The sequence below is a fragment of the Nelumbo nucifera genome, chromosome 1 (genome assembly GCF_055504915.1).
Source record: "Nelumbo nucifera cultivar China Antique chromosome 1, China Antique-T2T, whole genome shotgun sequence".
NCBI classification, from domain to species: domain Eukaryota; kingdom Viridiplantae; phylum Streptophyta; class Magnoliopsida; order Proteales; family Nelumbonaceae; genus Nelumbo; species Nelumbo nucifera.
In genome coordinates, this window is record NC_142649.1 from 101895902 (window position 1) to 102040080 (window position 144179).

A 144179-nucleotide genomic window follows, 5' to 3' on the forward strand; every position below is an offset into this window, starting at 1 on the left:
AGCATTGTTTCTTATTATGTGCTTATTTGGGAGGATTGAAGTGGAGTGGTTTCTAGCATTTTAAGGTGGGTCCCACACAAACAACCTTTAAGTAGATTGATTTATTTGAACACAATAGTTGTTCATAGAGGTGTAAATCGGGTTGTGTTGCGTCGCGGCTCGGCATGACCTGACATGACGGAGCATGGGTTCTGCTACGCCGGGGGTTTTAGGTCCATGGACTGGCATAGCATGACCACCCGCGGCCCGTGGTAATTTCAGCCTTTCAGGGATGTTTTACAGAAATACCCCTTTAACCAATAGCTATAAGCCTATAGACAGCTATATAAAGGGGGTATTTATGTATTTTGGCTTTAGAGAATAAAAAGACAATAATACCCCTTTAACAACTATATCCTATATAACAACTAGATTGAGACTTTAGAGGCATTTGGGTAAAGTGATAAATGACTTTATAATGACCAAAATACCCTTTTAACAACTAAAAAATGACTAGTTTTTAAGGTATTTTGGGCAATTGAATTATTTTCAATTCATATAAATAGCCCTATCCTCCACCATTATCATCACGTCAATTCAACCATTCTCATACTCTCCCAATCTTTCATATAGTCTCATACTGTCATACACTTGCAATTTAGGAAGAGGCTTTGAGGCTTCAACCGTTGAAATCAATTGAGATTCCGAACCGATAATCCAAGTGCAATTAAATCAATTTTTAATTTTTAGAATAAAAAAAGGCATGCTCCTCCTCCCAAAACCAATTCCCCAACATTAAGTTCACTAACTTTAGCTCTAGTAGCAAGAGTGGTACTGGCCACTTGGGTAGACATTTGGTCTCCCATAGCTTGTAGATGAAAAAAACTTTACAGTGGCAAAGTTGAGCCCCCTTTCAAAAGAAAAAAAATTTTGCCATAGAAGATGGTGTGGTGTCATTGTTCGTATCCTTGGCCTCCCATTCCATCTTTGGAAGGAAGAAATATTTAAGTCCATTGTTTCTTTATGTGGAGCTAAATTGGATGCTATTTTTGCAGTGGATCTCCATTCGACGGCCATTTCCTTAAGTGGGGTTAGACCTGAGGAGATTCCAAGAAGAATTCTATTAGCAGATGAGCAACTCGTTTTACTGAGTTTGGTTGACAACGACCATTGAAGTTGCATTATGGGGAGCTGCAATAAAGAAGGAAGATGAACAGTCGGAAGAAGATTTCTTACGTGGGAGAAGTCAACTGGCTAAAGTGAAAAGGGATGGAGATTACATTAAAATGGTAAAACATGACCTTGGAAGAGGAAAAGGCATGTGTTCAATGGAAATGTTTCTTAAGCCAATTACTAGAAAGGACCTTACGCATGGATGCTCCTATGCTGAGGCTCTAACAGTAGGGTCTCGACATGTGCAACAAGCTCAAATTGAACATTCTAAGCAAGGGGTGGGTCGGCCAAATGAAAGATCAGATTTGAATCGAGCTGAGAATGTGGGTTCAAGTAATTATAAACCATCACGTGGCACTTTTAATGGCCATGTGAGACCTATTAATGGGCTTGATTCCATCACTCAATCGAGCATTGATTTGGGCCTAAAGGAGCCTCAACATTTGACCTTTTAAAACAGGCACGTGAGCCCTGATTTGGGCCCAACTATTGGGCCTAAGGGAGTCTCAGCACATGACATCTTAAATAGGCATGTGATCCTGTTGAAGGATGATAAATCTTGTCCATCATCTTCTTCCTCTCACAAAACAAAGGTCGAAGAAACTTGGACTAAGTTACAAGTGTAGCAGCCAACGATGGTATGGGTATAGAGCAAGGGGAAAGCCACGACTTCTCTTGAAAAGCGCAATCCGAAGTTTAATCGGTGCATTAGTAAAGAAAAAGGAGAAAATACAAGACCTAGCTTTAGACTCACATGGCAGTTCCAATTACAGTGACTTGGATCCTTTGAAACCTCAGGTATGGGCAGCTTTGATCAAACATTGAGGATTGATATGAACGAAGAGGATACATTCAACACAGAAGTACTCTTCTTAGAAGATCATAAGAAGTTTACGCCTTTGAAGTCTAGAACAACGGTAGATAGGTAGGTAGCATCAACAGTCGAAGTTTTGTAGATTTTCACCCTGCTAGATTTTGTGAATCCCCCCTCCAAAATAAAAAATAAAAAATAACAGGGAATATAGAAAGTAAGAGAAGAAGATACCATGAAGGTACACACAAAGGCAATAGAGAAGGGTATATTGGAAAAGGACAATGATGCAACTAGAGATTTGAGTTTTTCCTAATCCCACTTTATAGAGGCATGGTTCAAGAAACAAACCTACTGGCTTGATCTATGAATTGGATTACCCTACTTTTTTAGTTCCTGCCCCATCCTCCTTAGTTCCAAGTATGTGTATGTCCATTCAATTTTGGTTATTGATGTGTTTTTTATCTGAAACAGATGCACCAGCTACCAAGCCCGAGGGATTGGGAAAGGAAGATGAAGGTGGGACAAAAATGATAGAAGGGAGGGATATTGAGGAAAGGAAAATTGTGGAAGAGGAAGTAAAGAGGATATGGGGTTTAATAAGTGAATGTTTTGAGGATCTCAAACTAAATGAAAAAAATAACTGAAACGGGAACTCAAGAACCATGTATGGAAGGAGTTGTGGAAGAGGAGATGACAAAGATAGAAGTAGAAAGGTTAATTTTTGATGTAGAGGGTAATTTTGAGTTCAGTGGGAGGGGAGGTCGAAAGAGACTATCTAAGTAGGGAAGGGAGAAAAAGGAGGGGTTAAGATAAAGGTTAAAGAATGAAAGTTATTAGTTGGAATGTGAGAGGGTTGGGGAGTGCAAGAAAAATGAGGGTAATAGAAGATCTAATAAAAAGAGAGAACCCTGAAGTTGTGATGTTGCAAGAGACTAAACTAGTATAACTGGATAGGAAGCTGATCAGAAGCTTGTGGGGATCAAGAGGCATAAGATGGATTGAGGACCCTTCCTAGGGGGCTTTAGGGGGTGTGGTGATTCTATGGAAAGAAGAGGTATTGGAATCAATGGAGGAGTTGATTGGCAAATACACCGTATCAGTGAAGTTTAAGAATGTGGATGACGGGTTTCCTTGGGTATTAACTAATGTTTACGGACCAAATAGATACAAGGAAAGAAATGAGCTTTGGAATGAATTGTATGTAATGTGGGGTTTTTGGGAAGGTGCCCAGTGTCTTGAAGGGGATTTCAATGTTATAAGGTTATCTAATAAAACTTCTAACCCTAATCAGTCAATAACCACTATTACAAGGAGATTTAATGAGTTTATAGACAGGTGTTAGCTGAAGGAGATCCCTCTTATGCATACTAGCTTTATTTGCTCTAACTTTCAAGAAAATCCACTATGTTCAAAATTGGACAGATTTTTGTTTAATGTGGGTTGGGAGAACCATTGGGAAGATTTAATGTCTAGAGCTTTACCCAGAGTCACTTCGGATCATCACCCCATTAGAATAGGATTATAAATTCTTCTAAATGGTTTCACTCCTTTCAGATTTGAAAGTATGTGGTTGACACATCTAGATTTTGTCCGCATAACTGAAGATTGATGGAAGGAGGACCTAAGGGGGTTAAGGTGGGAGAGAATCAAATTCCATAAGGAGCTACAAAGGTTGGGGGCAAAGATAAAGGAGTGGAATAGGGACCATTTTGGAAGATTGGAAGAAAGGAAGCTTACTCTCACATCTCATATTGAGGAATTAGATAAGTTGGAGAATGAGAGAGTTCTTAATGAGGATCAAAGGGAAACAAGGTGGAAATTGAAGAAAGATTTAGAGGAAATTCTATTGAGATATGAAATTTGTTGGAGACAAAAGTCAATACATAAATGGATAAGAGGGGGATGGAAATACAATTTTTTTCCATGCAATGGCCAATGGTAGAAGGTGTAAGAACTTTGTGGCTAGACTGTAAATTAATGGGGAAGTGATATCTAATCAGGATGAAATAGTCAGAACATTTGTGGACCATTTTAAATCTATTTATAGAAGACCTTTGGATGAGAGATTGATCTTAGAAGGACTATAGTGACCCTTACTGGAAGAGGAGGCAACAAGATGGCCGGAAAGGGATTTTGAGGAGGAGGAAATAAAAAAGACAATGTTTTCCATGAATAGAGCCAAAGCATCTGGTCCAGACGGATTCACAATGGCTTTCTATAGATTTTTGGGAACTTTTGAAAGATAATTTGTTTGAATTTTTTATTGAATTCTCAAATACACATATTATTTGTTGTGGAGTTCATGCAACCTTCTTGGCTCTGATTCCCAAAAAACCTGAGGCCAGTCAACCTAAGGATTTTTGACTCATTAGCTTGGTGACCAATACCTATAAAATTTTAGCCAAAGTCATGTCTTTGAGGCTTAAAGAAATCCTCCCCTCTCTCATAAGCTAGTTCCAAGGAGCATTCGTCCATGGAGACAAATTATGGATAAAATCCTAATAGGTAATGAATGTGTAGAAGAAATGACGAGATTTAGGAAGGAAGGATTCATATGCAAGTTGGGTTTAAAAAATGCTTATGACTTGATGGATTGGAACTCCCTACTACACATAATGCAACAAAGGGGATTTGGGGAGAGGTGGTGTAATGGGCTATTTGATTGTGTTTGGTCTTGTCATTTTTCCATCATTCTTAATGGAAATGATGAAAGATTTCTTTACGGCCTGTAGAGGTTTAAGGTAAAGAGATTCCCTCTCTCATTTTCTGTTTACCCTAGTGGTGGATGTTTTTAGTAGGCCACTCTTGAAAGCAGATGGGGAAGATGAAGTTAAGGGTTGGAGAGTTGGCAAAAATAGGGTCCTGGTGTCTCATCTCCAATTTTTAAACGACATCATAATTTTTGTGAATAGGGTAACCCTAGGAGCGTGAGGAAGTTAAAGAATTGGTTCAAAGGTTCAAAAAGGTGTCAAATTTGAAAATCAACTTGGACAAAAACTTTGTAGCAGGGATTAATATGGAAGAGAGTGTCCTAAGTTTGGTTGCGGAGTGCTTATGGTGTAAAATTACCCCATGGCCTTTAACATATTTAGGACTTACCCTAGGAGCTAACCCTAAGGATAGTAGATTATGGATCTTAGTTATAAAAAGATGTGGTAAGAAATTGGCCACCCGGAAAAAGAGTTACATCTCTTTGGGAGTGAGGATTGCCTTGATAAGATCTACTTTGGTTAACTTACTTGTCTACTCTTCTCCGTTTTTAGGATCCATTCAAGGGAATAAAAGAAGTTAGAAAAGATTTTTTGGGATTTCCTCTGATAACCAAGAGAGACAAGAAAGACCACTTAATCAATTGGAGTGTTGTGTGTAAAAGTAAGGAAGAGGGTGAACCAGGTCTTAGGAATTTGAGAAAGAGAAATCTAACTCTTATAGGAAAATGGTCATTTGAGTAGGAAAATTTGTGGGTTGAAGTAGTGAATAGTGTTCATGGGAGACTGGAGAGCGGCTGATATGCTAGTGTATCACATCGGGTTACTTTGACAACACTCTTGAAAGCAATCCACAACGTGCTTCCTTAGTTCCTCAATTTTATCAAGTATGGTGTTTGTTCAGGAAACCTAATTCATTTTTTGGGAAGATGTTTGACTTGATGACTGCTCCTTAAAGGATCTTTTTCATTTTTTGTACTCCATTTCTTTATACAAAAATAAGGTGATTTCGAGCTTTGTAGTCCTTTCTACTTCACCTTTGAATTTTAACTGTGATTTTGGGTTTTGAAGGGGGCTGAGGGATGAAGAGCCTCTTGTTTGACAAAACTTCTCTCACGTTTTGATATTGTTTGCCTTGAACCCTCTAAACTAGACAAGAGAGTTTGGTCACCAAATGGTGGATATGTTTAAAATGTTCTCCTTTCATGACATGTGGAGGAATTTGTCTACAGTAGCTTCTAGTTCATTCCGAAAGACTAAGATACGATTGACTTGGACACCACCCATTGAAAGATTTATGAAGCTAAATTTTGATGAGAGTAGTTGAAGCAATCCAGGACTTTTTAGAATTGAAGGAACTATTAGAGACAAGGATGGGAATTTGAGAGCACTCTATTTAGGATCAATGGGGATTGGGGACTCTATAAGGGCAGAACTGTATGCAATCCTACAAGGTATACAAATTACAAGGGAAATAAGGGTGGAGTGCTTGGTGATAAAGGGGGACTCTAAGGTGGTGGTGGGTTGACTTAATGATTTATATTCAATGATATGGTGCTGCAGGAATGAATTGAAGAAATTCAAATGGGAGACACAACATATGAATTTGATGATACAATGGGTGGGAAGGGAGGCTAACTCATTTGCTGATTGCTTACCCAACAAGGAGCAACTAGGGATCAATTTTTAAGGGCCAGGCTGTACCTTGCGCCTCCCATTGTGATGCTTGTAACAGTTTTTATTATACCGATAATTAAATTTTGTTTATGAAAAAAAAAAAAATCGAGAGCCCAATCAGCCCAAGGCAGGCTCTCCCTGCGTTACACAACACGTCAGCCAAAATTTTTCCCTAAATTTCCGGTCCGGACTCCGGAGTGGTACAACGGTGACTAACTGAATACATTGTCCAGGGGACAATGCCTACTGGTAAGTGGCCTGGAAAGGCATCTCGGGATATACCCGTCCCGTCCGTCTTACACTAATGGGACCCACCTTTAAATGGCCCCGCCACGAAAGTAAATTCGTAAACTTCTTACTTGGGAGTTGGTCGAATGGTCGGTACACCAATCAGATGGGTTGAGGTCATCAGATTCCGATCGTTCAGCTTCGCGGATAATTCCCCTCTTATGGTGGGTCCGCATTCCTTTTGGCAAGGTTGGTCTTACTGTTGACTGTGGATACCAATAGTCGAACCCGGGTCTTTGTGGAACATCCCAACATTTGCCGCCAGGCCAATGGAACGAGAATGGTGAAGGGTTAATTTGGTCATTTCACCATGAACAGGGACATATCGTGCGCGATCTCGTAAAACGAAACACGGATACGTATACGTTCTTTAATGGTACAGCGTATGTTTTCTTTATTTTTTTGGGTGTAAGCGAATAACACTGGATCCAGAGAGACACTACTGAACAGTTCCTCCTCCTCTCATGATCTCTCTTATAATATCGCTGATCGGAACTCAGTAGCTTATAAATGAATACTTTGGATCTCTGCGTCTGGAGGACAGGTTCGTCTGCAATTCATTGTCAAGGCTCTGATTTGGCAGACCAGACAAGGAAAGCTAGGGTTTTTGACATGAAGGAATGTGGGGGAATCGTACTTCATTTGATCATTATTTGAACTCGGGTGCATCAATTATAGAAGACAGATTATACGGAGTCGGGAAATTCTCAAGCGGAAATGGCGTTGTCGCCTGTCACGTTCCTTTTCGGGTTCCTGCTCATTTCAGTTATCGCATGGGTCATCTTCATGTAAAGCCCTGAATTCTAACATCTTCTGGATTTTAGCTTTTTTTTTTTTTTTGTCATCATAAATTACAGTTGGTGCTTCTAATCTGGAAAGTAAGTTCTGTGGAACTGTTTCATCTTTGAAAAGCGGACATTTTTAGAAACAAAGGCCTCTTCACTGGAATTTGTTCCAAGGAAGGTCATTGGCATGATGCTTTCTTGTATTTTTTTTTTTAATTTTGTTTTTTTATATGCAACACAAGTGGCGTCTAACTTCCATTTGAATTGCGGAAGTTTTCTTGTTTCTCAATGTATAGCATCTGACTACATGGGCTCATGGGCTGTACTTGTGTGTGGTTTTTTCTTTTTGACCACAACAATTGCTCTTTTCTTTTTGATCGATATCAAGATCAGCAAGAACTTTATTGATGTAAATCAGAAAAAAATTAGCAAGGTACATAATAAAAATAATCTACTTTAAGGATCCTTTTCTTGAAGAAATTTGCATCAATACTTATCATCTTTGGGTTATATGAATTTATCTCTTATCAAGCTTACGGCACCGGTTTAAGGATCCATTTTGCTCAAATCAGGGGGATAATTTGGAGATAGTCATACTCAGATCCTCAAAAAGAAACTCCGTGTTCTTCTACTACTTTACCTTCATAACAGTGATCTTCACCATTACTTTTTGGTCCCTTCATTGAGAACCTCCTGTCTTCCAAATAAAGAGGAAAGCAATTCCCTCTTATATAAGTATGTAACAATGGGATATCCAAGCAAATCTCTACCAGGTAGATTTTATACAACAGAACACTACTCCATTCACTTTTTATCATCATCATTGCCACAGATTTTTTTGTTTGCACTCTTCACATTAGACCTTAGCTAAAGAAAATGTTAGCATATATTTTGGTTAGTCATAAATCCTTTCCTTTCCTCTACTCCATATCTTATGTTAAAGAAAGTGTTAGCATATTCTTTCCCATTCCTTCAATCTTGATTCTTTTTGGCTTTCCTTTTGTGAGAAGAACCATTACCTTGCATGCTTGCATCACTATTCCTTCTAGAGCAGTCAACGGAGCCCAAAAGTCCAACACCTGCTCTGATTATTTCAGGTTTGGATGATCAATTTACATAATTGGGTTGGATTTGGATTTTGGAGTTTGCATCCATTTAATAATCAGATTGTGTGCATCTAATCTGATTAAACTATACAACATACCTATCATATAAGTATATGCATAAACATATACATGGATAAAATAAAATTGGTATTTCATATGTATATAAATTTATTTATATGTAAATGTTAAAAGTGAATAATTTTTATAAGTCTTCTTAATCATTTCTTTATTTTCCTTTTAAAATTATAAACAGACCTGAATTAAATCTGTATCTGATCCAAAATCTGATAGTATCCAAATCCAACCCGAGACCCCTAGATCTGATTAGATTCAGATGTAAGACTAACTAGATAATGACCACTCCATCACAAGTACTGAGCCACTATTTTGATCTACTTTGTTTGACATCCATTATCGATTTATATTAGGTTTTTTATTTGATTTTTTTGACATATAGGTTTTTTATTCGACTAGTAAGCATGCACGTGCTGCACATGGCAATTTTTTATGATGATGATAGTGAATGGGGAGAGATGTAATAGTTCAAATTACATTTTGTGCCCCTTAGGAGGGGTTATAAGGAATGAAAGAGGAAATGTGGTTGGTCTAGCAACCACAGGTAAGGGGGAGGGGGATTCAAAATTAGTAGTAGGTTGGCTGCAATCAAATAGTTTGGGAACATGGTCCCTTAGACAACTGGTAAGGGAATTATCGAGCCTCACAAGGGAGCTGGATGCAAAAGTGTATTGGTCTAGGAGGTCAGCAAATGCTTTAGTTGACAACCTAGCAAAACAAGGGGTGAATCGGGAGTTTTTATTTTGTGCAGTGTCGTAAGATTTTTGTTATTCAGGGGTCACCTTTTACTTTGGAAGGTGACAGTTGTTTCTTATGGTTTTATCTAATGAAAGTTACCATTTCCTATCAATAAAAAAAAAGAGGAAATGTGGTTATATTATACTTGGTTCCCTTAGGCGTGGGGGACTCCACTAGGGCAGAATTATTAGCTGCCCTTCAAGGGGTGCAGTTTGTAGTACAGCTAGGAGTGGAGCATCTAATAATAGATGGAGATTCCAAGGTGGTCGTGAGGTGGTTACAGAAACCAGAGTCGGTGGTGTTGTGTTTTAGGAATAAAATCAAGAAGTCTGTGTATTAGAATATGTTGGGTGGGGAGACCAGCAAATGCTATGATACCTTAGCCAAGCAAGGGGCAAACAAGGAACAATTGTATTGGGCATCTCTGTAGTAAGCTTTTGTTTTTTATGTCTTGGAGAGGTCGCAGCTCGTGCCTCTTCACGGGACACTTGTACCTGTTCTATACACTTTCTAATAAAATCTTTTTTCATTTATAAAAAATTATATTTTGTGCGGAGGGACCAAATTATAAAAAATAGGGGTTTTCTAGTCAAAAACATGATTTAATGAATGTTAATGGGACTTATTGCCTTACATATAAGACTTGATGAGAGGGATTTGAATAAGGATACAAGTGGTTGCTCAAATTACATGTCTATCCTTATAAATAGAGAAAGAGTAAATTAAAAAATTGGTGTATTTTAGTAAAAAAAAGTTCCACACTCTCACTTGCACTTTTAATAGTAGTATAAATTTAAAATATTAAATCAAGTTTTATTTGTAAATTATAACCCACTTTATTTAGATTCACTATTTATCTTGTATATCTAATTTGAGTTCCTTATTTAATTTTAAAAATTAAATCAAGTTTGTAATTGATAATCTATTTCATAAAAAAGAATGAGACCCATACCATTCTTTTATTTGAATTAGGAAATTAATTTGAAAGATTAATATAGGTCCTACATCTTTTGAAGTGAGTATTTTTTTTGATAAGTAGCTACATGTTTGCAGTTAGCATTTTTTCAGAGAGTGGAGTTAACCACTGACTTTTTTTAGAGTGGGTAGACGTGTGTTTGAGGAAGAAGACTTTTATTTGAGAGTGGAAAGAACCCCTCTCTGGATAGGATGCCACATATCTAAAGTAAAGCATTCTAGTCAAATGAAAGTAAAGAAAGACCAGGCCTCCTTTTTTATCAAGTCAAACTTTTTTTTTATTAGATGGTTTGAGGTTTGACTATATTGTTCTGAGCTGTGTTTGCCTGGTTTGAGCTTATGCTGGGTTTCAAAACATTAATGATTATATGAGTTTTGGAACTTTGTTGTTTTATAATATAACTTACTCATTTTATAATATATCTCCCTTGTGTATACTCCTATCTCTGTTGAAAGTCATATACAAGTAAGTAAAAAAATTAACCACTATGTTAAGTTGATTTGTTATGATTTCCTGAGATAATTTGGTTTGAAGAACATGCACATTTTCTTTTGAGGTTCTAAACCATCCTTAGTTATGCTTAAAGTCATTTTGATTGTATCATGGTAAAATACTTTAATATTCTTTTAATTTCTTATCTAAGAAAAATGCATCATGATTAATGTACATAACTACAGTTTATGCTTGTTTCTTAAAGATGCTAGTTCTATTTGAACTCATTTCTTGTTATCCATCTTATTTCAGGTTTGCCGCAAGGTTATTGACCTGGTTTTTGAGCCGGATAATGGGAGCATCTGTTGGATTTCGGATTGCTGGATGGAACTGCTTGAGGGATGTGATTGTGAAATTCAAGAAGGTTTCTTCTTCAATCATTGTTATTTTGTGTGCTTTGGCTAAGACATATTTGTTTTTATCTTTATTGAACAAATTGTTGCTGGATGGAATTGCTTGAGGGATGTGATTGTGAAATTGTTGTTTGACAAGTTATGTGGTTAAACAAACAATTATGCTACTAGTAATTTTTGTTTTTGTCATTCCATTTGAATCATTTTTTTCCAGATGGTAATTCATTAATGAACTTGATTTTTTCTTTTTCATTTTTTTAATAAGGTGAGTTTGTTTGTAGTTATAAATGGATAGGTGGTGGGTGTTGGTTGTTGTTGGTGATGATTGTGTTGAGAAGAAATCTTAGAGAGTCTTGAAATTTCATTAATCTCTAATTTGTTGGGTTTCTTGGATGGGGTTTACCTTGATCCTGGGAAAGAAGATAGCTGGATTTGGGCCCTTCATGCTTCTGGTCTGTTCTTGTGTGCCTCTTTTCTTGATGAGAATTTACATATATTAATAATGGTCAAGAGGAAAACCCAAGTTGCTCAAATAGGCATCAGGAACAGTACAAAGAAAACACCAATTTGTTGACCATACCAAAACAGTAATGAAATAATCTATCCTGTTACATTAAGCCCCTGGTTGTGTGCCTCTTTTTTTAAAACCTCAGTTCCCACTCTCCAGTGTCTGCACCCCTTTCCTGTAAAAGAGGTTTGGTTTAAGTCTATTCCATTTAAGTGGGAACTCTTTGTTTGAGAAGTTTTTTTTTTTTTTTTTTTTTTTTTTTCTTTTTCTTCATGAAAGCATCAAGACATGTTGCTTAATGCAAAAAAAGGAGGCCTTACTGGTATATCTCACTGCATTAGTGTACACTTCGTAAATCTAATGGTGAGTCTTGTTTACATAATTACATTTACTAATCTCTTGTCCATTTGCTCTTAGTACTTGGGGAGGGCTCTTTCCTTTTTTTTTAGGTACTAGAGGAATCTTCTCCTACTTGTGTGGCTAACTTGTTCTCACCAACAACCTTGAGAATGCCAAAAGGAAGAGGAAGAATTATGTGGAGATGTGCAGGGGCAGCAATGGTATGGACTTCATGGCAGGAGCGAAATGTTAGATTTTTCAAAGACAATGAAAGAAGCGAGGAGGAAATTTTTTAATGTGTCATCCATAGGGCAGTTTCATGGATAAAAATGATGGAGTTAGTCTTACCTTTTTCCATGGATGACACTTCAAGGAATTGGGTTGTGATAGTGGGCTCATCTTCAACAAAGAGGAGGGAGGCTTGTGCATGGATGAAACCGAGTAAAGGATTTTTATAATTGAATTTTGATGGTAGTAGTTTTGGAAATCTGGGGCCTTCTGGTATGGGGTCTGTTTAGAAATCAAGAGGGTAATGTAGTTGTGAACTAGCGATGTATTCAGGTCCAATTGGTATTGTGATGCAGTATCTTTGTGGTTTAGCACTATTTTGCAACTAAACTTAGGTCTAGATGTGTAGCACAGAACTAAAGGGCTAACAAAAGAAAGAAGAGAAGAGAAGAGAAGAGATGGGAAGAAGATGAAAAGTTGAAAACGTTAGGCAATCACACCTGTGGGTGAGTGCAATCACACCAAAATTTGTAGAGAAACTTTGCTTATTCATTAGTCAAAACTGTTCTTCAAATGAGTCTTGCAAGCTTAATAAGAAAGAAGCTTCCAAAGGAAGAAACTTGTCCCCCTAAGTTAGCTTGCCCAACAAGCTACTTATGAAAAGAAGCTAGATTAGACTAAACCTGTCCCAAACAATTACAAACATAAAACTAAACAAACGGAAATTACTAGACTAAGATCTGTCCCCAAACATAATACCTAAAAATGCAAAATTATAAAAATACCCTTGCTGTCCAAAAATGTAAGACAGTCAAATAAGTCCTGTCCAGCAGCAAACTCAACCACACAAAGGACATCTTAAGGTGGATTGAAGACTCTATGATCTTGCCAAGTTGATTCGCTGCTAACCCAGCTCCCATGTGAGCCCCACGTCATCGTATTGATGCCAAATAAACATAGGAGCAGCTTTTTTTTGGATTGTTACATAGGAGCAGCTTTGGTTCTCTTTTGATACGCCTTAAGTTGATTTCCATCATCTTGGGGATTTGATCAGAGATGAAATTATGGTGGTTGTGTTTGGAGTGCAGAAAGCTGTGGGAATGTTTCTTTCATACATAATTATAGAGGGTGACTCAAGTGATAATAAGCTGGTTGATGAATGAGGAAAAGCTATTTAGATTTATAGAAATCTGATGAGTGTTTGAGTAGGAACATGGAAACTAAGGTCCAATTATTTAGTAGGGTGGCAAATGGCATGGCTGATACGTTAGCCAAGGAAGGGGTAAATAGAAACCAGGTTTTCTGGGCTGAATTGTAATACATGTTTTGGGGGGAGATAACTGGCGTGATGCTCCATTGGGTTATCTCTTTAGTTGGGTTTTCTTCAAATTTGTATAGTCTTGTAAATTTTAATCAATGAAACACTTTTGATATTGATAAATTGTGGCGATTTTGGTTGTCTATGCTGAAGGCATAGTTGTCATTGGGAGCAACATATCCAAAATCTCAAAACTGAAGTGGTATTTGGCTATAGGTTTTGAAATTAAGGATCTAGATCATCATCTATGCCTTGTCTATGCTGAACTATATAGGGTTGACGATAATCCTGTTTCACCATTCCGTTTTGTTTAGTGCCATATAAATCAAGGATTTGGATTAACTCGGGAATTTCTCGGGGATATATAGCACGTCTGATGCGCCTCGCCCAGGTCCTAGGCGCACCCCTTTCAAAAGGCGATGCGTCTTGTGCCTCAGCCCAGGCGTGTGCTCACTGAAGCTCCGAGAACCCCCTATTTACTAATGTTGTTCATTCATTAATTCCAATAAAATATCTTCTTAAAAGACAATTAAAGTTATAAAATCATTATTTTTCATTTGAGAAATAAGAATTTCAAACCCTAACATAGACTTGTTTGGGCTTGCCTCGAGGGGCATAGTACAAAGGCAACTCATAGAATCATGAATGCAGTATGTTTTACATCACCTTAGCTACTTAAAGCAATGCAATTAAGGAAAAAAAGAGATTGTGGGTTTTACATGCTTGAAAATGCTTTATATGTTTGCTTTTTTTTTTTTTAAATTTTCATTTGAATACACTTTACATGTTATGTTTATGTATTTTAATTTTAGATAATTGGTTTTTTTAAAACATTTATTTTAAAATTTATGTTTATATTTTTTTTATTAACATTATGTTTAATATTTTTTGCATTTTTTAAAATTTTTGGGATTTTTTTTGAATTTTCTGACTTTTTTTTTTGATTTTTTAGTTTTTTTTGTAGTTTTGCGCCTTTCTTAAAAGTCGCGTGCCTCACCTTGCGCCTCAGGCGCAAATTGGCCCTTGTGCCTTGCGCTTTTAAAACACTGTATTCATTTCATAGAGGAAGTATATCTTGGATTTGTTGAAGGAGATGGGTAAACTTAGAGCTAAGCCCGCTGATACTCCTACAAATCCTAATCATAAGATTTATGGGAGTAAGGGTGATTTCATTGTGGATGAAGGGATGTATCGGTGTTAGTGTTTTGTTGACAAACTTCTATATGTGCATTTTTTAAGGTAAATAAAATATAAACTTCATTAAATGATGATCATGGAGAGCAATATTCAAGCACTGTGGTAATGAGAAATCACCCAACAAAGGAAAAACTAAAGAGAAAAGGTACAATGCATCAATCCCCCATTCCATCTCTAAAGATGACCAAAGACCATGACATCTTCTTTAGGGTGTTCAATCACCTTGTAGCCCATGAGTTGCTTAAGTTTCCCACTCTCCCTCTTGGAGCAAACCTCAAGGATAGTAGATTCTAGAATCTAATTTTAGAAAGGTTTGCAAAAAGATTGGCAGTTTGGAAGAGGAATTACATTTCCTTGGGAGGTAAGATAACTTTGATAAACTCCGTGCTTGCTACTTTAGAAAGGTTTGCAAAAAGATTGGGACTTCTGGAAGATAGGATAATTTTCGAAAAAATTATATGGGATATTCTGTGGGAGTTGGGGGAGGGGAGGGAAAGAAGGATCACCTGGTTAAGTGGGAGATATAGTATGTACGAGCAAGAGGTTTGGGAATAAGTAATGTAGGAAAAAACAATACGACCTTGATGGGGAAATGACTTTCGAGATGGGCTATTAAGAAAGGTTGTGACACAAAGTGGTGGGAGGGAGGGTGGGAGGGAGCCCGCGGGTGGGCTCATTTGCGTGTTCAAGCCCGTTCGGGGGCCGGGTAATAGGTCTAGGCATCACTATGGAAAGCTATTCATGGTCTAGCACACATCATTTATCATACCTAACAAAACTTGTACCCTTTCTCTGTTTTAAAAGGAGTCCATCTCAAGTTTTCTTACACCTCCCTTGCTTCTTGTGGTATAAATTGGGATTTTGGATTCAGAAGAGGTTTAAAAGAGGGTGAATTTGCTAAGGTTGCAGATTTTTTGCTCATCCTGGAAAAGTTTGTCTTGACTTATCCAAGCCCAATAGGCATGTTTGGACTTCCCATCCTAAAGGTCTCTTCACGTGTGCCTCTTTCTTTAATTCTCTTTACTTTTCTCCTCAAGGTCAACCTTTTCCTTCCAAAGGAGTTGGGTGTAGGTTTGTCCCCCCCTAAAATACGTGCCTTTTGTTGGGAAGTTTATTATAGGAAGATTAAGACTTTGGACAATCTACAAAAAAGAAGACTTTCTCTGCTCCCCTAATTGGTGTATTCTATGCAAGTCCAATGGTGAGAATTGTTACCACCTACTAATCTCTTGTCCAATTGTTGCAGGTAATTGGTATTGTTTTGGGTGTAGGTCAGTAGGTGAAACTTGCTGTTGGTGGTGGTGAGATTGTTTGATCCGACTGGTACATTTTCTTGGCCCAGCAGAAGGGAAAGAGTCTTGTGGAGATGTACAAGGGCAGCAGTGCTCTGGACTATTTGAGAAGAAAAGAATGCAAGAATTTTTCTCAAGGAAAGGAGTGAAGGGTGATGCATCGGGTCAGAACTTGGATATCTTTTCACATCTTTCTTTTGATAATGTTTGGAGAAACTGGGGTGAGGTGGCGAATAGTTCTTCAAAATAGAAGCCGACAGTTTGTCTTTGGTCACCTCCTACTGAACAATTTATTTACCAAACTAAATTTTGATGGAAGCAGGGGGTGTTTTTAGAGATAATGAATGCGTTCTTCTCAAGACTAGTGGGAGTGGGGGACTCAATCAGGGTTGAATTCCCTGCAGTGATTCAAGGGGTGTAGATAGCTAAAGACTTGACTTTGGACAAGTTGATTGTTGAGGGAGACTCCAAGTTAGTGGTGGGATGCCTAAAGAAGCTGGTGACCGTCATTTGGGCATTTAGGGATGAGATTAAGAAGTTTAAATGGTTAACTAGCAATATGACCTTGAAATTCAATGGGTGAGAATATCATTTAAAGCTGTCTACGGGCATTGATTCAAAGCTGGTAGATTGGGCCTTGTGTTTACCAGATTTTGAGGGGGTCAAAAAAAAAGGATTTGTACTTCAGAGTTGTAATTGGAAGTCTTTTGTTGTTTGTGTTTTTGGTTAGTGGTTTGCTTGTTGTTTCTTGTTTTTTCTGGTTGTATTGGGTGATGCCTCATCACCAGCTTCTCTTGTGAGATCTTTTTTAATAAAATTTTCCTTCTTATTTATATCTTCAAAAAAAAAAAAGGAAAGAAAGAGTGGCTAATGGGATGGCTGATACCTTACCTAAGCTAGGGCTTAATAGGGATCATTTATATTGGGCTCAATTGTGATCTGTTTTCTTATGATTTTATTGATGTTAGAGGTGCATCTCACACCTCTTCTTGGGATGCTTGTACTGCTTTATATATCTATTTTTCCTTATAAAGTTGATTTTTTATTTCCTCTCTTTTCTCAGCTCTTGGATGTCAACAGTTGATGAATTTGGAGGATTATCCTTTTATGGCATGTGGAGGAATTTGCTCAAAATCCTTAAATCTACCTAAAGAGCTCTCCCATTTTCATTATCTAATTTTGAATTTAGGTTTCAATTTGATTGCAGTGCCAAATACAATTCAAGTCTAGCTGGTAGGGGGGGGGGTCTTCTCCAAATTGGATTGGAGCATCTTTTGAGCCTATAGTGGTCCCATTGACGATGTATAGAGTGCCTGAGATACATATGGGGTGGATCAGTACTGCCTTAGGTTAGGGCTTTTTGTGGGGAGGTAGTCTCATTAGAGATCAACACTTTTAGTAACCTTCAAAATGCAAGGCCCTGTTGGTGTTTCCTCGTCTCAACTCTCACGCGTTTTCTTTGTAGAGTAAGTTGTGAAAATATATATCTAAAATTGGGGAAATCTTCTCTATTTGGATGCAGGTGGACTCTTCTGTTGGACATGGAATGCTTATTTAGGTCATCTTTTTTTGATTCACCTAAGAAGAGAGGAAATATCTTTTGGGAATGTACCATAGCTGCAATTATTTTCGGGCTCCAATACACTCCTGTTGTTTGCTGATGACATTGTATTAATTGATGAAACTAATAATAGATTTCACTTAGGGTTGGAAACAAAGAAATAAGTTGATGTAACCTTTTTTTTTGATCAACAACACAGAAATGATTCATTAAATTAAAAAGGGTGTGTACAACAAGAAGTTGTGGGTAGACGAAAAGTCCGCAGAAAATCCATTAATTACAATACAGTCCCAAGCTTAACCCAACAAAGAAATTCATTAATTACAACAAGTCCCAAAGGACCCAAAGGAAATCCCACTAACTATAACATAGCCCAGAACATAGATTGTCTTTGAACGCCTTGCTTAGCTAGACCATCAGTCATGCTATTAGCTGACCTCCTAATCCATCTTATTTGAATTTCCGTGTCTTTAGAAGCCTGCTTAAAGCGCATGAGCTCATTTCTTAGCCTCTAGATTGCTCCTTCCCCTTTTTTTCAGCCAATTTACAACTACTTTTGAGTCCCCTTCAATAATCAACCTGTTAATCCCCAACTCTTTAACTTTCTCAACACCAAATACTGCTGCTTTCGGTTCTGAGTTCACCACATCACCATGCTGAATAGGGCCTAAGAACATGGCAATGATATTTCCATTCTCTTCCCTTATTACCCCGTCAATACCCGATGGGCCAGGGTTTCCCAAACAGTTACCATCAAAGTTTAGTTTCTTCCACCCAGCATCTGGAGGGGACCAGAATTTAGTTACAATAGGTCTTGTAGAAGCAATGTTTGCAATTATTCCCCATGATCTGAAGAATTCTTTTGTCTTAAAAGAAGTGTAATTAGGGAAGTCCTTAGGAAAGAGAAACCGACTATTTTCTTAATTCAAGAGTCAAAGCTGACAGAGGTGGATAGAAGATGGGTGAGGAGTGTTTGGTCAGCTAGAGGGTTAAGTTGGGCGTTTACACAATCATGGGGAGAATCAGGAGTCATCATTACAATATGGAAGAATGAAGAGATGGATTGTATTGAAGAACTTATTGGCAATTTTACAGTAACAATCAAATTGAGAAGGAAAGAGGATGGTTTTGAGTGGGCCTTAACCAATGTCTATGGACCTAACTCGTATAGGGAGAGGGATGATTTTTGGGATGAACTTGCAGCCATTAGGGGTCTTGGAATGGACTGTGGTGTTTGGGGGGTGATTTCAATGTCATAAGATTCCTAAATGAGACTACCAATCCAAATCGTTGGGTCACCTCTAGCATGAGAAAGTTCAACCTTTTTGTGGACTCATATAAATTGAGAGAGCTTCCTATGTTGCAAGCAAACTTCACTTGGTCCAATTTCCAAGAAGAACCCCTATGTTGTAAATTAGATAGATTCTTATTCTCTTCAGATTTCGAATCTGTGTGGAGGGGACTAGCAGTAAGGGCTCTCCCTAGACCTACCTCAGACCATTGTCCAGTTAGGTTATCCCAAGAAAACTTAGGAGGGGGGCCATGTCCTTTCTGGTTTGAGAACATGTGGCTGCTCCATCCTGATTTTATAAAAAAGGTTCAACTGTGGTGGGAAGAAGACCAAGTGGAATTCAGGTGGAAAGGGTACAAGTTTTATAAGAAGCTGCATGCCCTGAAAGCTAGAATGAAAGCTTGGAATAAGGAGGAATTTGGAAGAGTGGAAGAAAGAAAAGAGTGGATTGCCAATAGGATTCAAGAAATTGATGGAGGTGAGGCAGAGAGGAGATTGATAGTAGGAGTGAGGGAAGAGCGTTGGAAGCTGAAACAGGAGTTGCAGGAAATCATAAGGAAAGAGGAGATAAGTTGGAGGCAAAAATCTAGGTGTAAGTGGCTGAAGGAGGGAGATGGGAATGCCAAATTTTTTCATACCTTAGCAAACAGAAGGAAGAGGAAGAATTTTGTGGGGAGGCTGGAATGGAATGGGGAAGTTATTACAAGTGAGGAGGAGATAACAAGAGCCGTTGTGGAGCATTTCAAATCCATTTATGATAGCCCAAGGAGAGAGAGAGAAGAAATTCCTGACCTTGATTGGCTCCCAGTGAATAGGTTTTTGATGGATCAGCTAGAAAAGAATTTTGAAGTCCAAGAAGTAAAAGATGCTGTTTTTTCAATGGAACTATCTAAAGCCCCAGGCCCAGATGGTTTCACGATGGCCTTTTACCAAGATTGCTGGAACATTATAGGTGGTGATTTAATGGAGGTCTTCTTGGAATTCTTTGAGAGAGGCAAGATAAATTTGGGTGCCAATGCTACTTTCATAGCTCTGATTCCTAAAAAGGTAAATTCAAACCACCCAAAGGATTTTAGGCCCATAAGCCTAATTGGTAGTATGTATAAGGTAATCTCAAAGGTCTTGGCAGAAAGAATAAAAAAGGTATCACCATCCTTGATTTCTTTGGACCAAGGGGCATTTGTGTCAGGAAGACAAATTATTGTTCAGATCCTTATTGCCAATGAATGTGTGGATTACAGAAAAAGAGGAGAAAAGGGCTTGATTTGCAAATTGGACTTGGAGAAGGCCTATGATTTGGTGGACTGGGGTTTTTTACTGGAAGTATTGAGAATCAGAGGATTTTGAGAAAGGTGGTGCATGTAGGTTAAAGGTTGTATCTCTTCATGCCACTACTCCATTCTAGTGAATGGCGTAGCCAAGGATTTCTTCCCAGCAAAGAGAGGTTTAAGACAAGGGGACCCTCTTTCTCCTTTTCTTTTCACCCTGATAATTGATGTGTTGAGTGTCCAGATCACTAGAGCCGATGCTAGAAATTTGCTTATAGGGTGGAGAGTAGGGAGGGAGGAAATAGTTGTAACCCACCTTTAATTTGCTGATGACTTGATTCTTTTTTGTGAAGGAGATCTGGAGGAGTTGGAAAATTTAAAGATCTTGGTAGAGAATTTTGAAAAGGTCTCCAACTTGAGAGTAAATTGAATTAAAAGTTGTGTAGCTGGAGTTAATAGGCAAAAGTAGAGGTGGCATCTTTGGCTAGATCTCTAGGTTGTGAGGTAAGTGATTGGCCTCTCAAGTATTTAGGCTTACCTTTGGGAGGAAACTCGAGGTCAATTAGCTTTTGGTACCCAGTTTTGGAAAGATTCTCAAAAAGGCTAGTGGGTTGGAAGAGGAACTACATCTCTTTAGGGTGTAGAATCACTCTAATTAAGTCAACATTAGCAAATTTGCTAGTGTATTTTTTGTTTACCTTCAAATTGCCTATTAAGATTGCAAACCAGGTTGAAAAAATAATGAGAGATTTTCTGTGGGAACCTGGAGATACTAAAAAGGATCATAGGGTAAAATGGGAAGTGGTGTCTAGAAAGAAAGACAAAGGGGGCTTAAGGATTGGAAATATTAGAATAAGAAACACAACTTTGTTAGGTAAGTGGCTATGGAGGTTTCCTAAGGAGCAAGAGAGTCTATGGCACAAGGTGATAAGAAGTATTCATGGAATGGCAGCAAATGGTTAGGACGCTGGACTCGACCCAAGGGCTTCATGCTTTTCCCTGTGGAATGATATTGTTGGTATCTTGCCTATCTTTTCTCCTTTCATCAAGTATGATGCTTGTGTGGGTAATATGATTCTTTTTTGGGAGGACTTGTGGATTGGAGAATTTCCTCTTAAGGATAGATTCCTGAACCTATATTCCTAATCTCCCTTAAGGAGAGGTTTGAGGGATTCAGAAGTGGACTCGGCAATTGATATTTTTTCTCTTCTAAGTTCAGTTTTTCTAGATCACTCTTCTCCTGACAATAGAATTTGGACTGAAACTTCTACAAGTAGTTTTTCTTGTTCTTCGTTTTTCAATGCTTTGGTCCTTCCTTCTAACCCGGTATCCTCGTTTCCTGTTAAAGAAGTATGGAGCTCCGGTCCCCCCAAAAGTAAGGGCTTTTTGTTGGGAAGTGGTTCTCCAAAAAATCAATACCTTGGAAGTGCTTCAAAGAAAGAGACCAAATTGGTGCTTGTCACCTCATATTTGTAGCCTTTGCTTGAGGAATGGTGAGACGGTGAATCATCTATTAATTTCTTGTCCTTTTAGTGCTCTAATTTGGGATTGGTTCTCCTCTCTCTTTTTTTGTAGGTGGACTCCTCCCACAAGCATAGCGGATTTATTTGACCCTAGCTTTTTCCGACAACCAAAGAAGAAAGGAAGGGTGATGTGGAGAACAACGAGGGCAGCTATCTTGTGGGCAGTATGGGAAGAGAGAAATAATAGGATTTTCCAAGGGAAAGAAAAATCAGCTCTTGAAGTTATTGAAAGGATCACCATCAAGGCAATACATCAGCTGAAAACTCTTGAACTGTTCAAGGATGTCTCTATAGATGATATTTTTAGAGGCTGGAGTATTTTAGCAAGGTCTTCTACTTCATCAGCTACCATACAAGCAGTTTGGTCCCCTCCTATGCAGTGTAATGTCAAACTGAACTTTGATGGCAGCTCTATTGGGAACCCCAAACCTTCTGGAATAGGGGGTGTGTTTAGAGATGCGGAAGGAAAAATCCTACCTCTGTATTCTGGTTCAATAGGTTTGGGGGACTCGCTTAGAGCTGAAGTATTGGCTCTCCTCCAGGGGCTCAGATGGGCCAAGCAATTGGGTTTTCAACAGTTAGAAGTGGAGGGGGATTCCAAATTAGTAGTAGGTTGGCTGCAATCAAATAGTTTGGGAACGTGGTCCCTTAGACAACATGTAAGGGAATTATTGAGCCTCACAAGGGAACTGGGTCCCCAAGTGTATTGGTCTAGGAGGTCAGCAAATGCTTTAGTTGACAACCTAGAAAAACAAGGGGTGAATCAGGAGGTTTTGTTTTGTGCAGTGTTGTAAGTTATTTGTTATACAGGGGTCACCTTTTACTTTAGAAGGTGACAGTTGTTCCTCTGGTTTTATCTAATGAAAGTTACCGTTTCCTATCAAAAAAAAAAAAAACAATTTCAAAGTTTTCACCCAATGTGCCGACCTTATAGTTATCACTTCAATCATAACATCTCTACTTCTTTTCTTATCATCAAATATCCTCAGATTTCTTTCCTCCCAAATTGTCCAAGCCACTGCTGCTCTAGTGTATCTTCCCATCACTTTACCTCTCCTTTACCAAGTTTTACTGCTATGCAAGAAATCAAGGAGGAGTTAGCTCACGTTAACCCAGAACTGAACAGGGATACATCATAGAGAGGTAAACATTCGGGTAAGAGAAGCGGTCTTTGTATGAACCAAATGGCGGGGAATATTTCCTTCCAAAATGAGGAGACAAAAAACTCCAAATATTCCTTATAGGGTTTGACAACCAACTGTCCTCCTTTGCCCCTTGCCCTAAATTCTCAATCGAGCTTAGGTAACTCCGACAACTCTATACATTCAGTTTTTGCTACTGATGTGGTTTCTGTGTCCTTTGTTCTAGATTCCCTTCCCAGTTCAGAGTCAGAAGCCCATGTCAGAAGGCCACAAGGAGACATCAGGGGGAGATGGAAGGGAAGGAGAGGGTGGAGGAAACATGCAGGGATAAAAGAATTTGGGGAATCATTTAGAGTATAATTGGTGAAGTTGAAATAAATGAACTAAAGAGGAAGGTTACAAATGGGATAGAAATGGTATGCAGTGGGGAGTATGAGGGCAGAGTTGAGGAGATGGCTACGAGTGGAGAGCACAAAAATACTAAAAGAGGGGAGACTAGTAAGGAGGATTCAGTAGCAGAATTTGTGGGAAAGCTACGGTGTAAACTGAAGAATCCAAATGATCTAAAAGCTTTTCTACAAAAAAGGAGGAGAGTAAGATTAGAAAAGAAAATTGAGTGAAGTTGAGAGGTTAAAAAGAGATATTGAGGGGGATAAGAAGTTTGGGGTGAGAGGGGATAGAAGGAAAGGGACTAAATCAATCTTTGGTGGTATTAGGGTTGAGTCTTAAAGTTGAAATGAGAATCCTAAGCTGGAATGTGAGGGGGTTGGGTAGTGCGAGGAAGAGAGCAACTATCAAAGAGGTGATTAAGAAGTTCGACCCGGATGTGGTGTTAATTCAGGAATCCAAGAGATCTGATTTTGATAGCAAATGGGCAAGAGGTGCCTGGAGGTCTAGGGGATAAAATGGGCAGCTGCTCCATCATGGGGAGCCTTAGGTGGAAGTTGTAACATTGTGGAAAGAAGATGTGATGATAGGATTGGAGGAATTAAGTGGAGATCATTCAGTCTCTTTGAAGTTCAGGCAGATGGAAGATGGTTTTGAATGGGTTTTAACAAATGTATATGGCCCCAATGACTATAGGCAGAGGAAGAAATTGTGGGAAGAGTTGAGTGATATTAGGGGCCTCTGGGAAGGACCTTGCTGTGCGGGAGGTAGGGGTGTAAATAGATCGAATTCGAATCGGATCAAGCAATATCCGAATCCGAATAGAAAACCCGATATCCGAATTCGATACGATATCCGACGGATATTGAAAATTAATATCCGAATTCGAATCCGATTAAATATTCAAATATTCGAGTATTTGATTCGAATACGATTAATTAATTATTTTAGATAATTAATAAATATAAAAGTAAATATTTTATTGATATAAAGTATATAAATATATAGATTATATAAAATATCTTATATATTATATATAAGAATTAAATAACCGGTCGAATTCGGATATTTATCGAATCGAATCAAGTGGTATCTGAATTCGAGTCCGATTAACTATTCTGTAAGAATAGGATATCCGAATTCGATTGATTATATATTCGAATTATCCGAATTCGTTTCGATTATGTCGAATATCGAATTCGAAATCGGATTTTCAAATACCGTTGACACCCCTAGTGGGAGGGGACTTTAATGTAGTGAGGTTCAAAGAGGAAACCAACAATCCGAGACAGAGAGTGACAACTAGAATGAGAAATTTCAACCAGTTTGTGGACACTTTTGAGCTTAAAGAAATTCCACTCCGAAGTAATAATTTCACATGGTCCAACCTACGATCAAGCCCGATATGCTCTAAGCTAGATAGGTTTTTGTTCTCAACAGATTGGGAAGAGCATTGGGGGAATTTGACTTCTAGGGCACTCCCCAGACTCACTTCAGACCACTAGACCATAATGATGTGTAAGGAGGAAATGAGAGGATATGGACCTACCCCATTTAGGTTTGAGAATATGTGGCTGGTCCATTTGGGCTTCATTGAGAAAATCAGAGAATGGTGGGAGCAATGTAATCCATTAGTAAAATGGGAGGGTATGAAATTCCACAAAGAAGCTTCAATTCCTAAAATCCCAAATAAAGGAGTGGAACCGTCTAGAGTTTGGAAGATTGGAGGAGAGAAAGTAGATTTTGATGGAGCAGATAGAGGAATTGGATTTGAAGGAAGAAAGGGGATCTTTTGGAGAGGAAGACAGGAAGCTGAGATGGAGTGTGAGGAGGCAGATGGAAGATCTCTTGTTTCAGGAGGAAATAAGCTGGAGACAAAAATCCAGATGTAAATGGTTAAAGGAGGGAAATAGAAACATGAGGTTGTTCCATTATGTGGCAAATGGTAGGAGAAGGAAGAATTTCATTTCAAAATTTGAAGTTGAAGGTGTAGCAGAGGCTTTTGTAAATCATTTTAAAGTTATTTTTAGAAGGCCTGTAAATGCGAGGGTTTGGCAGGAGGGGCTGGATTGGCCAACTCTAAGTGTAGTGGATAAGGAGGGGTTAGAAAAGAATTTTGATCTAGAGTAGATAAAGGAAGCAGTGTTCTCGATGGATAGGACAAAAGCTTTAGGCCCAGATAGATTCACAATGGCATTTTATCAGGATTGTTGGGGTATTGTGAAGTAGGATATAGTGCTGGTTTTTGAGGAGTTTCACACAAGGGGAATATTTAATCGGGGCCTAAACTCCACTTTCATTGCTTTGGTCCCAAAGAAGAAAGAGGCTTTACAACCAAGGGATTTTAGACTTATCAGCTTGGTGAATAGTCTGTACAAGATAATTGCAAAGTGTTGTTTCTAAGGATAAATAAAGTTCTTCCAACCATTATTGCACCCAACCAAGGAGCTTTTGTGAAGGGAAGGCAGATCACTAATCAAATTTTGATTGCAAATGATAGTTTGGAAAGTTTTAGGAAATCCAAGAAGAAGGGTTTGGTATGCAAATTAGACTTAGAGAAGGCTTATGACCTAGTTGATTGGTCCTTCTTGGTGGAGGTGATGACAAGTTTCGGCTTTGGAGACAAATGGTGTAAATGGATTTGGAGTTGTGTTAGGAGCTGTCACTATTCTATCTTGGTGAACGTGACTGTGAGGGATTTCTTTCCTGCCTTGAGAGGAATAAGACAAGGAGATCCACTTTCCCCCTTCCCATTCACTTTGATTGCAAATGTTCTAGGGAGACTGATTCATAGAGCTGATTTGAGGAACTTAATAAAATGATGGAGTGTAGGAAGGGAGCAAGTGCCACTTAACACACTTACAATTTGCAGATGACACAATACTGTTCTGTGAAGGTGGGGACATAAATTGGATAGGGAACTTAAAATCGGTAATACAACTATTTGAGCAGATGCCTAACCTCAAAGTGAGATTTGATAAGAGTTGCTTGGTGGGAGTGAATTTGGAAGAGAGGGAAGTAAGTGAATATGCAGGTTTGTTAGGGTGTGTTACTTTGGATTGGTCTTTGATTTACTTGGGCCTCCCCTTAGGAGATAATCCCATGAAGGACAACTTTTGGAACCTGGTATTGGAAAGATTTGAGAAAAGGCTTGTTTCTTGGAGGAAAAGTTATCTCTCTCTACGGGGGAGAATCACTTTGATTAGGTCTACCCTAGCTAACCTTCCTGTTTACTTTCTGTCAGTGTTTAAGATTCCCACAAAGGTCTCTAATAGGGTGGAAAAGTTAATGAGGGATTTTTTGTGGGAGTCAGGAGAGGAGAAGAAAGATCACAGGGTGAGTTGGGAGGTGGTAACTAGAAGTAAGAAGCTAGGAGGGCTTGGGATTGGGAATATTAGGAAAAAAATATGGCATTGTTGGGGAAATGGTTGTGGAGGTTTCCAATGGAAAGGGACAAATTATGGACGAAGATAGTGGCTAGCATACATGGGCTGGAAGACAATGACTGGGATCCAGGAATTATGGCAAAGACTACAGCTGCTTCCCCTTGGAAAGCCATTCATGATTTGCTTTTGATTTTCTCCCCTTGGATTAGGTATGATTTGAACTCTGGTAATCGAATTAAATTTTGGGAGCAACATTGGGTTGGGGATTCATCCCTGATGGATCAATTCCCCTCTTTGTATTCTCTGTCAGATTTGAAAAATGAACCCACTTCTTCTTTCTTAGTTCCTTCAAAATCTACTTCTGGTTTTGGGTGGAATCTAGGGTTGAGAAGGACAATCTGGGGTACAGACTTGGGCTGTATTTCGTCTTTGCTAGCCATCCTTGAAAATGTTTTCCTGGACCCGAGTAAGGATGGCTCTAGATTTTGGACCCCTCCCCCTTTGGCTCCTTTTCTTGTGCGTTGTTTTTTGAGACTTTGATCCTTTTGGATTGTCCTTCCTTGTTAAAGAGATTTGGAGCAAACCCATTCCTCCTTGGGTTGGTAGTTTTTGTTGGGAAATTTTCTTGGAAAGAATAAACACAAATGACTTGCTTCAAAGAAAGAGACCCAATTTCTGTTTACTTCCCAAGCGGTGTTATCTCTACAAAGCTGATGGGGAAATGGGTTACTACCTTATGGTTACTTGTCTGGTTACTAAAACTGTTTGTGAGTGGGTTTTTTCCCTTGTTGGATGTACTTGGAATCCCCCTGTGAGTGTGCAAAGCTTGTTCTCTCCATCGTTCTCAAGATGGCCTAAGAAAAGAGGGAAGGTTATGTGGAGAAATATTAGGGAGCTGTGTGCTGGTCCATATGGGAAGAGAGAAACTCACGTATTTTTTCAGACAAGGAAAGATCCATAGAAAACTTAACTGAACTGATACACTTAAGGGTAGCTCACTAGCTGAAACCTATGGAGCTATTCTCAGAATTTTCCATGGCTGACATATTGAGGAAGTGGAAAGAAATAGCTACCTCTGCCCAATGTAAGAGAACCTCTAGACCATCTTGGTCCCCCCCTCCTTCTGGATTCGTAAAACTGAACTTTGATGGTAGTAGTTTGAGGAATCCTGGGCCTTCCAGGATTGGGGGAGTGTTCAGGAATGAGGCTGGGATTATTACTGCTATCTTCTCAGGCCTGATTGGAGGGGGTGACTCTCTTATGGCTGAGATTCTAGTAGTTCTGGAAGGAATCCAAAGAGCAAGAGTATTAAAAATCCGATGCTTGGTCATTGAAAGGGACTCGGAGGTGGTGATTGGGTGGCTGAAGGAAGACAACAATGGTTTGTGGAGCTACAGCCTTGAAAAGAAGAAATTTAAATGGCTAAGTAGGGACATTGAGGTGAAGTACAGTTGGGTGAAGAGAAGCGCTAACTCAATGGCTGACGGGTTAGCCAATCAAGGGGTGCTTAAGGAATCTATATTTTGGGCTAATTTTTAGCTTTCTTCTTTGTTCCTTTGTTGTGGGGGAGTTAAGATAGTTTACCTCCCCTCTCTTATACTTAAAGTTTCACAATTCTTATTATTTAATAAAGCATTTTGTTACTGATAAAAAAAAGACTAGAAGATTCGCCAAGGTGGATTTGATCAATGTGATTCTCCCTCCTAAAGAAATATAATTCCTCTTCCAACTTGCCAATCTTTTTTCAATCCTTTCTACTACTGGGTTCCAAAAATTGACCGATATGGGGTTTCCACCCAAGGGAAATCCCAAATAACACAAAGGCCAATCTCCAATCTCACAACAATGCAGCCAAATCTCTCTAAATCACTCTCTTCCAAATTGATGCCATTCACTAGGCTCTTAGACCAGTTGATTGTCAAGTTGGAGGTCCTTTCAAACAAGTTCACAACTAATTTAAGGTTTTTCACATCTTCTCTACTCTCCCCATCACAGAAAATCAGGGTATCATTTGCAAACTGCAAGTGTGAGACCAAAACTCTATCTCTCCCTATTGACCAGCCTTTGATCAATTGCATAGAGTTAGCCTTTGAAATCAGTTTACTCAAGACCTCAACTACCAAAGTAAATGGAAAGGGAGAGAGTGGATCTCCTTGTCTAAGGCCTCTAGTCCCTTCAATGAAATCAATTGCAGTGCCATTCACTAGAACAGAATAGTGACTTGTTTGCAGACAACCTTTGATCCATTTACACCATAAGTCCCCAAAACCACACCTTCTCATTATAATAATAAATAAGTCCTAGTCCACAAGATTATAGGCTTTCCGCAGGTCCAATTTAATTGACACTCCCTTCCTCTTCAGCCTTTTTTGAGCCTCCACACACTAACTTGCAATTAGAATATGATCAATGATTTGTCTATCTTGGACGAATGCCCCTTGGTATTGGGAGATGAGAGAGGGGAGCACCTTTTTAAGCTTTAGAGAGAGAACCTTGGCAATTACCTTATAAATACTGGTCACTAAGCTTATAGGTCTGAAGTCTCCTGGCTGGTTGGCACCTTGCTTATTTGGGATCACAGCTAAGAAAGTTGAGTTAATCCTTGGACTGATTTCTCCCCTTCTTTGGAGTTCTCTGAACACTTTAATCAAATTATTCTTAATTATCTCACAGCAATCTTGATAAAAGGCCACAGTGAAACCATCAGGCCTAGGAGCCTTAGATCTATCCATAGAGAAGATGGCTTCGTTAACTTCATTTTCCTCAAAACTCTTCCTCAAGGCTTCCAGCCTTCCACTTGAATCTCTTCCAAGTTCCCCCATTCCAGTCCTCCCAAATCCCATCTCTCAGTAATTGGCCTACCAAATATTGATCTGAAGTGATCAATAAAGGTTTTAGCAATTTCTTTTTGATCTGTAATTTCAATCCCCCCCACTACTAGAGAAGAAATTGAAATCTTCCTTTTCCTACCTTGGTTTCGTAACAATGGATAGATTGAGTAGGATGTTGCCCATAAAATTAGAGCAGGTAGGCAATATGGAGGGGGGGTGCATTCAGAGTTATGTGCTAGGCAAATACCACTTAGGTTAAAAGGAAAATCAATAGGGGTCATGCAACACGCTTCAAAATTTGATGTTTCAGATTCTATCTGGGAGCTAGGATAAATTCTGGATATTTTTGAGTTTGTTTAAGTATAAGAAATAGGAGTTCATTGGTAAGGAGTGTTTTGCAGCAAAGTTATTTTGGTTATAGTTATTAGAAGTCATTGTCTCAAGTTTAAATTAGTACTCCTAAACAAAGTAGGAGTACAGCAATTTTATTTTGGTTATATATCTATTTTTTCAGCATAGATTGAAAATAATCCAGTAATTTTGTTTCTTTATGTGGATATGTGATGCTCCCATGGTATGGGTGTGAGGCTTAAACTACCTAGGAGTGATTCCTAGTTTTATTTTCTCCTTCAAAGTGCTTGCTGTCCTTCAAAGTGTAAGGCTAGCAATGCTTTATGGAGCAGAGTGTTGGGCAGTCAAGAAACAATGTCCAAAAAAATGAGTGTGGCAGAAATGTGTATGCTGAGATGGATGTGGAAAAACTAGAGAGGATAGGGTTAAAATGAAGTCATGAATGAACCTAGGAGTTGCTCCACTAGGTGATTAAATGAGAGAAAGTGGGCTAAGATGGCTTAGTTGTCACATGCATAGAAGACCATCTGCAGCACCCATAGGAAGAAGTGATCTGTTGCAAGTTGAAGTGGCTATAAGGGCTAGGGGTAGACCAAAGACCAAAAAGGAGATGGATTGAAGTAGTAACAAATGATTTAAGTGCTCATGATTAACAATGGATATGGCTAAACAGGATTCATGTAGCTGAACCAACATAGTTGGGACAAAGCTTAGATGGTGTTCAATAGTCCATGACTCCAATAGAGGTTTTGATAGTTACTAATAGTCTAAATATAAAACCAGTCGCATGTGCTTGTTTGTTATGGAAGAGTGTTCAGTAATGCCATATCATATGATGGGTTGGGGTCAAATGGTTGTTATTGGCTTTTGGTGGTTGGTTTATTATCTAAATGAAATCAGAGGGATGGTAGCCAATCTAAATGGCACATTATATATTTCCCAAGAACATGACTATAATAGCAGATGATCTGGCTTGATCAGGAGAGGGCTTTTCTATATGGTGACTGGTCTCTGCCACATTAATTTTTGTAAGGAGAGGGAGAGGACTATCTTTCTTTTTGTAAGGAGAGGGCTTTTCTATTACTACTGCAGTTATCTTTTCCTAAAAAAGAAGAAAAAAATTGCTAACCTTCATAAGATGTGTTTGCAAACCCTTGCCTTTTAGGTTGAAACATGAGTTTTCTTGAGCTATTTTACTAAATCTTTTTTTTTGATAAGTCTATTTTACTAAATTCTGAATAATATGAAAATAAATGCTTAGCAGCGTGATGTTTTTGGTCAAGGCCTTATGACTTCACAGTAGTAACCAATCATATATTTGGGTTGCTTCTGATATTGTTTCAGGGTTCTGTTGAATATATATCTGTTGGTGAAATCAAACTCAGCTTACGCCAGTCCCTTGTAAAGCTCGGGGTTGGTTTTATTTCAAGGGACCCAAAGCTGCAATTGTTAATATGTGACTTGGAAGTTGTAATAAGTCCCTCAAGAAAAGGTGCAAAGAAGGCTAGGTCTGGAAGATCACGTTCTGCTGGTAGAGGAAAGTGGGTGATTGTGGCTAACATGGCAAGATTCTTGTCAGTTTCTGTTACAGAATTAATTGTGAAAGTAAGCAGTCTCTTGTCAAGCAATATCAATGTTAATTACTCCTTGTTTTTTGATCTGTTCATTTGTACATAAATGTTGATACTACGATTGACTTCTTTTCCTTTGTTTTGATTTGATCTTACCTTTTTTTTTGTCAATAACTTGAATTTTTTAAGCAAAAGGAAAGGGGAATATAAGCCAAAGATCTTAGGAAAATAGGTGCACACAAAGACAGGGATGACTATTGTTTTTGTTTTTATTATTTTCCTATAGACTCAGTCTGGGAAGAGTGCAAATACAAATAAGTTCAGTGCAAAACCTTGTATGTGGTATTTCACAAACCTTTGATGACATTATTATTATTGTTGTTGTTATTATTATTATTATTATTATTATAACACTTTGTTCTGGGTTGCGGGTTGCACATTGGGTAAAAACCTTGGATCTGTTCAAGGATTATTCCATTGATGATATCATTAGAAACTGGAATGCAGTAGTGACTTCTTTAAGCTCAAGGGCTGTTATTCAGGGCCATTAGGAGAGGGAGACTCCCTAAGAGCAGAAGTTATAGCTCTCCTCCAATGGCTGAGATTGGGGAAACGGTTGGGCTATTAACAAATTGAAGTGGAGGGGGATTCAAAACTGGTGATAGAGTGGTTGCAATCAGGCAGCTTTGGAATTGGGATCCATAGGCAAGCTTTGAGGGAGATTAGAAGTTTATTAAGGGAGTTGGATGCATCTGTTAAGGGTCCGTTTGGTTTGCAGACAGGACAGGTATCAGAATCAGAACCAGAATTGGAATCACCTATTCCTGATGCTTGTTAATCCGGTTCCGATTGCCGCTGTTTGGTTCATTGGGAGTTGGAATTGGAATCAACTGAAAATTTTCAATTTTGCATTAGTCTATTTATTATTTTCTTATTACTTTATTAATATTTATAAATATATAATCATTATTTTGTTAGTATTTAACAATTAATATCTTGGTATTTGTAGTTTATGAATATTTTATTAATTTATTATTATTTTAGGATTACATTAATAATATTTTTATTACTATATTTTATTAATATTTTTTTATTAAATAATTAATATGTTAGTGTTTTATTATTATTTTAATTATATTATATTAACATTTTATTTGTACTCAATTATTTTTATTTAAATAATATTTTGGATTTTTATTATTACTTTGTTATTATTATTTTATTAGTATTTATCAAAATATCATTATATTTTATTAACAATTTTTTATTTTATTATTATTTTCTTATCAGTTTATTAATATTCTATTGTTGTTTTTTATTATTTAATAAGTAATATATTTTCTTTTGATTATTAATTCATTAAAATTTTATTATAGTATGGCTATTTTATAAATGTTTTACTAGTATTTTATTATTAGTTTAATTATGAATGTACTCTTATTTTATTATTGCTTTCATAATATTTTATTATTGAATTATTAATGTTTTATAATAATATTATTTTGTTATTACTTTAATTGTATTATATTAATATTTTATTATAGTACTATTATTTTATTACTATTTTACTAATATTCTGTTAATATTTTATTATTTTATTATTAATATATTATTATTTTTTATTACTATTAACTTATTATTAATTTAATAATATTTTATATTTTTATTTGGGGGACTTTTTGTCATGAGTTCTGTACTTCTTGACAAACTCTGGAATGGGAATCCCTTTCGGGGGGGTGGGGGCTGTAATGGCCATTCCCCCAAGAATGGAGCCATTCCGATTCCAGGCACCTATTCCTGGAAACCAAACGGACCCTTAGATGGGTCAGAAGATCAGCAAATGGTTTGGCTGATACACTAGCTAAACAAGGGACAAATAGGGGAGAATTGTTTTGGGCTGAATTTTAAATTGGATTTATGGGCGGCTAGTCTCCATTTTTTGGGGACTGGACCTGTGTTTTCTTTTAGTCTTTATTAATGAAAGTTACCATTTCCTATCAAAAAGAAAAACTATTTCTATTCATTGCAATGAAAAGGGGTTCCAAACCACCCAGAATTTTTGATAGCAATATATAGAGAGACACAGTATTATACCGAGGACATCTCGTTCAAAATGATTGTACTTATTTACAATTCAAACCCCAGAACATATATTCCTGATAGATTCTCCCCAGTATCTCCTGTTCTGGCTAGCTAATCTGTTAGATTATTAGTGGATGTGGGTTTCCATCTGATTGAGGCATTCAAACATTCAATCAAGTCTCTTGCTTCTCTAATCATTAACCTGAAATATCCAGGGCTCCTCTTTCCCTGATCTTTACCAGTTCAAGACCACTTGATAACCCTGTTCAACAAATCAATTTGTCAAGCCAACTTTAAGGCAAGTTTTAAGCCTTGAATTTGAGCTAAAAATTCTGCTTTCAAAGAATTTCCAAAACCAATTGAGGTGAAGGGGGACCCTAAGCTCTTAATAGGATGGTTGTAAGCAAATAGTCTGGGGATTTGGACCCATAGACAGCTTGTGAGGGAAATCAAATGCATAGGAAGGGAGATTGGGGTGTTCTTTAGGTGGGCTAGAAGGTCAGCAAATGGACTAGCTGACACTCTAGCAAAACAAGGGCTTCTAGAGAGGATTTGTTCTCTGTCATTTTACAATATTGAAATAATTTGTGGGCTCAGCATCCTCCTTTTGGGTGGTTGACAGTTGTACTTTGATTATTTTCTTGTTTAATGAAACTCACCATTTCCAATAAAAAAATTTCAACCACCAATTGAAACTCACCTTTTGGGTTTTCTTTAGGTGGACTAGAAGGTCAGCAAATGGACTAGCTGACACTTTAGCAAAACAAGGGGCTTCTAGAGAGGATTTGTTCTCTGCCATTTTGCAGTATTCAAATAATTTGTGGGCTCAGCATCCTTGTTTTGGGTGGCTGATAGTCGTACTTTGATTATTTTCTTGTTTAACAACTCATCATTTCCAATAAAAAAATCCTACACCAATTGAACCCAATAATTTTAGAAGAATATTTCCCCTTTTATCTACAGCTGTTCCAATGACAGTCATACTCTATTTTCTTCAAGTCTAACCATCCAGGACTGAACATGGTATGCTACTCTGTTGTTTTGAAGCTTCTTTTTTTGATTATTAATGCATTTTTTCTCACTAACGATAAAAAATGAGGTTCACGAAGAATGGGGGCAAGAATTATAGAAAAACAAAGAAAAAACTCTGCAATTTTTTTTTTGTTGAAAAAGCAAGGTATTGTATTTCATTTCTGTATGAAAAGCATGAAGCCCATTTACAAGGCAATGTGCAAGGTTATGTCAGATTTGTGCTCCTGTTTACAAAGAGAGATTCATCATAAAAAAATGAAGAATATGGGATCCCTTGGAATGGTTTGAGAACTACTAGCCAAGAGCACAAAGTGTCTTTCAACCTATTTAACATCTCCTTTTCCGAGCTTTGCTTGTTGTCGAAAAATGCGGCTGTTCCTTTCACACCATATTCCTCATATTATATCAGCAAGACACATGTTCCATAGAAGCTTTCCTATTCTGCTGAGGCCTCCAATATACCGGCAGCTGAGGAGAGTTACTCTCTAGGGCAAGCATCCTGGGACTCTGAAACATTGTATACCAGTTGCAAACTCCTTTACAACTTGTCTCTCCAATGCAAACACACCAATGCTAACAACCTAAACATAAAGCTGCTATACGCCATTCATTTGGTCCCACAGATCTCCTAACAGTTTGGTGGATACATTGGCCAAACAAGGGGCAAAAAGAAATCAGTTTTATTTGGGGGGGGCGGTCATTTCCAGTAAACCTGAATCCTCATTGTAAACAATGATAAAAGATATAAAAAGTTGATGGGCTAGTTAGCAAGGGCTAGCCTGGTGCACTAGGGGTTCTTGGCACAATTACTGTATTTCTTCCATTCTGTATTACTAATTAATTAAATGCGACTAACTAATGATAAAAAGCATAAAGCCGATTCATAGAAAATCCTAATAAATTAATAACAAAAGTTCCCAGGGCAAAACACCTAAAGAATTGTGAACTATGCCAAGAGCATAAAAAACAGCCATCTGCACCTCTTCAACAATTCCACAAATGTGTCACACATCACTGCCTAAACTCCCTGTTACCGAGAACAAGATCTCAATTGGATGAGGAATCAATCCCCATCTTCGTCCATCTCTTCCTATTCATATACTTGTCTTACATTCAACTTTCATGGTTTTTGAGCCTCTGCAGTATTACCAATTTACTCCATTCATCCACTCCACCATCCTGCCTATCCTGATCCCTTTTCCCTGCTCTTTCCATCCTTAATTCCAGATAATCCTTCTGGCCTTCTTCTTCTGCCATCACAAATTGTTCAGCTTCATCTTTGGTATTTTCTTATTTATTTGTTCTATTGTTTGAGCTTCTTTAGGACATCATTTTTTTGGTAGCTGGCTGGGTTTACTTGTTATTGGTATAGATAATCTATAGAGGGTGCTTTTTCGTTTGTGCATAGTTGAGGTTGGTTTCCTTTCTTTGGGTTATTAAAAACACCTAATCAAAATAAGATAAAAAGTGACAAACATATATTTAGGAAAAGCAAAGACAAATACCAACAATAAGGTCAAGTAATATAAGAATACCCAAAATATCAGCATCCAATACAAAGCAACCATCATCACCCCTTTCCTGGCTAGCGCATCTGCTGATCTACCTAGATGTGCTGTTCACTTTGAAAGCTGACATCCTTGCCTTCTTGATCAGATGTCTTATGTACTTAACATGGTTAGTAGAACTTGAGAATGAACACAATGTAGCCATAGTTGTCAAGGCGACTAAACGGTTTCCCATAGTCGCCTTGCCTAAACGCCATTGGTTTTATATACTAGGCGCTAGCCCAGAAACTTAGTTGGGCGCCTTATACATAAAAGAAACTGCTTTTTATATTTATTGTTTTGATATTTTTATTGGTTGTTTTATTCTTTTAAGATAGGATTATGTAACTTTAACAATCAACCTATGTAATCATTGCATAGAGGGGGAGGGGGACATAACATGGTTCCTCATATTTTGACTTTCTGAGTATTTTGCTGTAGTCTCTGCTTATTGCTCAGTTTTTTTTGAAAAAAAGGTAAGGTAGATTTATTAATTGAAATAGAACCATACAAATAAGCCCCAAAAAAGGAGCAAAAACTGAGAACAAACTCCCAACTTGCAGTACAATTCAAATACACTTCTGGACCTCAACTGAGTTCCAAATACCCTAGGCTAGAAGTCTTTCACACCTGCATTCCATGGCACTACTTTTCCCATGGCACAGGAGATAAGACAGTCTACATCCTTAGCTTATTGCTCAATATTCTATTGCTTAGTATTCTATTGGGATGATGAACAAATATGAAATCTATTTTTCTGTAGAGGTTAAGATTTTGATTAACTAGGTTTATGCCTTTGGGGGGTTACCCAAGAATAGGGAGTTTTTGGAAACCTGTTTGTCAGCACCCAATTTTTGCTTGGTCCCTTCAACCTACCTCTTCGTACCCTCCTTTTAGACTCCAAAACTTGGAATCACAACTAGATCAAATTGAGAATTTACAAAGCCAAAACTTCCTCTTTTGACACAATCCATAGGACAAATGAAAACCTCGAGATCAACATTGACGTCCAATCAAATATGGTCTACAGACTTAGGAAACTATAAATTAGTCACACTTCCACAGTTCATCACGCCAATTTTCTTTCTAATGGCCCTGATCCAACACATCCATTGCCTCAAGATCACTAGAATACAATCCCATTGAAAGTCTATAACGACCAACCTCAAAAGTGCCAATATTTTGTTCTAACGGCCCTACACAACTAGAATTAGAAAACCTAGATCAGAACCATACACTTGACTCCTCACCTTAATCTGCGCCTACCCACCAATTTTCATTACCAAATTCTTCCGTTTGACCCGCCATTAAGCCGATATCCTATTTAAGCAAATCTCATTGATTAGAGATTATCATCCACCACCCCAACTTCATTTGACCGATTATACCTCAACACTATGTCCAAAAACTCAAAAAACCCTAGTACGTCAACTTTCACTACCAAACTCCTCCATTCGACCATTAAAAAAAGTGAGGTTCCATTCTGGGCCGTCTCGTTAACTGATAAACCATTGACCCAAACTAAATATGTCAATCTACACCTTTGATCAAAGATCCATCACTTCCATTAGACTCAAGACGTTCAAAAGTGCCTACCCATCAAATTTCATCCCAAACTTCCCCCTTTTGACCCTTCATCAAACAAAGATTCTATTTCAGCAAATTTCGTTGATCTGGACTTGCCTGCCATAGATCGTTGTCATCTTGACCCTACTAGACCAATGAAACCTCACCACTATGTTTAGAGACCCAAAAAACCCCATCACGTCAAATTTCATGACTTGATTCGCTCGTTTGGCTGTTAAACTAGGAAGATGCCATTTTGATGCACTAACTGCCAGATTGAATCACCACCTCATCTGTCCTAACCTGAAACCTCAAAGGGGTGATGGCTGATGTTAGACCCATTCTTGACCTGTTCAAACACCTGGACCAATGAAATTAATTCTAATAGACTCAAAAGCCCCAAAACCCAAAGATACTCCCACTTAAAACTGAGAAAAGACAAAACCACATTTAGAAGTTCATCAAATTTACATTTTCTACCACTGATAGCCCCAAATACGAGACTGCCATGACAGACCCACCCTAAGCTCCCATTGGATGCACAAAACCCGTGAAAACTACCCCCAAATCGTAGCAAATCTTTCACCAAAGAGGAAAGTTTCACTCAACACTGTTTTCTTTGAAAAATCCGTGCCTATTCTCTTGTAAAAGCTTTCTTGAAGCCCAAGTCCTCTAGCTGGACGAATTTCAGAACTGTCCCCCTTTTCTTTCTCTATAAATAATGATCCAACTTGAGATTGAAAGGGGGGAGAAATCTAGGGAGAGGAGGGGAGAAATCTAGAAAGGGAGGAGAAAAAGAGCATTTCCCAAAGTCCTTGAAGATCAAGCCTCAAATCTGCTTTGTTTTTGAGATTGAAGATTTAAAACTTGAATCAGTCACCCCCAACTCAACAGCTCGTCCAAGTTTCATTTGAACCTTTTCTAGCTGTTGGAAAACTCTTCTCAAGGTTGCACACGAGAGGTAAGCCTCTCATTCCACCGTTTTTCTAAGTTTGATTTTGTAATCTCTGTTTTTAGTTTAGTTATGGGTTGCCTGAAGTCCCAAACCCAAGGGAAACCTTCATTCCTAGTTTCCTCCAGATTGAGAAAAAGAGGTAGAGAGGTGAGGGTCTTAGGGAAATCAATACCTAAGACCCGATAACATAGTCTCAAATCAATTCTCGGTGAAATTGGGAGCGTTTTTTCTTGGTTTTGGGAGCTCTAAGCAATCATTTTCATTTATGTTTTGTAAGAAGTTGAGATTGAACAATTCCCGTATTGGGCTGCTATAGTAGCTTGGAGAGAGGGGTGCCTAACACCTTCCTCTCCCAATCCTTGGGATCCAAAATCTCTTGATTAGGTGCTTTTCTTGGCGAAGAACGAAGTCACTATCAATGCAAGTGAATCGATTTTCGAATATGAAAACGAGGGCCCATTTCCTTTGAAAAATGGGTGGTGACTCCATTTCTTTGAGCCGGCCCATGAGCTTCCCGGAGTTCACACCGTTGTAGAAAGATTTGCTGAAAAGATAGCAATGTGGAAAAGGAGCAACATTTTATGGGAGGAGGAATCAGTTTGGTCAAATGCTCCCTGGCCAATCTGCCTACTTATTTCTTGTCTACCTTTAGAATTCTGGTTAAAATAGCAAGGCAGTTAGAAATAATAACGAGAGATTTCTTGTGGGGACCAGTAGATGAAAAGAAAGATCACTTGGTATTGTGCTAGTCTAAGGAACAAGATGGACCAGACATTGGGATTTTTATTAAGGGCAATGCAACTCTTCTATGAAAATGGCTTCAGGGGTTTCCTCTAGAAGGAGAAAGGATGTGGCACAGGGTCATTGGAAGCATTCATGGTATGGCGAAAAATGGCTAGGATGCAAAATTGGTGCTTCATGCTTCATAAAGCTCTGCTTGGATAGCAATAATTGAGGTAATACCAACTTTTCAATTTCGTTTGTTTTGATGTGGGGTGTGGGAATAGAGTCTTATTTTGGGAATATCTTTGGATTGGGGACGTGCCCCTTAAATTGGAATTTCTGGTACTCTACTCATTGTCAAACTACAAGGCTGAACCTGTTTCTAGGTTTGGTATGCCCTTAGAACATGGTTTGAACTGGGGTCTTGGATTCAAAAGGGGTCTGAGGGATAATGAGTGTGATTCCCTTATCCTACTGTCTAAATTGGAAAAGGTATTTTTGGATCAAAACTCTTAGAATTTGGTCTCCCTCCCTTGACGGCTTTTCTCTTGTGCTTCCTTTTTCAACCTTTTGTTCTTTCAAAAACTTTGGGGGTGAATTTCCTGGTGAAAGAAATTTGATGCATACCTATTCCTCCTAGAGGACAAGATTTGTGTTGTGAAGTATTTCTTGGTCCCATCTGTCATGTTCAGCACTACCAATCTTTGGTTGCTTGATTTTACCATTAATATACCCAATTTTTCCTCTAGCAGTAATATAAAGTTTAATTCCCCTAGACCACTCAAGATAGTTCAGTCCATCAAAGGGGATTACAGCCATGGGGAAACTCATATCCATCCCCCCACTCATTCCATTTTGACCTCCTTAAATTCCTGAAGTTGCAGAATTCTCAGAGGACATGATTTAAACACCCTTCAGACCTTACACACACTTTATGATCCCTCATATCACGAAACAAACAGTCCTAGAAACACCAAGGATGAAGCCCACATGCACACACTGCAATCTGGACACAATCTGACCACAAACCAGCCTAGATTGTCCAAAAAAGGCAAGATTTTATGGTGATCTCAGAGCTGATCTGACCTAGCAGTCACACTCCACGAACTTCCAGACACCCCAAACACATCGACTGCTTGGAGGGGTCATAAACCAGTATGGTTACGCCACAAGGGTTAAAAGATCAGGTCATCCACGACCTACAGATCTGAATTCTCAGACATGGGATCACACGATCCATAAAAAAAAGATTTTTGAACCTCACAGCTTCTCAGAAAACATTCAGCAGTCTGGAGTCATATAGTTTCTTCTTGGTACACGACCAAGGAAAAGGAAAAAAACACACACAAAAAAATCTGTACCAGTCGTAGGTCTGCACTTTTTTGATATCAGTTGAAGAAGACAGCAGGTTGAAGCTTGTTCGATCTGCTCACAGGCCTAGCAGAACCGCTCTGATACCATATTAACAGCCGAACAGAGGAGAAGAGAGGTAGGAGAAAAGAGGAAGAGAGGAGAGAAGAGAGAAGAGAGAGATTTGGAGTCTGCTACAGTGTTGGCGGCGCCAGCTTATATTAATATATATATAGGGCAACCATAATTAGAAGGGAAAGGACCCTTGTGCCCTTACTTAAGTTATTGCATAAAAAACAAAAGAAAAAACTGCTTTAATTTGTCCAAACGGACCCTAACTCAGTAGAATACAAACATAATAAATAAAGTTAATATTCCAACAGTCATTTCATGGACCAAGCAAAGAGGTTTAATTCTAAATTCAGTTGGGTAAGAAGATCTGCAAATGGGATGGTGGGTGTTTTAGCAAAACAAGGAGCTGATAGACCTCTTTTATTTTTGGGCAAAACCTGATGTATTATGGGCTGGTGAATTGCTATAACAATTGTACTAAGCTTCTGATTTAATAAGGAATGAAATTCTTTTGCTGATACAAAAAAGATTTTGATTAACTATATGAAACTTGAGTTTTTGTTGTCACTTTCTTACAAATACTTACTAAGTTTAGTTTAGTTTAGTTGCATGCCTATATCTCATTTGTATCATTTACCCACTCTAAGAGACTTGTAATAGCCATTTTTTTTTATAATAATGTATTTGAATATTACAGACACCAAAAACTGCTATTGAAGTTAAAGATCTGAGAGTGGACATATCTAAAGATGGTGGATCCAAGCCAACTCTGTTTGTCAAGCTGCACTTTCTACCGGTTCTTGTGCACATTGGAGAACCACGGCTTAGCTATGATCAATCATTTGTTTTTAACCAAGGGGGATGTTTTTCTGCTGGTCAAATATCCCTTACTACTACAGAAAGGGCCTCTGTACCTTTTATCTGCGAGGAATTATCACTTTCTTGTGAATTTGGTCATTATAGGTGAGTTTAGTTTAAAGAAAACTTGGTTATTCTTTGTATCATTTTCAGTTGTGATTTGAATATAACCTTAGCTGTTTTACTGAGTAGGACTGGGGATGTATCTCATCCTTGGATGTTGTTGAGCAGTAACTCTCTGGAGTTCCAATTTACCAAACAAAAAAATATATATCTTTTTATTCATAAAAAAAAACTCTCTGGAGTTCCAACATTTTCATGTAGTAATGGATAATTTCAATAAAATGAAAAAGAAATTACAATAGTCTGGTTATAAGATATCACCAAAGACAGAAAAAATACACACCACTTCGTACCCCGACATAAGCAAAGTCCTACACAATCATCTCCAATAATCCTGAAAGTACATGGAAAGAAGACTATGACCAGGAGTTGACACCACAAAGAAAGGAACACACACATACCCATTTCAGCCACTAATAAATCTTCCACCCCATTCTCAACAACAATTCACTTCTATCTCTGAGAGTGCCTATAACTACTTGAACCAACTTTTCTTTCAGAATCTTGTCCTCTCTCCATTTAATAATCTCCTACGTCTCTAACAAGTAATAACCAACCAAATCTTAGTATCTTACTGAACCTCCAAATTCCCTATGCCCCATAGTAAAACTTCATTCGTACTGTTTCCAGCATTTTATATTGATTCAGCTCTACCTGTTTCTTTTTCTATCCATAAATGCTTTTCTTGTATATTCTTCTCCTGCTAGAAAAAAGTAAGCCCAAATTTTTATCATTTTGAACCTCTTTTTCTATGACTACATTTATGTCTGTCCTTTTGTTTCATGCATGGTTGTGCCACATTCAGGATCTTCTTGAGTCGATGTTGACTCCTCTCAAATCCATTGCATACCTTTCTACTTTTGTCACCCCCAAATTGACACCTACTATGTAATTCCTATAGACTTGGCAATTTCTCAAAGCATTTTACTAAAAGTTGCATGTTCTTCACCCTCTCTTCCCTTTATCTTCTCAAAACACATTTTTGTCATTTGCGAATCACAGACAAGAAGTATCTAAGGGGTGAGTGACTAGGGATCATTTGTAAATCACCTTTTCTTTTTATGAAGAGAGGTCGCATCTCACACCTAGGTGTGACAATTGGACAGGTTTGGTTGGGTTGAGCTTCAACCTAACCTGTCGGACCCGCTAATCCATTAATGACCCATTTAGGAAAATTTAAATGGGTTGGGTTCAACCCAAAACTGCCTTAACCAAATCCAACCTGCCCAAACTATTAATCCTACATGCATAAATTACATAAAAATATAACATGAATTACATAAAATTATACATAAATTACAGAAAACTATAAAAAGCATAGAAAACAAAAAAAAAAACAAAAATTACAAGAAAATATGACAAAAGTTATAAATAAACATAGAAAATAAAAACAAAAATTATAGGAAACAAGGAAATATTACAAAAAGTACAAATAAACATACAAAATGAAAAAAAATCGTAAAATGACGAAGTTGAAGAAGAGCACGAGCAAGAAATGAATCTATCATTCATGAGTGGCAATGATATCCTCAATCCATTCCCATGAGAATCCTTGGACGCCCCCTCATTTTCTGGTAAGATTAAAATCCATTCCATAATTCTTTTCCCATTGGATAATATAAGTTGATCCCTGCACTTTGACTGGTCTCAAAAAAATTCTTCTCTCTTCCAGATTTCGCAACAAATAGCAAAGGGAACACAGCTCCATGCAATTTTTGCCTTCCTATTCCCTTAAGTTTTAACCAACTGAAAACATCCATAGCAAGGGAAAAGAGGAAGGGGGGATAGTAGACTCTGTGCCTCAACCCCCTTGTTGGGAAAAAATCTTATACTACCCCATTAACTAAAACTGAATAGTGAACAGTTTGAAGACATCATCTAATCCAAAGCCTCCATCTAGCCCAAAACCTGCACCTTTCTAAAACTTTCCACACAAAAGGACTAGCCCATATGATTGTAAGCCTTTTCCAAGTATAACTTACACAGCCAACATTTGTGACAAGACTTTGTCAGTTCTTCAAGATATTAATTTGCAATTAGTCTTTTGGTGTATAATCTGCCTATCTTGGACAAATACCCCTTGATTTTGCATGATTGAAGAAGGGAAAGCCTCTTTCTACATCAATAATAAAACTTTTGCAATGGTTCGGTGTCGATGGCTATGGCGAGGGGGAAGTAGAATGATAGGAACCTTTTCCCGTTGCCAAGAGGTTGGTTGTATCATTCCTTGAGCTATAGGGTCAGAGCACCACTCATAGAGGGATTTTAGCAATCACAAGGATGCCAAAGAAGAGAAGATGGTTTTATCATCGATGATCTTTATTGATATATCATATGTATTTATAGGCTCATGGCCATCACAACTAATCATGAAGGATGATCGGCAATGATTACATAGGTGATCAAAATGGCATGATTTCTAATGATTGCCCTGTCAACGGACTGTTAGCAGCTCTTGTCCGAGAAATGACTCAGGTTGTTGATGTGAGGGTAGCCATGTCATTGGCTGGAGTGGATGCTGCATCTCTGTGCTGGCTTCAGGAAATTTAGCATGTAACATCCCTTCTCCCTTTGAAGCAGCCTTGTTCTCATGGCTAGCATTTGTGATCTGCTTGCAGAGCTTGCAGGTCAACTCATTCCACCTTTTATGAATAGCATTGGTTGTTGAGGTGTCCAAACACATTATGTAGAGGGATATGGTAGCATTTTGGAATTTTGTTGACACCCTTAGTTACTGGCTTTCTTGCTGGATAGCATTGTCCAGAAGCATATATGGCAACTAGCTTAACAACAAGCTTGGTGGAATCCACAGCATGAGATGCACCCTCATCCCTGGTCATATTATTATAAAATAAGTGACCCTAAGCTTCTCTGTGGAGGAAACCGATTCACTTACTAGTGTTTTAAAAGTGCAAGGTGCAAGGCGAGGTGCACACCTTTTTGAAGCAAGGAACAAAAATGCAAAAAAATGCCAAAACATTCAAAAAAATAAATTTTAAAAATTTTAAATATTAAACTTAATATTAATTAAAGATATAAACTTAAAATTTAAAATAAATGTTTTAAAAATGTATTATCTCAAATTAAAATACATAAATATAACATGTAAAACATATTCAAAATGAAAATTTAAAAATTGTAGAGAAGATGGGCCGAGTGGCTCATAACCCACAGCTTATGTTTATGTTTTCTGTTATGTTTAATTTTATGTTTATGTCTTATTCTGTTAACAGGCCCATGTAGAGAAGATGGGCCGAATGGTCCATAACCCACAGCTTATGTTTATGTTTTCTGTTATGTTTAATTTTATGTTTATGTCTTATTCTGTCAATGGGCCTGTTAACATTAGTTTATGTTTATGTAATTAGCTGCCGCCCAACTAAGGGCTAACTTGTAAATTACTTAAAGTTAGTGATTAAGTTAATGAAATAGATTAGGGAAAGGAGAGAGCTGTATGAACAACTCATCTCTCTAAACCCTTCTCACATCCAACTTCTTCTTTTTCTTCTTCTACTTCTTGCTGTTTTCTCTCTCTCTCTCTCTCTCTCTCTCTCTCTCTCTCTCTTTTTCGAATTTCACAATTCTTTAATCAGTCCTCTCATTCTTTTAGGACTGTTTTTCTTCTCGGTATCAGAGCAGGTTCCTTTTTCTTCCTTTCTCCTTTTTTCCTTTTTTTTCCCATACAGTGTGTATGGAGAGCTGAATCGAATGAGTGATTGAAGAAATTATTCGGCCCAGTTGGTGGTGGTTTTTTGGAGAAAAGGAAGATGTCTAGTTCATTATTCTGACAGTCTTTGGAGTTTTTTGCCCAAAACTTTAATCAACTGGAGAGTTCTGATTGCGGGCCCCACAGGGAGCTTCACCTTGGCACCCAGTGACTGAAGGGGGCCCCTTTCATTTTCTTGAAGGTCGATCCATACCTAGTACAGTTCAGTGAATCCTACAGGGAGCGGCTGCAGTTTTCCTATTTCTCCTGGGTTTCGGATGAGACGTAGCTGGCGGCTAGGGTTTCGTAAAGGTTGGTACTTGGTGTCTATTTTTTTTCTGTCTTCATTATTTGCCATTTGAAGTTGTTTTTGATGAAAATGGATGTCTTTCGAATGGAGAACAAGTTGGGCTAAGAGTCCAGATTCCAGACATGTTCTGGGAGCACCTGGCGATTCTTTATTGGCTATGACCACAGTCAAGCTTGATGGGACTAACTATCTAGCATGGTCACAATCAGTAAAGATACATGTTTATAGTAGAGGCATCTGGGGATACATTTCCAGGAGTAAGAAAGCACCTTAGGAAGATGAGCTATCGTATGAGAAATGGTTGCAAGAGAATTACACTGTTATTGGGTGGTTAGTGAATTCGATGCAACCACAAATTAGTCAGCACTTTTTGTGGATGAATTCAGCTAAGGAAATTTGGGATAGTGTTGCTGAACCCTATTCACAAAAACTTAATGTGGCTAGGGCATATAAGCTAAGAAGTGATGTGAATAATCTAAGGCAGGGGGAGAGACCTTTTGCAGTATACTTCTCAATGCTGAAATCCTTGTGGCAAGAGATTGATCTCATGGAAACAATTGTCTGGGAAAGTACAGATGATGCTGAGACATACAGGAAATTAGTTGAGAGGAATAGGGTTTTTGAATTCCTGATGGGGTTGACTCCAAAGTTCGATATTACTAGACAGAATATCCTAGCTAAGGATAATGTATCCTTGTCTTAGGCTTATGCCATGCTGAGCAGTAAAGAGAAGGCCCATTAACAGAACAAGACATAAACATAAAATTAAACATAACAGAAAACATAAACATAAGCTGTGGGTTATGGGCCATTCGACCCATCTTCTCTACAAAAATAAAATAAAATGTAACATATAATACATATTCAAGCACACAGAACTCTCAATCTCTTTATTTATTTATTTTCCAATTGCATTACTTCAAATAATTAATGTGATGTTAAATATTTTGCTTTCCTGATTCTACGAGCTGCCTTTGTACCAAGTCCATATTAGGGTCTTAACTTCTTACCCTAAAAAATAATTTTATAATTTTAATTGTCTTTTAAAAATGTCTTTTATTAGGATGAATGAATGAACAACATTAGCAAATAGGGGTGCAAGTTGAGTACCTGTTGAAGAATTTACACAACATTGGTTTTGGCCGCTCAGGCATATTTTAACAGCTGCTCAGCCCTAGCCTGCCCACGTTGCAGCCGTATTATATGTATACTGTTTCTTTACATACTTCAATAAAAGTTTTTAATCATTACCGATAAAAATGGTATGTTAAATAAATGGTTCTTTTGTGGTGAACGTTTTATATTTTGTATTCTACAAAAATGGTAAACATAACAGAATGGTGAAACAGGATTCATGTAGCTGATCCCATATAGTTGGGATAAGGCTTGATGATGATGGTGAAGATATTTTTTTGATACTAATAATTAACAAACAACATTTTATTAAAAATTGGATATTGGTGTGGACTAACAGTACTCTATTTACTTTTTGACCACAGGGATGTTGGTGTCATTGTAAAAAATGTGGATATCATTAGTGGAGAAGTCCTTGTGAACCTAAATGAGGAGTTGCTTTTTAAAAACAAGACTCCGCCAGAAACCTTTCTTCAGGAAGACATGGCTGGAGAATCCACTTTGGACTCTGTGCCAGCTAAGAATTCACAGAAAAAACAAAATGCTCTTCTATCACTTAAAAAGTACACTCCTGTGTTTCCTGAAAAGGTTAGTAGGCTTTAATGTTGAACTTTGGAGGCATGGTACGGACTTCTTGTCTTTCCTGTCATGTTTTTCTTATGTCTCAGATCTTTGAATCTTGCTTTTTGGTTAGTTTTATAATTATTATTTTGATTTAGTTGTTTATAGCATTTATATACACCCTTAAGCTTTCTTAAATAATAATCCTTTCTGTTTAGTTTTTCTAAATTGATCAGAAGTTCCATCCTTGCAGTTTTGAGAGCATGTGGCTGAGGAACTCTGACCTGAATTGTTCAACAGATAATTGGTAGAAGTGTTCTCTTTTTTATAATAAATACAAAAATTATTGTTATGTGGAAATCAGCAAAGGCAGCGCGATGGTGTGGACAATATGGGAGGAAAGGAATGCAAGAATCTTCAATGAGAAGCATAGGCCAGAAGAGGCTATTGTGGAGGCCATAAAGATAAAAGTTGCTCATTGGGTAAAATCACTCCAGCTCTTTCAAAATATCTCAATTACTGATATTGTAAGAGCCTAGAATGAAGTGGCACACATTGCTGAGAAGAAGGAAAGAAAAGTGATGGAATGGAAGCCCCCGGGCCCCAACAAGTTAAAGCTGAACTTTGATGGGAGCTCTATAGGAAACCTGGCTATGGGAGGAAAGGAATGCAAGAATCTTCAATGAGAAGCATAGGCCAAAAGAGGCTTTTGTGGAGGCCATAAAGATAAAAGTTGCTCATTGGGTAAAATCACTCCAGCTCTTTCAAAATATCTCAATTACTGATATTGTAAGAGCCTAGAATGAAGTGGCACACATTGCTGAGAAGAAGGAAAGAAAAGTGATGGAATGGAAGCCCCCGGGACCCCACAAGTTAAAGCTGAACTTTGATGGGAGCTCTATAGGAAACCTGGCTATGGCAGGCATTGGTGGTGTAATCAGAGATTCCTCAAGCAAAGTGTTGGCTTTGTACTCAGGACCTTTAGGGGAAGAGACTCCTTAAAAGCTGAATTGTTAGCCCTGCTGCAAGGGCTAATGATTGCCAAGCAAGCTGATCTTAAGAACTTGGAGATGGAAGGGGACTCAAAACAGTGATATCTTGGACCAATTCAAGCAGTAATGTTCCTTGAAACTAAAGACATCCATTAAGGGAGATAGTAAGCATAGCAAGGGAATTTAGTGCTTCATTCACATGGGTGAGGAGACCTGCAAATGGAATGGCTGACTCTCTAGCTAAACAGGGAGTTCAAAGGCAACAGCTTTTTTGGGCTTTATTGTAACATTTTCTGTTGAATTGTCTGCACTCTTTTTGATGTAACTCTATTGAAAATAAACTATAAAAAATTATTAAAAGAATAAAATTGCAAATAAACTATCCAAACGAAAAAGGAAATTGCAAATACAACATTAGGTAACCAAATATCGCTAAAGCAGTGAGATCCAAGAGCACCTAACAGAACTCCCCTCCACGAACACTTCACTCCTATTAAATCAACTATGATTCCATTTATCTAAAAAACAACTAAAATACCAAAATCACCACCCCAACGAAATCCTTTTCCTCACCCAGTTAACATGCCAAGAATTTACTACTTGTTTTCTATACACCTTGCAATTTTATAAAGCAAAAGACTCCATCTTTAATGCATAATTCAGAATAAAAACTTATACAGCCTTGGATGCACACATCCTTCAACATCAACGACCACCCTTATATATCATTCTGATCTCTACACCACTTCTTATGAATCCACAACCTCCTCAATCTCATTAAAATCTGAACTTGTAAATTTATGATTTCCCCTTCTTTTCTAACTTGAAGAAAGCTTTCCTTGCAAACTCTCCACCACCTAAAAAGAAAAGCCCCAATCTCCTATTTAGCTTTAGTTGTTTTTCACTTACCCTATTGAGATCTGATTTCATATCAATCTTGATTGTCCATAATTGATGACATGATCAGAAAATGAAAGGAAGTGGTTGGGACTTCCTACTCAAAAAAGACTTTGATGTGCCAAAGTTGGACTCCCCTAGAAAAAGGGGTTCATAGAACTTAATTTTGATGGAAGTAGCATGGGAAATCTAGTGCCATCAGGAATGGGAGGTACTTTCAGGAACGAAGATGATTATATAGCAGCTTTATTTTCAGGACTGATTGGTTTAAAGACTCTCTAAGGGATTTGCACTTCTTTTGACCCAATTCACAAAGGAATTTGCTTAGCTAACCCATCCACGAAGGAATTTGCACTTCTTTTGACCCAATTCAGCTTGACTTCAATATCCCTAGTTAACCATTTAAATTTCATCTTTTCATTGCTGTAATGCCAAACACGAGATTTCCCTTCCTTCAACCAGCCCACCACTAACTCAGAGTCTCCCTCTATGACAAGTTTCTTAATGCTCAAATCCTTGGCCTTTTGTACACCTTCCACAACTGCCATAATCTCAGCTTGAATAGTCACCCTGATCTATCGGACTAGAGAAATGAGCGATCACATTCCCATCTCCATTCCTTAAGACTCCCCCAATACCCAAGGGCGCTGGGTTCCCCACACTACTCCCATCAAAGTTCAATTTAATAAACCCACTAGGAGGGACCCAAACATGTATAGAAGAAACAATAGGTGGAGTAGACTTTGCAACTTCCTTCCATTTCCTTAGCAAATCATCAATTGAGAAGTCATTAAACAACTCAAAAGACTTAAGCCAATTCTCTACTCTGATGTGAATCACCTCCAAGGTGGACTGTACCCTTCTTTCCTTACCAGCAAAAATTCTCAAATTTCTTTCTTCCTAGATCGTCCAACATGCTGCAGCCCTTATACTTCTCCACATAATTCTCCCCATTTTCACTGGCTACCTGAAAAAAGAAGAAGTAAACAGACTTTGCACATTCGACGGGGGAATCCAACTACAACCAAAAAAAGGAATCGATCCAATCCCAAATACATTTACCAAAATGACAAGAAATTAATAAGTGATAGCCATTCTCACCATTAGCTTTGCACATAACACGCCAATGAGGAGACATGAAACTTTTAGGTCTTCTTTTTAAGCAAGTCACAAGTATTGATTCATTCCAGAAAAGCTTACCAACAAAAACACCCAACGCTAGGAGGAATAGGATTACACCATACTTCCTTAACAATGAAAGACAACCCAAGGGGAGAGTTTTGTTGAGTTAAGGCTTTAAAAAAGGAAGCATAAGAAAACTACCCAGAGGGTGAAAGAGACCAAATCCTGCAATCAGGATTTGTAGGATCCAAGTAAACCCCTTCATGGATACCCAAAAGTGACAAACTGCTATTTAAATCTGAATCCCTTAAATTAGAGGCGTTTAGATGAGAAAGAAGCCTAGGTGACTCTAATTGCGGAGGAAAGAATGTTAAGATGTAGGGTTAAGAAAGAGTTGGAAGAAGTTCTTTTAAGGGAAGAGATTTATTGGAGACAAAAGTCCAGATACAAGTGAACAAAAGAAGGCTATGGTAATAAAAAATGCTTTCATGCCTTGGCAAATGGGAGGAGAAAAAATTGTGTCTAGCTTGGAGATAGAAGGCAGGAGATAACCAATTAGGATGAAACTGCTAAGTTTTTTGTGGACCATTTCTAATCAATTTGTAGGTGGTCCTTGAATGAGAGAATGAGTGTGGAGGGATTTGAGTGGCCTTGTGTGGAGAATGAGTTAGCAAATTGGTTGGCAAGGGATTTTGATGAAGAGGAAATTCGGAAGGCAGTATTTTTAGTGGTTAGATCCAAAGCCCCTGGACCAGGCGGTTTTACAATGTTTCTTTTACCAGGATTGTTGGGAAATTGTGAAAGATGAATTGTTTGAGGTCTTCATTGAATTTGCAGAGAAGCATAGAGTTAGCCCAGGGGTGAATGCAACCTTTCTAGCTCTTATTCCGAAGAAGAATGATGCTAGTCATCGAAAGGACTTTAGACCAATCAATTTTGTAACTAGCATTTACAAGATCTTAACCAAGGTTCTCTCGTTGAGATTAAAATTAGTTCTCCCATCTTTAATCAGTCAAAATCATGGGGCTTTCATTTAGGGGAGGCAGATAGCTGATCAAATTCTAGTTGCTAATGAATTTGTGGAGGATTTGAAAAGATTGAGGAGGAAAGGCTTTGTGTGTAAGTTGGACATGGAGGAAGTTTATGATCTAGTGGACTGGACCTTCCTTATTGGGGTGATAAAAAATCATGGGTTTGGGGAGAGATGGTGCAAAACTTAGGTGGAACCCTCCATCAGACCTGCAGAGCCTTTTTTCCCTTTCCTTCTTTAGGTGGCACATGAAAAGGGGAAGGACTATGTGGAGAGGTCTGAGGGCTGCAGTATGCTGGACATTATGAGAAGAAAGAAATACTAGGATCTTCTCAGAAAATGGGAGAGGAGCTGAAGATGTGAAGGCTGTGATCCACATAAGGGCAGTACAGTGGCTGAAATCACTAGAGCTATTTACAGACTACACAGTAGAAGACATGCTGAGAAAGTGGGGTGAGATTGCAAATTGCACTCAGATCAAATCAGTAATAAGGGTGTCTTGGACTCCCCCACCTGCTGGCTTCTTAAAGTTAAATTTTGATGGGAGTTGTAGGGGGAACCCAGGACAATCAGGGATTGGAGGTGTTTTTAGGGATGAGAATGTGGTCATTTCTGCCCTGTTCTCAGGCCCAATTGGTGAGGGGGATTCCCTTAGAGCTGAGATCTTGGCAGTTATGGAAGGAGTTCAGAAAGCCAAGGAGTTGAATGTCAGGAAACTCAAAAGTGAAGGGGACTCAGAGGTGGTGATAGGGTGGCTGATTAAAGACAACTGCGGTTTATGGAATTACAGAAATGAAAAGAGGAAATTCAGGTGGCTGGTGTGGGAGATGGAAATCAGGATGTGTTGGGTTAAGAGGTCAGCTAACTCTTTGGCGGATGGATTAGCTAAACAAGGGATAGAAAGGGAAGCAATGTTTTGGGCTAAGCTGTAACTTAATTGTTTCTTTTGTTTCCTTGTTTCTCTCTTTGGAGGGTTTAAGTTGTACTCAAAAGATATGAGTTTTTGTCTTCCTTGCTGTAAATAGTTTGATACTTCAATGAATTGAATGAATCTGTTATTGATCAAAATAAAAAAAAAGAGATGGTGCAAAACCGCAAATGGATCTTTGGTTGTATTAAGTCTTGCCACTATTCTATTTTAGTCAACGGGATTGTTAGAGACTTCTTTCAAACTTGTCGGGGATTAAGGGCTTAAGGCAAGGTGATTCTCTCTCACCCTTTCTCTTCACCCTAGTAGCGGATATGTTTAGTAGATGATCTTAAAGGCTGATAGGGAGAATGTAATAAAAGGATGGAAGATCGGAAGGAATAGGGTCCCAATTACTCATCTACAATTTGCTGATTATATATATATATATATATATATATATATAATTTTTTGTGAGGGTGGAGAGCAAAAATTGGTAAGGAATTTGAAGGAGTTTGGTGAAGAAGTTTGAGCTTATCTCTAATCTAAAAATCAATCTTGATAAGAGCTATATAGTAGGAATCAACTTGGAGAAAGAGGAATTGAACTGTGCTGCAAATATTTTAGAGTGTCCTATTGGTAAAGAGAGCGGATTCTGGAACCCAATAGTGGAGAGATGTGCAAGGAAATTGGCAGCTTGGAAGAGAAATTATGTATCTTTGGTAGGAAGGATTATCCTGATTAAATCAACACTTGCTAATTTGCCAATTTATTTCCTGTCAGTTTTTAGAATCCCTCAAAAGGTAGCCAAGAAAACTAAGAAGGTTTTGAGGGATTTTTTGTGGGTTATTGGAAATTTGGAATTTCCAAGAGGGAGGTTTGGGTATTGGAAATTTGGAAGTGTGGATTGAAAGGACAAGGCTTTGCTAGGGAAATGGCTTTGGAGGTGGCTGATGGAAAGGGATAGATTGTGGCATGAAGCAATAGCCAACAAACATGGAAGGTTGGGAAATGGTTGGTATATAGGTGTATCTACCAGAGCTACTCCGGCCTCGCCGTGGAAAGCTATTCATTGTGTTCTGCCTCACTTTCTTCATTTCATTAGCTATTTGGCTTTGGTTTTTTTCTTTGTTTGGGTGCAAGTGGACTCTACCAACGGAGGTTAATATGCTATTTGATCCTTCTTTGTTTACTTGGCCAAAGAAGAGGAGAAGGATAATATGGAGAGGTGTCAGAGCAGCTTTGATTTGGACCATTTGGGAAGCAATTGCTAAAAGTTCTAATAGAGAGGACAGAGTGGAGGTTGTTTGGGTACCACCAATTGAAGGTTTTGTTAAACTGAACTTTGGTGGAAGTAGCTGAGGTAATCCAGGCCCTTCTGGAATCGAAGGAGTTTTGAGAGATGGAGAAGGTAAACTTATAGCACTCTTTTCTGCCGTTGCGGGTACGGGTGACTCCTTAAAAGCGGAACTGCTTGCTGCGATACAAGGGGTGCAGATCGCCAGTGAGCTAAACTTGGCAATGTGGTGATTGAAGGGGATTCAAAAGTGGTGGTGGAGTGGTTAAAGACCAGAATCCATAATTTGGTGCTACAGGAGTGAAATGGAAAAATTTAAATGTTTTACTAGGAATATGAATTTGAGGATACAATGGGTGAGGAGAGCAAATGGGGTGGGTTGTTTTATTCTGGGCAATTGTAATTTGTTTTATTGTTTGAGAGGTAGCATCTTGTGCCTCTCTAAGGGGTGCTTATAAAGATGTTACATTAAGTTTGTTAATAAAATTTAAGTTATTTATCAAAAAAAAAAATCTTGTAGACTGTTGTGGATTCAATGACGGAGAAATATTTTTTAGATCAATAACTGGTAAATTCATTAAGATTATAAAACAGATACAATAAGGTACATAGGGTGAGGTAAACACTCTTAACTCACCCTTAGACAGAAATCAGTTACAACAAAGGCCAATATAAATTTCCCCTTCCCACCCCTTGTTTTGCAAGTGTATCTGCAAAGGAATTAGCAGTCCTCTTTACCCATCGGAGCCTTACTTCCATGTCCCTGGTCAGCCATCTGTACACCATTTTTTCATTAGCAAATTTCCATATCTCATTTTCCTCCTTTAGTAGCCAGCCTATAAGAAGTTTAGAATCTCCCTCAACAATTAGCTTTTTAATATTCAACTCCTTTGATCTTTTAATGCCTTCCATTTATTTTCAGAGGATTCATCATAGGAAGATAGGGGAAGGTAGTCTCTCATTCATAATTTATTGATGATACAGTTATTTTGGGAGAGTATCATAGAGAAGACATATGGTCAGCAATGTTGTATGAAGCAGAGTGTTGGCCAGTCAAGAAAGATGTCCAAAAAATGAGTATGTTTATGGTCAAGAAGCATGGAGTATGGTAGTGTATTACAGGAACATGGTAAATTGGTGCTTCACATTTATTTTATAAAAAAAATGTTGGGCATCAAATGAGATGCATGCACCCTGTATAATGTGTATAAAAATTAAAAAGTGTATGCATCATCATGCAAAGCGTACACTTTTGGCTGTCAATATGCCTTAGGGCATTTTGTTAAGGCCTTGGGTGGAGATGTACGTCCCTTACTTCTAAAAACTCTGTTTGGAAACGAGGAATAAAAGAGTGTAGAAAGGCACCTTGAGGCCACTTTTTTTTAACTATTTAGAGATACTTGTTCATAGATCATGAATTTGGTATTGGTGTTAAAAGAATTTAAGGGCACAAGGCAGTAGATTCGACAGAGACTTTGTCAAGATGTGAAGCATTGATATTTTATATTTTGCACCTATTGTCTCGCTCTTACTTTGGTTTTGTATGTACATGAAATTTAATCCTCTTTACTTGTAAATATTTTTTTTCATATATTAATAAATTTATTTCTTCCTGATAAAAAAGGTAGTTGCAGTGGTATTTCTCTGTTTTAATTATTTTACTTCCAAATGTGCAAAGGACAAAGGTAGATCTGGATGGAGGTGACAGTAATTTTCATATATTGTCAGCAATTTACATTCTTTTCCTTGTTTTACCTGGTTTGGTCCGTCATTGAAGTTGTTATTGATTGTGAAGTTAAACATTATACAAGTATGAGAAGTTTTTTCACCTTTTTTAAGCAATTAATTGACAAAAAATATTTTTCTCTGGAAGGTTAGCTTCAACTTGCCAAAACTGGATATGAGATTTGTGCACCGTGGGCATGATCTTGTTATAGAGAATAACATCATGGGCATTCACCTTAGAAGCAGCAAGTCACAGTCCAATGAAGACATGGGGGAGAGCACACACTTCGATGTTCAAATGGATTTCAGTGAAATTCATGTACCTAATTTTTTGTTATTATAGTTTCTCTGGCTACTAGTTATGTATCATTTCAATAAATCTTGTTTATTTGTTGATTTTAGTTATCTATCTATTGGATTTTCAGCTTCTCAGGGAAGGTGGCACTTCTGTTTTGGAGATACTGAAAGTTGCCGTTTTTTCTTCTGTTTATGTTCCTGTACAGGTAATCATTTGATCTTGCAAAGGTTGTTCACTTTTTAAATGGATTCACTTGTGTATACGTATATCTTTGGCAAAGATCTTTGATAGAATTTGACAGATCCATGCTGACAATGACAAACATATATACACTAGAGATACCAGAATACCAGCCCAAGAATGACTCTACATGTTCTTTTCTGAACCTGCTAAATTTGGGTCAAGTTCCAATTAGATAGCCCCTGTCAATGCTCAAACTAAGTAACTGTTCTGAGATTATTTTTAATTTAAAAAATTTGAAGCATCCAATATCCAAAATATCTTTGAAAAGCTGTAAATGGTGGCTAAAGAGGTGATGTGTCCTGGGGAACATAGTTGTCTAGGCGTCACCTAGGTGACTAGGCACCCTTGGCTGTGTGCCTTGCCCAAACGCCTTGACTTTTAGCAACTAGGCACCCGCCTAGGCGACAAAAATGACAAGGCGGCCGCCTTTTATAATATCATTTATATTGCTGTGTCTTATTAATGTATGTGTTAATACATTTTATTATATGCTATATATATCAATTATTCTTTGTTTTAATGTTTTACTATTGAAATTTAAAAGATCAAAGGATTTTGAGAAGAGAAAAAGAAAGAAACAAAGAAAGAAAGAAAGAAAAGAAAGAGGAAAGAAAGAATAGAATAATAAAGTGCATTTTTTCTATTCTCTCTCTCTAATTAAATAAAAAGAAACTCCATCCTTGTTTTTTTTTTTCTATTTTACTTTCCATCTTGAATATTTATCATATAAAGTTCATAACCTTCTTTAGCTGCTAATTAATATGAATTTGCTCTCTTAAATACTTATTATAGTATTATTTTTGAAAATAATGAAATTAATATATGTAAGATTTTTATTTTTTTGATGTGATGATTTGCCACATTCTTAGAGGAAATTTTAATGTTATTAATAAGGAGAATTGCTATTTTTTTCAATTAACATACAACATAGCTGGCCTTATAAGTATTTTATAGAATTTTCCTTTTAACTTAGGTGGCATTCACCTCTCACATGGTAAATTGAGAGAAAAATTATTAGAGCGGGAAAAATATTGTAAAGTGTAACACTCGTACAAAAAATTAAAAGCGTCTCCCAAAGCAAAGCAAAGATACAATAAAGAGATTACAAATCACCCTAAATAATATCCAGGGCATTGCAAAGCCCGCTACCAAAAGATGTTCTAACAACATCTTCAGCATCAGGTAGAACCAATACCCTGTTTAAAATGAGAGATCCAATGTCTGCACAAAATCTCCTGGAAGGTAAATCTTTCCCATGAAAAATTCTTCAACTCCTTTCCCTCCAAAACCCTAAACAAACATCAAAAGGAGTTGCACTTAAAAAGACTTAGGATTCCCATCAAAGGACAACCATTGTATGGAAAAAAACATCTCATGAAGAAAAGTGGGTCTGAACACTTAGCAGCTCAAATGTAAAAAAGGTGGGTGGGTGGGGTGAGATTGTAGTGTCTATGCTCTTTATTTTGTTATCGTAATTTCTTGTTGTAACTCTTTTAATTTTTTAATGAATGAATTCCTTTCTTTGTTGCTGATAAAAAAATAACAATGAATATGGCATTAAACAGAATGGACTGGTGAAACAGGATTCATGCAACTGACCCCATATAGTTGGGAACTTGGGATAAGGCTTGGATGATGATGAATAATTTGTCTTTCATTTTTTTTACAAGAAAAAGTCTTAACAACCAGGTTCTTTTACTCTCCTTCGTCCACCTCTTGTGGTCTAGGTCCTTCCCCCTCCCTATCAAATCCAAGAGTGTTCATCTTTGCATATTTTAAAGTTTGCTAATCATATGATGATAATATGCCTCTTCAACTGCTTTAACCAATGCTTGTCCCATCTATCTGTGTCTTGGGAGGGGTGGATTGTATGGACCTCACTTTGGCATTTTAGCATGAAGTGGCTGTTTCCAGTCTCAAAACCTGGCTTCTCATGTTTGTTAGACTGAGATTTTACCATAGCACCAAGCATTGTTCCTAAATATGTAAGGTTCTACCAACTGTGGACATTTTAACACAGTTCTTGACTACTTTAAATGTGTAAATAGTTATCTCTGTTGCTTGTTTTGTAGTCTATGTTAATTATACAATCATCTCTTGGTATACATGCCTATTTATTGATTTTATTTTCTATCCCCACCCATGCCAAACAAGAAAAAAAATGCTTTTGGAGTTTGTTAAAGATTGATTTTTCCACTATTGTGAATTGATGGTGCATTTTTTTTTTCAGTCGACAGCATCTATTAGAGCTGAAATTGATATCAAGCTTGGCGGTACCCAGTGCAGTATCATCATGAGCAGATTAAAGCCATGGATGCAGATTCACTTGTCAAAAAAGAAAAAGTTGGTACTTCATGATGAAAGCTCTAACCTTGAGAAGCCACAGTCAACCGAAACCAAGGCTATCTTGTGGACTTGTACCATTTCAGCCCCAGAAATGACTGTTGTGCTTCATAGTGTCAGTGGTTCACCACTGTACCATGTAAGTTCTGTACTTGAGTGTGTTTGTATGTAATTATGTATGTGTGTGTGCGCATGTGTATTGTAGGAAATACAGTTGTTCATGCTTTTACTTCCTGTAGGCATTATTGCAACTTATGATGTGTACAGAGAAGAGGTTTTTGATTTTCTGCCTGTTCATTTGGTTCCTTTATATCCTTTTCTCATGTGTGTTCCTCTTGGTTTCTTATTCAGGCATGCATTAATGATGTGTAATGTTTTCCTAATCCTTCTGTAGCTATGAATCAACTAATCATTAATACAACAGAACTCATTTTGTTGCTAAAAGTTTTTAATCATCAACCTAAAAGATGTAGGGGACAATCAATGTAATGGTTTGCCTTCTAGGTGTCTGCAGTTTGGTATGTACTGTATTCCATTGCTAGATTTTGTTCTCAAGTTCATTTTAGTATGGAGCAATTAATGATTGGAAAATAGTAATATTTTAGTTTTTCCTTTGTAGGTTCTTACATTTTTGAATTACTCTTATAGAGAAATGAAATTGCACATATGGGTCTTTTTAAGGAAATTATAATTATATTACTGGTGGTCCTCCAGATGCCTCGTGCCAAAAAAAAGATCCTCTATGGTAAGTTACTGTGCAAAATCATATTAACTTTTGAATTTCTAATGCAGGGATGTTCACAATCTTCACATCTGTTTGCAAATAATATAGCAACAACAGGTGTTGCATTACATATGGAATTTGGTGAACTGCATTTGCACTTGGCAGATGAATATCAAGAATGCTTGAAGGAAAGCCTCTTTGGTATGGAAACAAATTCAGGTTCCTTGGTGCACATAGCAAAGGTGAGCCTGGATTGGGGAAAAAAGGACACAGAATCACCTGAAGAACATGGTTCCACTAAATCTAAATTGGTTCTTTCTGTTGATGTGACTGGAATGGGTGTATACTTTAGTTTCCAACGTGTTGAATCACTTATATCAACAGTCATGTCCTTTCAAGCACTATTTAGAAGTTTGTCAGCTTCAGGGAAAAGATTGACACAGAACAGGACTGGGCGTTCTGCCAAACCATCAGGGAGAGGGACCCGACTTGTGAAACTAAATCTTGAACGATGTTCTGTAAATTTCTGTGGTGATGTGGGTGTTGAAAATATGGTTGTTTCAGATCCCAAGCGTGTAAATTATGGATCACAGGGTGGCCAAGTTTTAATCAGTGTCTCAGCTGATGGTACACCACGAATAGCAAATATAACATCCACGATACCTGATGAACGCAAGTACCTGAACTATTCAATATCTCTTGACATCTTCCATTTCCGTTTGTGTGTGAACAAGGAGAAACAGTCAACACAGATGGAACTTGAAAGAGCCAGATCTATTTACCACGAATATTTGGAAGAACATAAATGCAGTACAAATGTGACCCTGTTTGATATGCAGAATGCAAAGTTTGTACGCCGTTCTGGTGGACTAAGTGAGATTGCTGTTTGCTCTCTTTTCAGTGCAACTGATATTTCTGCCAGGTGGGAGCCTGATGTTCATTTGTCACTATTTGAGCTTATGCTGCGATTAAAGCTATTGGTTCATAATCAGAAGCTTGGGGGGTTTAATAGTAGTGATATAAAGGAAGAGATATCAAGTAGGAAAACCTTGGAATTGGAGAAAGAAACTTTTGTAGATCCTAGACTATCCAATAGAGAACATAAAAGAAGAGAATCTGTTGTTGCTATTGATGTAGAAATGTTGAATATATCTGCTGCTATTGGAGATGGTGTAGAGGCAATAGTTCAGGTGCAGTCAATTTTTTCTGAGAATGCCCAAATAGGTGTACTACTGGAAGGACTTACACTTAGTTTTAATGAAGCCAGAATATTCAAAAGCAGCCGAATGCAAATCTCCCGTATTCCTAATGCATCTAATTGCTCATCTGATTCAAATGATCAAGTGAGCACGACATTGGATTGGGTTATTCAAGGTCTTGATGTTCATATTTGCATGCCTTATCGATTACAGTTACGTGCTATTGATGATGCAGTTGAGGATATGTTGCGAGGTTTGAAGCTTATTAGCACTGCTAAAGTTAATCGTATATTTCCCAAGAAGAAAGAAGATTCGAAATCAAAAAGGCCTAATTCAGCAAAATTTGGATGTATGAAGTTCTACATACGTAAGCTGAAGGCAGACATTGAAGAAGAGCCAATTCAGGGTTGGCTTGATGAACATTATCAGCTAATGAAGAATGATACCTGTGAATTAGCTGTTAGACTGAAGTTTCTTGATGACCTAATTTCTGAAAGTAGTCAGTCTTCAGGTATTTCTGAATCAAATGAATCTTGTCCTGAGAGAACGGTCTACCATAATGGAATTGAGATTGATGTGCAGGATGCTTTAGCTATAGAGAGATTGCGGGAAGAAATTCAGAAACAGGCGTTCCGGTCTTATTTCAATGCATGCCAGAATCTAGTGTTATCTGAAGGATCAGGTGCCTGTAGGAAGGGCTTCCAGGCTGGTTTTAAGCCCAGTACTTCTAGAACTTCTCTTCTTTCCATCTGCGCTACAGAATTGGATGTAACCTTGACAAAAATTGAAGGCGGTGATGCTGGGATGATAGAGATTATAAAGAAGCTTGACTCTATTTGTCTAGAAAATGATATACCATTTTCCCGATTGTATGGGAGAAATATTGCTTTGCAAACAGGATCTCTTGTTATTCAGTTGAGAAATTACACATTTCCACTTTTTTGTGCTTCTTCTGGTAAATGTGATGGTCGTGTTGTGCTTGCACAGCAGGTCAGTTTGAAAGCTTGATTTTCTTTTCTTTTAATTTTCCCTTCCTGTTTAGTATCTTATTTAAGTATTCGTATTTTCCCTGTTAACTACCTCCTTTTCTAGTTTTTGGATGATGCCTTTTGTTTTGATATGTAGCTTATGTTTTCAGAACTCTTGTGCTCATTATACAATCCATGATCCTGTTCTGATCTGAGTGACTTCTCTAAAGATGCCATTATTTGTTTCCTTTTGCCTTTTTTTTTTCCTTGGTTCTGAATTTAGTAAATGAGAATGCACATGCAACTATAAGTGCTAGCACTTATAACTTGGTGCAGATACCTGTACCCAAATGCACTCAATGAAGAAAAATTCTTATTTGTAATTTTCCAACACCGGATCATGTCAAGGGCACTTTGGAGCTCAGAAAAGTAAAGTATCTTTGCATATGAAACTTTATAGCATCATCATTGTCATCCAAGCATAGACTAATGTTTGTTATTGTGTCTGACTTTGTTTGTTCATGATAAGTGGAGGTTTTGAGCATAAACTGTTAAATTTACCAATGATTTTTGAAAAATTCTTGCTATATCAGCAATTTATTTCCAGTGGTTGGAAAAAGGATTCTAGGACTCTGTATTCTCTTTTTGTTAAAAGGGCTAGATTACTGAAAAATTTCATTAAAATAGCTAGCTATGCTGATGGTCTTGTGGAGGGCGACCACTATTGATGTAATAAAGTTCCTTATTGATGAAGATGAAACATGGTACTGATTTCTCACTATATCATTGGTGCTGAAATCTCTGAACTGCTCTTTGGTATGAAGCTACTTTGCTAATTAGATTGTTGCATGATCAATCAAAGCACCTAAGTACTACTTTTTTCTTGGGCAATAATCTAGAATTTCTACCGTCTCATATGGGCCATAGGCCCAATTCTCTTGGACACCTCTTTATCATTAATGTCTGTAGCCAAATGAAGAGAAGTACTCCAAATAGGGATGGCGATTTTCCCCATTTCCTTGATCCCTGTGGGGATCCATCCCGAATGGGGGATGATTTTTTCCTTGTGGGGACAAGGATGGGAATGTTTCATCCTTGTTGGTGGGGATGGGGTGGGGGCAGGGAGAGCACTCCCCACTCCACGGGGTCCCCGATCCCCGCACCGTGGGGATCCCTGCTATATATATAATTTCAAACCATAGATATTTAAGTTTTTAATAAATTGGTTTAAGGCCTTGAGGTCCAAATACTGGGATTTATGTTGAGTATTTGTGTTTTTCTTATGAATCAGTTTATGAATTTGTGTTAGTATTTTTAAAATATGGTTGGATATGTCTTTTTTTTTTTCTTTGATAAATGAGAGTAGTTTTATTAATTCAAATAATGAAAATACAATCAGCTTAGGAGGAGGCACGAGATGTTACCCCCCCTAGGACTGAACCAGATACACTAAACATGCCCAAGCCTGAGACACAATTACAAGGTAGCCCAAAACAGATCTCTCCTTGACACCCCTTGCTTGGCCAGAGAATCAGCCATTGCATTTTCTGATCTTCTAACCCACTGAAAGCTGACAATCATGTTCCTTGTCATCCATTTAACTTTCTTTAACAGATCTCTGTAGCCCCAACAAGCTGCTTCTGGGCTAATCAGCCAGCCTACTACTACCTTGGAATTCCCTTCTACTAACAAATTGTTCACTCCAATTTGACTAGCCATCTGTATACCTTTTACTGCTGCTAGTAGCTCTGCCCTTACTGAATCACCTTCACCCACTGGTCCTGAAAATAGAGACAACATATTGCTGTCTTTGTCTCTCAGAACCCCACCAATTCCGGATGGCCCTGGGTTACCTTGGCAGCTCCCATCAAAACTCAATTTTACCACACCATCCGGTGGGGGATTCCATTCAACATGTGAATTGATCTTGGTGGAGACTGTAGCAGCCACTGCAGCCCATTTTCTCCTTAAGACATCAAAGGAGTAATTTGCCAACAAGTGTGAAGATTTTAACCATGAGATAGTCCTTGTCAATATGCATTCCTTGATTTCAGCAAAACTTCTTTCTTATTCTTGAAATATTCTAGCATTTCTCTCCTCCCATATAGTCCACAACGTAGCAGCTCTGATACATTTCCACATTAGCTTCCCTCTTTTTGTCAATCTCCCAAAAGCGGTCGGAGTGAACAGCAGCTTTACTTCAGAGGGCAAATTCCACATGCACCCAAATAATGAAACAACCCAGTTCCAAATATTGGTAGCAAAGGAGCATGATATCAACAAATGGTTACAGTCCTCACCCTTCACTTTACATAGAAAGCACCAATTAGTGGACATACACATAAAAGGTTTCTTCTTTTGCAAGTTTTCCACAATATTGATCTTACCATAATAGGCTTCCCAACAGAACACTGCTATTTTGGGGGAATTGGTCTTGACCAAACCTCTTTAACAGGGAAGACCTGAGAGGAGGGGTTGGAGCAAAGGGCTTTAAAGAAAGAAGCACAAGTGAATGAGCCAACCAGGGTTAGGGAGCAAACTCTTTTATCCGGGTTAGGGGGGTCCAAACACACCGAATCTAGAAGCAACAACAGCTTTGAAACGCAAAGAAATTCTTCATCCCTTAACCCTCTTCGAAACCCAAAATCCCAATTTAAAGCCAAAGGGCGAACCGGGGGGGGGGGAAGGAACCATGAAATGGGTTTCTTTTTAAAGAGGGAAATGGAATAGAGAGAAGGGAAACAGTCTTTTAGGGGTTGAGTGCTCATGTATCTTCCCAAAAAAGAATGGAGTTTCCAGAGCAAGCATCGTACCTTACAAAGTTGAGGAATTTAGGGAGAATGCCAGAGATAGCCTTCTAAGGTGTTGAGCAAAGCCCTTCGGGATATGTTTGAATGCATTTGAATATACTTGGATTCATTTTGATAGGATTGTAAATTGTAACTATTTTATGGAAATAAAAATAAAGTGAATATGACATCATATAAAATGGTGGGGAGTGGGGATTCTCATGGAGATGGGGATGGGGGAATCCTTGTCCTTGTTGGAGAAAGGTGGTGTAAGTGGATTCGTGGCATTGTTAACTCTAGTCACTTCTCTATTTTGGTTAATGGTGTGGTAAGGGATTTCTTCCCAGCTTGTAGGGGTATAAGGCAAGGGGATCCTTTATCGCCCTTCCTCTTCACATTATTGAATGATTTCAAAGGCTGATAGGGAGAATATAGTAAATGGGTGGAAAATAGGCAGGGTTGAGTTTCAGTTACCCATCTTCAATTTGTAGTCATAGATGACCAACTAATTTTCTATGAAGGGGGAGACCTTGAGAAGGCGAGAAATCTAAAGACTTTGGTTGAAAGGTTTGAAAGAATTTCCAATCAGAGAGTCAACCTTGAAGAGTAGTGTGGCAGGGATAAATTTGGATACTAGAGTGGTGGAGGCGATTGCAGGGTGTTTAGGAGATCCTCTATGGAAGCCAAGAAACTGGAGAAGTTGATGAGGGACTTCTTGTGGGAACCAGGGGAAAGTTGGATCATATGGTGAAGTGGAGGTGGTGTGTAGGAGGGAGGTTTGGGGATAGGGAACTTTCTGCAAAAGAATACGACATTGTTGGGGAAATGTTGTGGAGATAACCAATAGAGAGAGATCATGGCATGAGGTGATAGGAAGTATTCATGGTCACTTAGTGAATAGATGGGATGTTGGGGTTTCTCGGCGGCAGGAAACTTTGGCAACACCTTGGAAGGCAATTCATAATGTTCTCCCTCAACTTTACATATTTCTAAGGTATGCCGTGTGTAATGGTAATTTGGTCCTCTTTTGGGAGGATATTTGGGTTGGAGAGGCTCCCTTGTAGAATTATATTGCATCCGACATTTGAAGTGAAAAATTATATTGCATCTAGCATCTTTGTTTTTCTTTCACCTGTGTTATGTCAGATTCTGTGCATATCATTGATTTCTTTCACTTGATTCATGTGAAGAGGGGTTTCTAATGTGGCAATGGATCTGGTTGCCCCGTATTCCGACCAAAACGTTTGTCTTTCATGTTATTTTTAAAATCAATCAATTCATATCAGGGGACAGAATTTAAGGAATGAATGTACTCTTTGCAGTGGGTTACTAAAATTAGTCTAAAATCTTTTGATACATGTAGCTTCTCCGTAAAAGTACAGTCCTACTTCATTAATCATATGGAAGGCAATGTGCATACTAAGGAACTTAATTTTCTTGATTGATTTTGGGCCAATTAGAGGCTTTAGTAATCAAGGTAACATTGTATGGAGTTTGTCACCATTTATATATGTTAGTGTATATGGAGGGAGAGGAAAAACAGAAACTCTGAACGAATGACAGCTTTTCTCTCTCACATACATGGAAAAAAAGAAGAAGAAGAAGAAAAGAGATATGGGATGTTGTCACTTATTGGAACAACCTTCTTTTGGGTATCAGTTCTAGCAGACTCTTAAAGATAGGACTTTTCTCATTTTGTGTAGCAATTTTGAGAGTATTATTTTTTGATTATAGTTGTGAATCCCACCTGTATAATCTAAAAATAAGTAGAAAAAGAAAGAAGAAGATGGAAGAGAAAGGGAAGAAGGAAGAGAGTCAATTGAACATCTCTCTCCAGTTCCCCAAATCATCTTTTATTCTTTGATTGTAATGTGAAATACAATTATAGGAATACCCTTAGTAGGGCAGCCAACACTAAAAGCAATTAGAAAAGAAAGGAAACATGCCCATAACTAAGGTCCACTAATCACAAACATAAATCATATACAAAACTAAATAAAAAGAAAGAAACTATGCGCATTCAGCCCATCATCTCTACACTCTCCTCAAGTTGAGCATAGATTTCAATCATGCCCAACTTACTTACATAGTGCTGCAACTTTGCCTTAGGGACACCCTTGGCCAAAACCCGTGCTAACTGTTGTTGAGGCAATAAAAGGAAGACAAACTTTTCTTGATGCCACTCTTTGTCTTCTGAAATGTTTGTCTACTTCAATGTGTTTTGTTCTATCATGCTGAACTGGGTTGTGAGTTCTGTTAATTGCAGCTTGGTTATCACAATACAACATCAAGGGCTTATCATATGCAAGGTCTATCTCCTCTAGAAGTGACCTAAGCCATAACAACTTTGAAATTCCATGGGCCATGGCCCTATGTTCTGCCTTAGCTGAAGATCTTAGCTATACCATAGACTGCTTCTTGCTTCTTCAAGAGACAATATTCCCTGCTACTAGAGCATAGTAGCTAGATGTAGATCTTCTATTATCTATACTACTGGCCCAATTGACATCTGTATAAGCCTCTAGCTTCATGTGTCCATGCCTAGAGAAGAGAATACCCTTTCTTGGAGAGTTGGGGTTTCCTTTGAGTAACATAAAATCCGTTCTACAACAACCACATGTGTCTCTAGGGGCATGCTTAAACTGACTAATCACACACACAACATATGAAATGTGGGCGTGTCCTACAAAGATATAGTAACTTCCCCAAAGGTCTTTGGAACACTCCCTTGTCTACCAAGAGCTCACCATCACTGGCTGAAAGCTTATGGTTGGCTTTAATAGGTGAAGAGGTAGGTTTGGCACCATGTTTCCTAGTCTTAGTAAGAAGATCTAACACATACTTCCACTGGGAGATGAAGACACCATCCTTAGACCTGGCAACTTCAATTCCCAAGAAATATCTCAACACCCCTAAATCCTTAATTTCAAATTCTGAATTAAGGAAGTTCTTGAGTGCCTAAACTTCCTTTGTATCATTGTTTGTAACCATAATATCATCAATATAAACAATAAGGAAGGTAACGTGTGTACCTCTCCTCTTAACAAATAGGGTATGGTTAGATTGTGTCTGAGTGTAGCCAAACTCAACAAGAACAGCATGAAATCTGTCAAACCAAGCTTGAGGGGGTTTCTTGCGGCCATAAGGGTATTTCTTCAATTTGCACACCTTGCCCTGCATTTCCTTACCATACATGCCTAGGGGAGGGGCATATAAACCTCTTTAGTTAAGTCCCCATTTAAGAAGGCACTTTTAACATCAAACTGATTCTCATATTCTGCTCTGGTGGCTGCAAGCTGTTCCCCCACTAATTTTTCGTCACTGGGACTCTTTCTCAACCTTAGAAAAGGTTGCTACATTGGTGTTACCACCTCTCCCACTCCCATTCTTCTTACCATTATTGTTCGTGAATTTAGGAGGTATGATCTCTAGATGTAGCTTCCAATAGGTATCCTTTGTGTGGTTAGGTTTCTTGCAATACTCATACTACATCTTTCTTCTTAGTGGTAGTCCTTGGCTTCATACTAGCATTTGGCAAAGTGATCAATTGGGACTTTTGCAACCTGCACTTGTCTCCTACTCTCCTCACTACTAACCATAGCATAAGCTTGAGATAAGGTCACTTCATCCTTTGCTAGAATGTTTTGTTTGACAATATCATATTCGAGGTTGAATCTAGTAAGAAACTCAAAGACCTAATTCCTCTCCACTAACATTCTATGAGTCTCAACATCCTTAGTACACCCCTACTTAATAGTCTCCATCAGGTCAATCTCCTGCCAAAGAGATTTTAGCATAGAAAAGTAAATAGCTAAAGGCTTCTCCCCTTGTCTTAGATTATTCACATCATTCTTCAGTTTGTAAGCCGTAGCAACACTCATCTTTTGGAAATAAGTCTTTGTGACACTATCCCACCCCTCTTTTGCAGTATCAATCCACAAGTAATGCTGGCTGATATGAGGTTGCATGGAATTTACTAACCAATCTACAATTGTATAGTTTTCCTGCATCTACCTTTCATAGGTAGGGTCATCCTCCTTAGGTTGCTTCTTACTCCCAATGGTATGCCTCCATTTCTCTCTATTGCAAACATGGATCTTAATTGATTGAGATCATGTTAGATAATTAGTCCATTCTAACTTTTGTTGGGGTTTTTGCCCCAATAGAGTCTCCATAGACTCTCTTGGGCCAAACCCAAAATTTGTAGGTTTTTTCATCTCACCTCTAGTTTGCTCCATTGGCCAAATGGAAACAAATGAAAATAAAATTAGGGTGTTACTAGTCAAGACTCACAACCCGGGAGAAAAAGAGAAAGTCTAGTCGCTCCTAATAGAGGCTTTAGAAACCTCTCCAACTAGGATTGATCTTAAAGGTAATAAAAAACCTTCTATTATGGACTCAGGTACCGGTTCCTTATGCTAAAACTCTCTAGTTAGCTAGGGTTTTGGGAAACTTTCCAAGAACCTGCCTTGGGCCTCAAATGAACACTGCAATCTTCTCTAAAAACCTCCTCTAATTTGGCTGAATAATTGTTAATCAATCAACCAATCAACTCTCCATACGACCTATGTATGGGACTAAAAGAGAGAAAAAGGAATAAGGGTAGGAACCTTGCTTTAATACCAAGTTGTGAATCTCCCGTGTAAATCTAAAATTAAGCAGAAAAAGAAAGAGGAAGATGGAAGAGGGAAAGTATAGAAGAAAAAAACGGAAGAAAAGGAAGAAAGGGAAGAAGGATGGAAGTCAATCGAACATCTCTCTTTGGTCCCCTCGAATCATCTTTTGTACTTTGATTATAATGTGAATACAATTACATGAATACCCTTAGTAGGGTGGCCAACATTAAAAGCAATAAGAAAAGAAAGAATACAGGCCCATAACTAAGGTCCACTAATCAAAACATAAATCATATACAGAACTAAATAAAAAGAAAATAACTATGGCCCATTCGGCCCATCATCTGTACAATTATTGGTTTGGGGGTTAGATGTATATGATGTAAAGTTGCATCTTAATTGTATTGGGGGATTGTCTCTTTGCATTTTTGGTCATTGATACTATATGAATATACTGCTTGTATAGGGGGCTGCTGTCTTTATACAAATGCAATTACTTGAGGGCCTTCTCCTATGAAAAGCCTTAGAAGTGTTTATTTTCAGAGCAGAAGTCTGATCTTTGGGGGTGTGGGGCCAACCTAAATAGTCTTTGTTAGAAACACTGCTCAGTATTAATTAACTATTAAGGTGTCAGCAGCATTTTGGAAAAAAGAAACAGAGCAGCCTTGTAATTCAAGTGACCACCCCTACCGTGGAATTGGGCCTATAAACACCCCTTGTAGAAAAATAATTCAGGATATAGCAATTGTATTTTCATGAACCTTGGAACGTCCCTTAAAACGAAAATTCCAAGAGTGTCCAACAGAGGACCAGGATATGGATTGAATAGTGGGAATTATATTAAAACTGAAATTAGAGTGGAGGATATTTCAACATTGGCACAGAGTCCTCGCACCAGTGATCTTTGCAGAACTTTGCTCTATCTCTAAGTAGGTCATACCTGATTTTTAGCAGTCAATAGAATTCGCAAATTATTCACTATTTTGATTCATGGATATTTTTCTAGTTTGACAAATAAAGAATATAAGAGCCTTCTTTAGTTATTGTTTTTGAGATCTGAGATAAATAATTCTTCTCTGAAGATGAGTCTGCATTTGAAGTTTTGAACTTAATAAAGCTTAGTGAAAGTTGAAAGGATAGAAGATCCTACCCTACAGTGATTTAAAAGGCGTGCCTCAGGCGCGTCTAGGTGCATAGGCAAGGTGCATTTCAGGGTAAGTGCCTCGCCCAGGTCCTAGGCGCAGCTCTTTCAAAAGCCGCACGCCTGGTGTGCCTCAGCCTAGGTGTGCGCCTTTTGAAACTTTGACGCTTAAAAGGTGCGCCTCAAGCGTGTCTAGGTGCATAGGCAAGGCACATTTCAGGGTAAGTGCCTCGCCCAGGTCCTAGGCGCAGCCCTTTCAAAAGGCGAACACCTGGTGTGCCTCATCCCATGTGTGCGCCTTTTGAAACTTTGACACTCTTTTGTTTTTTTTTTTTTGTCTAGCGGCTGGGCCAGGGTCTCTGCCCCTGGACCCCCATGCCAAACCCCCCGAGACAAGCCCAAACAAGTCCACGTTCGAGAACCCCCCTATAGGTAATGTTGTTCATTCATTCATCCTAATAAAATGTCTTCTTAAAAAGCAATAAAAACTATAAAGTCATTGTTTTTTTGTGTTAGAACTAAGAATTTGAGACCTAACATGGACTTGTTTGGGCTTTCCTCGAGGGGTGTGGTACAAAGGCGGCTCGTAGAATCAAGAATGTAATATGTTTTACATCACATTAGCTACTTAAAGTAATGCAATTTAGAAAAAAAGAGATTGTGGGTTTTATATGCTTTAAAATGTTTTATATATTTGATTTTATTTTTAAATTCTCATTTGAATATGCTTTACATGTTATATTTATGTATTTTAGTATTAGATAATAGGTTTATTTAAAACATTTATTTTAAAATTAATGTTTATATTTTTATTAATATTATGTTTAATAATTTTTTGATTTTTTGCATTTTTTTTAGCCTTTCTTTTTATTTATTTATTTTTATTTTTGCACCTTGCTTAAAAAGGCACACGCCTCGCCTTGCGCCTTGCGCCCTAGGTGCAAATTGACCCCTGTGCTGTTTTTGCACCTTGCGCTTTTAAAATGCTGCTACCCTACCCAGAACAGTTTTTTACGTTACAACTTTGCCCGGTATAATTGGCCCCTATTTACCCCTTGCTTTGCTAGTGCATCTGCCATTCCATTAGCTGATCTTTGTACCCATTGAATACCCCTAGCCAGCCACCTAAGCTTCTTAAGTTCATTTCTATAGACCTACACTGCTTTTTTCACCATTCAACCACACAACTACAACCTGTGAGTCCCTTCAATAATTATCTTGTTCAGGTTTAAGTCCCTTTCCAACTGCGTTCGTTGACAAACAGCCAATAGTTCTGCCATTGTAGAGTCCCTCCACTTCCACAGGACCTGAGAACATTGCCTTTATTCTACCATCTTTATCTTTAAAGAGTCTTCCCACAGCAGAAGGTCCCGGGATTCCAAAACTGCACTCATCAAAATTAAACTTGATGTAGTCTTTATCTGGTGGTATCCATAAACTTTGAGTCACCTTTGGATGAAGATGCGGCCACTTGTCCCCACTTTCTCATTACATTATCAACTTCTCTAGAGACAAGCCGCGTGAATATTGTTTTTTGTTAGTATGTGGAGTGACTTTACATTATGTTCTCTGACTTTTATAACTAATGTTGGTTTAGGTTAATCGTTTGGGTTCATTTGTTGTTCTCTTCTATTCTTACAATCCCACTTTGTTGCAGGCAACATGTTTTCAACCACAAATTCAACAAGATGTGTTCATTGGTAGATGGAGGAAGGTGTGCATGCTGCGATCAGCAAGTGGGACAACACCACCTTTAAAAACATATTCAGATCTGCCAATATATTTTCAGAAAGGAGAACTTTCATTCGGTGTGGGTTTTGAACCTGCTTTTGCTGATGTAAGCTATGCTTTTACGGTGGCTCTCCGCAGGGCTAATCTAAGTGTTAGGAGTGTTGATTCTGATTTTAAGAATGCTAATGCTTCAGATACTTCACAAACTGCTACCACCAATCTTTCTGAAAGTCAGCCACATAAAAAGGAGCGTAGCTTACCATGGTGGGACGATGTAAGATACTATATGCATGGAAAAATCAGCTTATGCTTTTCTGAGACTAGATGGAATATTCTTGGGACAACAGACCCTTATGAAAAGCTTGACCGACTGCAAATTGTTTCCAATTATATGGAAATTCAACAGACAGATGGTCGTGTTAATGTTTCTGCTAAGGAGTTCAAAATTTTCTTGAGCAGTTTGGAGAGTTTAGTAAAGAATTGCAGTTTGAAACTTCCTACTGGTATATCTGGTGCTTTCCTTGAAGCCCCTTCTTTTAGTCTTGAAGTTACCATGGATTGGGAATGTGAGTCTGGCACACCACTTAATCATTATTTACATGCACTTCCTAATGAAGGGGAACCTCGTAAGAAAGTTTATGACCCATTTAGATCGACTTCTCTCTCTCTCCGGTGGAACTTCTCTCTTAGACCCTCTATTCCATCATATCAGAAGCAACCTTCATCCATTGCTAGAGCAGTTGGTTTGGTCCTAGACGGTGCTGTTTATGATTCTCTGTGCAAACCTGATGATGTCTCAATTGATGCACCAACTCTGAACATTGGTCCTCATGATCTATCCTGGGTTCTCAGATTCTGGAACATGAACTATATTCCTCCTCACAAGTTGCGTTCTTTTTCAAGATGGCCACGTTTTGGGATCCCAAGAGCTGCTAGATCAGGCAACTTGTCTCTAGACAAAGTGATGACAGAATTTATGCTCCGCGTAGATGCAATGCCAGCATGCATAAAACATGTTGCTTTAGAAGATGATGATCCTGCCAGTGGATTGACATTTAGAATGACAAAACTAAAATATGAACTTTGTTACAGTCGTGGTAGGCAAAAGTATACTTTTTATTGCAAAAGAGATCCTCTTGATCTTGTTTACCAGGGTCTTGACCTTCACATGCCCAAGGCATGCTTAAATAAAGAAGGTAGCATGTGTGCTGCAAAGGAAGTTCAAATGGCAAGGAGAAGTTCACAACCTGCACCAACTGATAGAGTTAGCAATGAAAAATGTAACTATTTGGGTGGTTGTACAGAGAAGCATCGTGATGATGGATTTCTATTATCTTCTGATTATTTTACAATCAGAAGGCAAGCGCCAAAAGCTGACCCTGCAAGGTTATTAGCGTGGCAGGAAGCTGGAAGGAAAAATCTTGAGATGACATATGTCAGGTCAGAGTTTGAAAATGGAAGTGACAGTGATGACCATACACGATCTGATCCTAGTGATGATGATGGATTTAATGTCGTAATAGCAGACAATTGTCAACGTGTGTTTGTTTATGGCCTTAAGCTTTTGTGGACTATTGAGAATAGAAATGCCGTTTGGTCATGGGTTGGTGGAATATCAAAGGCATTTGAGCCTCCAAAACCTTCTCCTTCTCGGCAGTATACACAAAGGAAATTGCTTGAGAAGCAGGTACCTGATGGAACTCAGATGCATCAAGATGATATCTCTAAGCCTTCAACGTCTATCAGCCAAACTGCAAATTCTCCTGCTCGACAGCATCTTGAGACTTTAGGGTCAGTCTCATCACCATCACATTCAATTAAAGTGGAAAGTTCAGTCTCTGTCCCAGTTGGTAAGTTGTATTCATAATTGGAATTTGGTTTTAGTTAGTTTAGGAATATGTTGATTTCTGCTACTTGTCATGTTCTACAGTTTTTTCATTTAATGATATCTTTACAATTACCATATAGTTTAACAGCACATTTAATAGCAGTGTCTCTAGTTGCTTTATGTCATGGTAGAATTTTTATTCAAAATAAAAGGGCAGATCTCTAGAAAACTTTTGTCATGGGCTATCTTTGTGACTTTTCAGCAGCCAAGAATGGAAACATTGATGACTCAGAGGAAGAGGGGACACGACATTTCATGGTGAATGTTATTCAACCTCAATTCAATCTTCACTCAGAAGAAGCTAATGTAAGTGCATTTATTTCCTGGAACATTGTGTTTTGAGACATTTTACAAACTATTTGTTTTCATTTAGTGAATAGGTGGGTATTAAGATTGGCTCTTTGGTGTGAATGCATTTATGACTCATGACTCTATAACATTTTGTTTTGCATCTTTTTATTTTTTTTAGCTGCATTTCCAAAACTGTTTCTGGTAAGTGAACTTTTCAGTACTTATGGTTTGTCTTCCATTAAAATTGGAAGTTGGCTTTCTTCTTTGATGAATGAAAGTAATGCTGCATTAATTAACAAAGGAAAAAAAACTGATACAAAGGAAGAAAAGAAACAGAAAAAGACGAAGGTGTTGAGGAAACATCTTATATGTGAAAAGGAAGCCACTAGGATCGAAAGACAAGTCTCTGTATTGCATCATCCAGAAGAACTAAAGCAATCCACATACCGCTCTAAAATGAAATTCTGTCCACATCTTAGAGGTACTGAAACACCAAACTAGGATAACAAATCCCATTTCAGCCTTAGTGTTTTAGAAGGTATGTGAGGCTTCCCTCAAGGTGAGGCCTTAGGAAAATACCGAGTCTCAACCTTGAGGCCCATACCCCAAAGTGAAAGGGATATGCTAAAATAAGGAGATCTCTTATGTTAAGAAAAAAAATATTTTATATATTAACTTTCGCATTAACTGTTTAAAGTATTTTGTATTTTTGTTTATATGTAAATAATCTGTTTAAGTATTTAGCATTTGTAACACTCTTTCATTTTCTTTAAAGATTTTAAACAGTCTTGAAGGATTTGTTAAATGCAATTAATTTTTCTTAAGATCTTAATATTTTATAGTTCTTACTATGATGATTAATTCAATTTTTTTTTTCAAAAGGAATAGCTTATAAAGTTGGTGATAGGCAGAGCTTGTCCTTTTGGAAGGACTCTTGGTGTGTGGACAGATGAGCTCTTCCCACATTTTTATTTACTGAGAACAGGAAGGCAACTGTTATTGATTATTGCTTTACTCGTTGGAGCCATACTGGAAAGTGTGATGGAGCTGCTGCAGATGTCGAAGTTGAGTCCATAAGGCCAAAGTGATGAGTGGTGCTGGAGAGGGAGTAGCAATGGGGATTTCACAGTTAAATTGTTGGCTGAAAATTTGAGACAAGCTGGTTAGACTTCCCCTACAAGTTGATTTGGAAATCCAATGCACCTTCAAAGGTGGGGTTCCTTCTTTGGGATACTGTGTTAGGGAAATGTCTCACTAAGGAAGCTTTGCCAAGGAGGGGGCTGCAGAGTCAATTGATCACCTTTGTATTCATTGCCCAGTGGCTGCTGAAATTTGGCCCCACTTCATTGGGGCTGCAGGTCTGACTTCTGAGTTGGGTGATGCCTGGTCTGTTGTATGCTTGGGTTCTCCCTGGGCTGAGCAGAATAGGGAAATATATATGAAAATCCATTTCAGCAGCTATTATGGAGAATTTGGGCAGAAAGAATAGAAGGCTGTTTAATGGCAAGTACAGAGACACAGATGATCTAATCAGAATACCTGTGGGAAAAATTGGTTCCTCAATTTCAGTTGTAAGGAGTTCAGCAATTGGAGCCTGTCCTGTTGATGATGAATTCAAGGAATTTGTGGGGTATCTGAATTGTATTTTTTTTTTTTTTGGGGGGGGGGAGGGATCTGTTATACTATATAGTTCATTTACATTCTTCTCACATAAAAGTATTTTTGTTCTCTGCATACTTAACTTTTTTTATGAGTATCCTTCTCTGCATGTTTCTACAAATAATCTCATTTTAGATATTTTTTTTTTCCTTTATAAGAGAGATCTCTTGAGGCATAGGCCTCACACATCTGAAGATCCTAGTTTTCCTTTCACCTCCGTCTTTTTAAAATGTTGGTTGGCATATATCTGTATGAGAGCCTTCCCTTGTCATCAAAGATTTCCTCATTCCTTTTCTCTCTAAATTTCCTGATACCAGGCAAGATGGATGCTATTTATTTTGCATGATGATGTATCCTACTATACTGCAGTGAGTGACTTTGTTCCTTAATCTTATCTACTGCAGTTTTTAATTCTCTGTTATGTGTCCATTAAATTAAATGGTTTCTTTGTCACTCCAAGTTTTCCTGTGAAATTTCACAAAAATTTCTCATTTCTAAGGATGAAAATTTTCTTGAATTGAAATCGCAAACCTTGATGCATTGTGGAGGCCTGGAGGGGAATCCCCTATTATGCCACCGAGCCTCTCTCTTTCTCTCTCTCTCTCTCTCAATCCATTACCATGCCTCATCTCTTGGTAGTTATCCTATTTCTTCATAATGTTCTTGTAGCCTTTCTTGGAATATTGGGTTTTGGAGAAGTTATCATGAGTTTGAAAGTGAGAAGGCCATAAAACTCCTATATTGCTTTTAGGTGGCTGTTGCCTGTAATAAATTGTTAATGTCCTATATTGCTTTTAGTTAGCATCATTCCTGCTATAAGGTGTTGTGGATGGTTCCTTTTCCACACTATTCATCATCATCATCGTCATCTAAGCCTTGTCCCAACCATATGGGGTTGGCTACATGAATTCTGTTCCATTCTTCCATTCTATTCGGTGCCACATCCATTGTTAAGCTACAGTCCCTTAAATCATTTCTCACTGCTTCAACCCATGTCTTTTTTGATCTGCCCCTAGCTCTTCTAGTCTGTTGTATAGATCACTTCTTACTGGTGCTGTAGATGGTCTTTTCTGCATGTGTCCAATAAATCTTAGTCTGCTTTTCATCATTGTAGGACCTATTGCAGCATTTCACGGTTCAAATAAGTTCATTTTTGATCCTGTCCTTTGTAGTTTTCTCACTCATCTGTCTCAACATCTGCATTTCTTTCACACTCATTTCTGGACATGTTTTTGACTGCCCAACACTCTGCTCCATACAACATTCCTGCTCCACACAGTAAAATCTGGCCCAGATGCTGAACTATGTTTTTTCCTTGATAAGTAGGCTGAACTGCTTTTTGCTCTGGGTCAATGGGTGAGCTGACTCCTTAACTAGAGGAGGTATTATAACTTGGGAGTTGTTTTATGGCTTGATCTTTCTGGAGTGGCTTTTTGAGTGTATGGGGAAAAGAGGGGGGGGGGGGGGTTGAGTTTTCAGCCCATGAAATTCAGTTTTTTTTTTTTTTTTTTGATCAATAACACTTTCATTAATTCATCAGTAGAAAATTTACAAGTGGAAGACAAACACACTTATCTTCCAAGAGTCACAAAGAACTTCAAGAAAGGAAAGAAGAAAATACAAAGATACAAGGACACTAACATTACAACTTAGCCCAAAACAAGGAATCCCTTTCTGCCCCTTGTTTTGCTAAACCGTCAGCTAGGGAATTAGCTGATCTCTTAATCCAACATGTCTTAACTTCCATCTCCCGCACCAGCCATTTGAATTTCCTCTTCTCATTGTTATACTTCCAAAGATCATTTTGTTCTTTGGTCAGCCATCCTATCACCACCTCTGAATCCCCTTCAATTATAAGTTTCTTGATGTTCAATTCCTTAGCTTTCCGGGCTCCTTCCATAACTGCACATATCTCAGCTCTAAGGGAGTCACCCACTCCAATTGGGCCTGAGAACAAAGCAGAGATGACCCCATTTTCATCTCTAAAAACACCCCCGATCCTTGATTGTCCCGGGTTACCCCTACTGCATCCATCAAAGTTTAATTTCAAGAATCCACTAGGTGGGGGGGTCCAAGCCACACTCATTACTGACTTGGTCTGCGTGCAACTTGCAATTTCACCCCACTTCTTCAACATGTCATCCACAGTGTAATCTGTGAATATTTCCGGAGATTTCAGCCACTGTACCGCCCTAAACTGTATGATAGTCCTCAAATCTGCTGTCCCTCTTTGAGTTTCTGAGAATATCCTGGAGTTCCTTTCTTCCCACAGTGTCCAACATACTGCAGCCCTTAGTCCTCTCCACATTGTCCTTCCCCTTTTTAACCGCCACCTGAAGAAGGAGGGGGCAAAAAGGCCCTGCATGTCTGATGGGGGATTCCAGCTGCATCCAAACAAGGAGAAAGCCCAAACTCACAACGACCTCGCGTAGTGGCACAACACCATTAGGTGAAAACCGGTCTCCCCGTCTGCTTTGCACAGAACACACCACTGAGGTGACAAGCAAGTATTGGGTCTCTTCTTTTGGAGTAGATCACCAGTGTTGATTCTTTCTAGATAGGCTTCCCAACAAAAACTACCAACCCTAGGAGGTATAGCTCTGCACCAAACCTCACCAACAAGAAAAGGGGACAGGGTAGGACTGGTGGACTGACTTAAGACTTTGAAGAAAGAAGCACAAGAGAAAATGCCATTGGGGTTAGGTGTCCAAATTCTAGAATCCGCCCTAGTGGGGTCTAAGACAATGTTATCAAGAATTGCAAGAAGGCTCAAAATATAGTCGAAGTCTGAATCCCTCAAATCCCTTCTTAGACCCAAGTTCCACCCAATCCCAGAAGTGGAAGAGGATGGGGTGGTGAAAGACGAGATCGGCTCATTTTTCAAATTTGAAAGAGCGTACAAAGACGGAAACTGATCCTTTAGAGGGCCGCTCCCCACCCAGGTTTGTTCCCAAAATTTTATGGAATTACTGGAATTCAATTCATACCTGATATTAGGAATGAAAAAAGGTAGCAGGTCATGAATGGCTTTCCAAGGAGAATTGCTTATCTGATATGGAATTACCGGAATTCAGTTTTTGATGCTTCCTTATTTGCATAAGTCTTTGTGCCATAATAATGGAGCAGATAATAGTGTGCCCTGGGTTTGAAGATCTGAAGAGAGTGGCACTTGGATTAGATTTTTGGTCTACTTTGGATATTGTTACTAATGATGTACAAGTGTTTGTCTTCTCATTTTTCTCTTGATATAGGTTTTTTATTGGTTGATTTAGTTGTTTCTCATATTTGTTGGTCAAACCTCTTTGTTGTTTCTAGTAATCCTTTTTTCTCTTTAAAAATCTTTAAATGAAGGTTCTCCTTATCTGTTTCAGTTAAGAATGTCCAACAATATCACGGTTATGCTTCAAATTTTATGATTGACAACAGATTGCTATTAAATTGAGCTTATTTTCTAGTTTCACTTTTCTGTCTACCAGGGAAGATTTCTGCTTGCTGCGGCTAGTGGTCGAGTTTTGGCCCGTTCATTTCATTCAGTTGTTCATGTTGGTTATGAGATGATTAAACAAGCACTTGGTACTGGAAGCATGCGGATTCCTGAGTCTGAGCCTGAGATGACATGGAAACGTGCAGAGTTCTCAGTGATGTTGGAGCAAGTGCAAGCTCATGTAGCACCAACTGATGTTGATCCAGGGGCAGGGCTTCAATGGCTACCAAAAATCCTTAGGAGCTCTCCAAAAGTAAAGCGTACTGGTGCTTTACTTGAAAGAGTGTTTATGCCTTGCACGATGTACTTCAGGTACACAAGGCACAAAGGTGGAACTGCAGATTTGAAGGTTCTGTACAGCTTTCTTTCATTTATCTTTTCAAGTTTTATTGGGACCTTTTTTTTTTCAAAAACTAGTGGTCATTATGTACCATATGCTATATATTACATTCATAATGCTCATATGATTCACCGACTTACTTTTCCTGCACTTGCACTTATCTACTGCAGATGAAACCATTAAAAGAGCTCACCTTCAATTCTCCTAATATAACAGCCACAATGACATCTCGTCAGTTTCAGGTTATGTTGGATGTACTGAGCAATCTTCTCTTTGCACGTCTTCCCAAGTGAGTATATGCTTTTATTTCCCATACCATTTTGCTTGTATGATTTGTAGTCTTTTTGACAAGATTTTTCTTAAAACTTAAAATTAATGAACAAAATAGTCCAAAATTCCAAATTGGAATATATAAATAGTCATTGTAATTGAAATTGGAAGCAAGGTTCAAAGTATTGAGACACCCGATATGCACAAACTTGCATATCTGGTGTTTCAAAGGTACACTTTTTTTTAGTTTTTATTTTCAAAATATTACAGGGGGTTGGGTCTTAGGCCTGGATACCCCCTGAAAGTGGGTTTAACCCAAAGTACCTGTTATTTAACATATCGGGGTGCTACCAGAATGATATGATACGCCCTGATATTTGTGATATTTTGAACCTTGATTGGAAGAGTTTATTTTATGACTAAAAGTTTGGTTAGAATTCTGGTTACAGCTATGTCTCCCCACTCTCACTTATTTCCTTTTCTAAATAACCTATCACCAATCTCTTTCTTGTATACTCTAAAACACATGAGCTTTGTGTTTTTTATCAGCAAAGTAACTTTATTTATTAAACAGAAGAGCTCTTTAGTGGATAGCAGCTGTATACTCTTCTCCATCCCTGTTCTATGTCATTAATCACCCAAATGCAATGTTTTAAAAGGCAGAGGCGTGACGCGAGGCATTCCACTACCTAGAGACGTGAGGCGTAGTTCAGAACGTAAGAGGCGTAAGCCTCCTTAAGAGGGGGGGGGGGAGAAGGAGGAATAAGGAGGAGGAAGAAGATGAAGGGGGGATCTTATTTTTTCTTTATTTTTAATAAAAATCTTTTATATTAAGAAGAATAAAGGTGCATAGCCTCGGAGCGGAGCAAGACCCCCCCAACACATACAAAAAAAAAGGGCTGCATTGAAAAGGCGGGTGGGGGCAGATCACTTTCTTTCCCCTTATCCTTTCTTCCCTTTCCTTTTCTTTTCTTTCCTTCTCTCTTTTTTTTCTTCTCTTTCTTTCTTTTTCTTTCCCTTCCCTTTCTTTTCTTTTCCTTTCCTTTCTTTTCTTTTTTTTTTTCTGTCTTTTTATATGAGGTGTGCATGAGGCATACGCCTCTAGCACGCCTCATGAAAAAAGTGTATGAGGCGTATGCCTCAGAGGTGTCAGCGCCTCTGACATACACCTCAGGGCATTTTGGGAGTGCTTCGCCTGGAGGCACGTTTCCAGGCGCACGCTTCCCACGCCTTTTAAAACACTGCCCAAATGGTCTTCCTTCACCCATCATGGCCCACCACCAGATATATTCTGGACAAGTGAGTTGGGGTGATTACATTGGAGCAAAGTTGGTCACTTCTGATGGGATTACAGCTTATGTATCCTCTAAGTTATTCTAGAGTGGAGGTAGGTAGCATATGTAGTGGTCTAGAATTGGGAGGTAAGATCCATGATGTTATTGTTGATATAGGTAGCTAGATGATTTGCATAAGGAACATCTTATTACAGTTCATTGAACATCTACAATTGGGGAGGCAATGAGCTAGCTGAGCTTTTATCCACAAGTGGAGAGGGGGATAGGAAGAAGTCAATTGTCTTGGATCTCAGAACTGCCTGAGTACAGTGTGTTTTGTCTATTTGATGCATGGAGAGCTGTCTTGGGTCAACCTGGTGAGCTTCCATTCATGTTTTTCATGTTTCTTAGTGTAGTGTGTTTGTTGCCTTTTTTTTTTGAAAGCTGAGATTTTATTAAGCAGACAAGAGGAGTACAGCAGGGGGGGAGGGGGGAGAAGTTCCACCCCAAACAAGATCCTAGTTGACAGCTTACAAAATTACTGCTAAATCAGCTGGGAATGAAGTTTTCATTCCAAACAATGCCCCCCCTACAGGGATTTAACAACATTAGACCCCGTAAAGGCATTGATGACTAGTGGCCAATTATCATCCTTTTAATTTTGCCACAATCCTCACAACTGGAACTGATGAGTCTTCAAAAGTCCTTTCATTTCTCTCCCTCCAAATGGACCAACACACTGCCAGAGAATTTTGCCTCATTTTCTAAGTGCAGGAGACATCCAAGATTCAACCAGAGAACAGATGTTTGCAGGCTCAGCCCACTGGAATCTGAACAGCTGCAGCATATATCTCCAAACGGTATGGGAGAAATTACACTGAGTTAACAGGTGTGAATATTCTCCTCCACTTTACATATGCAACAAGGGTTTATGGTCACCATACCTGTGGATGTTAAGACATCCACTGTTGGAATCTTTCTGCCCCCAAATCCAGCTCGAAGAGACTTCTTCACTTCTGTCATTGCTCATTGGACAAGCTTCCAAAGATTGAGCTCACTGAAAACTTGCCTGATAAATCAGCTGTTCACCAGGGCTGATCCTGCTCCAGAGGCTGAGGTTTTACTCTCTCTAAGATCTGCATCAGGTCAGCAAGAGACCCCAGCAGGGTTCAAAAAATCGTTGCGTATCGACCCGTATTGTCCAATATGTATCGTATCGGGTGCACCCTGATACGCCCCTACAGAGGGTGTATCAGGGTTTTCACTGGTTCAGGGGGTGGAGGAACCTTAAACCAGCCCCCTCTACCGGATTTGAAAAAAAAGTAAAAAAAAAAAAAACAGTACCGATACTGTTTTTCTTGGGCGTATCGGGCGTAACGATATGTAGAACCATGGGCCCCAGGTCCCAACCATTGACTGGCCTTCTCAGTCGCAAATTCATGCAAGTTTGTCTTGGGCAATGGCAAAAATACTTGGGTAAGCTTGACTTAGTGAGATATCTCCACACCATATGTCCTTCCAGAAGTAGATGTATTCTCAATTTCCAAGCTTAAAAGAGATGGATTTGAAGCAGTCCCTGTTCAGCATGATACCCTTCCAAAGACTTGGTGCTTTAAGAGTTAAGAGTCAGTTACCAGGTTTGTTTCCCAGACAGGGTCAGCTTTTCCCATGCTTACAGCTTATCATTCTCTTCCACAATTCATTTTTCTCTATACTGAACCACAATAGTCATTTTGACAGAAGGGCCTTATTCATTTGTTTTAGTGGCTGAATACCCACTTCACCTTGTTGCTTTTGTTTGCAAACTTCCAAGCAACTAGGTGAAGATTTTTCTCATTCTCCTTGCCATCCCAAAGGAAATCATATTTCAAAGCTTCCAGACTTCTAATGACCAAAGCAGGGGCTTTGAACAGAGACATGCAGTAGGTTGGGAGGTTTGACAAAGCAATTTGAATCAGATTGACGTGGACAGAAAAACAAATTACATGCAGCCCTTCAAGTGTACAGCAATAAGCACTAGAAATACCAAGCTGAAAACAACAAAACAAGTTGGATTTTTAGGGATTTTAGACTTGAACCTGAAGTAGAACACCTCCTGGAACAGTTCTGCTACAGTAGCAATGATATCAAGTTGGCCTCCTGCGTGGATACACAGTGATAGAGGGATTGGAAGGTGCCAAAATGGGTTGACTCCTCAGAACCCAAGCTCCCAATACTTGAAAATCCTAGATGAGGCTGAGCTACAGCTCAAACAAGAGAGAAAGAACCAAAAATACCTCTACAGAAACAACCCCCTTCTCTTTTGTAAGACTCAATGGCTTGCTGGTGAAGCCAATTAAAATATTTACAAATGAACCCCTAGAATGTTTCTCTCTAACAAAGAACTCCTTAAGAACAAAACCAACTTCAAACAAACCCCAAAAGATGTGCAACCAACTGCCCCTGACCAGAATCTGAACTAAAATGACAAAAATACCCCTGGACCCAAACTGTCAACAAAGCTACCCAAAAACAACAATTTGGGATCCTACTACAAAAACATGCAAAACAGAATACATTCACATTTTTTTGGCCTCATCACAGAGTGATCTTCCTGCCTTGGGAGGCTTAGACAGATATCATCCTTTCCATCCTGCCAGCTTTAACCTCACTCTTTCAATGCCTGGGTCCCTTATCTCCTTAGCCCTATATTTTTTGTGCCGCAAATACTTGGTTGGAAGAGCAATTCTTCAACCCAACACTGCGGCTAGTTCTTCAATATCCGGCACCTCCCCCCACTGAAATTAATTCACTTTCTGCAGATTTATTTTTAATCCCAAAGTAGCTTGAAAACAGATCAGTAGGAATCTCAAAATCCTCAAGTCTTGAGAAAACGAGAGAGTCGTCAATGAATTGAACTAGAGTGACCTGCCGGCTACCTGGGGCCACTTTAAAACCCTCCAGCAGGCTTCCTTCAGTTTGATTAATCTGCTGAGAACTTCACTAACTATGCTAAACAAGAAATTCTTGTTATTGATAAACAAGAATTTCTGAGAGCTTCACCAACATGCTTCCTTTTCAAGTAATGGAGTTCTTTTTGATCTTGTTATTGACAAGCATCAGTTGGCAAATCTATTTATGTTATGAAGTAATGCAGATGGTTTTCATCAATATTTGACTAAAACTCAAATGAAGGCAGCTAAGTGAAAGATGGAGAAAGTCACTCCAATGGATTAACTTGAAATTTGGATATGTTGAAGCTTAGGAATTATATAAGACACTCCAAATCTCAAGCTAATCAGACTATATGAAGGCTTCCATCAATGGTTAAAATAATTTAGTTGTTGATGTTAGGGTCTGTTTGGCTAGTCAAAGTGTTTCTTTTATTTCGTTTTTTTCTTTCTGTTATGTCTGTTATTGTACTCAGGGGCACAAGGGTCTTTTCCCTTGTTATTTCTGCCACCCTATATATATTAAAATAAAGGCTGGTGCCGCCAGCACTGTTACATTGCAAAACCCTTCTCTCTTCTCTCTTCTCTTCTTCTCCTCTTCTCTTCTCTTCTCTTCTCTTCTCTTCCTCTTATTTCTGGCCGGCCATACTGTCAAGATGGTATCAGAGCGGGAATACTGATTAAAGAGAGCAGATCGAACAACCTTTACTGAGAGAACAGATCGAACAGACTTGCTGAGCCTGGGCGGAACAGAAATCTGAATCTGGACTGAAAAAACAGCTCTACAACTGGTACAATTCTCCCATTTTCTCTTCTTTACCCTCCTTGGTCATGTACCGAGTGAAAACCATATGAATCTGGGTGGCTGAATGCTGTCGAATCTGTATACACCTGTTTTTCTTGGATCGTGTGATCCTGTTCATATGCTAAGACAACTGTAGGTCAAGGATGACCTGTCATCTCAATGATTCGATTTGATTATAAGTGATAAGGATCTCTCCTGCCGATTAATGGCTGTTAGACATTCTGGAATTCTGGTAGGTTGGGACTGTTAAAACTGTACAGGTCTGAAATCTGCCGAATACTACCTCTGTTTTGTCCTGGATTTAGTACTGTTTGTGCTCAACCTGGTTTTTAAACCCAAGTGTGTGGGTGTGGACCGAGTGGAGCATTGTTGTGTGGAGTAAGGAGGGGTCCTAAGTCCGGTGTTTGGGACTGATTATCTGTTTGACCATGTCGTCTGAGAATTCTGCTACTTCACAGATTTCAGGGAGCCACAATGGAGTGAGTGGGGGAATGGATATGAGCTTTCCCATGGCTGTTATTCCCTTTGATGGTCTGAACTACCTTGAGTGGTCTAGGGGAATAAAACTCTACATCACTGCTAGGGGGAAAACAGGATACATCAATGGGAGAGTGAAGGAACCGAAGTATGGAAGTGCTGAGTATGATAGGTGGAACCAAGAGAATAGTATGGTGATGTCTTAGCTCTTGGTTTCATTGCTGCCACAAGTAAGGAAGACTTTTATGTGGGCTGAAACTTCTTGTGAGATATGGGAACAAGCGAAGTCCACCTATTCAGAGCAGAGACACTATGCCAAGATATATCAACTGCAAGCTGAATCCTCTACTTGCAAGCAGGGGGAGAGGAGTTTCTCGATGTACTATTCTGATTTGACATCAATATGGAAAGAACTTGATCACTATCAAAATGTGAATTGGAAGTGTGATGAAGATACCAAGGCCTATAAGTCACTTGTATCTCAGCAACGAGTTTTTGCTTTCCTTGTAGGGATGAATCCTTCGTATGAGTCCATCAGGGTGCAAATTTTGGGTAGTAAAGACTTGCCATCAGTTCAAGAGGTGTATGCCTTGGTGCAGTAAGAAGAAAGCAGAAGAAGTGTGATGAATGGTGTAGAAGGGGAGTCAGTTGCCCTAGCTGTCCGGGGAAATTCAGATACAAATGTCGGAGGTGGTTTTAAAAAAGGTGACACTCAGAAAAAAATAGATGATAAGAGCAAACTTTGGTGCACTCACTGCCAGAAGACACAACACATGAAAGGTACATGTTGGGATCTCCATGGAAAACCTAAATGGCCACAGGATTTGGGTAAGAAGTCAACACCTGATCAGGGCAAGAAACCAGGCCAGCAGAATAAAAAAAGGTATAACTCAGCTAATATGGCATCGACAGAGACTAGTCCTTTGGTAACTCAGGAGAGGCGTCCCAGTTCTGACCCTAAGGAAGATATTATCAACTCCTTTCGTGAACATTTGGAATTGTATGGTAGGACTCTCCGCCAGATGGATTATGGTCCTGCTCCCTCTACCTCGTTTGCATCTACATCAGGTAATGCCACAACCTTCCATGTGCCATCTCATACTACTGATTCTCCTTGGATTATTGACTCCGAAGCTTCAAACCACATGTCCGGTAAGTCAAATTTGTTTCAGACATATAACCTTCTCTCTGGGAGAGATAAAGTAAGACTGGCTGATGGTTCTTTTTCTACCATAGCTGGCCGAGGTACCATACCTCTCTCACTTGGCCTTATCCTTCCTAATGTACTGCATGTTCCGAAATTACCTATTAATTTGCTATCCATTAGTAGTCTAACTCACTCCTTGAACTGCTCAGTCACTTTTTTTCCGTCTTCATGTGTGTTTCAGGATTTGGCCTCGGGGAAGACGATTGGTAGAGGAAGCATGGTGGATGGTCTCTACGTGTTGGAGAATAATGCTGGTCTTGTGGCGACAGGGTCCATGAGTTCGTCAAGTGAAATTCAAGCCTTATTATGGCATAATCGTCTAGGTCATCTTTCTTTTGAGTTGTTAAAAGTTATGTTTCCAAAGTTGTTTGAGTCCTTGTCAGTGAGTCAGTTACAATGTCAAACTTGTCAATTGAGTAAGCATTGTAGAAGTTCTTTACCTTTGCGAAATGAAAGATATGAATTTCCATTTCATATTGTTTATTCTGATGTTTGGGGCCCTGTTACTCTACCTACTGAGGTTGGCTATAAGTACTTCATTACCTTGATTGATGATTATTCTAGATACACTTGGGTTTACCCTATGCGATCTCGAGATGAAGTGCCACAAATTGTGAAACATTTTCAACACATGGTGTTCACTCAGTTCCAAACGAAAATCCATATCTTCCAGTCGGACAATGTGAAGGAATATTTCCATATTGATCTCACGGAGTTTTTTGCTTCGAGTGGGTCACTTCAGCGAAGCTCTTGTGCCAGGACACCCCAACAAAATGGTGTGGCTGAACGGAAGAACCGCCACCTTCTCGAAGTCGCTCGTGGCTTATTGATTCATATGAATGTGCCAAAACGGTTTTGGATGGATGCAGTCTTGTGTGCTACGTATATCATCAATCGCATGCCCTCTCGGCTACTAGAGTATAAGGCCCCACATCAGCTTTTGTTCCCTACAGCCCCGTTGTCCACCATTCCGATGCGTGTTTTTGAGTGTCGTTGCTTTGTCCATAACCTGTCCCCTACTCGTGGTAAGCTTGATCCTCGGGCTATTCCGTGTGTTTTTCTTGGTTACCCTTTATCCCAAAAGGGGTATCGCTGCTATGATCCCATTGCTCGCAAGTACTATGTTTCCATTGATGTCTCATTCTTTGAGAATCAACCTTTTTTCTCGGTTTCTCCTCAGGGGGAGAGTAGGGTTGAGGAGAAACAGGTGACGACTCAAATTCAACTACCTCCTTTACCCGATCCTCCTCCATTCTAGGTTTTTCATCGTCGCCATAAGAGCCAGCAGAGTTCAAGAGCCGTGGAACTTGACACTATGCAACCAACATCATCGGATTCACCCGTGGCAGATCCGTCTCATCAGCCAGGTACACTTGCTTCTATTGATGTCTGTTCCTCTAAATGCTGATTCACCTGTCACCAATGATCTTAATATTCCTATTGCTAAGAGAAAGGGTGTTAGGTCTTGTACCACTAAATCCTATCTCTAATTTTGTGTCCTATGAGCATGTTTCACCTTCATACCGTGCCTTCCTCTCTTCTGTGGACAGTGTCCCCGTTCCTAAGACTATGGCAGGAGCTTTGTCTAAACCTGAATGGACAGATGCAATGCAGGAAGAAATTGATGCTTTACACAAAAATGGAACTTGGGAGTTGGTAGACCTTCCTGAAGGGAAGGAACCCGTGGGGTGCAAGTGGGTGTTCACAGTGAAACACAAGGCTGATGGAACTGTTGAAAGGTACAAGGCTAGATTGGTAGCAAGAGGCTTTACACAGGTTTATGTAGTGGACTATGCAAAGACTTTTGCTCCAGTAGCCAAGATGAACTCTATCAGGATTCTTCTTTCCTTGGCAGCAAATCTTGATTGGGTACTTCACCAATTGGACATAAAAAATGCTTTCTTGAATGGTGACTTGGAAGAGGAAGTGTACATGACCCAACCCCCAGGGTTCTGTGCCAAAGGCAGTGAACAAAAGGTGTGTAGGTTAAAAAAATCTCTATATGGGTTGAAACAATCACCTCGGGCTTGGTTCAGTAAGTTCCATTTAGTAGTTCAACAGATGGGGTTCAAACATTGTCATTCAGATCATACTCTATTTGTGAAAAGAGGTGAAGGTAAAATTGCAACTCTTATTGTGTATGTGGATGACATAGTGATCACAGGAGATTGGGAGGCTGAAATCTGGAGACTAAAAAAATTCTTAGCCACTCAATTTGAGGTGAAGGATCTAGGCCCCTTACGTTACTTCCTTGGAATTGAAGTTGCCCGCTCTCACAAGGGCATCTTTACTTCCCAACGGAAATATGTACTAGATCTACTAGAAGAGACAGGCAAGTTGGGGGTAAAACCATTTGATACACCAATTGAACCTAATCATCATCTGGGAGATAGATAGGGAGAATTTTTGAAAGATGTAAAGAAGTTCCAGAGACTCGTGGGGAGACTTTTGTATTTGTCTATGACCAGGCCTGATATTGCCTATGCAGTGGGTGCCCTTAGTCAATTCATGCACAGCCCTAGGACAACTCATTTTGAGGCTGCAGAGAGGATCTTGACATATCTCAAGAAGTTTCCTGGAGTTGGTTTGTTGTTCCAGAAACACAGTCACTTTAAGGTGGAAGTTTATACTGATGCAGATTGGGCAGGAGCAGTCAATGACCGAAAGTCTACCAGTGGGTATTGTGCTTTTGTAGGAGGAAACCTGGTCACATGGAGAAGTAAAAAACAAAGTGTGGTGGCTAGATCCAGTGCTGATGTAGAGTATAGAGCGATGGCTCATGGGGTTGCGGAAATCATGTGGATAAGAAATCTGTTAGGTGAACTGGGTTTCGCAGTGAGCAATCCTATGTCACTCTACTGTGACAATAAAGCTGCCATCAATATTGCTGCTAATCCAGTCTTGCATGATAGGACGAAATACATTGAAGTGGACAAGCATTTTATTAGAGAGAAACTTGAAAGTGGAGAAGTGTGTACACCATGTCAGCTCAGAAGAACAACTTGCAGATATCTTCACCAAAGGTCTTCATCATGTGCGGCACAAAGATTTATGTGACAAGTTGGGCATGATTGACATCGAAGCTCCAACTTGAGGGGGAGTGTTAAAATAATTTAGTTGTTGATGTTAGGTCTGTTTGGCTAGTCAAAGTGTTTCTTTTATTTCGTTTTTTTCTTTCTGTTATGTCTGTTATTGTACTCAGGGGCACAAGGGTCTTTTCCCTTGTTATTTCTGCTGCCCTATATATATTAAAATAAAGGCTGGCGCCGCCAGCACTGTTACATTGCAAAACCCTTCTCTTTTCTCTCTTCTCTTCTTCTCCTCTTCTCTTCTTTTCTCTTCCTCTTTTTTCTGGCCGGCCATACTGTCAAGAGAAGTTACTGTTGCTGGATTTTTAAGACTGTAGACAGTTGGTCATAGTCAAAGTTAAATGGTTGATTAATGGGCCTCACATCTAGGGTCACCCACATAAAGTGTTTGTGGTTCAAATTTTATGATAATCAGATTATTGGTTACTGGTTAATGAGTTACAGTAGTTCTTCCAGTAAGGGAAAATTGAGATCATAAAGTCTAATTTCTTTTGGTAGTGTACAACTACCAGAGGTGGCTTAGGTGGTTAATATTAATGATTTATGGGGTAGGAGACCGCAAAGGCTCCTAACACTATTCATGCTACTTTTGCATCTTATTGTTATTTGAACTGTTTCTGTTTTTAGCAATAAGGGAATTGAGTTTCTTCTGTTGTTCTCTTTAATTGACCACTATTGAGAACTGATTTGGTTTTTATCATTCTGTTTTCATTGTTTGCTGTAATAGATCTTCCACTATTATCTGTGTGCTAGTTTGCATTTTCTGGTTACATTATGAAGTGTCAATAATAAATAATAAATATGTTCTTTGTAATAGTGACAATTAATAGTACTTCTTGGTATTATACGATGCTGCTAAAGTTGATGGAAATTTGAAATTTTGAATGGACTGAAACCAGTGGGTGGCCATGTAAAATCATGAAATAACCATTTCTATCACCAGGCTCAACATATATGATCTCTTATTGTACATAAAAGATGGATTATGAGCTCACATTCACATTGCTTTTTTAATGTAATTTTTTTGTCAATTCATATTAGATGAAATATCAAAAGGCCTAGAACAGGAACAAAAGGTGCATTGGCTTGGAAATATTAGTCTTATTCTTTGAATTTGCAAATTGGGTGGTTCAGGCCTCGGAGAAGTAGTCTTTCATACCTTGCTGATGATGATGAAGATACTGAAGAAGAGGCAGATGAAGTAGTTCCTGATGGTGTTGAAGAGGTCGAACTTGCAAGAATAGTCCTTGAACAGACAGAACGAGAGCGGAAGTTGCTGCTCGATGACATTAGGAGGTTGTCTGCTTGTAGTGATAGTTCGGTGGAAGGATACTTGTATCCAGAAAAGGATGGCAATTTGTGGATGGTTACCTGTGGAAGATCTACACTTGTAAGATGTCAATTTTATGATACAGATATAAATGGAAGGGCCTGTGAATTGTAATGCTTCTGTTATTCTTATTGACTTTTGTTTCTCATCAATGCATTTGTGGTGATGGTGTATATGTTGTCATCTTTTCTTTATATCTTTCACGCACTGTAAGATAGCTATTAATATTAAATCTAGAAGTTGCAGAGAATGCCTACTTATGTTTTTTACGCTTATATCATTTGCATATCCTTATTACACATCCATCCAAATTGAATCTTGTAAAAGATGCTGTTGCATTGATTTTTAGTGTAACGAGCTTGTCATCTAATTTTGAGATCCTGGTTATTCTTAATAAATCATGTCTGAGGCATGTAGTTTCCTATTTATTGTAAAAATAGACCCTAGGAAAGGTCTGGAGTCCGAAGGACTGGGATATACTTGGATTCAGAAATGCCAGCATAAAATGGATAAGGTGTATCAGGACTGTTATACCTAGTCCTAGGCTTGTTTTATCTCATGTTAATTCACATTTGGACATACTTATGCCACATCAATAAAGTTTGAAGTTACCTTAAAAAGAAATAAAAACACTGTAATGACTCCCCCTTTTCTTTATAAATATAGCCAGAATAGGGGAAAGCCCTTTCATTTCTTCTTCTTTTCCTTGCAATTAATCTTCTATATGTTCTGTCATCATCAACATGATAAAAACCTCATCTTTTCACTTTTTTTCCCCTTCTTTGATTTAAAACACACACGATAAGGATACAGGATTACTAACTTGTACATATTGTTTAATGGATGTAGGAGCTGCCTAGGGGCATGTCTTTGGACTCTATACTTTGTAATTACAAAACGATATTAATAATGTAACTGTTATCAATAAAAAATTAATACACACACACATTCTCTTTTTACTTACATTTATTTGCATCATCTGAACAGGACTTCATCCCCTAATTTTTAATAAGATATGTAATATTGTTTTAGTTATATGTACAATGTTTGATTCTTTCACGTTAGATCATTTTAGTGTCTTCTAGTTGTTACACAAAGTCACCAACTAGGGAAGCAAGCTACTCTATACTACCATAAAATGTGGGAATGAGGTATTTGGCTTTTTGGGCTTTTCTTGATTAAAATACTCCTATTTTTTGAATTTGGTCCTTACTCTATTGTAAGGACAGAAAATGTAATTTGAACTGCTACTTTAAGTTCATTCCATTCCCTCTCATTCAGTTCTATATTTAAGGTATTAATTCCTATTTTCTCTCATTAAATCCTATATTTAAGGTGTTAACTCCCATTCTCTCTCATTAAATAATATATTCAAAGTATTTGTGTTTCTCAACAATAAATGTTACTAATTAAATCTTTACCCAATAATTCAAAAATTTAAAACCTATGTTTTTAAAATCGAACAAAAAACAACTGTTCTTCCATTTGGGTGGTGGGTTAGTTCAACCATCCAAGTCAAAGGGTTGATACATAATGCTATAATTACATAATAAAAATTAAAAAGTGGATAAAATATTAAAAATTACAATAAATATATATATATTTTTTAAAAAATTGGGCACACCTCTAATATTATATATTTGTCATATTAAATAAAAATATGCATGACATATAAGAAGTATTTTTATTAATGATGGAAATGAAATACAAATTTTAAAGTTGAGCCAAAGAGGAAACCGTTTTCCTGTTTGGGCAGTGAATCAATGGTTCAACCTTTTAGGTCAAATGGATCAACCCTTGATGTCAAATAATTAAATAATAAAAACCTAAATAATAGAGACACAATAAATATTAAAAAATACAGAAAATTGTGTAGAAAGCACTTGGCTACATCTCTAATAGTTTATATTCATCATATTAAACAAAAATAAGGTGATAAATAAGAATTCATTTTCTTAATGATGGAAATGTAATTTAAAAATAAAACTAACTTGAAAAACAAATTTGTGTTTCCATCTGGGTGCCTAGTCAATGGTCCAACCATTTAGGTAAAATGGGTCAACCAATGATGCCATAATTAAATAATGAATTTAAAATATATAGAAACAAAAAAATACAAGAAATACATAAAATTAAAGGAAAATATTTGAGACATTTCTAATGTTATACATTTATCCAAGGTTCAAAATTTCTATATGGTACGCCCCATATCAGGTGTCTTGTATTGTATCGGTAGCTCCCCGAAACCCCAAATAAGGGGTATTTCGGAATTTGGCCACTTTCAGGGGGTAGGCACCAACCCATGTTGATTACTTACTTTTATTTCATGGGTTCTGATAAGGACACTGAAATTATAATTATAATATTGTCTGAAATTGTTACATGTAATGCACATGCACATTTACTAGTTTATAAAAGGGGAGAACAAACTAAAACTGCCTAGATTTTTATAAAAAATATCTTTGCTTTAGTGATGCCTAATGTGAGACTTAATTCTATTCTTTTGTAACTTTCTGTTGTTACACATTACAACCTCACAATCTACACCTTTTCAGGTCCAATTATTGAAAAAGGAGCTTGGAAACACTCACAAATCTCGAAAAGCAGCATCTGCATCATTAAGAATGGCTCTACAAAAAGCTGCACAACTACGGTTGATGGAGAAGGAGAAGAACAAAGGCCCTTCCTACGCCATGCGTATTTCTTTGAGGATCAATAAGGTGGTCTGGAGCATGCTTGCAGATGGTAAATCTTTTGCTGAGGCTGAGATAAATAACATGGTGAGTGTATAGAGATACAAGATAAATAGCTTGTTATGTCTTCATAGCTAATTTCCATATAATTTTGTATGATCTCTTCTATACCCTTTCAAATGCCATGTACTGTTTCAAAAACTACAAACACCATGGAAGAGATTATAAGTAGGTCTGTTTAACTTTTCTTATGGTTGTAGGCTTGATCAGTTTAACTTCATATAAGAATATACAGGGGTTTGTCCCATTGTTTGCCCAGACAACCCGATACTTTATTTTCAGATAATAATATATACCAGTATGTTAAAGGTTTTCGTGGTTCTGTTATTTCCTTTCTTGGTGGCATTTGCAACTCATTCATGGAATTTGACTCTAATAAAAGTTTTAAATTTCTGAACAGATATATGATTTTGATCGTGATTACAAAGATGTTGGTATTGCTCAATTTACAACCAAGTCATTTGTTGTGAGAAATTGCCTGGCTAATGCCAAATCTGACATGCTACTATCTGCATGGAATCCTCCACCTGAATGGGGAAAGTATGTACCTCTTTCCTTTCTATCTGTTTCACCATGGTAACTACATTTTCGAACTACAAAGTTCTGATCTCCTTTTTTCCATTCCAGCCTTGTATTTACACTTGGTGTCCTTTCCAAAATGGTTGTCCTCTTGTATTACTTGATATTATTCTAGATACAGGATAGGACTAGATAATTTTAGAAGGATATCATTTTTGTTCCATAGAACTCTTAAAATATTGACTATTTTGATTGCAGAAATGTTATGCTTCGTGTCGATGCAAAGCAGGGAGCTCCAAAGGATGGAAACTCTCCCCTTGAACTCTTCCAGGTTATCAGTCTTCCTTTCTTCATTCAATCAGTATCTAGGCCTTTTTTTTTATGGATATGATTCTTATTTTAATTATTTGTCAAGTAACAAATAATGCAGTGTTATTTAGAAATTAAAGAGGCATTTTTTCTATGCTTTTATTAGACCTTTATACATAGGAAGATTGTTGAATCTGTTTGGAATTTAGATATAAAGGGAAAGTATCAAATAAATATATAAAATGAGATGTCTCTGATAAATGGTTTGTGAAAGAGCTGCTAGACCTTGCTTTTTTCAAAGAAACTTTGACTGTGATCAAGAATTCGTTAACTTTGTCTCTTGCATGTCTTCAACTTCGTGCTGCATAGAGTTGAATCTTTTTTTTTTCATTCTTTGTTTCTTGCTTTCCTTTTTTATTTTCTTGGCAATAATAAAGAGAACGAAAGCTTCTAAAAACTCCTTCCCATCCGCATTCTCAACTTCATTTATCAATAATAAAAAAAGTATATATCATCATTTTTCTTCTCTATGCAATTAATTAAAAGTTTTTGTTAATTATAAGTATGTACAGAAAGGTATACATAGCTACTGCTAAAGATCCCTTCCCAAAAACAATATTTAAATAGGAAATATCTCTTTTTGAATGAGTTGAATCCTGGGGAGGGAGGGAAGCAAGGAGAGAGAAAGTTGCACCCTGAACTCTGATGCCACTGCTTCTGAAGTTGCAACTTACCTGTTCCTTCCATTTGTTAGGTACTGTTTTTTCTACCTTATGGACTTTTGCATGCTATATGTGAAAACAGTTTTTGTCCAAGGTGGTCTTTGGCTCTGAATTTCTTGAAGAATGTATGGTGACTGGATAGTTGCTTACATAAACTGAGATCATGTGCTTTTCCATATTGTAGGTTGATATCTACCCACTGAAGATACATTTGACAGAAACAATGTACAGAATGATGTGGGAGTATTTTTTTCCTGAAGAAGAACAAGACTCACAACGGCGGCAGGCAAACCTCTAGCCTAACTTTTTCTGTGGCACCATGTACTAACCATACTTCCCTGTAACAGTATTAATTTGGTGAAACATGCAGGAAGTTTGGAAAGTTTCAACTACTGCTGGCTCAAAACGTGGAAAGAAAAGCATATCTATCCATGAAACAGCTGCATCAAACATTCATTCAACAAAAGAATCTGATGTTTCCTCCAAATTGGGTGCCTCTACAGCATCCTTGGTTACTTCTGGTGCTATCCAGACGTCATCTCACTCTGATTCCTCCCAAGTGAGTTTCCTGAAGTTTGCCAAGTTAAATATTTTCCTTTTAAGGTCAATTGATATATGCAAATTGAATCAATACTCAAGTTTGGGGGGAAATTAGTTTGTAGAGATCAAAATAGTATGGCTGGTGATCTTGAGGAGTCTTTTGTGAGGTGGTGCATATTTTGATTGAGTTTGAGTTTTTGTCTTTTATTTTTCCCCAGTAAATTCTTAGGTTTGGGATTCCTTGTGTGGTAGGATTTTGGGGATGTCGCTTTGTTTCACCTTCTTTGTCCTTCTCAACCTGCTTCCACTAGTTTTTAGCACCAGGAAAAAAATACTACTTTCTCTCATGTTCACTGCACTAAATATACAAACAAAGGACTGTCCAGAAAATTGACCAAAAATTTAAAGCAAAAAGGATCAAATATGCTGGAGTTATTACATTTTATGTCTTTGGAATGCCTCTATATACATGTTCCCAAAATGTTGGAACTTATCAAATTTTACCTCCAATGATTTGCTCCAGCTCCTAGACACTTTACGGGTTAACCATCCAGTCTGCCTAAAAGATTTTGGTGTGAACAGAAATGTAATTGAAACATGGCTAGAAAAATTCATAAACAGAAAGTGCTTATCTCCATCAAAGGGTCTGTTTCTTGTCTGGAAATCCAATGCAATACACTAAATGGTGGATTCTACAGTTCTGTATGGACATGAATAGTGTTGCTTTAACCTAAACTTGTCTTTGCAACCTATCCCCAAGTACTTTAATTAAATTAAACAATAAGAAGGGAAATGTAGATCTCTTGTTTTAATAGTTCCCTAAGATAGGTGAGCTATAGAAGAGGCAGTGGCGCACTCCAGAAGAAGGGAGAACATGAGCAAGAAGTTAGTGGTAAATGCATTGGGTATAGAAGAGGAATTGAGAAGGGAGGTCAGAAAATTCTATCATAAGTTTTATAAATAACGGAATACCAGACTGGGGTTGGATGGTCTGCTCTCAAGTAAAATCTCAAGAGCAGAAAGCTGAGTTCAAACTTCCTTTTCTAGAAGGGAAAGTGTGGGAGGTGTTTTCAGGCATGGAGAAAGGCTCCTGGCTGCAACAGGCTCACGATGTGCCTTCTATGAAAAATGCTGGCTACAACAGAATCACAATGCGGCTCTAATTGGTGTTTTTTTGATAATTAACAGAAACTTTCATTAAGAGATATTAAGAGAAAAAGATACAAGAGGAGGGAGGGGTAAAATCTCTTAACCCTCCCTAATGGTACATTTCAAGTAACAATATTGCCCAGAATAGATTGACTCTTCAAAAAAGTTTAGAGTCTTATCCCAATGAGCCACCCTAATAGAAATTAATTTGATGATGGCGTCCTTATTTCTTTCTTTCTCATGGAAGGTCCTTGGATTCCTTTCCTCCCAAACTGTCCAACAGATAGCTGCTCTTATGCATTTCCACAGGATTTTCCTCTCCTCTTTAACCCCCTAACTGAAGTAGAATGGAACAAACTTTGAACATTTGGAGGGGAGGTCCACCTGCAACCAAAAAGAGAGGAAAACCAACACCAGATCTCTGAAACAAAGGGGCATGATATCAATAAGTGATGACAGGTCTCACCATTGTCCTTACATAGGATGCACTAGTGCGGGGATAAACACCAATTAGGCCTTTTTCTTTGAAGAGCAGCTAATTTTGGGTGGGATTGGTCTACCCCAAACTTCCAAGACTGGGAATGGGTGTCCAAAGACAGGTGGGGAATGAGCCAAGTCTTTGAAAAAGGAAGAGAAAGAGAAAACACCCGAGGGGGAAGGGACCCAAATCCTACTATCCGTCATAGAGGGATCAATACCCACCTCGTCTAGGATTTTGAGCAAATCAGAAATAAGATTTAATTCAGAGTCTCTAAGAGCTCTTCTAAAACCCTAGTTCCAATTAACAGTAGAACTAGAAATGGTCAGAAAGATGGAAGCTAGCTCATTTTTAAACCTCGAAAGGGAATTCGAGGGGAACAACTCTTTCAAAGATGTGTTTCCCACCCAAACATGTTCCTGAAATTTCACAAGGTTACCATAGCAAAGGTCGTACCTGATTAAAGGAAGGAATGAAGGAAGAATGGCATGAATAGATTTCCAAGGAGAAGCTCTTCTAACCCTAGATGATACTCCCATGTCCCAGCCATCTGTCGCTTGCCCATGAACACTTAAAGTTACTCGAGCCCATTGCTTATCCCTCTCCAAAGTCAATCTTCAAAGCCATTTCCCCAGTAGAGCTTCATTCTTTTTCTGCAAATTACCCAATGCAAGCCCACCATCACTTTTGGTTTTGGTAACTATATCCCACCTGACTCTATGATCCCTTTTCTCCTCTCTTGGTTCCCATAAGAAATCTTTCATTAACTTTTCCAAAGTCCCACATACTCCCTCAGGAATTTTGAACACAAACAAAAAGTAAACAAGCAGATTAGCCAATGTTGACTTAATCAAAGTTATCCTGCCACCCAGAGAGAGGTAGTTTTTCTTCCAAGAGGCTAACCTCTTTATAAATCTGTCAATCACCTTAATTAGGGGAAATGATTAAGGGTAGCACCTCTCTAATTCTTCGAGATAACACCTTGGCAATGATTTTATAAAGACTTTTTACCAAACTGATGGGCCTGAACTCTTTGGAGTGACAAGCCCCTACCTTTTTTCGGGATCAAAGCAAGGAAGGTAGAATTCAGACCTGGATTAATCACCCCTTCTTTCAAAAAATTCAGAGAACACTCTTTAAATATCATCCTTAAGTATCTCCCAGCAGTCTTGATAAAAAGACATCGTAAAACCATTAGGGCCAGGTGCTTTAGATCTATCCATAGAGAAGATAGCAATTCTTATTCTTCCAACCACTCCCTCAATTCTCGAGGAGCCTAGGCCAACCCAAACCTTCAATCCCTAACCTTCTAATCAGAGGCCTTCTGAAGATAGATTTGAAGTGGTCCACAAAAGCCCCTTCACCCATTTGACATAGCACAAAAAGAATTTCTCAATTCCCCTTCACAATGAGCACCCATGGGTTATTGTTGACTGACCTGGGTCCAATGTAGGTATTTGCTGCCAAACTTTGCAGCTTGCCTCCACATAACTGTTGGCTGTGTACTGAAACACCAATTAGGATAAAATGGTTTGCCCATCCCTCTTCCCTTATATAGATATATATCACTCTCCTAGTCCTACTAGGAGCTGAATTCAAATCAAATTTGGATTAGGGTTTATCCTTATAGATAAACTCTTACCTTGTTAGAAGAATGGGTGCTCCATACCCATATCCATGACCCAAATTCACCCCAAGTCACATTGTCATGTGCCTACTTAACTAATCATATTAATATGTTTCAGCTAATCCGAACTATGTTTCAAGTGGCCCTCTTAGTTGGTTTGGATGGATTTCGAAAATGGGCTCTATTTAATTAAAATGTGGTTCCAGGTATCAACTAAACTAACTGGTTGAAATCTGGTCAAGACCACAGAATTATACCTTAATCCAGTCTGTTTAATCCTTTTTAATGAGCTTTACAGCAGGCCCAAAAATAATTGTTTTATAAGATACACGTAGATTTGTTTCTGATAAAAGAGCCTTTATGATCATTGAATCTAAATGATGAAAACCACTCAAATTTGTTTCTGATCTCAACAATAACAAAAAATGGGAAAAATAGCAGAAAAGTTTCTTTGATGGTAGTGAATTTAATGCTTTGATCATCAGTATACCTATTGAAGTTTATTAATCTTCTCTACGTATGATTGTTTGCTATGATTTTTTGAATCTTTAATGTGCAACTATACTTCTAACAATCCCTTAAGTTTCATTAATAAGTTCCATATTTTTAATAATCTATCCCTAACTTCTCTATTTTTCTTACATATCTTAGGAAAATTAGCAAATTATCTAAAAATGTTTCCCCATCTCTGCATGGTAAAATGCCTATCAGTATCATTATTGCAAACCATGGGTGTTCCTTATCAATGTATTGTTAACTGATGTAGGTATCAAAGTTGCAAAACTTAAAAGCAAATATTGTATGTGGCTCAACTTCAGAGCTCAGACGCACATCTTCATTTGACAGAACATGGGAAGAGAATGTGGCAGAATCTGTGGCTAATGAGCTTGTATTACATGTTCACTCTTCAAGCATTGCTTCCTCAAAAAGTGGACCACTCAATTCAACACCAGAGCATCACGAGGAGTCCTCTAGAAATAAATCGAAAGACCCAAAATTAATAAAATCTGGCCGTTCATCTCATGAAGAAAAGAAAGTTGTTAAGACTCATGATGAAAAAAGAGCTAGACCTCGCAAGATGATGGAATTTCACAATATCAAGATAAGTCAGGTTGGTTAAACTTAATTTGAAAGTATATTACAAATCTGAACATGACATCAATGAAGTTCAACTTTTCGTTTGTAATGATCTTGTAGGTTGAGCTTCTGGTTACATATGAAGGATCAAGATTTGCTGTGAGTGATCTAAGATTGCTTATGGACACATTCCACCGTGTTGAGTTCGTTGGCACATGGAGGAGACTCTTTTCACGAGTAAAGAAGCATATTATCTGGGGAGTCCTAAAATCTGTAACAGGAATGCAGGCAAGTAATCTGTGTGGATACTCATTTTGTTTAATGAAATCACTTTCCCTGCTACAACACTATCTAAGTTAATAATGTTTGGTGTAAGCTTCATTTGTTCACCAGTCTAATCCTTCGGGTCATTTTTATTTTTTATAGAAAAAATAGAAAATGCATTAAAAAAGAAAATGCTTATGCAACCCAAAAATAACAGAAGAAACCAAGTAGGGAATGTTTGCCGAGAATCCAACCCATCACCTCAACCTCTGAAAGCCTCTATACAAAAATAAAACTCCATAACCACCAATGGAATGGCCCGTATTTTTCTTTTTTCAAAAGAAATGTATTTTATTTAATTATAAACAAACCATTTACAAGATCCTGGGCAATAAGTCAATGTGCATGGACAATTCCATCTATATATTCTATTCATTATGGTTGGATACGAAAAGTGTCCTGCCCTCAAAAGTGACCTGTAAGGAATATTCTTGAAGCTATTGTTGTTTGCTACCCATGGGTATTTTTTCCCCCAATCCCCATAACAAATTTAATGACTGTATTCTCTGAGTTGCTTTAATTGTCTAAAAGTCTTGAGTTCCTTTCTGACTAGATGGTGCAAATCACAGCCAATGGCACAATTCCCCAAATAACCCTTCCTCAACTTCCAAGCAATGTTCAAAGTATCGAGACACTTGATATGTATGAACTTGTGTATTGGGTGTTTCGTAGGAACATTGAACATTCTTCTTTTTTTTTTAGATTTTTTTTTCAAAATTTTACAGGGGATCGGTCTTGGGCTTGGATCCCCCTGAAAGTGGTCAAAGGACGAAAAACCTGTTATTTAGTGTATTGGGGTGCTACCAGAGTAATATAATAAGCCTAATACGCCCCAATATGTTGCAATATTTTGAACCTTGCTGCTAACTGCATAAAAATGCTTCCAGATTGGTTGGAAGTGATGATCCACTAGTTCTGTTTCCTCTCCACACTTTTAGCATGTGCTGTTTTCCACCCCCATACCTCTTCTTAAACATTTTCTCAAAGTGACAGTCCATAGAAAGAAAGACACTTTTTGGGGAGCTGCAGTTTTCCATATTCTTTCGACAGGTGATCTTCCTGTCTCTCCTTTGGTTAGCTTTTTTATAAAAAAACTTAACAGAAAACTACCCAATCCTTTCCCAATGCCATATTCTTCTGTCCGTTACCTCCATAACAGGCCTGGTTGCATAAGTTCCATCCATGGCCTAACCTCTCAATTATTTATTCCCCTTCTGAAAGTGGGATTCCATTCACCTGAATCATCCTGATAGAAGAAGACATAAGATATGGGAAATCAGCAATCCATTATATTTAATGGAATACCCTACCTGATGGTCCTGATCATTATAGATTATAGTAAACTGACCTGGCAGTAAAATAAGAACAAGAAATCAGCAATCCATGGAGAAATGAAGCTCTGCCATAAACCCACCACAAATCATGCAAAACTAGAAGCCATTCAAATATTGCTGTGTTACCCTACATCCCCCTTCCCACAAAAAAGGAACCTCTTTTTTTTTATAATTTTTTCCTCCTATCTCTCCTTTTGCCCCTGGTGCTTTTCTCTAAAGTTTCCTTCATCTCCTACCGTTTTCTGCTCCCATTCCATTATATCCTATCCCAAGAGATTACATACTTCCCTTCACAGTTTCTCCTCCCTATCCTCTTATCATGACTCTAAATCCTTCAAAGTCTTTTTACCCTCCTCATGCAATCTTCAAGCTTCTCCACCTAAGGATTTTGTCAGTTGAATCTCACATTGTTCGCACCGGCTTTCCTTACTCCTCACCTTTTAGGTAAAAGTCCTGCATATTCTTTAGGGCTTGACTGTGGACAATATTACCACCACATCTGGCCTTACAAGTATGCTTAGGAGAGATGAGGAATTGGCCCCATCATTGTCCACCACTACAAGACTAAAACCAGACATGGGAGGTGTATGCCTGGAGGCATGTGCTCAGGTGAGATGTCCTCAAAACACTCTAAGGCATATTCTGGAGGTGTTGATGGCTCTGAGACGTACCAATGGAGCCATCTTAACATGCACTGTCTTAACTTGATCCTCTTCAATCATCTTATTTCTTCCCTAACTTATGTTCTGGATCCCTGAAATGAATGCTCCACTCATCCTAATATCAAAGCACCTTCACTCTGCCCTTCCTGAAACTGTACCCTGGCTGGAGTTAACCAACAAAGAAAACCTTTGTGGGAATTTACCCTAGGGAATATCTATAGCCAGTTTCATAGGAATTATTCTCCCTAGGAAATATCTATAGGCACTTCCCAAAGAGAGTTTTGTTTATGAGATCCATCTTGAAACCAAAACCTCCATTAACTTTTTGACCAACACATACATTACCATTTGTGATTTGACAAGGTGAAACCTTTTCTTTTTTCCCCTTCTGTTCCATAAGGCATCTTTTTGAATTTTCTCCTTTGATAGTGGAGCCAGCTTCTTAAGCAGAGAATAAGTGCTCATCGAGCCTGCAAGGGAAACTGCTTGATACATAAAGGAAACCCCTGGTAAGAGCAAGGGAAGGAAGCATATGAGAATCCTAATATATTGTCTCATAAATTCAGTGTCCTGGTTACAATTCTTGACTCTGAAAAGAGTACCTTTTGTGAGGCCTTTTTTGGTCAATGTACCTTTTGTGAGGGTTGAAGTGCAAATTGGAAACCATTTCAGAGTACCATAAGATTTCTCTCAAAGTATCATCTATGTATTGGAGATGAGTGATCATCAGGTTCATCTTTACCCTAATTCTTGAAATCAAACCAAGGTCTCTGGCCACAATCAACATCCTGTTCAAAGCTTCAACTGTGATGAATAGGAATGTAGAAATCTCCTCTCCAGATTTTCCTAATGAAATCATCTTGCGACCAATTAGGGATGAGAGAACAGAAAACCATGGAGATACTAATACCCAAAAAGAGTGATGCTTTCCACCCAAGAGGCTTTAGATCGATTAGTTTGGTCAATAGTTTGTACAAGGTAATTACAAAGGTTTTGTCTCTCCGGTTTAGGCAAGCCCTTCCCACCATCATTGCACCAAACCTAGGGGCATTCGTTAAGGGGAGACAGATAGCTGATCAAATATTAATTGCCAATGAAAGTGTGAAGTGCATGAAGAAGCTTGGAAAGAAAGGTGTGGTTTGCAAATTTGATCTTGAAAAAGCCTATGATTTGGTAGATAGATGTGATGATTAGCTATGGTTTTGGAGGGAGATGGTGCAATTGGGTGGTGGGTTGCCTTAGGAGTTACTATTACTCAATTATAGTGAATGGGACAGTGGTGGATTTCTTCCCTGCTTTGAGGGGTATCAGACATGGCGATCCCCTTTGTCCTTTCCTATTTACTTTAGTGGTGGATGTTCTTGGGAGATTGATTTCCAGAGCTGATTCCAGAAGTCTGATAAGGGGTGGAGAGTTGGAAGGGATGATGTGCCTATTACCCACTTACAATTCGCAGGTGATATGATGTTCTTTTGTGAAGGAGGTGATTTGGGGTGAATTAGGAATTTGCAACTTGTTGTACAACTCTTTGAGAAGATGTCAAACTTAATAGTTAATTTGATAAAAGTTGTATAGCTGGAGTAAATATGGATGAGGGAGAGGTTGTTGAGTGTGCAAATATCTTGGGTTGTGAGGTTTCCTAGTGTTGAAAGGTTTTAAAGAAGACTTGCTTCTTGGAAGAGAAACTACCTCTCTCTTGGTGGCAGAATCACTTTGATCAGGGCTACCCTAGCAAATTTGCCAATATATTACCTGTCAGTTTTTAAAATCCCAACAGGTCAGCAGGTGTAGCTAGGACATTGGAAAAAAATGATGAGGGACATTCTTTGGGAGACAGGGAGGAGAAAAAGGATCATAGGGTGAGAAAGGATTTGGTGACTACTGACTAGAAGTAAAAATTTTGGAGGGTTGGGTATTGGAAGCATCCAGAAAAGAAATGTGGCTCTTTCGGGAAAATGGCTGTGGAGGCTATACCTTTGGAGAAGGACAACCTATGGGCCAAGGTAGTTGTCAGCATTTATGGGCTTGCAACAAATGGCTGGGACGCTGGAATATTGCCTAGGGCTACAAGAGCCTCCCCTGGAAGGCAATTCAAGCTATCCTACATTTATTCTTGCCTTGGATCAGGTATGATTTGTATTCTGGTGATCGTATTAAATTCTGGGAACATCATTGGGTTGGGGACTCCCCTCTGAAAGATCAATTTCCTCCTTTGTTTTCCCTCTCTAACTACAAAAATGAACCTATTTCTTTTCTAGTTCCTTCCAATTCCAGATCTGGGTACGGGTGGGACTTGGGTCTTAGAAGAGCTGTTAGGGATGCCGAATTAAACAACTTATCAGTGTTGATTGATATTCTTGTTGGAACTTTCCTAGACCCAGATAACTCTGATAGCCGAATTTGGACCCTTTCGCCCTCTGGTATGCTCTCTTGTCCCTCTTTTTTCAGATCCTTAACTCACCCTACTGATAGCGGTGGACATTTTTTCCCTATGAATGAGGTTTGGAATAGATCTGTTCCTCCTAAGGTTGGGAGTCTATGTTGGGAAGTCTTCTTGGAAAGACTTGACTTGAAAGAAGAAGAAGAAGAACTGTTTACTGTATTACAGGTTTGAAGAGAAGAAAAGAGATAAAGAGAGAGAGAGAGAGAGAGAGAGAGAGAGAGAGAGAGAGAGAGAAGGGATTCAGTGGTGAATGATCTGCTGCCCCATACACTCCTTTATTTATAGCTTTTAGGATCCTTACAAGAATAGGAAATAAACAAAAAATAGAAACAATAAGGCCAGCCAACCCAACTTAACAGAAATTAGAAACTTCTAATAACAGAAATTAGAAACTACTAATAAAAGAAATTAGAAACAACTAGGTGTGGGTATGGAACCCCACACTCGTGGCTAACCAACTATTTCTTCACTCCCCCTTAAGTTGGGAGTAGATATTTGTCATGCCCAACTTGCGTAGATTTGTCTCCAATTTGCCTTTTGTGGCTGCTTTGGTGAAGAGATCAGCTAACTGCATGTCTGAGGCAATGTAAGGAAGGCATACTTTTGAGATGCGACTCGCTCTTGGATAAAGTGTTTGTCAACCTCGATATGCTTAGTCTTGTCATGCTGTATTGGGTTGTGGGCAATATTAATTGCAGCTTGATTATCACAATACAACATCAGAGGCTTCTTATAATCAACCTCCAACTCATTAAGCAAGGATCTCAGCCATAAAACTTATGCAACACCATTGGCCATGGATCTGTGTTCCGCTTTTGCACTGGAGCGAGCAACAACATTTTGTTTCTTGCTTTTCCAAGAAACAAGCCCCCACAAATGCACAATATCCAGAGGTGGACCTCCTATCATCAACACATCCAGCCCAATCCGCATTCGTGTACACTTTTATTTTCATATGACCATTATTCTTGAAGAGTATACCTCTCCCTGGACATTTCTTTAAGTAGGCAAGGATCCTTTCTACTACAAGGAGATGAGTGGTCCTAGGAGAATGCATGTATTGACTGACAACACTGACGGCATAAGAAATATCTGGACGGGTTAGACAGAGATAAAGAAGTTTCCCAACCAGCTTTTGGTACATAGCCCTGTCCCCAAGGAGTTCTCCACTTTCTGCACTTATCTTATGGTTAGGCTCAATGGGAGTATTAGCAGGTTTCACTCCTAACTTGCCAGTTTCTTCCAATAAGTCCAGAACATACTTCCTTTGGGAGATGAAAATGCCATGCTTAGATCAAGCAACCTCAATTCCTAAGAAATAGTGTAACTTTCCTAGGTCTTTCACTTCAAATTCCTTGTGAAGGTGCTGTTTTTAAGGGTTTCAATTTCACTAGTGTCACTTCTTGTTATCACAATGTCATCTACATAGACTGCAAGTAGAGTCAGGGAATGACCTGTCTTCTTAAAGAAGAGGGTGTGATTTGACTGAGCCTATATGTATCCGAATTTGTCCAAAGCCAGTCTAAACCTATCAAACCAAGCTCTTGGGGATTGTTTCAGCCCGTACAAGGCCTTCTTCAAAAGGAAAACTTTCTTTCCTGCTTCTATACTATAAAAACCAGGGGGTAACTTCATGTATACTTCCTCTTGCAAGTATTCGTTGAGGAAGGCATTCTTAACATCCAACTAAAATAGTGGCCATGAGAAGTTTTCAGCAATGGATAGAAGAACTCTGATAGTGTTCATTTTTGCAACAAGTGCAAAGGTTTCTGTATAGTCTATGCCATAAGTTTGTGTGAATCCCTTTGCAACCAATCTGGCCTTATACCTCTCTACAGTACCATCAGCATTATATTTCACGGTAAACACCCATCTGCATCCAACAAGTTTCTTCCCTTCAAGTTGGTTAACTAGTTCCCATATGTTGTTCTTGACAAGAGCATCCATCTCTACTTGCATTGCTTCCTTCCATTCAAGTATCAAAAGAGCTTCTTGCACTTTTTTGGGTATAGGAATAGAAGAAATAGATGCCAAGTAAGATTTGTAGGATTCTGAGGGACAATTATAGGAAAGGAACTTGGAGATGCAATGGGCAGTGATGAGATGCAACAGCGCTTCCCTTTACGAATAGCAATTGGAAGATCAAGGTCATCTATCGGTGAAGGCTGAACCTTTGTAACAGTGGGAGCAGTAGTAGTGTTTGGATCTGGAGTTGTAGAAGATGTTGGAACTGGCTTGGGTTGCTGTTGAGTACGAGAATCAACCTGCCTCCAAGGATTTGAACAAAACAAGTACACCCAAAAGTTTTGAGGGGAACATTGGAGTTGAGCATGATGCTTCTAGCTACCTCTAAGATATGCATGTTTTTTCTCTCAGCAACCCCGTTTTGCTAAGGTGTGGGAGGACAGGTGCTCTGATGAATGATCCCATGATCAAGGAGATAGGATGCCAATGGTTTTGCAAAGTATTCCTTGGCATTATCAAATCTAAGAATCTTGATCTTGGTTTCAAATTGAGTTAGGATCATCTTATGGAAAGCTTGGGTCAAAGAGGGGACCTCATCTTGAGAGTGCATAAGATAGACCCATGGAAAACGGGTATAGTCATCAACAAATAATAAGAAATATCTGTAGCCCCCCATGGTGAGAGTATGGTAGGCCCCCCAAATATCGGTATGCACAATCTCAAAAGGAAGGTTGCTTCTTTTATTACTTAAAGGATAAGATGATCTACTATGTTTTGCAATTTCACAACTTTCACATTTTAACTTGGACACTTCTACTGACTCAAACAAGTTTGGAAAAAGACTCTTTAAAGACCCAAAAGATAAATGACCTAAGCGATTGTGCCAAAGCATAATCTTACTACAAGACTGAGAAACAAACAATTTCCCTGCTTCACTCTGCTCCCCCTGTGAATGTTCCAACAAGTAGACTCCATTCATCTCACAGCCAATCCCAATCATCTTCTTCGTTTCCAAATCCTAAAAAATACACTGATCAGGGAAAAATGTTACCAAACAGTTTTTATTTTTAGTAATACTACTAATTGAAAGTAAGTTAGCACCAAGCTTGGGAACATGCAAAGATGAGGATAGGGTGATGGTATCTGATAATCTGATGTCTCCCTTTCCAGAAATTGGTACAAGAGAGCCATCGGCAATAGAAACTTTGTCTCTCCCAGAGGATAAACAATAGGTGCTAAATAGAGTAGATATGCTGGTCATATGATCTGAAGCACCTGAATCTATTACCCAGGAAGGTTTAGTATTACCTGGGACAGAAGCATGACAAGCAGTAGCTCTTGTACCTGTATGAGCAAGGGCTGAAGTAGGCTGTTGAGCAGAGCAGATCGGACTAAATTCATTTTCTAGCTGAAGTAGGCTATTGAGCAGGTTGAGCTGAATTACTAAATTCATTTTCTAGCTGAGTCAGAGCAGCTCGGACTGCAGTAGGGTATCTAGAGGAGTGCCTCTTGTGCCTGATGAAGTTGTACTATCAGTGTTGATAGCCATATTGGCATCCCCTTTCTTATTTCTGAGCTTTGTTGGAACTAGATGAGGGTGCACCTTCCAACAGGTGTCCTTAGTATGTTTAGGTTTCTTGCAATGTTCACATACTAAGTCCTTCTTAGCTTCTTTCTTCTCCTTATCCCCCCTAGATTTAGGTCTAACTACTACCAAGGCTGATTCGGAGGGTTGTTGCTGCAACATAACCTTTCTCCTAGTTTCTTCACTATGCACTAGGGAATAGGCTTGTGATAAAGTCACACTATCTCTTGTCAACAACTGTTGTCTCACAATGTCATATTCAGAGTTTAGACCAGCTAGGAACTCAAAAGATCTGTTAGTTTCAACCTGCTTTCTATATGTTTATGCATCTTTCCGACTCTCCCACTCAATTGTTTCAAGATGGTCAATTTCATGCCGCAGGGATTTTAAGGTTGAAAAGTAAACAGAGACCTGCTTCTCTCCTTGCCTCAGATTTTTAACCTCACATTTTAGCTCATAAGCCCTAGCATCATTAAGAGGCTTAGAGTAAGTTTCCTTCATAACATCCCATATTTCCTTAGCTGTTTTGGCCCACAAGTAGTTTCGGATGATTTGTGGCTGCATAGAGTTGCACAGCCATGTCATCACCAAAAAATTTTCTTGGACCCCCACCTAGCATAAGTAGGGTCCTCCTTGGAGGGTTCCTTCACATTCCCTAGCAAGAAGTTCAATTTTCCTCTACCCCCAATAGCCATCATGGCTGATTGGGCCCATTCCAAGTAATTTGATCCATCAAACTTAATAGTTGTAATTTGAAAGGTGTTTTCAGTCATGTTACCTGAACCGCCAGTCCCAAAAGCACCTTTCCCTTGGTTCTTGTACTCCATTCCAAGTTAAGAAGAGGCTTTAAACTACTGTGACAAGAAAAAACTGTATTTCAAGGCTGATAACAGCTGACCTAGGACAATGATTTTGTAGTTGACAATGATAACAGTCAACTACTGTCCTGGGATTGATATCAGTCCTGAGATTTTCTACCCGTACCTCTTTGAATGAATAACAAAGTCCTTTTGAGTATCAATCTCAAGAAAAGGTACTTACTTTATGAAGAAAAAAGCCCAAAAAACTGATTGCTACCTTCAGTTTTCAAACTTGATCAATCAATTACTGTCAGCACCTTGAATTTTGATCAAAGAACCAAGAAAAAAAAAACTGATTGGCACCTCCAATCTTGATCAAGAATCGATCTTGATCACTCAATTCCTACCTGATTCTTCCTGATTACAAGAAGCTCTCTCCAATCTTAGGGCAGCTGCCAAAGCCTTCTTGCAACCTCCAAGAATCAGCCGAAATAAGGATCTTTCTGAACTTTCAGCCCTAAACAATTCTCATGTGGTCGGTTGAATTAAATCCACATGAGAAACCCTAGATCTAAGGCTCTGATACCAACTTGAAAGAAGAAGAAGAACTGTTTACTGTATTACAGGTTTGAAGAGAAGAAAAGAGAGAGAGAGAGAGAGAGAGAGAGAGAGAGAGAGAGAGAGAGAAGGGATTCAGTGGTGAATGATCTGCTGCCCCATACACTCCTTTATTTATAGCTTTTAGGATCCTTACAAGAATAGGAAATAAACAAAAAATAGAAACTACTAATAAAAGAAATTAGAAACAACTAGGTGTGGGTATGAAACCACACACACTAGAGCCTGAGTGTGGGTATGCAACCCCACACTCGTGGCTAACCAACTATTTCTTCAACTTGCTTCAAAGAAAGAGACCTAACAGCTGCTTATCCCCTCACTGGTGCATTCTCTGTAAGGCTGATGGTGAGACCAGTTATCACTTATTAATCTCCTGTACTTTTACTAAAAGTATTTGGCTCTGGTTTCTATCTTTGTTTGGGTGTAGGTGGTTCCCTCCATCGAATGTGCAAAGCTTGTTTGCCTCTACAGCTTTTAGTTGGCCAAAGAAGAGAGGTCTGGTGTGGAGATGTGTAAGGGCTGCAATAATTTGGACCATTTGGGAAGAAAGGAACTCAAGGCTATATTCAGATAAAGAGAGAAGCAGAGAAGCTGTCATTGAGGTGACTTTTAGCATAGCTGTGTACTAGTTGAAGGCAATGGATCTCTTTAAAGATGTTCCAATGGAACTTTTCCTGAGGAACTGGAAGGAAATTGCTTCCTCAGCTCCGACTAAGGAGGCCTTAATTCAGGCTTGGTGCCCCCCAACTAATGGGTTTGTAAAACTGAATTTTGATGGGAGCAGTGTTGGAAACCCAGGGCAATCAGGAATTGGTGGAAGGGGCTAATCACTCTGTTCTCAGGTCATTGGGGTGGGTGATTTTGGCAGCTGTGGAAGGGGCTAAGAGGGCAAAGGATCTGAACATTAGAAAATTGATTATTGAGGGAGGCTCAAAGCTAGTGGTGGACTGGATAAAGAAGAAAAGCAGTGGTTTCTGAAATTACAGCAACGAAAGGAAGCGGTTCAAATGGCTAACAAAAGACATTGAAGTCAAGGCGTCTTGGGTCAGAAGAAGTGCCAGCTTCTTCGCTGATGGGCTAGCAAAGCAAGGGATGAATAGAGCCTCCTTTTTCTGGGCTCTACACAGCGGGGGGTAGCCCATCCCCCAACCCACGAATCCACGTGCAGGCGGGATTCAATCCCAATTCTCCACTACTTGGCTCTTTCTTCTAATAAAGTTTACCCTTTATTGATAAAAAAATACAAGATGAAGTCTACTAAGTAGCGTTGAAGTTCTTTTTTTTTCCATCAGGCTGTGTTTGGTTTGAATTCTTTCAAACCTGTACAATGATTACTTTTCTTTTATTTCAAGACTCTGCAACAGCCTTTTCAGAAACAACTGTACCCACTACCCAGAAGGTCCCAATTATTCATGAAATGGAATAATTTCTGTATTTTCCTAACAAAAAATGAGTTATAGAGACCTTCTGTACTGGGTAGTGGGTACAGTTGTAATATGCCTGTTATAATTGAGGCTGCATCTCACATTTCTGGTTGGAAAGTTTTGATTGTAAAACTCTCTTTTAATTAATTAAAACTAAGTGGTTTATTTAGTTGATGAGATTTGTGAGTTTAATTGCCTAACTAAAATGAAACCATATCATTTTATATAGAAACTTTGTGGGGAAAATGTATAGCAGTAAACAGATTGTTTAAGGACAGAAATTATAATTCCTTTTTTGTTTTTGATTATCTTTTAGTAAATCAGGGTTTGAGGGTATAGGACTGACTGCATGGTCAGTATTTGTAAATCCGTGTGTATAGCTCCTTGTTGTACATGTTTTTTGCTCTATTCAATGATATTATACTTTACCTGTTTCAGAAATATACATGGAATCTAGACTTACTGCTAGTAAATATATTTAGAATTATCTCATTTTGTAAACAAGCCTAATTGCTTTATTCTCTTGTCTCCTGTATAGGGTAAGAAATTTAAAGATAAAGCCCACAGCCAAAGAGAAGCCAGTGGAGCAGGTGTTCCTGATGTGGATCTTAATTTTAGTGACAGTGATGGAGGTCAGGCAGGGAAATCTGATCAGTACCCTATATCCTGGCTCAAGCGGCCCAGTGATGGAGCAGGTGATGGATTTGTTACCTCCATTAGAGGTCTTTTCAATTCTCAGCGTCGTAAAGCCAAGGCATTTGTCTTGCGAACTATGAGGGGTGAAGCAGATAACGAGTTCCATGGTGAGTGGAGTGAAAGTGATGCTGAGTTCTCACCTTTTGCCAGGCAACTGACAATTACCAAGAGGCTAATTAGGAGACACACAAAGAAGTTCCGATCAAGGGGGCAGAAAGGTATTTTTCTTTTCTTTCTCTCTTTTTTTCATGGTATGTTACCTAGGTGTGGCTTGGACATGGCTGGACAAGCTGCTGGATACTGAAATTACACCAATAATTGAAATACCCAACATGATACATTACAGAATCATTGTACTGGTACCGGGTTGTCATTGTTTGCATGTTATTTTCCAGGTTGTTTGACTCCTGAAGTATGTAGAGAAGTCCTATGCATTGTAAAAGACCTTAGGTAACATCTATCCCAAAAGATGATAGTGAAGTCTAGATGAAATCTACAGTATGCCCTAGATGTTAAAAATGGCAAGTTACAGGATCTCTTCCAAGAGTATTCCCAAGGAATCACTCCAAGAGTCCTAGAATCACTCTAGGGTTTGTAGGAATCACTCCATACGGCAAACTTGCAAGAAAACTCTAAAGAAATCTTCATTCATTAGCTTCAAAAGGAAGAGTACATCTATTTATAGAGCGACTTGTGTGGCTTGGAATGTTATTCACCATAAAACAAAAATGCCACTCCTTGTCTTGTGCATCAAGAAACACAAATTTCTACATACTAATGCAAATAAACTGAAAATTGAAAGAGAAGCCCTACTAAACTAGAGGAACAAGATGCTAGCGCAGGCCCAATGGGACTGGTCAAAATGACGAAAATACCCATACTGTCCAAAATACAGAAATACATAAATTTTCAGAAATTTCCAAATTTGATTCTTCAGCTCCTGCATATTAGACCAGCTCAGGACATGAATATGTGAAATTGACAATTGGTTTTCTTCCAATCGTTTTTTCGGCTAATATTTCTTAGTTCCTCTAAACCTCCTAAGGTCTAAATAGCGTAAGATTGCTTTGACAGATATTCAACAAGATAGTGTTAACCATCTGACCAACTAGCCTCTATTGAGGCTTGTGCAAAAAAGCATACAGTTCAGAAGCATTCTTTAGATTGGATGCTCTTTGTCATCCATCCAATTAATTTTAATATTTTTGGTAGTATAATTGTTAAACTTGTTTCTTCATTAGTGTGCATTATTTGTAAAAATGCAATCTGTTGACTGTTCTGAGTTTACTTGCTCATTTGTCCTCGTTCTATATCAGGTTCAACTTCTCAACAGAGGGACTCAATGCCATCATCTCCAAGGGAAGCTACACCTTTTGAAAGTGATTCCTCAAGTGGTTCTTCACCTTACGAAGACTTTCATGAGTAGGGGAATCATGGGAATTAAGGGTTCTGTCTTTGGCGGGGCATAGTGCAACCCAATCAGAGTTTTGTCTCGACTTGTCTACAATCGGCACTGAGCAATATAGAGATGAAGTTATTACAATTCATTGAACTCGGTGGCAATTCTTGGATGAAGATTTGATTATTCAAGATGTTGCCGAGTAATCTTGGAATAAAAAGCAGGCTGAGATCAGCGTGCAGGGGAAGGTGATGTATTTTGATGGTGAGTGAAATTGTTTTTCTTTCTGCATCAATATTTGTATGTATAAATTTTATTGCCCAGCTAGAATGAATATTTCTGGGTTCCAAAATTCCATATCCTTGTAAATATATTCCACATATAGGGAAATAAAAATAAAGGTCAGAGAAATCCATCCATCAATCCCTTGTCCACTTGGGCTTCAATATCAGTTTAGGACCTTTAGGTTACTTATTATATAGACATCCTATCTTACATGGGATCAGCTAACTACAAAGCCCCATTCTAGGAAAAGGGATTTGATAATGTTAATGGTCCACAAACCTGACACTTGATGAAGAGAACGGGTTTTCCACGACAAATCCAAAATGTAATTTTTATAGCCCGTCTTTTAATACATTGTAGCAGACAAATTTATGGTTGTTTGGTATCTGAAAATTGAAAAGTGTAATGGCTTGGGGAGGATTTAAATCCAGGAGATGTATCTCAAGGCAAGCCTAAAAGAGAGCAAGCGGTTCTTCACGTAATCTTTTATCAATTCTTTTTATGCTTGGGGCTGAAAAAAAAAAAAAAAAAAAAAAAACAATGAATTCTCGATTTCGTGTATGGCGAGGAATCACTACTCGTTAGATATAGTTAAGATCTTTTGGCCAAGTTCATATATCTATTTCACTTGGAGGTCCAGAAAGTAAGGGTGTAAAGAGTATCCAAAGATCTGATTTCGTATTCAAGGTTTAATGGGCTGGATTTGGATTTAAAAAATTGAAGTTTATACTAAATTTATTGGATCAAATTCAAATATGGCCTGATTCTATCCAATGAATAGCCAAATTGATTGCAGTATTAATGTACATGTATAATACGGCCTAAATGCCCTTTATTTCTATCTAATAAAATTATATTATAGGTTATTTCTTTATTTTTTGGAAGGACATAATGGTAAAAAATCAATTATATCTTATTCAGATTCAGATATTCGATATAGCTGGTCAAATATCTCTATATCGAATCAAATTCGAATAATCGGTTCTTTATTGAATTCGAATTCAAATCTGAAGGTTCCTCGCTATATTTACGGTAACTTATTAACGAAAAAGTGACATGTTACAGTCACAGAAGTAAACTAAAAAAATTAACTTCGTTGTTTTGTACTTTTCTACTGATGGTCAATTGTTATTTGTGGCATCACGTGGCTCTGTAGGGAAAAGTACGGACAGGCTCAATGCAAATTTCTGAATCCCACTGCAGATCTATAAACATTCAAAATGCTAAATACCCACACTCTATGCATCAATACCTGCCCCTGAATTGGCATCAATTCCAAGCTGACACCTACCCCAACAGTACTTTGGGCCTAAAAATTCTGACCTTCGGCTGAACGTCATTCTCTCAATTTTTTGGTCTTGAAAACATTTATGCTTTTGAGGAATAAGAATTGTTTCACAAAATAAAGAAAAATTCTGAAGTTTAAAGCAAAAGTGAGGTTGATGTGCAGGTTTATACACTTGTATTTTGATATAACAAGTAGATCAAATCAATCATGTTGACAAACATGCCTTAATGAGGGGTCCAAACATGCGGATGTAGTAGAATCAGTGACTTAGTGTGCCACATCATGCTCTGTCATGATCATGTACACCATTTGGTATCTGTTTCTCCAAATTCGAATTGAATTTCCAAGATTCAATCCATTTGTAATTGGATCTATTATATCTAATATGAATCCAATTATATATAGAATTAACATATATGTATTAGCAAGGTTGATTAGAATGTTGCATTTTCTTAAGAACTCATAAGTTCAAATCTCATAAAAGTTATTTTCAAGTCATCATATGCAGATAAACAATATCAGTCATTTTTGATTAATTTTGTTAATCATTCAGATATTAAATAGAATCTGAGTCTCATATGACTAACGAATATAATGAATTCAAACATTAACAAATCAAATTTGTTAAAATCTTTGAGAGATCTGATCACCTGGTGATGGATGGCTGATATCTGAATGGAGCACCTACAAGAAATGTTCAAACAATCCGAGACACTAGCCCACAATAGCAGAGTGCAATCAAGGACTGCTGAACCTGGATAGAGCAGGAGCAGATTGGAGGTTCTTATCCTTCTTATTCTTTCTGAGGTCGTATGTATTCTTGAAGTTGGGAGTGCCCATATATATAGCCTATTTCCTCAATGAACTGATTTATGCTCCATCAGATAGAGACAAATGTTTCAAAAACCAAGGATCTCATCACTTGGTCATCCATCCTACACCAAGCCAAATGGTTTTTCCATTGACCTAGTAAGAACTGAAAATAAGGATCCAATGGTATCTTTATGTAAAAACAAAAGTCATTTTCAAAGAAGTAAACAACCAAAAAATCTTTTTATAGAAAATAAATAATAATTAATAATAAAAAAAGAAAAACTTGGTTGTGTGAAAGTGTTGCAAAGAGAACTAACCTTCCATCAACATGTGATTTATCACATGGTCATTGGATATTTTCAACATGTGGAGGATCAAATGAAGGCCTATGGCCACTCTTCCATCATCTCCCACCTGACCAATTAAGCCCGAAATGAATACTCCCCAACCAATCCCATTGCTTACATGTGGCCCTCATAGTCTATAACAACTATGGGTTTTGTTAATGGATCGATATTTTTTTTTCCTTTAGGACTAATCTCACTATTTTTTATCGTCTTGATAGCACCTTAGTTATCATCAAGGTGGCGTTTAATAATTCTGAAATCTGAAGTCTGAAAAGTTTTTTTTTTTTTTTTTTTTTTTTTTTTTTTTTACATTTGAATCTAAAAAGTTGCACAATACTTTTCTATTTTTCAAAGCCTCTAAAAATCTGTAGTGTTTGTGTTGGAGTGATCCTCTTATGTCTGATAACTAACAATTTTACCAGTTTACCCCCATTTTTGCAAAACCCTAAGAACCAAACCGTTCCTATTAGAATTTCAACCCAAAAAGTGTAATGACAATAGCACCCAAAATAATAAGAAGATCATGTAACAAAAATATAAAAACAACTCAAAATTCTTGTTTACCAAGGGGAAATTGAAAACCAATTAGATCTCAAATTGAGAAAACCTGTAGAGTAATTACTGTCTAATTACTCCAAACTCTACAAAAATCTATACAACCAAGAAAAAAAGATTATTGAGTTGTTTTCTAGATTTTGCTTCACAAACTATGAAACCATTCTATTTGGTCACTGGCTTGCTACTGTCAAGCCCCTTCTCTTTAGTTTTTTGTTCACTAGCTAACTGATCATTGATGTACATGAAGCTGATCTTCTTTAGTCGTTTGCTCATAAGAGGCTGAAATTAATATATTAGTCATCAACTTGATGGTTGTTGTTGTCAAACGACTCAAACCCCTCTCCATTAACAGTTTTTTATCATTGGGTTGAAGTGGGTAGTCGCCAAATTGTCATTGCTCGCAATGTTCATTGGAGAAGAGGCAACGTAGAGAAGAAAGTCATCTACAACTATCATTCGAGAGGGAAGTGATGTAGAGGAGTAGAACCAAATAGAAGAAAATGGAAAAAATGGGGTAGAAATCACCTATCACCACCGCCAATGTTTGCTATATTCGTCGGAGAGGAGGTAATGCAGAGAGAGCTCAAGAAGAACATTCAAGGGTTTTTGCAAGCATTGCATGCATTAAGCTACCTATAGCTTGAACATATGATCTTTATTTCATTTACTGCATTTCTTTATCATTAGTGGGAGTCATATCTTTACTTACTTGGATCCTTTGTAAATTGGAGTTTCAACTCAATTACAATTTTTTATGCCAAATTTCCTTAAGATTTTCTATAGGCAATGCTCTTGTGAAAGAGTTTTTTTTTTTTTAGATTTTAATTTTTCTATCTCTTTTTATTTTAATTTCAAGCACATAACTAGAATCACCCATATCTTTCATTTCAAAGTTGGGTTCACACGAAAAACAAAACAATTATACACTAAATTCATTATCGAATCAAAATGACACATTTAAAAAATACTATAGATATGATTTTATATTACATAAATATATTAATTATGAAGATAAGACTAATATATTTATGAATCATCATTACAAGTAAAGCAGGGCTTCCCTATAATTACAATGCACATAAACCTGATTCATTTGACGTATTGAGGGATTTACTTATTAGTAATTATTTAGGAGAATATTATATTATTGATATAAAAAAAAATATCTAGATAGAAAATATTTGGTTGGAAAGTTCACCAGTTTTGTCTTGAAAATAGAAAAAAAAAGTTTGATATTAAGGTCAGTGCTGATATGGATACTAGGGCCAACATTAATAAAAAAACTAAGACTAGAACTAATGATTATCAAAAAATTGAAAATTTTGATAAAAAGGCCTTTTTACCTCACGATTCATCAAGAAAACAATCCATCAAATAAAAAGAAAAACCTTTTTGATTGGATGGAAATGAATGAAAAAAAAAAACTAAATTATTCCATTTCAAATTTGAAACGTCAGTTCTTTTTAGAATTACTATAAGATTAAACCATGGATCATACCAATTAAATTACTTCTTTAAAATTGGAATGTGAATGAAAAATTTAGTGAAAATAAAAACATCAATAGAAAACAAAAAAGGGTTTCTATATATCATGCATATCATCTAATGAAAAAAAAATGAATTAGAAAATTGAAATCAATAGGAAAAAAGACCATTAGGCCAAGGGAATCTTGGACCAGATGAACAAAATCAAGAGAATTTTGGATCAATTCTATCAAACCAACAAAATAATATTGAAAAATATTACACAGAATAAAACATAAAAATCATAAAAAGAAAAGGCAATTCAAGAACAACACAGAAATATAACTAGATTTCTTAAAAAAGCATTTATTTATTCAATTGAAAATGGATGATCCTTTGAATAAAACAATGATCAATAATATCAAAATATATCTCCTATTTAGATTGATAAATCCAAAGGAAATTACTATATCTTCTATTCAAATGAGGGAAATGAGTATGGATGTAATGGTGATTCAAAATACATAATTGATAAAAAGGGAGAACATTTATTATCAACTTGTTCATTTGTCTATAAAATGAGATGGATAATTTATTATGTTATTATGAATGAAACCATAGGTATTTCTTTGGTCCATAAGAATAAATACCAAACTAATCAAAGATGCTGAGAAGAAAGGTACGTTGATAAAAATGATTTTAATGAATCCATTGCAGGACATGAATAGATGATTGGGAATGGAAGCAAAAAAATTGGTACAAATTTCTTGTTATTGAAAATATTTTATCACCTAGACGTGGTAGAAAATTGAGAATTCCAATTTGTTTCCATTTGGAAATTAGAAATGTTATAGATAAAAATATAATATTTTATAATAGAAACAACATAAAGAATTGTGGTCAATTTTTGACTTACAAAAAACATCTTCATGTACAAATAATTTCATTAATATTAACTTAAAGTTTTTTCTTAGCTTAATTATCAATTAGATGATTTAGCTTGTATGAATTGTTAATAGTTTGATACCAATGATGGTAGTCGTTAATATGTTAAGGATACGTATGTATCCATAATTAAAATGTAATTGGTAGTATAATTCAATTAGTATATATCTCTACCATAGATCATATATGAAAATAAACAAATCCATACATGTATTGTATTACATTCTAATACAAGATACTAACTCAATGACATATTAGTTAGATCTATGAATGAATTGACAGAATCTTTCACAAAAAGAAAAAGAAGAAAACAAAAACAAGGGTAAAATTCAAATCCATAGAAAAGAAAGGGGTGAAGAATTCTTTTTATAGTAAAAAAATCATTCATCTCAGTTATTTCACAAAAAGAAAAAAAAAGAAAACCAAAACAAGGGGTTATTAAATTTTAAGAATTAAATTTCACAAAAAAAAATGGGGCTTTACTTCACATTTGGAATTGCACAAAAAAGACTATTTATCTCAAAGAGGTTTACGAAAAATTTTAGAATGTCAACAAAATTAGTGTACTTTATAAAGAATTAATTAGTTAATTGGATATTCCAAAGCCAAAATTCATTTTCAATTATTTGATTCATTAGTCTTGAATTTTAATGAACTTCATTTTATTTTCAAGATTCATGGAATAATGAACCACAGAAAAAACATATATATGATTGTACTGGTTACAAGAAAAGACCTTATAGTCAATATGGGCCCTCACCACCCATCAATACATGGTGTTCTTCGAATCATCGCTACTCTAGATGGTGAAGATGTTATTGACCTAAACCCAAATTCAGTTATACAATTGGGAAATGTTCAAATTCCTAAAAGGGCTAGCTATATCAGAGTTATTATATTGGAGTTGAGTCGTATAGCTTCTCATTTATTATGGCTTGGCCCTTCTATAGTGGATATCATTGCACAGACTCCATTTTTCTATATTTTCATAGAGAGAATTAATATATGATTTTTTCCTAAGCTGCCATAGGCATGCGGATTATGCATAATTATTTCCATATTGGAGTAGTTGTTGATTTAATTTATGGCTAGATATATGGATAAATGTTGGGATTTCTGCAAATATTTTATAATTATGGTTGTTGAATATCAAAAGCTTATTATATGGAATCTCATTTTGTTTAAACGAGTCGAAGGAGTTGGCATTATTGATGGAGAGGAAGCAATAAATTGGGGTTAATTAGGATCAATTGCTACAAGTCAATCATTATGAGACTGTTTTTATCTGATAAGAAATTAGACTGTTTTTCCTTGGAGATGGAAAATTTATTCATTAAGTTTTAATAATTTGCAATTTTTTTTCAACCAATTAAAAGAATGAAATTGGCTAACATCATAGCAATACTAGGTAGTATAGATATCATTATAAGAGAAGTTGATCGGTGAAATGATAGTTGATATTGAAAAAGCACAAGTTATGAATTATTTCTCCAAATTGAAATCCTTAAAAGAAGTTTATGAGCCCGTATGGTTGTTTGTCCCTATTTTGATTCTTATATCATAAATCACAATCGGGGTATTAGTAATTGTGTGGTTAGAATGAATGAGAAACATCCACAAAAATACAACATACCGGACCCCAACATGCATGCTGGCCCTTTGGGAATTATTCATGCTCTATCTAGCAGATGGAATTAAACTAATGTTTAAAGAGGATTTTCTACCATCTAGAGAAGATACTTATTGATTTAGTATTGGACCATCTTTATCAGTCATATCAATTCTATTAAATTATTAGTAATTCCTTTAGATTGTCACCTTGTTCTAGTCGATCTTAGTATAAATGCTTTATTTTTATGGATTGCCATTTTAAGTATTGTTCCTATTGGACTTCTTATGTCATGAGGATATGGATTATTAATAACAAAAATTCATTTTCAAGTGGTCTATGAGTTTTTTCTCAATCAATTAGTTATGAAATACCATTAACTTCATGTGTTATCAATATCTTTATGTGTGATTCATTGGAATATGAACTTTTATCTATTTTTTTCTTTTTACATTAGAAAAGAGTTGATTGTATTGAATACATGTCGTGATTTGTTTATTCATCATTTGGGTCAATGAAATAAACCAAATAGTTACATGAGTGAAACAAAACAACTAATAAATTCCTATTAAAAAGAATTGAGTCTCATTCCTATGTACAAGAGTTGAGTAGAAGTAAACAAAAATAGTAACAATTGTTTACCCTAAGATTATTGATTAGTCATCATGGCTTGAAGTGGGTGCAAAATGAGTGTGTGGTTAGGAACACCAAGGTACACAAAGGATTAGAAATGAAGATAAGGTAAGTTATCCAAAAGATATTTTTGGATAAAAGATAGGGTAAAATACAAAAACCTCCCCTAAAGTTTCTGACAATCATAAAAACCTCTCCTATAATTTTATTTTAGCAAAAACTTTCCTTGTATTCTTAAAAAATTTTATCCAAATGATATTTTTAGATAAAAGATAGGGTAAAATACAAAAACCTTCCCTAAAGGTTCTGACAATCATAAAAACCTCCCCAATAATTTTATTTTAGCAAAAATCTTCCTTCTATTTTTGAAAAATTCAACAAATATCTCCCTTCTTTTTTCTTAAAATACCTATTCTACCCTTTTATGAATTAATGTACATCTATTTTTACTAAAATAGCCCTATCTCAGCAACACATTAACCCAAACACCATTCATCTTCTTCCTTCCTCAGGATGCACAACGGCAGAATGGCGGTGCACTCCATAATCCGCTCGAACACCAATCATCTTGGCACGTACACCGATCATCGGACGCACACCAAGTTTAAGGCTGATGTCAATTACCAAGTCAAGTTATTCCTCTTGCTCGATCACTATAATTGTGTTCAGATGGAATTCCTCGCAATCAAAGAAAGCGAGATGTATTCCACGTCTTTGTAACCGTTGCAGACAAGAAAATCTTCAGGATTACTTTTGCATAGACAGGTCATCGGAAGGAGGAGCTCGGTTTTCGATCCAGCTTCGAGGCCGAACCGGAAGGGCGATCCGAACTCAACGATGCCTTCCCCCACGAAACGATCCTGGTTGCATTTCACTGGGTAAACGCCTTGATAATACGAATCATAGCCTTGAGAAAGTATCGCGGAATCAAAAGCTGCTTGCAAAGATTCGAGGCTGTTCTTCAAAACATCAGGAAAGCGTACAATAAGAGAAAATTGTAAACCTAATTCTCCGGAGAATTTCAGTTCGGAAACCTTCTTCACGACCTTCATTAGGTTAATCCCTTGGTGAGGGAAAGTCTCGGCACCGTGCGGGCTAACCGATATGTTCCCGGAAGAGTTGACGGAGAAGTAAGGGGCAGCCCAGCTGTCAATCTTGTAAAGAGAGGCCGAGAGGGACGGGGACCAATGGGAATGGTCGACGGAGGAGGTAGTGTTTGTCCCCGAAGGTACGCCAGAAAATGCTTCCATCGCGGGAAGAGAGCTATCCCCGGCAATAGCGTAACCGGGAGGGAGGGCCATAACATGCTAGGGCCGGCATCTCTTCCCCTGTCTGATCCTTCCTATCTCGCCGGGTTTTATGGCTTCCTTTATTTGCTTTGTTGGTAACAGCCGATAAAACTTCACTAGGAGGACCACGTGGTTGTTGTCTTCGTATTTTTCTTTTCCATTTCTTTTTTTCATTTTTTCTTGGATAATTTACTTCTTCTCTGTAATCAAATGTCCTTCACTTCCGGTTCCAGTCTCCTGGCACAAAACAATCCTCCCCGCCCACCCGGGAAAAAACAGTTTAATTTGTTTGAATGGATGAGGGAGTAAGAAAATAGGGGATAGTACCTGTACATAATCTACTACTCTACTCTACGAGTCCAGTTTGTCAGGAGCTTGGAAGTTGGGAAGCATTGGCTACTGGTCTTCCCCTACTCAACCAAATTCCTGACTCCACAATCAATCAAATTAAATTTAACCAAACTTCCATGGATAACGTTATTGTAGCCAGACTCTCAAGTCAGATCTGGGTCTAGTTTAGTAAAAGTACATTAATTTATAAAAAGGTAAAATAGGTATTTTGAAAAAAATAATTATCTTCGTAATGTTTTCCGTCTTAGTCATTGACAGAAGGGAGGTATTTGTTGAATTTTTCAGAAATAGAGGGAAAATTTTTATTAAAGTAAAACCATAGGGGAGGTTTTTATGATTGTCCGAAACTTTAAGGGAGGTTTTTCTATTTTACCATAAAAAATAAAAGGAATCCTAATGAGGCCTTTAAGTTGGTAGAAATAATCAAGAATTGCTTCCCCATGATCCTGATCCAGAGTTAAAGAAATGACATCAGGAAACGAAGTAATTTTCTATTTTTTTAGAGTCCCCCTTTTCCGAGAAAATAGGATATGAATGGAAGAAATGGAATGCAATTACAATAGGCAAAAATGAAATAAGATTTTTGTTTCCTTTTGTCCATATTCATAGTGATAGAATTATTATCATAATTCATGAAGAAAATAGAATTCCTCATTGTAATCGAAAGATATGGGTAGAAATATCGATTGATACAATAAGGATTAAGCTATTTCATGTAAGGTTCTGTAGTGTAGTGATTGGAGCAATGATGCTAACACCAATTATAATTATCTATCAGTTCAAGTATGGTTGATATGGTTAAGGCATCAAATATGGTTTTAGGGGATGGAATTTGTGGTGGAAATATATCTGGATTTGTTGTTTTTATAATTTCTTCCATTGCAAAATGTGAGAGATTACTTTTTGATATACAGTTGTTTTTTATCTAAATCCACTAGTCTTGATTTTGGATTTGTATATTTTGCAATGTTCAAAAAACCGGACCGGGCATAGAACCGGAGAAAGGAGAGGTTCATGGGTCGGAGGTTTGATTGGAATTGAACCGTGATGACATGGCATATACATATATATACTATGAGTCATATAAATACTATATATAATATATTTTACAATTTTTAATATACTTAAATATAGTGGATGGATGATAAACTTCTTAAATTTTAAAACAAATGGCTAGGGTTCAAGCCTTTTAAATTACATTTTTTTAAATACATGTATAATAAATAGTTATTAATTAAAATAAGTAAAGAGGTGGATTAGTGGTAATTAAGTAATTTATGAAAACAAAAGGTTATGGGTTCAAATCTTATTAATAACATTTGAAAATTTCACTGGACCCGGGTGGTTTCATGAAATCGGGACCTGTTCACTAGTTTTCTGGTTCAACCGGCTAATCAGCTGGTTTTTAATGGGTTTTGAGCAAGTCTGATTATTGGGGTATGATCGAACCGGCCAGAGCCTTGGGTCACAGCTCAACCAACCAAGCCAGTCCAATGGGTTGTATCGAGTATTGTCCAATGGGTTGTTTATTAATGACCAAAGAATATAAACTTTCTACTTATAATTGTCATGAATTGAGTTATAATTGCTTTGGGTAGATTACCAATATCAATAAATGGAAATTTTATAATTTGTTCATATATCCATAATGATTTTTGAAATATATAATTTTGAATTACTTTTTCAAATAAAGAAGGGATTGATCAAATAATTGTATCCACATCAATTCACACCCATTAGAATTTAACTTAATTCAATTAAGAACATAAAAATAGGGTAACTTCTTTTTTCCTAATTTGGCCAATAAGGTCATGAAATATTTTGAATTACTTATCTCTTACTAGTAATTAAGTACATGTGTTGCACGTGTGAACTTTTTTTCATATTAATTACTTGAATTTTAGATATATCATAGTTATGATAGAAATTGAAAATTAATAAAAGTACCAATATGGTTAAAAATAAACTTAAATACTTATACTAAATGTGCAGCAGTAGAAATTTTAAATTACAATAATAATAATAATAATAATAATAATTATTATTATTATTATTATTATTATTAGTAGTAGTAGTAGTAGTAGTAGTACTAATAATACTAATACTACTACTACTACTACTAAATTTTATTATTATTATTATTATTATTATTAGTAGTAGTAGTAGTAGTAGTAGTAGTAGTAGTAGTAGTAGTAGTAGTATTAGTAATACTACTACTACTAAATTTTGTATTCCATTTATGTCTTAAATAAAAGTCATTTTTATTTTAAAAATTATTTTTATTTAATATGAAGATTATATAACATTAGGAATGTTCCAAAATGTCTTTGACAAAACTCTATACTTTTTATCTTTTGTGTTCTATATTTTTTAAATATTTATTATTCAATTATTACATCATGAATTTCTTTGAAAAGTTGGATCATTAACCCACCATTTAAATAAGAAAATAGCTTTGATTTTGATCAATTTTGATGTAGCACGATCCAGGCACTCCTGGCTGACTACTGACTGGCTCCTTGTTGGCAACGAGCGACACCTGAGAAGACGAAAGGAAGGATTCCCGGGGATTTACCCGGTGGGAATACTCCGATGCTTAAGTTAGTACTGTGTATAGAAAGTAAAGAGAAAAACGAAGGCTAAGAGTGGAGGTCGCACTTTATCACTATATCCGAGAGATTAGAGGTTTTTCTTTAGAAGAAGTTTCTCCTCTGCCCTGAGGGCTTTTATAGGAGCGCTCTTGTGAGATCGGGCATAACCGCCACTGGGCCCCTGCCACAGCCGTTACCTGCCAGGGCTGCGCAGGTAGCCGTTGTGACGTACCCCTTGCCCGGGCAAGTGACACATCCCCAAAGTGACAGGCACGCCTCCGCCTACTGAGAGACGTGGGCACAGACTGTCGAAAGGACAGGGACTGCGCCATCAGTTAGGGACGTGGCATAGTCTGACTGGTACGGCCTGTTAAATAGAAGCTTCCTGAGGAATGCTCGAGCGACCCATTTGCGAGCTACTTTGCAGCGAGCTTGGAATACTTCAGGAGTACCCTTAATAGAATTGGTCTTCGGGATGACTTGTCTGTTTGGGAGCTCGGGCAAGCTGGTTTTCTTAGTTCGCAAGTTAAAGTTGCCTCGGAATATCCCTTTAGAGGTAGCTCGGGGAACCCAGAGCTCGCGTTGTGGCGAGCTCCTCCTTTAGCGCACTACGATGTAGCGAGCTGCTTTATGGGCCCATTACTTAGTTGTATTGGGCCGCGACGCTGAGCTGTCGCTTACGCTGAGTCAATGTCCACGTGTCGCCGTTTCATAGGTCGGGTCAAATCATCCTTCATCAACTACCCCCACTCCTCAGGCTAAGAGTATCGCCTTAGCGCGGGGAGTTTATGAAGCGCGATGGACTGATTTGACCGAAATTCAAACTTGATTGACTATCCCCATTAAATGCATTTGCGGGAATCGAGGGATCTTCTGACTTCTCTGACTTTTCGGATTCCAAAAACGTGCTGAGGTGGCCTTTAATTCCGAACATCGTGCAGCTGCGACTACCTTAATCGTGGAAGATGTGCCGCCAATCGCCTTCGGTTTTCAGAAGGCGTGCGGTCAGGGCGCCCGCGGACCGTTGGATCTGCTTTGATCTGGGCCGTCAGTTTGAAAGGATGGGGACTATAAATAGGGGGCCCCCTCGGGCCCTATCTTCTTCCACGCCATCTTGCTGTCTTTGGATTCTGAGGTCGCGTACTTCGCCTAGTCTACTCGAGTTCCTCAGTCTGCTCCGTTCTGTCTACTCTAGTGAGTCCCAATCGCCGTCAGCCATGTCTGGGTACCCACGCCATACTTATCACAGGGGCGATAGCCAGGACGATGATGCTCCCTCGAGCTCGGGGAGAGCCTGGGAGTAGATCCCAGAGGCTCGGGAGGCCTCTGGCGACATGGCGTCTACTTCTAGGGGGAGAGAGTCTGATACCTTTGGCCCTTCCTTAATGACAGCGGAGAGACTCAGGTCTCTGATCCGCTACTTTTGCCTCCCTGGGGACCTGGTTTATAGCCTCTCTACTAGCAACTTCCCCTGGGAGCATGGTCCCAATGACATAGTAATCTTTTAGGAACAGCTCGAGGCTGGCTTGCGTCTCCCCCTGCACCCCTTGATAGTGGAGGTGCTAAATCACTTCAACGTCACTATTGACTAGCTTCATCCCAACGCCGTTCGAAACATGGTTGGGACTATATCCCTGTGTCACGAGTATTGCCTTCATTTGGACCTTGACATTTTTGTCTCTATCCTTTGTATAAAGGACACAGCTCCTGTGGTTCCTCCGTAGAGGCGCTTTTATTACCTCTCTCCCCGTCGCGGCTATAAGCTCTTGTACGAGCTGCCGAACAAGATTCCCGCCTGGAAGCGGGACTACTTTGTGGTCCGTAACCCCGAAGGGTGGCCCTTTCCCACTGCTTGGAGGGGCACCATCCAGGACCCCGGGGCCGAGCTGAACCCTGAGATTCGGAAAATGATGTTGTCATGGGCATCGGTAGGCTTCCTTTGCTTGGACTACTTGGCCGAGGAGAAGCTCGTGCAGGCAGGCTTGAGCCTGGGTAGGTCGGCCTTTTAGGTCGCGTAGTGCCTTGTGACTATTAGGTCGCGTATTTTGTTTCTTGTTGGACTAATATCTTGTGGTCTTTTGGCAGCCATCATGTCTAGTGCCGATTCACGCCGCCTTCTCTCGGGCAGCCAGAGACGCCAGGTGAAGAGGACGCGCCCCGACCGGACCCCTCCTTCAGGAAGCACTGAGTTCGGGTCTGCTGTGCCGGTCCTACCCTCTCCTCTGCCCGAGGTTCCGGTGCTTCCTCCTGAGGGGACTAGTGGGATTAACCCTGGGAGAGGCGAGCTCTCTTAGCCGGGGGAGGCCCCCTTTAACCCCCTTTAGCCCCGTCCTTACCCCCGGTTCCTAGTGGGAAACAGGGAAGGGGTAAATGATTATCTGGTAGCTCGCCAAAGGAGTTGGGAGGCAATCAATAATGACGAGATCGCTCAGTGGGGAAACATGGAGCCTGGGAATCTCTCTGCGTTCGCCTCTACCCATTGCATGGTGGTAAGTGGTCTTTTTCCCTTTTTCTCTCTTGTTTTGCCCTTTTCCGTTGTCTTCTAATCTTCTTTTTCGTCGATAGGTAAATTCCGCCATCCATGCCATGGCTCTCTAGACGTGCATCCATTGCATCGACGCCCTCGACCAGCGGGCTGCCAACCAGAAGCTCCAGGTCGAGCTCGACCGGATCCGAGGCTAGCTCCATCACACCCGCAAGGGGAGCGAGTCTCAGGAACTGCTCGTCCACGACCAGGAGACTCAAATCGCTCGGCTTACTGAAGAGAGCGCACGTTATAGGGAGGAATCGTCGAGGATGGCGGGGGAGAGGGAGCTCCTCAGGCAGCAGGTGCGGGATTTGGAGTCCACTCTTTTGAATCAGACCCGAAACTTTGATCAAATGGTGGAGGCTGAGCGAGAGAAAGCGGTCTGGGATTTTAAAGACTCCCAGGAATTTCATGACCTCCAGGTGGAGTATGGTTTGGGTTCGTACCACTCAGGGTTTAAGCTCTGCCGGTGGCTGGTTTGGAAGAAGTTCTTGGGGCTCAACCTTGACGGCATTACTATGAAAGGTCTGTCCCCTGAGACAGCAGACCAAGCGGATGAAGAGGAGCCTGACTCTCCAGAGGATGAGGAGGCAAATCCTTGAGGTGGTGTTTCTCTGGGCTTCTGTGGCTTCCAGGTGCCGTAAATCCGGTCTTTCACAAGTTTTCGGCTGAGCGGTTGTGCCCTGTGATGATCAAACCTTTCCCAAGCTATTTAACTCGGTTACTACACTTCTTATTTTCCTTTTCTGTTCTTCTGAGTATGATGAACTCCCTTTATTTTTGCTAAAGCGATCTCATCATTTGAGCTATTAAATTTACATACCCGAAGTAGGGCTCTTCGGTAGGCGTTATCCCGATTTGTCACGTTTAAGGCTTCTGTGGTATACTGCGAAGTGATTACTACATATGTCCGAACTAAGCATTGGTTGGTTATTCCTCAGTTCGACCAACGTATCGAGACGAGCTATGCTTTGTAGGGTTTGAACCTGAGCTGCTTACGACTTTGATATTTCATACCTTGCCTTCGCCACTGAAGTGGCTGTCTTTCTTCACGCCGAAGTCTTTGTTAGCTTGGTGTTTTGGCCCTTGGGCTGAAGGAGTGGCTCATGGCCCACTCGTAGAGTTTGCCCATGCCATAGAGGCGGTTGGGTCCTGTTGTGGCCCTCAGGCTTAGGGAGGGACCCATAGTCCGCTCCTGGATTTCTCCCAGGCTGAAGCGGCAACTGGGGTCTTCTTGTGCCGAGGTCATGATAGCTTGGTATTCTGGCCCTTAGGCTTGGGGAGTGGCTCGTGGCCTACTCGATTCTTACAGATAATATTGTCTTAGGTTGACAATATTCCATGCTCGAGGTATTTGTTTCCCTTCGAGGGTCTTGAGCTCGTATGTTCCTTCCCCGAGCACTCGTTTCACTCGGTAAGGACCTTCCCAGTTGAACCCGAGCTTGCCAGCGCCTGGCTCAGGTACCATAACTTTACGAAGGGCCAGGTCGCCAACGCAGAGGTTCTGCTTCTTGACCCTAGCATTATAGTACCGAGCTACTCTCTGCTAGTAGGCCGCGGTCCTAATGTGCGCGAGGTCCCTTACTTCGTCGAGTAGATCGAGGTTGGTACGTAGCTCATCTTCGTTTGTCTGATCACTGTATGCTTCTAGCCGTAGCGTAGGTACTTCGATCTCTGCGGGGATCACTGCTTCGGTGCCATAGGTGAGATTGAAGGGTGTCTCTCCCGTGGCGGTCTTCTCCGTGGTCCGATAGGCCCACAAGACACTGGGTAGTTCATCTGCCCACAATCCTTTAGCTCGGTCCAGCCGTGCCTTTAGTCCATGGAGGATGGCTCTGTTCGTGACTTCTGCCAAACCGTTTGCTTGAGGGTGCGCGACTGAAGTAAAATTCTGTTGGATTCCCATGTCTTGGCACCAGTCTTGAAATTTGATGTCCTCGAACTACTTGCCATTGTCGGAGATCAATACCCGAGGTAATCCGAAGTGACACACGATGTTCTTCCAAAAGAAGTTTTGAACATTTCGGGTTGTGATTGTCACGTGGGGTTCGGCTTCTACCCACTTGGTAAAATAGTCCACTGCTACTACTAAGAACTTCCTTCCACCCGTTGCTGGCGGGAATGGCCCGGGTAGATCGATGCCCCACTACACAAAGGGCCACGGGCTGGTGAGATACTTGAGGTTGGCAGCAGGTTGGTGGTGAATATTGGCATGTCTCTGGCATTTGTCACATTTTCTAACGAGCTCAATAGCGTCTGCCTTCATTGTTGGCCAATAGTACCCTTGTCAAAGTGCCTTTTGGGCGAGGGCCCTACCCCCCAAGTGCCCACCGCACAGACCCTCATGAGTGTCGTGGAGTACGAGCTTGGCTTCGGTAGGTCGCAAACAACGCAAGTAGGGGAGCGTGTAAGATCTCTGATATAGTTGTTCGTCTATCATGACATATTTGGATGCCTGGCACTGCACCCTTCTAGCTGCATTGTGGTCTGCAGGGAGGGTCCCGTGTAGTAAGAAGCTCGCAAGCGGGTCAATCCAACTCGGCTCTGCTTGAACGACGGGAACGACCTCCTCTGCCTCCTTGAGAATGCTAGGCCGAGACAGGTCCTCTATGTATACAGTTCTCATGGTGATGTCACAGGTGCTGGCTAACCTGGACAGGGCGTCAGCCTCGGCGTTCTCTGACCTAGGGATTTGTCTGATAAAGTGTGATTGGAAGTTGAGCAGGGCCTCTCTGTCTTTGGCTAAATAGGCGATCATGGTTGGCTCGCAAGCTTCGTACTCGCCGGTGACCTGGTTGACCACAAGCTGGGAGTCGCTACAGATAACGATGTGCTTGGATTTTACTTCTCTGGTTGGAGCTAGTCCAGCTATCAACGCCTCGTACTCCACTTCATTATTAGATGCCGCAAACTCGAAGCGTAGCGCGTACTCCAGTTTCGTGCCAGTTGGGTCGTGCAAAACTATTCCGGCTGCGCTGCCCTGCTGGTTTGAGGAGCCATCTACGTGAAGGATCCAGGGCTCCTCATCCCAACTCGGGCTTGGCCAAACTAGGAGAGATGCCACACTGGTTACTACCTCACGGGGCTCGGACTCGACCGGCCTGGGAGCTTTGGGCTCACCTGAATTGGGAGCCTCGTGCTCAACCGGCCTGGGGGCTTCAGAGCTGAATGTGCACTCGGCGATGAAATCTGCTAAGGCTTGGGCCTTAATGGAAGTTCGTGGCTTGTATTGGAGATCGTACTCGCTGAGCTCAACGGCCCACTTCGTCAGCCAACCAGAGACCTCGGGCTTAAGTAAGACTTGCCTCAGAGGTTTGTCAGTGAGAATGATAACAATGTAAGCCTGGAAGTACGGGCGGAGCTTCCGAGCTGCAATTACCAGTGCGTACGCTAGCTTTTCTATCTTTGGGTATCTCGTCTCTGCTCCCAGCAAAACTTTACTAACATAATAGATGGGTCATTGGACCTGATCTACTTTCTTTATTAGTACCGAACTGACCACTTCGTCGCTCGCCGAGAGGTACAGTTCTAAAACGTCACCCTTTTCGGGTCGGGTTAAGATCGGCACACTAGCAAGGTATTTCTTGAGCTCGTCAAACTTGAGCTGACAGTCTTGGGTCCACTCGAACCCTTTGCTCTTGATTGCCTTAAAGAATGGCAGACAGCGGTCCGCCGATTTGGACATGAAGCGGCTCAGGGCGGCTATGCGGCCATTCAACCTCTGAACCACCTTCAACTTACGGGGTAGTCTCATGTCTACGATGGCCTTAACCTTATCCGGGTTGGCTTCAATGCCGCGCCGGTGAACGATGTATCCTAGGAATTTACCCGAGGTCACACCGAACACGCACTTGTTTGGATTCAATCTCATATTAAACTTACGCAAAATTTCAAAAACAGAATGCAAGTCTTGCATTAATTCATGTGAGAATTGGGTTTTAACGACCATGTCATCTACATAACATTCTACTTTTTTGTCAATTAACGGTGCAAACAATTTATTTACGAGCCTTTGAAAGGTTGCCCCTGCGTTTTTCAAACCGAAGGGCATAATCTTGTAACAGTACAGGCCGAATTCAGTGATGAAAGCAGTCTTTTCTTCGTCTGCTGGGTCCATCTTGATTTGGTTATAGCCTGAATAGGCGTCCAAGAAACTTAGCAACTCATGCCCTGAGGTCGCGTCCACCAAACGGTCGATTCTGGTAAGCGGGAAGCAGTCTTTCGGGCAAGCACGGTTTAGGCCGGTGTAGTCGACGCAGATGTGCCACTTGTCGTTGGCCTTCCTTACTAGGACGGGGTTGGCTACCCAGCTCGGGTAGTGGACTTCTCTTATGAAGTCCGCTGCGAGGAGCTTCTCGACTTCCTCGTCTACTGCTTTCCACCATTTCCAGGGCTAGGTTGCGTTTCTTCTGTCTAACGGGCCTAACTACAGGATCAGTGTTCAGCTTGTGAGTTATGAGTTCGGGGTCTATACCGGGCATTTCTGCCGCGGACCATGCAAAAATATCTTACCAGTTCAGATCGTAGGGGCTCCTAGACAGAAGCGCCGATCTGAAGCGCCCGAGCTGGGTCTGCTGTTGAGGTCGGGACCGTGACTGTTTCTTCCGTGGGTGTGGCTCTTTGTTTGCCTTGCTCCATGGGTCGTTCCAGTTCGAGGTCATCGGCCACCTTGGTTTTCCCCTTTAGGGCGGCAACGTAGCACTTGCGGGACTCGAGTTGGTCACCCCGCGCTACTCCCACGCCGAAGTTTGTTGGGAACTTCATAGCCAAGTGGTAAGTGGAGACCACCGCCCGTAGGACATGGGTGATCGGTCGACCTACTATGGCATTGTAGGGGGAGGGGGTCGCGACCACCAAGAAGTCGTGCTTGAACCTGACCACACAAGGCCACGTGCCGACTTCCACAGGTACTGTTATTTTCCCAAGGGGCTGGACTTCTTCTCCGCTGAAGCCAACCAAGGGAGTGTCTGCGGGCTTTAGGTCGCTTCTCTGCAACTAGAGTTGGTCAAATGCAGCTTTGAACAGAATGTCGGTTGAGCTGCCTGAGTCGACGAGCACACGCCTGACCTCAAAGTCGTTGATTCTTAGCTTTATTACGAGTGCGTCGTCGTGGGGGTAGTGGACTCCTCGTGCATCATCTTTTGTGAAGAAAATTGGCTCTTCTGTCATTGGCTGCTTCGGGGGGTTCTGCTCCTCCCGGGTGGCTTCACGAACCAAAGTCCGAGCTGTTGCTGAAGTGCAACCCGCGATGATAGAACCTCCCACTATCATGTGGATGGTTCCCCGGACTAGCCTCTCCTCTGGAGGCTGCCTCTGCGGTTGTTCGGCCGGCCTGCTGCTGGACTCGGGAGCATCTCTGCCGTGCTCTCCCTGCCGACCTGTTCTATTACTATTGTTATTATTATTATTATTTTGCACAAAGTTTCTCGAATATCCGCGACGGATGAGCTCCTCTATCTCGTCGCGGAGGTTTTTACAATTCTCGGTACTGTGACCGTGGTCTTTGTGAAAACTACAATACAGACTCTTATTCTTTCATTGGGATTTCCCCTCAGGCGGGGTGGCCACTTCACGTACGGGGCGTCCTTGATCGCCATCAGCATTTTGGCCCGCTTCGCGTTCAGTGGGGTGTAATCAGCTCGGTTCGGTGCAGGAGCTCGGGACAATTAACCCGGCTTTGCCCCCCGAACTGTTTCTTTTTTTCCTTCGGGTGTCCCCTTGACTAGAAGGCTCTCCTTCTCTCTTTCTTTTTTTCGGGTGCGCCCTCGCCCTTCTGGTTGATCTCTTCTTCGGTGGATATGAACTTATCCGCAAGTTTCAGAAACTCGGTTATGGTCGCGGGTTGGTTGACAACCATGTGCCACTTGAACTCTTTGTGCTTCATGCCCTTCTTGGCTGCTGCAAGGCGTACGACGGGGTCCAGGCGCGGTATTTGCATACAAGCGTCATTGAACCGCTTGATATAGCTCCGGATGGACTCTCCCTCTCTTTATGCTACGTTGAAGATGCTTTCTTTGGTTTGCGGGCACCGTTTGCTGGTGACAAAGTGGGACATGAAGGCTTGTGCGAACTGCGCCCAACTTCTTATTGACCCGAGTGCCAAGTTCCGGTACCACGTGCGGGCCGCTCCCCTGAAAGTAGTGGAGAAGGCCACGCACATGCACAATTCACTGGCTCGCGCCAGGTGCATCTGTGACTGAAAGGCGTCGACATGATCATTCGGGTCGAACGACCCATCATACTTATCAAGAGGGGGGAGCTTGAAATCCTTGGGCATCGGGACTGCCAAGAGTTCGGAAGACAGGGGGGACGGAACCGAGAGGAGGGAAGCTTTGGCTTCGGCCGAGCCTACCTCTTCTTTGCCAATGAGCTCGGGCAAATCGCGGGTGACAGATCGGCGAGCTCGGCGGCGGCGGCTCTGCTTCTTGATGGGCTCGACATTCGTGCTGCTCACCTCCGCACTGTCCAGAATGGTTTGCGTCGGGAGTAGCCCGGTTTGCTGGTGATGGCTACGGACAGAAGGATCCTGCTTGGAATTTGTTGCCAGGATCTCGAACCGGTTTTCAAGGATCGGGGTTCCGAACTTCGACTGTCGAGGTGACGTGGACCTGCCGAGCCGGGGTCCTCCCGACCTGTCCGCCCGCAGCGAGATCGGGGTAGGCGGTCTCTCTCGTCTGCTGTGGGGGGAGGCCTGATTTTTTGGGAGATTTTAGGGGGCCTCTCCTCGGCCGGAGGGATGCTCGCTCTAGCGGCGAGACTTGGCTTGCTGCGAGGCTAGGCGCTGAGGCGGGAGCTGAGGTTGTTGAAGTTGAGGTTGGGGCAGTTGGGGAAACTGGTGTTGATACTAACACTGGGAGACCTGGTGCAGTACGTGTTGTTGATAGAGTTGAAGTTGTTAGAACTGTTGCATTTGAGCCTACATGGCCCTCATGTACTACACCAGGTCCTCCAGCTGGTTCGGGCTGGCCACCGGGGGCACGACCGAAGGTTCGGTGAACGTCGTTCCGACTATAGCAGGGAGTGGGGCGATGACAGGTGCCATTGTGAGAGGCATGTTCAAGCTGGGGATTCCGTCTGCTGAGAGGGGGACGGTGAACTGTCCGATACAGACAGTAGGAAGTTGGGGTTGCTCCCTAGAGTTATCCATTTCCGTGCTTCATCCGACGTTGCTAGAGGAAGCCATGAGCGTTGGATTGTTTCAAGGAAGAAGAAGGAACTGAAAGAGTTTAGAGAGAAAGGCTTTTTGAAGCGTTTCCCACAGACGATGCCAAATGATGTAGCACGATCCGGGCACTCCTACCTGACTGCTGACTGGCTCCTTGTTGGCAACGAGCGACACTTGAGAAGACGAAAGGAAGGATTCTCGGTGATTTACCTGGTGGGAATACTCCGATGCTTAAGTTAGTACTATGTATAGGAAGTAAAGAGAAAAACAAAGGCTAAGAGTGGAGGTCGTGCTTTATCACTATATCCGAGAGACTAGAGGTTTTTCTTTAGAAGAAGTTTCTCCTCTGCCCTGAGGGCTTTTATAGGAGCGCTCTTGTGAGATCGGGCATAACCGCCACTGGGCCCCTGCCACAGTCGTTACCTGCCAGGGCTGCGCAGGTATCCGTTGTGATGTACCCCTTGCCCGGGCGAGTGACACGTCCCCAAAGTGACAGGCACGCCTCCGCCTACTAAGAGACGTGGGCGTAGACTGTTGAAAGGACAGGGACTGCGCCATCAGTTAGGGACGTGGCGCAGTCTGACTAGTACGGCCTGTTAAATAGAAGCTTCCTGAGGAATGCTCGTGCGACCCATTCGCGAGCTACTTTGCAGCTAGCTTGGAATACTTCAGGAGTACCCTTAATAGAATTGGTCTTCGGGATGACTTTTCTGTTTGGGAACTCGAGCGAGCTGGTTTTCTTAGCTCACAAGTTAAAGTTGCCTTGGAATATCCCTTTAGAGGTAGCTCGGGGAACCCGGAGCTCGCGTTGTGGCGAGCTCCTCTAGCGCGCTACGATGTAGCGAGCTGCTTTATGGGCCCATTACTTAGTTGTACTGGGCCGCAACGCTGAGTTGTCGCTTACGCTGAGTCAGTGTCCATGTGTCGTCGTTTCATAGGTCGGGTCAAATCATCATTCATCAAATTTTAAATTATATATTTCATCTACATTTCATACATAATTTTTACTTATCACACTTAATTTTTGTTTGACATAATTAGTATATATATTTTTATATATTCTTTTGATTATTTGTACTTTTGATTATTTTTTAAATATTTATTATTTCACTATTATGTGATCGATTAATCCATTTGACCTAAACCACTAACCCATGACCCAAAAAGAAAAATAGTTTGATTTCTAGGTTGACACTAAATTTTGTATTACATTTTCATTATTGATAAAATTATATCTTATGTATAATATTTATTTTTGTTCAATATAATGAATGTATAATATTATATATGTATCCAATATTTTACTTTTTATAAATATATAGCATTATATCTTATGTATAATATTTATTTTTGTGATTCTTATATAAAATTTTATTATTTGACTATGACATCATTTCATTTTTAGGTTGATTTTAATTTTGGCATTCCATTTTCATCATTTACAAAAATACTTCTTACATTTCATACTTATTTTTGTTCAGTATAATGAATATACAATATTAATGACATGCCCATTTCTTTTTTATTTTTTGTATTATATACTTTATTTATTTTAATTATTTTATTATTTAATTATGACATTATTTATTAATGGATTTGACCCTAAATGGTTGAATTGCTTACCCACCACTGAGAGGGAAGAAAATGGTTTTTTTTTCAAAATATTTATTTTTATATTATTAAAATTAATGTTATAGATTTAATTAGTACAATTTAATGATGAGAAAAATATATCTTAAATATAAGATTTAATAAGAGAATATACCTTAGATATAAGATTTGATGAGAGATAATAGGAAAATAGTTTTACTTCCAATTGGTTTTAAATTTTACATTTCACTTCCATCCTTAATAAAAACATTTATTATTTATCATCAATGTTTTCAACTTGTTGTTGACCTGGCCGATTGAACAATTCAAACCGTCACTTGGCCTTGATTCTAAGTTTGGTTTTGTTGGAACTCCCCCTTGTGGTTAAAAATCGTCTAACTTGGGTGGTTCAAACATTGATTCGTTTGACCCAATAATCAAGTTGCAAGTTACACACTTAATTATGTGCAAATTTTTGGAAGCCATAACTTTGCACTCCGATGTCTGATTGGGGTTATCTTTTTTTTTTTGAGTAATTTTTCAAGATCTATATGTCCCAAGGGCATTGTGCTCTTTTCCTTGCTATTTTTGCGGAAAAAACCCCTTTTGGCCCCAAGTTATAATTTTTAATATTTTTTATAAATAAAAAATTTAAAATAGAATTAAAAAAACATGAATAAATGCAACATAATACATATATTATATATAATATATGTAAAACATAACTATGATATATGTAAAACATAATTATATTATTTATTGATAAAATATGTATTTTTTCACACACACAGTGTTGATGTAGAGCGGTTAGACTCGTTTGACCTTGACAGTTGAAATGGTGACCTGTGACCCGAAAGCAAAAGTGGGTCGGCCTCCGGGTCGATTTTTAAAACATTGTTTGTCATACTTATTATTGTTTAATATGTCAAATATATGATGTTACAAACACTCCCATTTTTATTAATTTCTATATTTTTGCATTTTATATATTTTTGAATTTTATTATTTAATTGTGGTAATGTGGATTGACCCATTTTGACCCAACTGGTTTAATTTCATACCACCATCTAGATGAAAACACTATTTTTTCCAAGTATATTTTAAAAGTATAAGTTTTTATGTTATTGGAACTATTAATTTATTATGTATGTATTTAATTATAGAATTTAATGATGAGAAGAAAAAAAAAAGCCTTAAATATATGATTCAATAAAGGTGAATGCAAATTAATACCTTAAATGTTGGATTTAAGGAGAGATAATTGAATGCATTGAATATCTTAAAATTAACTCTTTTCAACTCATTTAATATCAATAACTAATTACCCTATTTACCCTCATTTTTTATCAATATATTTAAATATAGAGAAATAAATTTTATCATCACAAAATTCCAAAAATATTCTTAAGGCTATTCATAGTATAGGATCCTCAAGCAAACCAATATATCCGATGTATGGGGTTGATGTAGTGGTTTGAAACTTGGAACAAAGGCAAGTTTAGTTGTGAATTCCAATGTAATGGATAAAATCACATACCTATACAACTCAATTAATAGTTCAAGTCATATTTCCATAATTAATACACTTTAATTATCTGTTTTAAGTAAATAAGGACAAATTTATTAAACGAAATTGATTAACTATACCCGACTGTTTTACTATTATCTTAAAGTATGCTTATTATTTCTGATAATCCACTAATCTTTCTTATCGTTAGTGTCCGTTAACGATGGATTAAAAAGAACATCATCCGAGTAGAAGATGGACTGCTCTGCGACAGCTTCAGGTTCTCAGTCGAGACAGAGCGAGTTCGAGCAACGAAGACAACGAATTGGGTGGTGGGTGTAAAGGAGAAGAAGAGCATTGTCGGGCGCCACTGCCGGTAGCCAAGGTGTTCTGTTGGTTCTGTTTTACTTTTTCTCCCGCACAGATTTGACTACTACTTCATTCTTTCCTAGTTGAATGGCTCCACGTGAGAAGGTGAGAGAGAATTTGGTTAAAGAAAGAAAGAAAGAAAGATAAAAAATGAACTTGGGTTAGTTGTTTTCCATGACCAGATGTGGGCAATGGGCGTATTGTAGCAGAGTCGGTTTCAACGGTAGGGAGAGGGACTGCTGGATTACTGTTTTAAAAGGAACGGCAATGCCTGTATCTGGAAACAGAGACGGAATGGTTGCTGAGTTGGGGTTTGCAGTCGGTGTTGGGCTCGGTGAGAACCGGACGGTGTCAAATCCATCTCAGGAACGAATCCGGAACTCATCATCTTAAAATTTTAAGGGTTTGACAACAATACAGGTAATGCGACTAGAAGCGGAGCAGAGTCGGAGGACGCTGGGCGGAATCGGTGCTAGAAACATTCTTCCAAATCAGCTGGATTGAATCGGTGCTGGAAACCATTCTACCCAAGCAGCTGGACGGAACCGGTGCTAGAAACCCTCGTCTTCCTTACTTTCTTCTCCGGTGAGACCCGAGAGTTAGCTTCTAACTCAACAGTGACGGCTTCTCCTGAAGAATTTCTCCCATCTTCAGAATCCACCATCTTCGCCATCCAAGATCACGATATCTTCAACGTCTCTCTTCCTCATGGCTGATGAAAGATCTTCTCCATTATCACACGTCACTGTTGAAGCTTTCCCTCGAAGACCATTCTAAGAAACCTCAAGGCATCTGCATTCCGACCCTTCTTCCTGGAAAGAACTCGGCCATCACGAAGATTGATGGACAAGAAAGGAAGGTCGAAATCAATCACGTCTTGATCTCTCATCCGGATATCTTTGTTGAAGGCCCCTACTCGATTCATGGAATTCCTGAGCCTTTCACTTCGTTTGATCCGTGTGAAATCGATCTGGACTGGGATTTCATGCAATCACCCATCTTTTGTAGTTGGATTGCATGAGATTCTTGAGAAAGATCTGAAACATCAAACATCGATAGAAGGAAAAGGGGAAAATAGGGAAGGAGAGAGAGGGGTCGGACAGGAAGATGATGGAAGGTTAGCCACGGGTATAGTTAGTCAATTTCTTAAATTTTAGGTTGCCCAATAAAATATAATTAATCTATATTTGTAGTAATATTACAAAGACCCCGTATTATGCCCGTGAGACAAAAATCCCTTCCGTTAACTTTTTGTTGAAATCTGCCGTTATAATATTTTTTTATTCCCATATTATCGTAATAATAAGAAAAACATTGTTCATCTTCTCTAGTTGCATTGGACGCATCATGTGCCCAAACCCCCTACAAGCAATGCACATGTATCGCTGGTGGAACCGGCTTGGCCGAAACCAGTTGACAGGCAATCATGGGTGGCATCATGTGCCCAAACCCCTGTAAGCTGTGCCATTTGTGTCGCTGGTGGAATCGGCCCAGCCAAACCAGTTGGTAGGCAGTCATCGGCAAAGGTAAAGAGGTGGATTGAGATGAAGCAGAGACAGTGCTGCTGCAACTTCCGGCTGAAACCAGTCATCGAAAACGGTAGTAAGCTTTGCCGAGAGAGGGGAGATTGGAAACGGTAGCCAATGTTTTCATTTCCAACCGGCAAAGAGAGCAGCAAAAATTCCAAACATCTCTCACGGTGCTGCTGCAACTTCCAGCTGAAACCAGTCATCGGAAACGGTAGCAAGCTTTGCCGAGAGAGGGTAATCGGAAACGGTAGCCAATGGTTTCGTTTCCAACCGGCGAAAAGAGCAGCAAAAATTCCAAACGTCTCTCACGGTGCTACTACAATTTCCGGCTGAAACCAGTCATCGGAAACGGTAGCAAGCTTTGCCGAGAGGGGAAATCGGAAACAGTAGCCAATGGTTTCATTTCCAACCGGCAAAGAGAGCAGCAAAAATTCCAAACGTCTCTCACGATGCTGCTGCAACTTCCGGCTGAAACCAGTCATCGGAAACGGTAGCAAGCTTTGCCGAGAGAGGGAAAATCGGAAACGGTAGCCAATGGTTTCGTTTCCAACCGGCGAAGAGAGCAGCAAAAATTCCAAACGTCTCTCACGGTGCTCTGCAACTTCCGGCTGAAACCAGTCATCAGAAACGATAGCAAGCTTTGCCGAGAGAGGGGAAATCGGAAACAGTAGCCAATGGTTTCGTTTCCAACCGGCGAAAAGAGCAACAAAAATTCTAAACATCGCTTGAGAGATCCGAACTCTCGCGGGGAAACCCCATGTACTTAGTAGGCACACGCCTTAACCAGTCAGCCAAAGCGACAATCAATTTCAAAGCCAGTATCAATCCAACAAGACTAAAAAACAGTATCGCCTTTTCTGGCTTTCTTTCTGACTGTTTCAGTTTCCGCCGGGCAGAGGATTCACTTTCAAGAATTATTTTTTCAGCGCCCCTAATTTGTTTATCAATAAAAATTTCTTACAATTTATATGTTCATAAAGCAAATACTATTTCTGTTCTAACTTTCAAACTAAATGAGAAAGATAAGTGAAAAAACCTCCATTCGTTTTACACAAGTGTGCTCCCTCACTTGGGAATGCTATCCCCATTCCCTCTTAAGGGAAAACAATAGGTAATAGGTTTTTAAGAGAAAAAGGGCAAAAAAAAAGTAAAATAGAAAAAATTTAGTGGAGTATTTTTGTAATTTTATCTGACTTAATGGTCAAGGGAAGTATTTGTCTCATAATCAAAGTATAAGTCGCAAAACAAAGTACAAGGTCTTTGTCACAAACCCTATAATACAGGAGGTCTTTATAATTTACCCAAATAATATTGTTCCTCCCTAAAATGATAAATGATTAATTACAAATATCTATAAGGACCAAAAATACTAGTGGAAAGTGCATTAAAATACGGCAGTAAGGAGAAGATTCAAATCATTTTGAATCCAGTTTTCATGCCTAATATGGTTCAGTTCAATTCATAAAAATGGTCTAACCAAAATGTCAGTTAGGTTCCATTTTCTTATCGAACCAAACCAAACTGACTAAACGAACACCCCTACCAAACACCTAGCCCTTGCACATATTTTCCTTTCTCATGTGCAAGAGCATCTAACGCCCCTTAGTCTCTGTGCGGGGAAAGTGTAAATGTTGGATTGATACATACGAGAGCACACATTTGTGTATGGAAAACTAAACCAGCTTTACATTTTCATGCAACATGCACATTTTATTTGCACTGCACGCAGACCTTAGTCCTATTTGAAATATATATATATAATCGTTCAAGGAGGGTGACATACATCATATTGAGGAGCAAATAGCCTTAGCAAGCTAATAACGGAATTGTCGTACAATAAGAAATGCTGATGACAAGCATGCTGGACTAATACGTGAGCTGCTTTGTTGGCTTGGCACAGGATGTATACAAATCTAGATGAAGTTTAGTGATGGTGCACAATTCACTCACTCTCTCGTGTCTAATGAGGTGGTTCGAATTGAGTCTAGATCTAATAATGGCAAGCTGTGATGCCAAATTGGAAGTCCGAGCTATGAAATTCTGTGAAGAGAGATAGGTTAAAGTGTCTAGGTATATTTTATCCAGAAAAACACTCCGATGTTTGAGTCAGAGAGGGGATTTGATGAGAATCTTTGGGAGAGTTCAAGAGCTCTAGTGTGCATACCTTTCAGAGTGTTCCTGAGTTCTTTTTATAGTTACTAGGTGTTCAGGTGTCATTGACCAATGTCTTTGAGCTTTTTGTGGAGATATTTCCGCAGTTTGAGGGAATGTTGGGTCGTTAGTTGCTATATTTGCGTAGCGGTTACAAGTCGCCCGCAGGTCTCGTGGTGCATGGTTTGGCGAGTTGTTCCTGTATTTTCGGTAATGGTGCTAGATCAGGCATGGCGTGCGGTACGGTTTCGGGCGAGTTGTCATTGTTGGTGGGCCGAGCTCGCCTCAGCTCAGCCATGCTCCTATTATAAGCTTCCATGTGCTGAACTGGTGAGCTATTTTGCTGAGTTGGACATTGTGTTGCTGACAACGTCCACGTGTCCACCGTCAAGTGGGTAAACCAAAATGCCCCTCATCAATTGCCCCCCACTCTTGAGTCACTACCTAGTAGGCAAAGAGAGTAGACGTTTCTAGGGCATTTTTGGTTTGACTTACTTTGTTCTTAGGTTCGGTTCGCCTTTTCAATCGGTCTGGTTCAGCTTGCCGTTATCGGTTCAGTGCAATCGGTTCAACGCAGTTGATGAAGTTTGCTAGCGCGAAACGGTGGGCTTTTCTAATTTAAAAAACGCATGTCGCTTCCTCTTTTCAAATTTCCGCAATTGGTGCGCTGACAGGTTCGGCACACGGGCTTGCCTGCAACTGTCAACAGCCTATCAAGCATAGGTGCCGCTCGGTCATGGGAAACATGCTCTTGTCACAACGCTTCCAAATTTGGGCCGTTGACTTCCTTCATGCGAGCTTTAAATATGGGGGCCCTCGAGGCCCCCACTTTGTCACTGTTCTTTGGACTTTTCCGAGGATAGGTGTGTGGCGAGAGTTTTGAGTTTTTTTGTGGTTGAACTGCTGAGGCGAGCTCTGTTCTCCATGGGCGAGCTATATTTTCTTCCTTTGCCAAGTTTGGCGGCTGTCGTTTTGAGTCCATCCTAGCATTTTTTTAGTGAGTACTTCATTCTCGACATGTCTCGCAGTTCTACTAAGAATAAAGTTCATTGTAGTAGGTCAGGGAGGAGTCTAGCTCCTTCGATGAAGAGTTTTTCGAGGTCTTCTATGATGGGGCTTTAGTAGGCAAAAGGGAAAAGGTTGAGACTGCAACGAGTTCATTTCGTGGGACCCAGTTGTCAAGGCAAGAGATAGTAGAGCTATGTCATAGGTATGAGGTCCCAGACGAGTACCAGTGGACCGCGCTTGGTCCTGGTAGCTATCCTTGGGAGCATGGCCGTGAGGGGTTATGTGTCTATGAGGAGTCCTTAGTGGCTGGTCTTCACTTTCCCCTTCATCCTTTCATTGTTGTAGTCCTTAGGGGTTATCAGGTGTCTTTGGGCCAGCTCGCCCTAATGGTGTTAGGACATAGATTGGGTTGATCGGCTTGTTCCATCATTGTGGCTTTCCTCTGAGCATTGAGGCATTCTCGGCTTTGGTGCACATGAAGTGGGTTTCGGGTCCCTTCTGTTTCTATCTTACCATCCGTAGTGGGAGAAAAATTTTTAACATCCCGAACAAGGTTAGGAATTGGAGGCAGCGATTCTTTTTTCTTGAGAAGGCAGGTGGTTGGGGTTGTGGTACTGCCTAGTACAACAGTCCTCAAAAGGGTCCTGAGTGCAAAGATGACAAGTTGCAGGCCGCTATTCAGCAGCTCATCCAAGAACGTGTTAGAATTGAGGATATTTTGGCCGAGTTGATGCTCGTGCAGGGGGGCCTAAGCTGGATAGGTGGGTCGGATGTCTAGCCACTTATTGCACATTCAGTTCAAGTTGCTTGTCTATTTATTTCTTCCTTTTGATTTGGTAACTGATACTCTTTACTTCTTCTAGGTATGGCGAGCTTGTCTTCCATAATGTTTGTTGATGCTGAGCGGAGGTCTACCCGTAAGAAGGGGACCCGATGCTTACAGAGCAAGATTCTTCTAGCCCTCAGCCTATGCGAGAAGCGGGCCTTTTTCTCTCCGACATCCCTCATTTTATTCCTTGTATTCCTAATGTGAAGGTGATTGATCGGTCGAGTGATACCCGGGTGGCGCTTCAAATCATTAGGGGCATTCTTCTTCTGATGGACATGCAGCGGATCGCCGAGATGGAGTGTTCTGGTTCCCCCTTAAGGCGGCCACTCGGCCTACCTCTTGTAGGGGGGAGAGTTATGGTTCCCCTTTTTTTCTTTTTTTCAGCAATAAAGGAGTTTGTTTCTTTCAATGTTCCATGCTTGTTTGTTCCGTGTGACTTAACTGTGTTTTGTTGTTTCAGGTTTG

The 144179-nt window shown here is 39.0% G+C and overlaps 1 protein-coding gene and 1 non-coding gene across 3 annotated transcripts; one reads left to right on the plus strand and one right to left on the minus strand.

Moving 5' to 3' along the window:
• The first annotated feature begins 6990 nt into the window (after nucleotides 1-6990).
• On the plus strand, nucleotides 6991-113289 carry SAB (HYPERSENSITIVE TO PI STARVATION 4). Of its 2 annotated transcripts, none has more exons than XM_010279241.3 (23): nucleotides 6991-7427; nucleotides 11064-11175; nucleotides 31131-31391; nucleotides 41382-41647; nucleotides 47181-47403; nucleotides 55495-55665; nucleotides 55772-55849; nucleotides 58118-58369; nucleotides 59023-61143; nucleotides 71325-73248; nucleotides 73489-73592; nucleotides 78713-79069; nucleotides 79231-79349; nucleotides 90247-90502; nucleotides 92998-93222; nucleotides 93596-93735; nucleotides 93973-94045; nucleotides 94930-95031; nucleotides 95116-95304; nucleotides 99306-99650; nucleotides 99737-99904; nucleotides 111310-111685; nucleotides 112784-113289. In XM_010279241.3, exons 1-23 carry the CDS (start codon nucleotides 7357-7359, stop codon nucleotides 112891-112893), a joined length of 8043 nt encoding a protein of 2680 aa, XP_010277543.1. In that variant the 5' UTR covers nucleotides 6991-7356; the 3' UTR covers nucleotides 112894-113289. The 2 variants fall into 2 exon arrangements, with proteins under 2 accessions (XP_010277543.1, XP_088746543.1); XM_088890417.1 differs by having other exon boundaries at nucleotides 7154-7427; nucleotides 55500-55665.
• Nucleotides 113290-140445: 27156 nt separating this feature from the next.
• TRNAS-ACU (transfer RNA serine (anticodon ACU)) lies at nucleotides 140446-140527 on the minus strand. Its single transcript has one exon. It is a non-coding gene; the product is annotated as a tRNA-Ser (tRNA).
• Nucleotides 140528-144179: the final 3652 nt, after the last annotated feature.

Excerpts from the sequence above, each read along its gene's own strand:
- SAB (XM_010279241.3), top strand. The coding sequence starts at position 7,357 with ATGGCGTTGTCGCCTGTCACGTTCCTTTTCGGGTTCCTGCTCATTTCA. Across the intron at positions 95,032-95,115 it reads AAGACTCACAACGGCGGCAG|GAAGTTTGGAAAGTTTCAAC; the intron begins GCAAACCTCTAG and ends TGAAACATGCAG. Across the intron at positions 95,305-99,305 it reads CTCACTCTGATTCCTCCCAA|GTATCAAAGTTGCAAAACTT; the intron begins GTGAGTTTCCTG and ends TAACTGATGTAG.